The following is a 144,179-nucleotide window of genomic DNA, read 5'->3' on the forward strand; positions in this document are numbered from 1 at the left end:
GTTTACCTTGAATATGTGAGAACCCAGCGGTTTCTACTTTATCAAATATCTTATTTTACAAAAATCGAGTAACGTTTTTGCGAATTTCAAATAGTGCACGCGAGTTGAGGGAAGTATATATAATTTAGTGTTTCCCAACCTCTTTTCCATCTATGTACCATTTTGCGGTTGTATGTAGCGCACGCGTACCACCTACATAAATCTTGCGCACTGAAGACGGTAAACGTTCTCCAAACTTTTATGACGTCATGGTGATAAAAAATTCTTTTATATTTCATTCAAGGTTGATAGGATTGTTTTTTTACCATCAGTCACAATAAAAACATCAATATTGAAATAACTGCTAATGTTACTTTATTTTCTGCGTTGACTGCGTTTTTTTATCCACTAGCTGAACGATGCATGACATACATTTTCTCACAGTGCATCGGAAGTCATGCATGAGCTCAACAAGTCGGTTTCGTTTTTTTCAACTTGAACATCTCCATTTCTCCACACCGTTGTTCGTAGCAAACATGACACCCTAGCTAGGCCTTCGGTTTCTCTCGCAACTTTTTACTCATCACATGTGCTCACAGTGCCTCGTTCGCAATTGATGGAGCCTCGAACTAAAGCCACATTCTCCATAGATCAGTGGTTCCCAAACTGGGGGGAATTTGACAATTTTAGTTGGTAATTCAAACGTACCGCCTTAATCATTTTTTTTTTGTAATTACAATTCTTCACTTGGTCTGCGGCAAATTTGGTCGGAATACTGTCAGTAAGCATTATTACGTCACAATGCAGCTGGCAGAAACGTAATGATAATTAGGGCTGGGAATTTCAGGGGAAACACTTTAACCGTTGACCGGGCAAAATTAACCGGTTAACCGCAGCGTGACGTTTGACTCATTAATTTTAGCTTGTTACGTCACAATGGTTACAAAGCAATTTCGCGTGATATTATCTCGGTATCGCTCAAAATTATTCACGAATGGAGATAGTTTCATAATCGATCTGCTGAATGAGATATGCAGCGTGCTTAGGACTTATGGGAATATTTTACTAAAACCCGAATCCGTTATTAAATGTCATTTATGTCACAAATTCCACGTGCAGGTTCTACTCTGAAATATCATAAAGAAAAACAGATTCTGATTTTATCATTGTCAAATTTTCATAACTAGCAACCTTGGTACCTCAATTATTTTTCACATTTATTGGGTCCTTAACAATACATTTAGTGATATTCTTTTGAGTTAAACGCCACAGAAGATTAATTTGCGATGACTTAATCATGTTTGAAAAATTGTACATTATAAGGATGATTTGTACTTGAGATGTCAGTTAACGGTTAAAATAAATCGTAACTGTTAACCATCTAAAGTTAGTTAACCGGTAAACCATTCCCAGCCATAAGGATAATGCTTAGATTGAACCGATTTTCAGTCAGAATTTTGAGCGAGCACAAGTGCCACGGATTAAAAGATATTGCTACTGTGGTTGTAGATGAATCAAAAGACTCAAGGATTCCGGATTGGTTGTTTATTGTACGGCAACTCCAATATCAAACTTAAAAACAAAATAACAGATTTCATCACTAAAGAACTAAAAACACGTCCGACCTCCAGCCCCTTGTTGGAGATAAGAGAGCGAAAGACACAGTTTATCTCTCACGTGTGGTGAGTGGCCTGAGTCCAAATCCGACAAAACAGCATTGAACAAGGGTCAACATAACTGCTGATTAACATAAAAAATATATACATACACACAATATAAACAAGGACACTTTAGTCCGCGACAGAAGTTCAGCATTCAAAAGATGGACCTTAAAAATATGTGCACCAAGATGGCGCACACCCTGAGGATAATTGTTGTACCAAGTTAGGGTTCAGTTTGTGCGCCATCTCGCCGACTCGATGCACATACTTCGGGAGCGCCCTAAAGTGGGATTGGGATAAGCAATGGCCAATAAGTGATTATATGGGTGCGATATTGCAAACTTTTGGGTTGGCCTATAATCTGAATTACCCATCCCAGAAGACCATAACATATATATGTGATTCAATGTTCCTCAGCTTAATGCTGTGCAGTTGGTTTCTTTGCAATGACGCCCATTAAAACAAAATATCGAAACAACCTTGTGATTGATCACTATACACTTCTGTCTGCCACTCACTTTCCCTAAGTTTTATCTTTTGATATTGCAGAGAAAGTACAACGCTTCTCACTGAGAAAACATCGGGACGTTGTTCTAGTGCATATGAATTCTTATGTTATTGTTGTTGCTATTAGATTTTATAAATTGCTCTCTGTAAATTTTATTTTATGAAAAGGGTAATGGAGCTTTCGGTAATTCGATTTACGAGTAACGATATTAAAAAGGTTGGGAACCACTGCTCTAGATCGTGAATCAGCGGATGTTGGCAGGCGAGCTTTTTTGCTTTGTCTATTAGGATTCACATTACCAAGGAATGCATTTTTGATTATTTTGCTTCAAAAAGATGACATTCCGCGCTGTCAACACAACAACAAGCCACGTGCATGGTTACTCACACCCAGGGCTGCCATTTGTGTCTGAATAAAAACATCTAGATATTGACCTCAAAAAACATATACAAATATCTAGATTGAAAAACAAAACATCCAAAAAATATATCTAGATATGAAGTTACTAAAGTTAATAAAATTAACCACAACAATAGAGTACAAATAGTTCATTATATTACATCATAGTAGATTTCGAAGATCATTTGAAGTTGATGTTGTTGCTACAGTTTCTTCAGAGGGATTCATATATGTTTCTACTGTGCATATTTTTAAATCGAAACAGGTTCCTTATATGACGTGCAACATTGTTTTTTTGGAAATGGGTTAAATTCCTGCTGTTTCTTAGTTTGTTTGTTTTCACTGCAGCATCAGCAGCAGCAGCAGCAGCAGCAGCAGCAGCAGCAGCAGCAGCAGCATTTAAATGAAGTAGTAACATTGCTGGCTTACATTGATGTTGCTGTGGTATTGTTCCACTTTCTGACTTTACAAGATTGAAGTTTTGTAGCTGACTGAAGATAAAAAAAAAAAAACTTTGGCTTATACTTTATGCATTTATTTTGCTCTCTCCAGTTTTGTAAAAAAATTCCTTAGATTCCATATCAGGCACATGACTTGATTTTCATCAATCATACATCTACTTTTAAATAATATTCGTTTAATAATTATACGCATCGCACTTTTATTTCCCGCTGAATAATATTTAGAACGTCGAAAAAAACTATTTGGATTATATAGCTAACATCTAGACTCCAAATTTTACGTCTAGATCTTGAACAAAACATCTAGATCTATCTATAAAACATCTTAGTGACAGCTCTACTGACACCAATAAAACAAGGCACGTGACTGGCATATAAATTGGGATGTAACAATGGTCCCAAGACAGTTCTTCCTGTGTATTTCATTGTTTTCAAATCCCAAAGTTAAGAGGGTAATTTGAGACATTGGACTAGCTCAAATATTTGGCCACCTCTTCTTGGATACTTGGATTAACAACCTTGGCGTGACCCATTTTCAGACTTTCCATACTTTAAGAACCACTGAGCTAGGGAGTGAAAAGTCAGCTTCGAGTACGAGGAGACCATGATAAGCCTGAAGATCAATCTTTGTGTTTCGTTTTTACTGTTCACAAATAAGCTTGAAGAACTGAAGATTTTGAGCTGAAGTTTTAACGAAATTTATCATTTTGATAACTCGGTTTTAGGAATGATAACCAACTCGATGGGAGCACCCTAGCGCCAAGGGTAAATATGTGTTCACATCTTACCTATACATTCTGTAATCTCACATGTAATGTGAGCAAATAGACGTTCCTCACCACGACAACACAGTTTCAAAAAAACTCCCTCTGGTCGACCAAATAAAAAACAAACAGAATGTGCTCGCGTACCACCCAGTGGCGTAACATCCATCCCCGCAACCCTCGCGGTCGCTGGAGGGCCCACAGCGCAAAGGGACCCAAACGGTTAGAATTTATAAATTTAAGCCGCATAACCAAAAGCTGCATTGCAAAACCAGTAATGCACATCTTATAACGTTGATGTTAGTTCTGCTCAAATCGTTTTGTTACGTAAAAATGCCAGGGAGTCGTCGATTTTCGGCGTCTTGTGGTTTGATTGCACCGGCAAAATTACGAAGGCTGTCAGAATGATGTCGAAAACAAAACCTCTCAGTTGCGCACAGAAACGCAAAACAATGGCAGAAAAGGATGCACGTTATGCTTTTTGACGAAATAAAAAAAGCGTTGTTTCAGCTTATGTCCGAGAGTTTTTAGGGTCATTCCATGAATTATTTTTTCCGGGGGGGGGGGGGGGGGGGGGGCACTTGCTACGGCACTGAAAAAAAACCTGGAAGACTTTCGCGTACCACAGGTCGAGAATCACTGATTTAAATGATAGGAGACGTGGAATTTCAAAACATTTCAGGTAAAACATTTTATAATTCAATGGATGATGGTGATGTCGTATCTGACGATGTAGCCTGCATTAAAGTACATAACATAACTAAGGTTGACGATGGAGTCGAATCAACATTGGATAAGTATCTATTTAGGTACGAAGATTAAAGTAGGCCTAATAGCTATTAGAATTGGATTTTTGTCTATGTAAATTACAACGAACAATGTGAAACTCAATTACTTTATTTGGTATTTTTGATATATATACAGTTCACCGGACGAGCCAGATGTGATACGTGATACGCGTGATATTGTAAATAAATACGGTGAAATAAATGAAAAAAGCCGTAAAGGAAAGTGAGTTTTCTGTTTTGTTCACAACACTAAGTTATGTAATATGCCGCATAAATGCAAATACTGATGCTTGTGGTATGAAAATAAAAGACTCATTTTTAATTTATTTCTCACAAATTAAATTTTTAGATATCGAGGTGTCACAATCCGAAGCTGAATTCCATGTAACATATTATGAAAATTACTTCATTATCGCTCGATGCTCCGATGAAGGTCAACTTTATTTCTTTATATCATCACTGCAAAAATATCTAATTAGATGCGAGGCAAATCCATAACTAATTTTAACATATTAACACGTAATAAAAATATAAATTAAATGAATATCTCATCCCAGACCTGTAAGATAGGCGGTCCTGGAATTGAAAATAAACAAACCAATGTTTTGTTATTGATTTCATTTTTAATCGGTGTCTCCCAAATTTTTTTTCTTTGGGTCTCTCGATTTGGCATCCAAAATCTCCTAAACACCTTAAGTTTTCTATTCACAAAGGGCGTCTGAATGATTAGTGAAAACTGTTTGGAGAAATTCAAGTTAAAATATTTTAATTTCAACGCCCTGCGCCGTTGCCCGGACTATGAAACCCAGGTCACCGAGTATTCGGATTGAGAGAAATCTCGACCTTCCGAAATCAAACTTTTGACTAAAAATATTGATTGTACATTGGTTGTTCTAACGGCGTTTCAATCTTTTCTCTTAAAGGTGTAGAGTGAGTGTAATATCGTGAAAACTATGCCATTCCGAACATCTCATCTAAGTATTCTATTACAGGTCGATGGTATGTGCAACCCCACACTATGAGTTCAGTCACTACTGCAGAAGATGTTCTTCGTATCTGGAGAGCTTTATACAAGAATTGGATAGATCAACCACTTTTCATGTCACATTGTTCCGTTTTCTAATTTATCATCGATGGCTGAAAATATCCAGGTTTATTTCAATATATTTCAATGTCTCAATTTGCACGATCTTTTTAGCCTGCTGGCTACAGACCAGTCTTGCAAAATGTGAGCTTTCCAACAGCAATAAGTTTTAGTTAGTTTGTTAGCGGAATATCGTTTCCTATTGCAACTATTAGAACGGTTGATTTCAAATTTCCGTACTTAATTCAAAATATTGAAACATTTTTTTGGAATAACAACAATACCAGAACTCAGAGTTACAATTTGTTTATGAGATTATAAAACAATAATTGATATGTAAACATTAAAGTTGACATTACGAATAGAATGGTTATGGTAAGTAACCATTGGCTAACCATTGGTATCAGAGGTTTTTATCTTGCGAGAGATACGTCAATAAATAGAATTCAAAGATAAATGTAGTGTTGATTGATAAACAAGTATTATCGTTTATTAAAATTTATTTTGAGCTGGTATCATTGCATTTTTCATAAAGTTCTGTGGCGCTCCATTCAATAATCTCTTACATTAACATTTTCCAACCAGCCCAATATCTAAACAATATTCCCTTCTCTAGTAAAGCTGTAACCACTGCCGTGATATATAGTCGTTTAGAGGATTTTCTTGGAAAAAATACGTCAGTAGATAGAAGTTGAAAGGGAAAATGTGTTGGTTGACGAACAAGTATTCCCATAGCAATACGCTTGTACTAATAATATTCTATCCTGCGGCAATTTAACAAATCAAAAGCGCTGACTGAAAAATTAATCGTTTATTGAAATTTGCTTGAAATAGATTTCCTTTTTCGAGTCCTGAGGCCTTTTATCATATAATTTCTTACATTGACATATTCGAAGTACCGCAATATTCAAACAATATTCTTTTCTCAGATTCAAAACTCATGATTATGGATTTTTATATGTTCATTCTATTAAAAAAGAAAAATTCAAGGTACCCAAGATATGGAAAAAAAAAAGTACTTCGAATTCGTCTTACAATTGACGATATTGTCAAAATTTCCCAACATTTTTCTCAATAAATCTTTTAGAACACTGAATAAAAATACTGATCAAAAAATTTATTTCTCAGACACATTTAATATTGTTCAATGCAATGGAATACAGATTTTTGTGAAAGAGAGCAAAAACTATTTTCGTCCGTGATAAGGTCCGATCATCGTGAACCTTCTTCTGCATTCACATTTACATGGAGTCTGCGATAAAAACGTGATATAAAACCAATCAATTGATTTTTTACTCGTCTTTTTTATTATAGTTTCGAACAAAGTCATACTATCAGCAAATTTTGGTGGTTTTTAGTTCTTATACATAATGAAGAATAATCTTAAATAAACTTGAAACTTTTTCCGAATGTGAATAAATATAAATGTAATATATTTCAAGACTTTTAAAAACTGAAGAAGACACAAACCTTTACTGTGACGTTTCCTTTGAACAGTTTTCCCCCTTGTTCGTAAATTGTCATAATTTCACCAAAGCACCAGATAGTCTGACATTCGCAAGAGTCATCATCTAATTCTTGGGATTTATGCGGATCTGGATACAAGGCATCATCGTTAATATTGCCATCGCCACACGCTTTCTTTGGCTTTCTGTAAAAAACGACAATTTTCAATAGCCCACAGAAAAAGAAAAAAAAATTGTTGCATCACTTTTCTATACCACTTGAACTTACTTGCACTCAACGCCGTAGTGTTCGAATGGTTTGAACATTTTGACTTGTGAATTACATTTTGTTGAACCGTAGTAAGATATGTGAGTACATGTCCGATCTCTACAAGTTGAGTATTTTTCATCACTATGTGCCGAACAAACTTCGTCTGGGCCGGCAGTATATCTAATTAATTATTAGCAATCCGGAATCTTATCCACAAAAAATTAAAGAATAGATACTAAAAGCATTGATCCTGAAGTAGACCGACGAAGCTTATCGAGAAAACCGCAATTCACAGAATATATAATCCTCGATAGCAGCTTCTCCCGGAATAAATACACAAAAATCATATATGTCAAATAAATTCTGAAAGTTTAGGCATGTATAAAGTAAGCCAATTTTTAAGTAATACCAACAAATGCTTCCAGATTGCTTCATAAACATTAAACTAATATCGACTTTTGCACTATTTAGTAATTTAAATACATAAATGTAATGCTTTAGACATCATACCTTATTCTAGCACATTTCGAATATTTTTTGGACACAAATCCATCTTGTTTTGGAAATTCAAATTTTTTTGCTTCGCTCACAGATATCTGTACAAAATATGAAAAATATTTTAAAATAAAAAATTCGAAATAACAATAAATAAATGATATAATATAACAAACCTTTTTGTCAAATCGTTCAAAAAATTCCGAATGCACGAATTCTTCTTTTGGCAAATAATCTGCAGTTATCCCAGAAATGAACATCAAACATATAACAGTGATTTTATTCATGTTTGTACTTGATATCAGATTATCAGTTCTTAAATGGAATTATGAATAAGAAAGGAATGACATGAACGAATAGATATAAATTACACAATTCTTTGTTTGTTCGTTACTTTAATGAAATGAAATTCACATCCACTCCATTTCGCTTAATTTACCACTCGTTGAATTTTAATTAATAGTTTCCCAGACGACAAGCTATCTATCGGTATCCCGCACGACACTGCAATGCAAACAAAAATGAGAGATCAAAAAAAAAAAATCACGTATTAAAATATCCCTTGTGAATTTTCATCTTCGACTAATTTTAAAAAAGCCCTAAAACATAGCCTCAAGAGCATATACAATTTATAACAAACATTTATTGAAACTGACATAAAACAAATACTATATTTGCTTCAACGTGGTCTTTTCTCTGTCCAAATATCAGTTATTAGTTGTGTGTGCTGGGATGTATTTGGAAACATCATGGCATTCAGTGTGATTGGACTGTAACTAAGTTACCGAAAAGTTAATAGGCTGAATTATACCCTAATAGACAGAGAAGTATCCAGCAATTTTTCCGAACAATTTTTTTTACTTAACACCCAGGTGATTCGAACCTGCGAAATATGGCAATTAGAGGTATTACATTGCAAGAGATACACCAGCAAATAAAATCCGACAGGAAAAATCTCGTAAGTGTTGATTGATAAACAAGTAATCACATCGCTTGTGGTACTAATGTTGCATTATGCGGTGGTTCAACAAATCAAAATAGCTGACAGAGAAGGAATCCTTTATTAAAATTTGCTCGAACAGGGATTATTGCAATTATCATAAAGTCCTGAGGCATTTTATCATATAATTACGTAAATTGACATATTCTGATTACCACAATATCTAAACAATATTCCCTCCTCCTGAAGACCGTATGTTTATTTTGTACAAATAAATGTTGCAATGCGTTGAAGGTATAGCGCATTTTGTCAAAGTGAATAAGCGGATAACCGAGAATATTGGTCGGAGACCGGAGACTTATCGATCGAAAGTTAGGAGATCCCCCAAAACAGAAACTGCGGTTTAGATTCATCCGCTCTCACTCCATAGCGACACCGTGTGTCCCATCAATAATTAATTAATAACTCGCTAATTATACGACATAATTCATCTGAAATAAGATTCTGGTCGGTGATATGATGAATGCACATGCAAAATTTGGAGCAGATTCAACCTCGCTTTCGTGAAATATCGCGTGAATCTAACAGACAAACAAGCAGACAGACTAATATCTATCAACATACTTATCGAGATCGATAAGTAATAATAACGAGAATATTGGTCAGAGACCGAAGACTTATCGATCGAAAGTTAGGGTTCCCTAAAACACAGTTCTTACTCCATAGTGACACCTTGTGTCCCATCACTAATTAAATATTAACTCGCTAATTCTACGACATAATTCATTCAAAATCAATAGGCTTCTGATCCGAGATATGATGAATGCATATGCAAAATTTGGAGCGGATTCATTCTTGCTTTCGTGAGATATCGCGTTTGTAAGACAGACAAACAAACAAACGAACAAACAAACAAACAGACAAATACCTATCAACATACTTACCGATCTTGGGATAGATAAGTAATAACGAGAATATCGGTCGGAGACCGAATATTTATCGATCGAAACTGCGGTTCCGATTCATGACTCTATAGTGACACCGCGTGTCCTATCACTAATTAATTAATAACTCGCTAAATATACGACATAATTTATCCAAAATCAATAGGTAAATCTTTTGGTCCGAGATATGATGAATTCACATGCAAAATTTGGAGCAGATTCAACCTCGCCTTCGTGAAATATCGCGTTCATCTAACAGACAAACAAACAGACAAACAGTCAGACAGAAAAATATCTATCAACATACTTACCGATCTTAAGATCGATACCGATCTTAAGATCGATAAGTAACGAGAATATCGGTCAGATACCGAAGACTTATCAATCGAAAGTTAGGGGATCCCCCAAAACAGCGCTTTTACTCCATAGTGACACCTTTTGTCCCATCACTAATTAATTAATATCTCGCTAATTATACGACATAATTTGCCCAAAATCAATAGGCTTAATATGCATGCACATGGAGATAATATGAATGCACATGCAAAATCAGGAGCAGATTCAATATCGCTTTCGTGAGATATCGCGTGCATCTAACAGACAAACAAACAGACAAACAGACATACAGACAGACAAAAACATATCAACATACTTACCGATTAAAATCGATTAAGTAATAAGCGAGTGATAAAGAAAATATGAACAATGAAATATCCACTTTTGTAGAGTAATTGGCTTGTGATAATCGTTGCAGTGAAACAAATTTTTAAAATTTAAATTGTATAATTTGTTTTGGCGAAATTTGAAAATTTGGGAAAAATTAAATTTTAACTCTATGGTTTCAATCCGGTTCCCTAAAACACAGTTCTTACTCCATAGTGACACCTTGTGTCCCATCACTAATTAAATATTAACTCGCTAATTCTACGACATAATTCATTCAAAATCAATAGGCTTCTGATCCGAGATATGATGAATGCATATGCAAAATTTGGAGCGGATTCATTCTTGCTTTCGTGAGATATCGCGTTTGTAAGACAGACAAACAAACAATCGAACAAACAAACAAACAGACAAATACCTATCAACATACTTACCGATCTTGGGATAGATAAGTAATAACGAGAATATCGGTCGGAGACCGAATATTTATCGATCGAAACTGCGGTTCCGATTCATGACTCTATAGTGACACCGCGTGTCCTATCACTAATTAATTAATAACTCGCTAATTATACGACATAATTTATCCAAAATCAATAGGTAAATCTTTTGGTCCGAGATATGATGAAGTCACATGCAAAATTTGGAGCAGATTCAACCTCGCCTTCGTGAAATATCGCGTTCATCTAACAGACAAACAAACAGACAAACAGTCAGACAGAAAAATATCTATCAACATACTTACCGATCTTAAGATCGATACCGATCTTAAGATCGATAAGTAACGAGAATATCGGTCAGATACCGAAGACTTATCAATCGAAAGTTAGGGGATCCCCCAAAACAGCGCTTTTACTCCATAGTGACACCTTTTGTCCCATCACTAATTAATTAATATCTCGCTAATTATACGACATAATTTGCCCAAAATCAATAGGCTTAGTATGCATGCACATGGAGATAATATGAATGCACATGCAAAATCAGGAGCAGATTCAATATCGCTTTCGTGAGATATCGCGTGCATCTAACAGACAAACAAACAGACAAACAGACATACAGACAGACAAAAACATATCAACATACTTACCGATTGAAATCGATTAAGTAATAAGCGAGTGTGGTATGGTTTCAATCCGACTTGGGCTAAACTTGCGGTCTCTATTGCTATACGCAAACCAATCACCATTTTTCATACAAAATTTATGCTTATGGATTTATATATATTTATCCAAATAAAAAAACGGCGATCCGGTAGTATGTGTATCAAAATGGCGAACAACCTTAAACCCAGACTGGCACAAATACACCGTTCTGGTTGTGCGCCATCTTGGTGCACATACTTCGGAAGCACCAAAAAATCCAAGGTCTCCAAAATATGAAAAAAACAAAAGTTACTTCGAATTCGTCTCACAATTAGGAAGACTGTCAAAACTTCTTAACAGTTCTTTCACTAAATCCTTTAAAAGACAGATTGAAATGATGAGCAATATTTCGATCAGTAATTTCAACGTTTGGGCTAAAGTGAATTGAATGTGAGAAGTTTTAGGTAGGTTTTTTTTAGTTATTTTTTTATTACGATGAGCATACATTTATATGCACAAATTTTGTGTGTATAATGGTAATGTGAATACTAGTTTGTTCCCATAGAAAATTATTGAGACTGAGGTGACTTCAGACCACTTTAACTTTTCTGTCCATAAAGGGCTTCTGCTCTCTAAACCACTGCTCGGAGAAATACGAGTTGAAATATTACAACTAGGTCTAAACAATATGTCTGTACTTACTTTTGTGTTGGTGTTGATTTTAGTCTCATTTTATTGGACAAGATATGGTGTTCATATGGATCGTATTGCCGATAGTTTCATAATCGACATTATTTAAGAACAAACAACGCTTAATAATTAAAACATTAAATTATATTCAAACTTTAATTCTGAATAGAAATTAACAATAAAAAACCAAGGCCGAAAGCCACATTATATCGAGATATTTCACACACATCGCACTAAATCCTATATTTTTTACACGAAGAAAATGAAACCGTGCACACAGGTCAGACAACACATGTTGAATATCAGACGGAAGCGGGCGGGGTTATATGCTGATCGAGAAATTTGAGAATAGTATTTTTGAAGCCGATGTAGATTTCGAATATAAATTATATAGTTTTATAAAGCATGATAAAATATACTAGAATTTGGTACATGATGCAAAAAGAAATATAAATAGGTTCAAATTGCAGTTAATGATTGTTTACTCGAGTGTATTAAACTGAAGCACATCGGAACAGTGTGACATGAAAAGTGGTTGATTGATTCCATTCTTGTATAAAGCTCTCCAGATACGAAGAACATCTTCTGCATTAGGAACTGGACTTCTAGTGTGGGGTCGCAAGTACCACCGACCTGAAATAATATATAGATATTTCTTGCAACACTGTGTCTCTGCTTCATTCAAATAGCCAAAATAAAATTTAATTTATCCATAAAGTAACTAATTACGCGAAATTCAGGATAATCTTTATTTAAAGCACTGGATAGATAACTATTAATTTAGGTTTTTTTCATGTAAATATTTTTAATTCATAAATGTTAGTACAACAATTCCAGACCTTCCTTAGAACATCGAACGACAATAAAGTAATTCTCATAATCAGTCAATTGAAATTCCAAATCGCCGAACATCACAACGGTATCTGAAGGTAAAGTTGGCATTGAATTTAGAAAATATTCACTTACATAAATTTTTCATATTGCGTTTTATTCATACGATTATCATTTTATTTGAACATATTTTTTGGCACTTTGACCTGTTTAATCGTATATATTTGGGTGAAATTAAGTATAAAACAAATTTCTTTTGTAAGGTTACTAAACCTATTCATTTCCATGAGTTCATTTGTAGTGCTTACAATGAGCCAGCAATAAGTTTAATCTTACATGACAAATCGTCTCTTCAGAAACAAACACACTTACTTTCCAGAACAGCATTTTCATTTATTTCACCGTTTTCTTCCACGATATCATACAGCATCGCTGGTTCTAAAAAATAATTCATATAATCTTAGTTTTCTTACGGCGTACAATATAAAACCTTCATATAGTGTATCTGTATATCAAGAAACGCAGAGAGTGACGAGAGTGACGAAAGAGGACCGTTCCCATACTTTTCCTTTGGGTTTTCATAGTTTCGCTTATGTGACACTTAATGCTGACTCGTATTTATAGTTTTCTAATATATTATATGTAAACTTAAACTTGATAAACCTATGCTCTTATCAAGCATGTAAAATCCTCCCTTTACTTTATTTGCGTGAAGTCGTACCACATCGGGATTTTCCAACGATCTGTAGAAAAAAAAGCCAATTTTAAAGAATAATGCTTTCATATTGGTTCTCGCAACAAAGACTGTTTTCTAAATGCGTTGCTTAAGGAAAAATGAAAATTTCAAAATTTTTCGTTACTTTATTTCATTTTTATTAAAAGAATTTTTTTCACTTCATTCAGCACTTACAATTTTCAGAGGTAATTTTGAAGTGAGTATTTAATTTCAAGCCAGAAATAAAGGTTGATACTTCATACCTAAACAAATACTTTTCAAGAATTAATTTGAATCCATTTTCCACGGGAGTTATGTCATATATTTTTGTACAGGCAACATCTCTGGATACAGCATCCCCATCGTTCAAAGTTTGGTAGAAAGTTTTCCCTTCAAGCTGAAAATTGTGTGCGAAAGATAAAATGTAGAAACATTGCAATATATTTTACCGAGACAGAATACATTGTAATCTTTCACAAAAAACGTAGTGTATAAATACCCAAAAAAATTTCTGGCCTGTTTCCATTGTATATCATTTGGTCTTAGTGGATATTGACATCTTCTGCTTTGAGCTAAATTCATCCGAAGGAGAGTTTGAATAATTATTAGAAGGATTTGAACATAAATGTAACTTTTCATTTTGTTTAATTGCTGTAAATTCCTATTCTAAATAGAAACTAACGATAATGAATTAAAGACGAATGCTACTTATATTTTGCTGTTCACACACAACATTCACTTTTGTATATCTGACCAGAGATTTAGTAACGCCACTGTGTTGCCAATGCATTTATTTTATTTTTGCGGGAAATTCTGTATCTGTCCTACATTTTTTGATGAGTAAATTAAAACCTTGCGCACAAGTCAGACAGCTCGAAGTAAATTTCGACGGTAGACGAGCGGTGTTATATGCTCGGAAAAGACTAAAACGATCACGAACATTCAACATGCCATTCATGGCATTGATGCATTTTTAAGCGTTTATTTACCTTGTAATATTGCACGACTATATTGATCAATATGATATACACAGGAAAGAATGCACGTTTTTATTGCCACGTTGCTTGGAAATGGAAACACCGCTATACAAGGAGCCTATCTCATAAAATCAGATATAGCTGTGTTGACAAAAAAAATTTCATTCAAATCAAATAATATAGAATCACAATAATCACATAATATAGAATAGCTTCGAGGAGAATTGAAGTATACTTCAATATTTTTCTTCGCTTTTTTCAGTTTTATGTTTGACTGAAAACATGATAAATCTTGCAAATCAAGTAACGAGATCCATGGCTATTCTAGTTCTTCGCTTATTAAAAAATTGTGAATTAAATATCAAATAAACGATATTGCATATATTTTGTAGTAACTGCAGAAATTTTAAACTAAAATACTTGATTAAAATATTGCAAAACGCAACAACACCCAAAAAAGTGTTTATACCTTTGTTTCTTTTATCTTAATTAACTTTAGCAATCTTATTTTAATATTAGTTATTTTGAGCAATTGTGGACGATGTTAGCCTAGGTTGTATGCTGGGTTTTTATCCAGTGGCATCCATTATTAACTATGAGCGTTTATTTAACACAGCTGGTGTTATAAAATTTGATGCACAGTAAAATTTGATATTTTATTAAAGCAATTCACACATTAGGCATTTCTGCGGCACGGCATAGACAGAATATAATTTAAATGAACATCAAACCAAAACAAAAGGTCCACAGCAAATGAAGTTTTACATATATAGTTATCTTGATTGTGAGAAAAAGTTAACGTTCATTCAGATATTTTTTGTTAAATTTCAGCTCGAAGGCAAAACGTTCTACCAATCTATGAATGATGGAGATGCAATATCTGCCGAAGTAGCTTTTGTGAAACTACTTAATTTTACCAAAGTAAATGATGGTGTCGAAGCAACGTTGGAAAAGTATCTATCCAGGTACATACGTTTCAAATCAATATAGCTGCCAAGTCACAATTGATTGCAAAACGTAATGAATTTACCGAAGTTAAAAGAGGCGAAACTTTATCAGTATTTCTAGTTAATAATATATTAACAGATCACCTGAAAATCCCGATATGGTACGACTTCACGCACAGAAGGTTAGACCTGGTTTTTAAATGTTTGACAAGAGCACGAGTTTGTTTTTCTCATCGTCTTTACCAGAATTTTCTAAATTGAAGTCCGCTATAACCCAGTTGTTATCAACAAGGATTCCGGCACCCTAGCACAGTGCAGGGTTTCCGCAAGTTTTCTTTCAAAACTGAGAGTCCCTATTATTATATATACATTGTTTAAATACACACACCTATTAGGTTTACCACTATTATTGAAGTCGCTACCTTTTCGCCGTTGCCGAGGTTCAAAAATGAACGTGGCGAATATCGTGTGTCTTGACTGATGAACGCTCCCACAAAAACTTCTGCAGTATACGAAAGTAATCGTCTCGCTCCAAGGGTAGAGTGATAAATGCAACGGCAATTTGCAACGGCAGCAGTTCGGGGTTGACATATCCAGGCATTTCGTGTGCATACGGTACACAGTTTGATTGATTGACTTTCGAAACCATACAGTCACTGTAAATTGAAATAGTTAATTAATTTTGGGCGTAGCTTTTGATCAATTCCAAAATTACCGACGGGCATGACGCGACATGATATGTAAGTGTAAAGTAGTTTCAATTAATTTCTTATTGTACTAGAACAAATTTTACCCCGTGGAATTTTATCGCAGGCGAAGAGATTTTTCTAACGGTAATTTCTTCAAAAGAGAACGCGAAACAGGATATAATCGGATACTTTACCACACATTTTTATGTTTGCAGATTGCCGTAATATTTCTGAGTAATATTGCTTTTATTTTGTCGAAGCAACCGCAGGGTAAATTGAACACGATTAAATTAAAGAGGCAGCACATTTTAAATATGTCCATATGGATTGATTACCTAGCGCAAAATAGATCATTATCAATCAAAAAGTCAGCTTTTAAAATGAGTGGCGTTATTGCATTGACTGTTTTATAAGAAAATTCGCGGGATTTCGAGGCGATCAAGATTTTTCGAACCTGACGGCGATGACGGATTCTCAAGATCGCAGTTTTTCTCACTTTTCCATGTTCGTAGATTGCTGTGGTATTTTAGAGTATCAATAATTTTATGTTGCTGTAAGCCGACGCAACCGGGAGTTACGTTGAACACAATTAAATTAATATAAGAAGACATATTTTAAGTTCGAATAGAAAACGCATCAAATGTGTGTAAAGTAGTGCGTAAAAGTGCGAGACAAGCATTAACTAGCACGTAATCGTGACAACTGTTTCAAAAGCCGTAGCCTCGGAAATTCTGAATCTCATCTCTTTGAGAATTCTGGCTGCCCCTGCATTCTTACGACTAAAAATTGGGCAGCCTTCAGATCTGAATTGTATAGATTAAATACCTCTTAAATAAATGATGAAACAATTACTTCGGGTACAATTACATACTTGAAAACAGATCTTTCTTCTTATATCATGGTCGCCGTTTTCACAAAAATAATCTGATTACAATCCAATAATAATGTCAATTTTCATATATTCAATAAAGACTCAGCAATGATGCGTGATATAGTGAAAATAGATAGCTCAATAAACGAAAAAGCTGTGCGGGAAATAAGTTGGCGATAATTTACATTTGCTCTAATCTAATGAATACCATTGGCGTTTGCTAGTATATGCGTAGGATGGTTGAGCCGACGCAAACTGTGACTAGAGGGAGGCATGGCATTGAATACCTGCAGAATCGAATCTCGAATACTTGGGATGATATTTAAATTAATACAACGACGTAATTGTACGTAACTTTTTCGTTTGGACCCTTCAGTCACGTTATAACGGCTACAGTACATAATATACGATTAGTGACGTGTGTGTCCTTACTGATTAAAACATGTGTTTGTACAAGCACTCCATTTTTGTTGACGTGCTTCTATCCCCAGTACAAAACATTTTTTCGAAAGAAATTTATTGTTAAATGTTGTATAATTCAGTATGAAAAAAGTTGGTGAAATAACAGTCAAAAGTGAGGTGAAAAAAGACTTAATTCAGAATTGCAGTTTAAAAATACAAACGTTTCAAGTCTGGTGATGTGTCGCATTAGCCACAGAGAGAATTAAAAAAAAAAAAAAGAACTCGGCAATTCGAAATTTTCGTCTCAACCGAATTGTTTACTATTTAATTCAAAATATCCAGCCCTAGTTGTGTGACCACATATGCTTACTTTTAAGCGTTTTTAAAATGTCTACATGTTTACCATGTTCTGCTATTTACAATTTTCGAATTTAAGATTTGTTTGAACTGTTGACAAGTCTATTTCCAGATATCGACGAGATGTCCACCGATCTGAAATTTGAAGTGACTGATTATAAGAATTACTTCATCGTTGTTAGATGCTTTGAAGAAGGTCAGTTTTGTTTCGTTATTTCACTTCAGAATACATTTATATTTGAGAGCGGCAAATCCAGAACTGATTCATCGGTATTTCATGTCACAGGCTTTAACCATAACAATAAATTTGACTAAATATCTCAGTTCTGAGGGCGGATTATGACTCTTGCTTGTAGAAGAGCGAACTTTTTACATTTCGGATAATTTTGTTATGGCTTCGCGGTATCCGCAAAATGTTGGAACTCTCCTTGTTAGGAAAATGAAACAACTTCCTAACTTTTTCAGCATATATATTGCCATTCTGTTTTAGGTCGATGGTACGTGAAAGCTTTCACTAAAATCCCAGTTCCTGCTGCAGAAGATGTTCTTCGTATCTGGAGAGCTTCATACAAAAATGGGATAAATCAACCACTTTTCATGTCACACTGCTCTGATGTGCTTTAGCATAGTGCAGCCGTCCAAACATGATTCTAAAGCAGTGTTCTTCAATCTTTTTTGTTGTAGTATACATTTTACAAATTTTCAAGAACTTTGTATATACTTACATATAGGCTTGCACGTAATTTACGGATTTACGGAATTACGTAATTATTTGGAGTTACGGAAGGGAAGTTACGAATTACGTAAAGTAGTAATTATTGCATTGAAACGAGCTTTCTTCAAAGCAGTCGATTGCGAAAATGAAAGCTCAACAAGTAGAAGAAGTTAGAGTTCCGGTATTCGCAGCCGTTTTTCTCTCTCTTGTTACGTAGGTGAAGGAAGGCATGACGCGTTGCCATTTACTAAACTATTATCAACTTATCTGGCGTGACCAATGTAAATTATTAACGTAGTTAATGGGGGAAGAACTGAGTAGGGCCGTTTGACGCCAACACACCTGGTTTTAACTTCTCCGCAACTTAACCGTAGATAAGGGATAGAATTGCGTTGAGACCGATTGACGCCAACACACCTGGTTTCAACTTCTCTCGCATCTTATCTAGCATGGGCATGGCCAATGTACATAATAACCGTAGATAGGGGGAAGAATTGTGTTAAGACAGATGGACGCTAACACGCCCGGTTTCAACTTCTTCGGGTGAAATGACTAATGAACGCAGGAGATCAATCTATCAAACATTGTCTATCAAACATTTGTATCCATTTTACTTTTATTTATTATTTACTTGTTCCAGTTTTCCGTTACTTATGGTATATATGTTCCGTTTCTATTTTATAGTCACGCGTTTGAATAGTGGGAATTCCCCACCAAGTGTGGATTAGCAATGCTTAACCATTCTTTATTGTTAATATCAACACTTGATATATGAACATGGAATATCATATTGTTTTTGGCTGTTTCATTTCAGACTTGGGGTATAAACAGGAAAATATCCATAACCTTTCAACACGACTATCTTGTGAAATTTAACGAAGAGCTTTCGCGACGAATTGGAACCAAATAAGCGAAAAGAGCGATTGATCACTCGCGCCAATACCTCGCCGTGATAATTAATGTCGCGCTTATCAAATATAGGCCGCGAGCCGAGGCCATTTATCTTTCAGTTTCGTAGCGCACATCAGGTAACTACCTGAAAATGATTTTAAAATGTTCCTTAGAAATTTAGTAACAAATATTGCCTTGTTCCCACTTCCAAAAGTTGCACGTTTTACAGAAAAGACGCTTTTACTACAATAAATATGTGTTTCCATCTGTCCTATTTTCTCTGCTTTTCCGGTATCATGGGCCAATGAACGCAGACTTCTGCACGACGTAACAGTCAAGTTAGTCAGCTGTAGGTGGATCCCCAGTGGTCGGATGAATATCAGATGTACTCAACTGCTCGCTTTTGCGTTGAGTAGCCTTTCCATAGTTTTTTTCAGTTACCGGTAATATTAGTCCAGTTATTCTAAGGAGGTGTTGAAAAGTATAGGTAAGATATTAAACACTTGTATATCCTTGCCATAAATAGCAATTTTAGTTGAGCACTAGCTCATAAGACGTTGTTAAATAGGTACGGTGCGGTAACTCCAAGGAAGGCTAGACCTAGAATAATATGTCACAAACAACGATATTTTCTGGCTTGCATGAAATGTTTATGATTAATTTAATGACTCTTCTTGACTATTCAGCAGACTTATACTACTATATAGGCCACAGCATATTTGGAAATAGAAATGAATGGCTGTTTCTGTAATGCACGGTTGTGTGAAAGAAGAAATTAATCAATTTTACTAATGTCGGTTGGTCTAAATCTAAATTCATAGAGTCGACAAGAACCTGGGAAGCAATGATAAGTTATGCCGGAGTGGAAAGAAAGGTAGCATTGGAAATGATTGAGAGGTGAGAAATGAAGTTGTAGACAAACAGTTGATGTTTCAAAATATAGTCTATAGTCCATACCGGTACTCATACTGTCATAGGACATTTCAGACTGTGATATATCAAAATTTAGTGTAGATATAGTCTAGTAATGGTATGCAAACACTGCTGGACTGTAGAACATGCAATGAGCATATATACGCTCATTTAGTACATCAGATAAAATGCATTATGTATTCAAGGTATTAGTTAGTATTTAGGGGTATTTTTAAAATCATGCTGCTCCAAATATTATTTTCTTCCTTATTTTAGATACTGTACTACAAAAGAAAACGGCAATGTTCCACCAATCCGACCTAACGCAGGCTCTGATCCCTGCTGCTATCAGTGCTATAAAATGGATTAAACAAGAAGTCTTGAAGCTTAAAGGTATATGAGAATCATAATAGTTGCAAACAGCTTAGATGGGCTATTCATATTGAAATACTTTAGCACTTTTCTGCAATTGAAACTGCCCATCAAATTCATGTTGGAGACTTCATTGAGATTTTCAATTCATTTTTTTCCCTCGACTATGAAGATCTTTTGAGGTTAACGAGGTATTAATAAATAAAGCTGAGGAATTTGAAGAGGATATGAAGAATGTAAATGATACCAGGGCACGTCTATTTAACACTGTCAAACATAAGGATTATACTCTCCACCCAACAATGATTCACTGAAGAAGCATGTGGCCCTCAAATCAGTTCTTGAGTTGGCAAACTGCAAAGAAAAATAGTCAAAATAATTTATGAAAGTGTGCCAAAATCAACTTAAATTGCACAGATTTTTGTTTTTGTATTGACTGCAGAAATCACAGTACACCTATAGAGGAAAAGTCGATTTTTGAGATAGTGGATTTCGAAAACAATTCAGAAGAAAGTGAATTAGATATTACAGTTGATTTAATAAGTATCATACATTTGTTTTTTTTTTCGGACATTTGTTAGTGTCGTAGTCCTGTTTCTAGAAATATTATTGCCTTTGTTCAAATACATAACCACATAAACTAAAAAAAGATTAATTGTAAATTGTAATATTTCTGTTCACTATGTTATGTACATATTGTACATTCATTTAATTTTCTTGACTTTTGCGGTAAATTTCTTAGTGAGAAATAACTGATTTATTTGTGTTTTCGTGCTCACGATGTTAATTTGTGACTTCATTGCTTAAAAATAAATACGTTTGATACTTGATAGCTTCTATAAAATGGATGTAGCTTTTTATGCTGTTCTTGTTGTAAAATGCTTGTGGTTATTACATAAAATTTATTCTCAAATGTGAATCAGCGTTGTTGGTGTCGCTGCTTTCGAGGTCACTCCCGACTCCTGTCACACAATTAAAGTATTTTTTGTTGTTGGTTACATGTATGCCATATTTTTCGTAATCTACCTAATAAATTATGATTGACTGAGGAAGTCCGATTTTGGTCAGGCAAAACATTACAGGAATACATTTGTGTTAGTGTGCTGTAGGGCTCTCGAATTGTATAGTTCTTATGTATGCGTTGTAAACTTATGGTTATTGAATTTCCGGGAACCTCTTATATATTCAATTTCGCACCAGGATTGTGGAACAAGCTGTAATGCGTTCATTATGTTCGTTTTCACACAAAACTGAAGAATTTATTTAGTTACCAGATGTGCGCTACGAAACTCATTTTCTGGGCGTTTTCATGGTTTCGTCTCACGGCCCATATCCGTGGTAAGGATCTACAAGTGTTTAATAATTTACTTATACATTTTTCAACAACGTCTTAGCATAACTTAACTAATAATAACTAAACAGGGCTATGGAAAGCCTGCCCAACTCAGCGCAAGGTCGAGCAGAAATAACTAATATTCATCCGCTCGCTAACAGCTGGTTTAATTCAATTGTTACGTCATGCAGAAGTCATTGTTCAGTGCCGAGAATGTAGAGAATATAGGACAGATCGTAGCACATATTTCTTGTAGTAAAAGCGTCTTTTCCGTAAAACGTGCAACTTTTGGAAGTGGGAACAAGGCAATATTTGTTACTAAATTTTTAAGGAACATTTTAAAATCATTTTCAGGTAGTTACCTGATGTGCGCTACGAAACTCACTTTCTAGGCGTTTTTCAGGGCCTCGGCTCGCGGCCTAATAGCAATATGACGACAAAAGAGAGATTGCGTAATGAACCAAAACGACGGATTCCTCGCGGACCGTTGAAAATTTAACTGCTATCATATATAATCAAATATGAGCCTGTGTGTTTATTCTGTGCGAGATCCATTTTCTATTACAAAATCTTGATGTTCTGTTAACGGTTTTATCGTTATATATCAGTCCGGACTTGGCCTTGCTCATGATGTTTTCCACAATTCCTCTCAATATTTCGGCCATATATGATTAACTGTCTTACCAAATGCGGCAACTTATTTTGATTTATCGTCGACTTGAATACCATCGGCACTCGACCAAACTTTTGTCAATCTTGGCCGATAGGATCGCCGACTTGAGTTAGCAAATAAATTTTGTGAGTGTAAAATAAATGTCACATTGCATTGTTTTGCGATATAACTTTGTATTTTCGGAGAAGGCATGTCATATAAGTTCGGTATTTAAATTATACGCAAATAAATAATATTTGATCTAAATTTATCGCAAATAATGTTACAAACATTCAGTCCGCGAAATGATTGAATGTAAAATGAAGCATGGTAATAGGAATATCGTCAATAAGTCGACATCAATAATTATTATTATAAAAATGCTAACAAGGCAGTAATGTCGGATAATGCGGAAAACGCTGCAAAAACAAGTCTTCGTCGCGAGGAAATCGCAAGTATAATTAAATGAAAAAATACGCACGTCGTTGGTTAATAAATTAAAAACCCGTAATTTTTATTCAGTACTCAGGTGGTTTTAAAAAACTATCGTTTCCATAAATATCCGTATACCAGTGTCGGTAATGATAAAATAAAATTGATCGCATAAAAATGGGACGGTTAATTTGCGAAGGTGATAAAGAAAAACCAAAGCTAACACAAAAGATAAAAATCAGAATAAAATTAATTTGAATTCACTCCTTGGTAGTTGTCTTTAACATCTGCCGCCGGCGTGTAGTACTGCCAAGAATAGGAAAACCCAACTTCAATGTCCCATTCGGAAAAAAAGTGGATTCAATTGGTTGTTACGATAGGTTTAAATGCGTGGAAAAATATCGCAATTACGGGGTCATTACGTAATTGATTTTGCCGTAATTACGGAATTGATTTTTGTCAATTACGTGCAAGCCTTACATAATACCAATGTTTATTTGAGGCGGCTTAAATAACATTCAATTTTAAGCACATATTGTACTGCAATATCATCATGCAATCTAATAGGCTAGTGTTCGCAAGTTATAAATTTAACTGACGGCCTTAGCGTCAACGGGGATAATGTTCAACGTAAATCAAACGAAGTGCATAGCAGCCGAAATCACCAACCAAGACGCGTGACCGCATTATCTCTATAATTTGTGATGTAACAATGTGCTCACGTCGGTTTTTGCGTAAATGACATTTTATATTTCATGTGGCCCGCGTTTGCATTGTTGTCTCCGCTTGAATATTTTATAATTTATAATATTAGAGTTTAGAATCCATGACTTAGGCTGTATACCCTTCGTTTACCTTTTATCAGTTGTATACCCGACTCATGGTCCGCACTTAGGTATACCGTATACCCGGTTGAAGAGCACTATTCTAGAGCAATTTGAACCAGACATAAATATATTACTACATATCTAACTACATATATATATGTAGACAGAAATGCATTCAAATATGCGTTGTGTATAGGAAAATACAATATAGAACCATATGAATTACTTTGTATTCGAAATATACATTTGTCACAAAAATAGCATAAGCTATAATATAAGAGATATCTGTTATATGTACACCCTTGTCGGCATACGAAAATTTATCTTTTGGACTTGGTTGACTTTTAGTCAAATAAAATTCAGGTCAATGTTTGTACACATAAATTATACGGATTACTCCGAGGTCCACAAAATAAACATAATAATAAAACATGAAACATAAAAATAAAATGTGTTTATGGGGTTCCTGTTTACTGTTGTAAACCTTGATGTAATTTGATTTGCAATGAAATGTGATCTAAATCAGTGATTCCCAAAGTGGTCGATATCGCCCCCGTTGGGCGAAAACGAAACAGAAAGGCGCGAAAAAGTCGAAGGGGGCGATAGGAGGATTTCTCAAAATTTGTTCTTGTTCGACGGCTGGCGCATCGTGCATTTGATTATTGTACTCTGAGTGCGTTTGTTCTCAGGTTTGAATCCCGTAAGCGATAATCACACGTGAGAGGATTGCTGGACTCCTTCCCGCCGTAAGGCAGTTCGCGTAGCCCTGGGGTCGGCAACCTACGACCGCGGGCCAGATCTGATATATAGCGACAAAACGGCGGATTTGACGATGAATTAATTTTATAATCTACGCTCGAGGAGTAGATTTTATTATTTTAGTTCTATTACGAGTCTGAGGACTAGTCAAGTGACTCCTGTAATATTTGTACCTGAAATTTTGTCCTAACCTCAACCTGGTACACATACTACGTTCCGGTGTCCGCCATCTTGGTTCCCATACTTCGGGAGTACCACAGAAGTTATCGTGAGACACGGTTAGACTAAATTATATTAGAACCTAACAATTTAGTGAACAGCATCTCGTTTAACGAGCCTACAACTTATTTAGAATTAGACAAATGGCAACACGCAGAAAAATTGTTTCTGAGTGCAGGGGGTTCAATAGCGCAGAAAATATTGAAATGGAGCTTCTTGAAATGCAATGCAATGAGGACATAAAATTCATTTTCCTTTCGTGAGATGCATCACTGCTTGATTTTGATAAAAATGTAATTTTCTAAAAAAAATCTCTATCAAAATTTGACAAACCACGCGAAAAAATTTACTCCGATGTATGGAAGTAGGCTACATATGTGTGCGAACAATTATTCTTGAAAATGAACATTACAAAGAACACTATAGTAGAGGTTGCGCGAAATAAACTCCCAATTCTTCCTCAATGCTCAATGCTTGGATCCGTATGCGTATAATCCAAGGAGGCTGTAGCAGGAGTAAAAATACCATACTACGCAAATTCAAAAGTCCGGCTGCACACTAACACAAATGAAGAACCTTTTCTTGTCAATGTTGTGAACTGCTTATCTGAGGAATTCTGATTTTTTTCAGACGAAACTTTACAGAAATACATTCGTGTTAGTGTGCAGCAGAGAACTAAGATCAGTGAAGTCCAAAGCACATATAAATATAATCATAGTTACCTCATAATGAGGTAATTATGATATAATACAAGCAAGGCAACGCTCGGACAATGGACGCCATCTTGTGCCTATTGTTCACGACCATCTAACACGGTTGCTTATAAGAAGTTCGCACACAATTATTGAAACTTACCTATTCTTTTCACTAATATTTTAGGTAGAAAATTTGAAGGTTGCGTTTTGAAGGAGAATCTAAGCCGAACATGCTGATATCCTTTCATGTTTGCTAAATTGCATTTATAGTACATTAAATTGTCTTTGAAGACAAGTATACGGGTTGTGAATTGCTTCAGAAGTAAGTTGGCCATTTTAATCGTCATAATTGACCATTTGACAATAGCGTTCCGTATGACGTCACAGAAAATAGTTTACCGGCTGACTCAACTTCGCTTCAATAGCCGTTTCTATTTTCTGGTTAGCATTTTTCGTCTGTCAAGCTCCATAATGCCCTACTGCTCAGCTCCAAGCTGTGCTAGAGGAACAAATGACATTGTAGGATTGTTGGGGAGACATTTGACAGCGTCAACTGGTGTATCATTATAAAATCTTCGCAAAAGTGACCAAAAATGGTTCCACGTTGTGTGTGTGGTCAAATTTAACGCATTAGATATTTTTTTTTATTCTTAACTGCATTATATATTTAGGTAGCATGTAGCTTAAAGTTTGAAATCCACCATTCGGCTTCATCCTAGCCCTTATAACAGCTGACTTATTTGATTCAGTACAACAACACGACGAAAATGTCCTAAAAGAATCCATTGTGTTGCGTTTCCCAAATATGGCACAAAATGGCGCCAATGACCTTGTTTAACATTAGGCAAATTGGTTGCCGGCCGTTGGTGAAGCCCAGTTAGACATTGTTCCGATCTTGGCTTCATTCAGTGTGACGCCAATGTCGAAAAGCTATCAAGCGTGATACAGCAACAAAAAGTATCACATTAAATGTCATTTGTAACTTGTTTCTTTTAATAAGAAGACTGAGTTGAGTTCACGAATCGTACCAGTCTTCGCGCGCTGTTCCGTTTTAAACTTTTGAAAAATATGTGCGGCCCGCCAAGACTTGCAACTCTTAATTTTGGCCCACGAGTGACAAAAGGTTGCCGACCCCTGGCGTAGCCGATGGTCGCTTACGGCTTCCCCCACTATCAATTCCATGAATCAGAAACAAATAAATGGCTGATTAATTCTATGGACTGGTAACCGGACCGAGGCCGCGGTACATTAAGAGGAATCGAAGATGAATTTTATCGATCAAAACGACAAAATCGTCTTTTCAATCAGTAAACACCCGGGTGATTTGAGATTGTGCCTGACGAAAATGTCACCAAATATTCAAAAACTCGCTAAAGACTACCAAGCTCATCCATCTCATTACAAAACACTATGAACTATGATTTGTCTTCTTGTTTATTTGGTCTGTAATATAAGAAGAGATATAAGAAAAACTGATCATCCTATTTTTTTATGAACAAATACAGAGCAATATACTATGACCACATAAAAGACAAACTCTCGCCACTGTCGGAATACCCAGCTAGAAACGGAGGGAACTGCCACTAGACTATACAGCGGTAAACGTGACAACGTGAGCCAATGGGAAAAAACTTCGTGCACTATTACAATTCCCTACAAACTCTACAAAACGACAGAGCAGTGGTCTAACTGGTACCACTGTAGGAAACTATTACAACCATCGACACCATTAACCAGTGGTGTGATGCACTTTTACGTGGATGCACTATTACTCAATGACTTCAGACGGACGAGAAAAACTTGAGATTGCATTAGTTATAGAGCAAGCGCTGATGTCCGGCGATTATAATATATTCGATTGACATGTTCACGGTCGTTTAGCAATCTGTAGTGCGGTTGTAAGTTCGATCACTTGTATTCGAGTATAGTGAATATCGCCATTACTTGATCTTAGCCAATTGGCAAAAAGCAATATATTACACTAGTAGTTTTCAAATCAGCCTTTCATCGTTGCTATTGAAATGCATTCCTTAATAAGCCTACAAAGAACATTTAAGCGCTCGCAAAATGTGTATACATGCTCTACACATAAACTAATGAGCGTTTTTTAAACATCAAACGCGTTTGTCCTGAATGTCACTATCGTCATGTTTTTTTCATAATTGATCATATTGCATGTCTTTCGGCTACAGTTGGTCATACTGATGTAGATGGTGTTTGCAAGGGTTAAAGAAGTAAGAGTTGTGTCAAAAATTAGTTTCGAAATCCATAATTTCGAATACTTCAAAATCATCAGTTATTGCTAAATTGTTCATTTATTTATGTTTGTTCGAATCAAAAAATGGGGTCGACAATGATCTAAGTATATTTGTCAGGACTATTCGATCATTAAAATCATATCTTTTAAATTTGTACGTTGACAGAAAAGGAAGTAAATATAAACAAAAAGATTTATGCTCGTATATACGATATAAGGTTTGCATTGAATTATATAATAAATGCAACATGACAGGTCATATTTGTTTTCAATTGCTCATGATTTCTATGCCATTTCCCGTGATTTATGGCCACATGCAAAATTGCCAGTATCCATCCAGAGGAAACGACATACAATGGAAAAAGGTGATAATGCATATTTTTATGCTATGATGCTAATAAAAGTTAATTTGAGAATATTTGAGTTTAATAATACTACTACATAAATACGATACACATTTATGCTTTGAAAAATTAAGAGTTTCACACACAATACGTTTCTATGTTACGAACAAGACACGGCATACTTTATTAAAAATATGTATGAATTGAGTAACTTCAGAACAGAATTTTGAAAGCGTAATTTACACATTTGACTTGATTGGAAGAAAAAGTAACGTTCGTTCAGATCTTATATTTTTTTGTAATTTTCAGCTCGAAGGCAAAACGTTCTATGAATCTATGAATGATGGTAATGCAATATCCGCCGATGTAGCTTGTGTGAAAGTACATAACTTTACTAAAGTAGAAGATGGTGTCGAGGCGACGATGGAAAGGTATCTATTCAGGTACGAACGTTTCAAATCATTATAAAAGCCAAATCATAATTGGGCGCGAAAAGTAAGAAATTTAACATTCAGGAGGCAAAAGTTTATCAGTATTGATAATATATTTGCAGATCACCGGACAAGCCCGATATTGTACGACTACACGCACTAAAAGTTGGACGTGGTTTTTACATTGTTGACAAGCGCACAGGTTTGTTTTGCTTATCGTCTACACCAGTTGTTTTCAACCAGGATTTCGGGCCACACTGTGGTTTCCACCCAAATCGAAGAGTCTATATTATTATATGTACATTGCTTAAATACAATAAAATACCCATCAGGTTTACCACTATTATTAAACTCGTTACACTTTGGGAAAAATATCTTTCATTTTATATTATTTTTGCGTAAATTGTTTTCACAGAAATAATCTCATTACAATCTAATACCTTCCATTCCATATATTTTGTAACGACTCAGCACTAATGCGTGATGTAGTGAAAGAAGATAGCTTCATAAACAAAAAAGCTGTGCGCGAATGTAAGTTGGTGAAAATTTACATTTGCTCTATTGAATACCTTTGGTGTTTACTAGTATATGCGTTAGTTAGTTGAGCCAATGCAAATTGTGACTAGAGCGAGACATTTTCGAATACCTGATTTCAGAATCGAATCTCGAAAAATATTTAAATGTAACTTTTTCATTGTAATGACCCTTTCAGTCACATTATGACGGCTACAACACTTATTATACGATTAGTGTTGTGTGTGTCCTTACTAACTGGAATATGTGTTTGCACAAGCACTTCATTTTTGTTGACGCGGTTCTATCCACAGTCCAAAACAATTTTTCGAAAGATCTTTATTGTCGAATGTTGTATAATTCAGTATAGAAAAAGTTGGTGAAATAGCAGTCAGTGAAAAGGGTCCTAATTCAGAATTGCAGTTTAAAGTTTGGGCAGCAATTCGAAATTTTCAACTGAACCGAATTATTCACTATTCGATTCAAAATGTCAAACCGTAATTGTGACCACATTTGTTTACTTTTGAACGGTTTTGAAATTCTACATTTTTTCTATGTCTTGCTATTTGCAATGAAATGAGTTCATGTAAACAGTGAACTTTTGACCTGTGAAACCCTCTATGAACTTTTAATGTATCCATATATGTATATATATACCGTTTCGTCTTTTGGATGGAATCCTGCATGCATGCGTGAAATAATTTTGATGATATCAAAGGGTTAATAAAAATTCAAGATTTTTTTGAACTGTTGACAAGTCTATTTTCAGATATCAAGGAGATGTCCAACGATTTGGAATTTGAAGTGACTGATTATGAGAATTACTTCATCGTTGTTAGATGCTCTGAAGAAGGTCAGTTTTGTTTCATTATTTTACTTCAGAATACATATATAATTGAGAGCGGCAAATCCAGAACTGATTTATCGATATTTCATGGCACATGCTTCGAAACTTAACAATGAATTTGACTAAATATCTGAAATGACTCTTGCTTGTAGACGAGCGAACTTTTTAATTGCGATAATATTTTCAATTTGTGCTTCCTAACCTATTTCGTCTCGCGATCGAACATTTCCTTTCGGATAATTTTGTTCTGGCTTCGCGTTATCCAAAAAATGTTGGGACTCTCCTTGTTAGCAAATGAATCAACTTAGTAACTTTCTCAGCATATACATATTGCTGTTCTGTTTTAGGTCAATGGTACCTGAAAACCTTCATTAAAAGCCCAGTTCCTACTGCAGAAGATGTTCTTCGTATCTGGAGAGTTTTATACAAGAATGGGATAAATCAACCACTTTTCATGTCACACTGCTCTGATGTGCTTTAGCATATTGATCCCATCCAAACTTGGTTCTAGAGCAATTTGAACTGGGCCTAATTATATTACTATATATATATATATATATATATTTCTATTTTATCGATTTGGTCGACAACACGGAGTTATTCTCGCTGTATTTGGGCGACGGGAATTTTTGGGCCACATTTTGTTGTCGCCCAAATAGTTTGGGCTTTATTTTCTACATAAATCCCTCAAGCAAAAAGTCTGAAACTTTTCGTCATTTTCAACATTATCCTCAACTATCACCACATAATGTTGGATTTGAAATTCAAGCAAAAAAACTCTGGTTTTTGCCGACAGTTTCTAGGCCTAGCTATATCCCGTTTTGCTATTTTTGCTAAATTGTGGCTACAAAAATAAATCATGATTTTCTCTTTTCTAACCCAGTTATCTTTTGGCCAGAATTGGAGGATTAACAAGAAAAAATTTTCGCTATCGTATGGTATTCCAATAATTCACCGGAAACTTATCTGGGACTTGCAACACTGCTATGGTATATTTCACTCTGACAAAATGTGCAAATTGCAGACGAGACATATGACGTCATATATGGTCTGCGTCTGCTCTGTCAGGAGCGATGAGAGAAGTTGGTTTTAGTTATCGTTTTGAATCAAAGGCAATTCAGTTTGTACATAAGGATGTGGGACATGTTATTATGTAAAACAAAGGCTCTGAGATATTGTATGCAAAGAAATAGTTTGAGATGATGTTATCACTTTGAGTCTGCAAAGTATCTCGCTACCTAATTATGGAAGACATGAAAATATATGGAACAGACGTGATAGTCCTATCCAGTGCGACAGAATAGGATTTCGCAGTAAATGTAGTCTAGTCCAATATTTTTTTAAAAAAGGTAAACTTATATTATTTTGTAAAATAAATTTATGTTTTGTTTTCCTAGTCACAGATTTGGGAAAAAACGAAGCTGACAGAAGATCATTGAACGTGTACGGAAGTCTGTCAAAGATCAGGAAAAGGAAAACTTTCCAAGCAAACTCGAGAACATTAAAATAGAAAGTTTATAGTATATATATATAAGATAATTTTGAGTCATTTAAAAACATGTGGAAGGAAAACTGTTATTTGAAGAACAAAAGGTTCAATGAGGATAAGACAAGTGAATATTGTCAGAAAAGCGTAAGGTCAATCTGGAAAAAGGTAGACACAGTAAATATGGGGAAAAAGACAAATTGGTTGCATCTCTAGAAATTTGTTTATAAGCCAGAACTATTGTACACTAGAAAAGGTTATCTATTACAATCCATGAATATAAATATAAGTTCATTAAAATTTCGGCAGGAGACGCACGCACCAATCGAATTTTGTAATCTGTGTATTGGGTTTCTCATGTCTTAAAATAGGACTGACCGGATTTTGAAACCCATGCCTATTTTGGCAAAAAAATAGGTTATTTTATAAAAATTCTTCTAAATACCTCCATAACGTTTCTGGATATTGAATGGATGACAACGGAATATTAGAAAAGTTTGATGCATGATATATAGCGGTTATTGTAATATATATTCTTGATTACTATGTACTTTTCGCATGCAAATGTACTTTGTTCGAACACAATTTTTTGGAAATAAATCATGTGTGACCAGGTGTATACCACCGTGCTTATTTTAGCCGGAGATGTTAAAATACAACGCTGAGTTGAATTGTTTGTCGGTCAATGGTACAAAACATTCAACAAGTCATTTTGCTGTTACCGATTTTGAAAGACTGATCTTGGGGTGGGGGGTGGTCATGAGACGTTATAACAGTTGAAAAGCTGGATTGGTCGTGTAAAGCTGGGCGATTTTACTTCTATATAAAGCAACGATCTGCATTGCGTTGCTAACAATATTGCCATATCACCTTCATTGAACATATCAAGAAATGCGCAGATACGTTTTAATATTACTCCTACGTCCCTCTCTTTGAAGTCCCAAATGAGCGATTTCATAAAATTACAAAGAGGGTAAGATTTGGGTAAGTCCCTGCACCCTTGGCACAAATAGAAATAGCTACTATGACTTCAAGTTTACCGGTTTATTAGTTTTTTTTTTATATTCAACTTATTATCCAGTATACTTGCGTGAATAACATACGGATCTTCCGTACAACGGCAATTTTCGTATTTTGCGAAATTTTTTATATTAATTTATGACATCATATCACATGAACATCTCTGCTATGACGCCAAAATTAATTTCACCCAAAAAAACCGTATGACGTCACTATAATTTTTCACATTGTCGGAAATACATAATACTAATTACATTACCTGGTGTCACTAATTTCCGACTATCAAATAAGCAAATGAGTTATGGTAACCTCTTGTACATTGTTGGCTATTTTGGACGCATCTCACTCGGAAAAATACATTATCTGAAAATCGGAAATCGAACACTGCGCAGTTGAAATTCAGATTACAAAGAGCTAATTAGCCCTAAAATCTATTTTAACGAACAGTGGCATATTTGAAACATCTGTGATCCTTTTAGCGACAGTATTCCTAATTAACAAATGGGATACAAATTGTTACTTAGATTAGCGGAAATGTAGGAATTAGAAAAACTTTCTATATCGGAAGTCTAGGTCGCTCATGCCGATGCCGGGTTATTTCGTTTTCCACTTTCATTCCCTTTGTTCTCCAGTTTTAATTATATGATTAAGCACGGTCATCACAACACAAAACATTGAATTAAATGGGAAACGTTCTTTGCTTTACTAGACTGGGCAATTGGATTTAATTCTGCGGGAATTTGAGTTTTCATACATCGCCGATTCTTCTTCTCGTTTCCGAAATGGTGACTATATTTATTTAAAAAATGGTTAATTATTCAGGTGATGGTTTAATTTAATGATGTGAAGTGCCATAATACTAGGTACAGTTAAAACTTGCTCATATAAATGCTTTTGATTGTTAATACAACACATTATCGCCAGAAAACTTAACAATTACGGCGAAAATTGCGTTTTTGACAACATCGCCATAAAGGAGCGATATTTTCGATATTTTTGCCTAAAGTTGATGAAAAGCACGTGTAATGCACTTATTATATTCAAATATATTTGAATACAACAAAAAAAAACGACATCGAAGGCGAAAAATTAAAATAATCGATGAAACCCTAGTAACGACGATATGCTATCATATTTTTCCGAACTGCATTTATTTGGAAATTTCAAAATTTTGAATTATTTTTCTAGCCATTCAATATCATTGAACAATATATCGCCGAATGCGTCTCTAAAATACCAACTGAACGGTATTAACATTTTTGTTTTTTATTAATTATATCAAAAGTTATAACCAAAAAACGATAAAAAAAAAATAAATTTTGAACCCAATTTTCTCGAAAACTATTAAATGAATTTTAATTATAAAACTATTTTTAGTTTTGTTTTATTGAAATCTATCCAAATATATTAAAATTTTCAATACAACTACAATAGAACAAATTTTCAATTTTGGGGTCAAATGACAAATAATTAATTTAAACCACTCCCTGAAAAGATAAATACAAAACTTCCGCATAGACTAGTGAAAATTTTTTCAAATTTGACCTAAAATTCGCTGATTTATATGTGTTCGAATTTTAACTCGTGATTTCGTAAATTTCAGCAATATGTTACATCTCAGATAATCCAATTTATGAAATTATGGAAGTTTTGTCATCTGCTATCTAGAATCCACTATGAACAACTTTCAAATATCGCCATTGAATCTATTTTCAGGTTACACTTTGGCCTACGTAGATACACAATATATATATATACAGTATACAGTATATATACACAATTACTCTTTATACTTTCGTGTGAGGGCATGGAGAATTGAAGATACAGGCAGTCAGAACGAGTGGGCAAATCGCAACAATATCGTTCAGCGAGCGATCAACCGTGACGCCAAAATAACAACATATCACGCTGTAAATAGGGCAAGGCGACAAGCCTCAGGCACACCTTAAAACATCCAAAACCACTGTTTTCGGCTATTTCATGGTACGATTGTAACTGGTGTTTAATTTACCTTGCAAGCAAAGCATTTAGCCGTAGCTGTGAACGTTTTTAATGAAGGACAATGATTGAATAGCCAATGATTATATCTATTCCATGCGGTGTCGACCATATCCAATAATGTTCTTCATTTCCGCAAATAGGCTAAAAAAAGCAGTCCCTCGGAATTGGGCGACGACGATTGTGCACCAACTCGACTATATTTTAAACAAACTGTATTACTTGCGTGAAATTTTGTCAAAACATTTCCCACTGAAAACCACCAAAATTAACGCTGTGAGTAGCTCACTATATGCCACAGAAAACGAGTGGCCCAAATGCAGCAAAAAATAGTATGTAACCTCAATGCAGCAAATAGATATATATATAGACAGAGATGTATATATATATAGACAGAGATGTATACAAATCTGCGTTGTGTATAAGAATATACTATACAGAACCATGGATTACATTTGCTACAAAAATTAACAGAAGTTATAAAAAGGACATATCAGTTATATCTTCAGTTCATGTCAGTATATATAAAAATATTTATTGAACTCAGTAGACTCTTAGTCAAGTAAAATGTAGGACAACGCTGGTAAAATAGATCACACGGATTACTCGAGGTCCAAAAAATACAAGGATCGATATTCATTACATGTGTTTATGTTATTTCTGTTTTTTGTTGTTTACCTTGATGTAAATTGATTTGCAATGAAATTCGGTCTAAATGAAAAATGTCGTCTTTGGAAATTACGTCGCGTTTATATTTAAGCATATATATTAAAAGAGCAAGGCCAGGCAGTGAATCAATTTATTTGCTTCCTTGATGCGGCTGCATAAAGAGTGTAAGAGTAAAGAATAAAACTAGCTGATATGAGACATAATAAGAAGTTATGGATGAGACATAAAAAAAGTGCATAGAAAATTCGCCGTCCGCGACATGCAACAGACTGTTGCTGTTGGAGTCATCAAGGAAACTACGAAAAAGTCCGAGAATGTGAAAGACACCATGGCAGCAGCTAAGGCCAATAAAAAAACAGAAGCAAAGAAGTGACTGAAAGCATCTGGCGCCCATCAACAGCCTAAACCTAAAAAAATTCTATTAAATTCACTATCGTGCTGCTTTTTCATATTCGATCATATTGTCTTTTTTCGGCTACAGGTATTTATACTTCGACGTACACGCTACACTGGTTCAGCTGGTGTTCGCGAGGGTAAAAGAGGTAAGAGTTGGGACAGGAATTAGTTTCGAAATCCATAATCTAACTATATATATATATATGTGTAGACAGAAATGTATTCAAATCTGCGTTGTTTATAGGAAAATACAATATTAAACCATATGAATTACTTTGTATTCAAAATCTACCGTTCCTACAAAAATTAGCAGAAGTTATAAAATATGAAATGTCCGTTATACACCGTTGTCGGCATACATAATCTATTGGACGTAGTTGCCTTTTTCGTTAAACTCAAGGTTCACACTAGAAGCCCAGCTCCTACTGCAGAAGATGTTCTTCGTATCTGAAGAGTTTTGTACCAGAATGGAATCGATCAACCACTTTTCATGTCACACTGTTCCGATGTGCTTCAGTTTATTACACACGCGTAAACAAGCATTAACTGCACTGCCATTTTAAGTTCCTCGAACTTATACCAACACTCGCATTGCTCTAAAATTCAACATGTGTTGCCCGATTTGTATGCACCGTTTCTTTCTCCGTGTAAAAGATATAGGATTTAGTGCGATGCGTATGAAATATCTCGATATAATGTGGCTTTCGGCCTTGGTTCATTATTGTTAATTTCTATTCAGAATAAAAGTTTGAAAATAATATGGTGTTTTAATTAAGAGTTGTCTGTTCTAAACTGCTGTCGGTTTTAAAAAACTGTCAGTAACGCGATCCATATGAACACCATATCGTGTCCAATAAAATAAGAACATAACTAGTGGCCCGCGCAATCATTCGTAAACTAAATGTGGCACTTCGTCTAAAAAAGTTGAACAACCCTGATGTACATCTTGTGATCTACGCGGGTCTGGACGATAGGGTTGGTAACGTTTCATACATATACTGTCGCGAATATGCATATACCGCCAACTCATATACATATACAGCCAACCAAATATACAAATACTACCAAGTCATATGCATATGTAACCACACAATATACAAAAATATACAGCCATTAAGGCGATGTTAAAATACTGCCTGATCATTTCGTAAAAATAAATGCGGTTGCATCTACGAATTTTATGTACATTACAGATCGTACATATAATTAGCGCATTAAAAAAGCCTTAAAATCCAAAGGGGCTAGTGATCGATAAGGTATTACCATACAGGGGTAAGGCTTTACATACACAAATATTAATTGCAACAAAAATACATATAAACTACCACAGTGTTATTATTATAATACTCCACAACAGCTAGCTCTTCGTTGATTACACAAGAAATGTGCTGACTGAAAATCTATCTTCAATGAACTATTCTTTGGCTAATAGCAATATAATCTGTCCACAAACTGATCAAATTACGCTTGGTGGAAAATATAAAAAATAAAAATGGCAGTGCGCGTAGTTTTTGTGAAATATCTAATAGGCGCCAAATTAGATCTTCAGAAATATCCAATAGACGCCAATCTATGATATCATAATACCCCACAACAGCTGAGCGTTGAAAACATAAGAAATTTGCTGGCTAAAAATCCTTTTTCAGAGAACTATTTTTTGGCTATTGGCAATAAACTGTCTACAAAATAATCATATTAACGCTTGTTGGGGAATATAAAACATAAAACTGCCAGTGCGCGTAGTTCTTGAGAAATATTCAATAGGCGTCAACTTAGTTATTCAGAAATATCCAATTGGCGCCAAATATATGATGTCATAATACCCCACAACAGCTGATCGGTAATAATACGAGAAATGTGGTGGCTAAAATTCTCTTTTTAGAGAACTATTCTTTAGGTATTGGCAATAAACTGTCTACAAAATAATCAAATTACCGCTTGTTGGGAAATATAAAACTGCCAGTGCGCGTAGTTCTTGAAAATTATCTAATATGCGCCAACTTAGTTCTTCAGAAATATCCAATGGCGCCAAATCTATGATGTCATAATACCCCACGACAGCTGATCGTTAATAATACGAGAAATATGCTGGCTGAAAATCTCTTTTCAGAGAACTATTCTTTGGCTATTGGCAATGAATGGTCCACAAAATAATCAAATTACCGCTTGTTGAGAATATGAAACTGCCAGTGCGCGTAGTTCTTGATTAGTTTTTCAGAAATATCCAATTGGCGCCAAATACCCTACAACAGCTGATAGTCGAAAACACGAGGAATTTGCTGGCTAAAAATCTCTCTTTAGTCCCATTGCGTTGGTGGGGTGGATTCGAACACACCATGAGACACGATGGGGCATTCTATCAAATTCAACAAAATATGCCGTTAAAAACTAGCAACGAGTCAGTATCAACATTTAAAGGCATGTGTGACTTCAAATTTGGAAAATAAATAACTTTGAAATTAATGTTCAACTAAAATATTTTAGATCTTTTTTCAAAAATATTTTTCACATTGGCCAAATACAACTATTTTGGAGTCATGCGTATCTGAAGAGTCTTTATAGAATTAGCCCACAAATTGAATATTTTTAATTCTTATGATCAAAATTTTCTACATTGGCAACATACAACTATTTTGGAGACAGGCGTATCTGAAGAGTCTTTATAGAATTACTAGATAAATATTTTGGATTCTTATAATTAAATCTGAAATAAATTTATTGTTTCACTTTTGGTTTATGCCTAATTTCAATTGAAACTGAGTTCTGTAACTTCCATTCTAAGTAATAACAGTTTCTTGTTAAATGGTCATAAACATTACAAACGGGTTTTGATCAAAAACGGAAGTATATATTTTTTCAATGTACTGTAATGATAAGTGTGTTCAATAAAACAACAAAATCCACATTTATATATAACCAAGTAAAATGTAAAATTTCGGCCAAATACAAATAATTTACTCTTTTAAATACCTTTAAAAAAAATTTCGAATTCAGAATATGTTTTAAATTGGGCCATGGGCCGATATCTAAAACATACCAGACAGTTGTTTGTCCTGTAGAAAAAGAAAATATTGAGATGGCGACATTTTAGTTTCCACTTCCTAAAACCAATTCTATTCATATCTTGCGTCGCTATGTACGGCCGCTCTCCGTTTGTCGCAACTCACCGAAATGCGGAGTCAAACTTCAAAACCAAAGACTGATTATGGATATAGTATAAGTGCAAGAGATGCTTCTACATCGTGTCCCATGTCCCACCGTCGCCCACCTTCCTATATTGGTTACTTTACACAAACTTTTCTAATTGAAGTAGGTTCATTCACACATTTTGATTTCTCTCACATCCACGGAATCGATATAATACTCCCGTACAAATTATTTCTTTTGAGTTTGGACTTGAAAATTTGAAAATTGAGAGTGAACAGTGGGTATTATATTTAAAAATGTTTATGCCTTATTTTAGGCAATAGTTAGAGTGAGTTCAAACCAAATAGTATTTTGGCATTGGATGAGAAATAACTTAATTGGGCCCGGCCAGTAAGTATATCATGAAGTTGGAGAAGCAATGCCAAAATATATGTGCATCAAAATCGCGTATTAGGTCTTAGAAGACCACTGAGTTTGTTAATACATGATCGACTGACAACTGAGTGATCTAATTGGCTGTATATATATAAAATATTGGCTGTGTATGTACATCACCAAATGGGCTGTATTTGTATATTAATTGGCTGTATATGCATATGACATTGGCTGCATATGCATATTTAGTTGGCGCTATATGTATATTTTTGACTGTATATGTATATCACGTTACCAACCCCACTTTGGATACAAGGTATTATCTCTGCCATCTTTGCATACATATCGCATAGAAAAACCTTCAAACGAGCGTCAATAGTTTTTTATCACAATGACGCTTTCATTTTTTTAATTAAATATGTCTAATTTAATATTAAACATTATTAATATTTAAATGACTACTATGAAATACTTAAATAATCTTCGAAGTATCGAATGAGTCCAACTTTCCTGGACCTCGAAAATTGAATCGTACCATTTCATAAAAGTTCATTTTCATTACACTTTCATTATTACAGCTTTTGGCTGATTTGAGGAATCTGGAATCGGCCGCAAAAATGATGACAACTGGATTTTCTTTCGAAGAAACTAGTTCGTCACAATGTTTCATTCATCACTATACAACTACCATGAAAAATGGTGATTGGTTTGCGTTTAGCAATAGAAACCCCAAATTTATCCTAATTAAAGTTAATAGTTAATATAGAAAAATGAATTTAATTTTCCCCAAATTTCTAGATTTTGCACCAAAAAATTATACGATTTAAATTTGAGGAAACTTGTTTTTGTGCAGCGATTATTACTAGACGCTTACTCTGCAAAAGAGGATATTGTATTGTTTCATTTGTCATTATAACTTTCTTTTTGACAATCTGCGTCATACCATGAACACACTGCAACTGATGTACCAACAGAACGTCTCAGAGGTTTGAACTGATTAAAAGTTGTTTATTCCGTTCCGTAGTTTACATGCGTTAAAAGAAAATCACACAGTTTTAACCGTAAAATGGAATATTGTGGTACTTGGATTATGTCAATTTAGGAATTATATTACGTAATGCCTCAGGACTTTATGAGAAATGCAATAATACCCGTTCAAGTAACTTTCAATAAAACGAAAATAAATCCTTCTTCAGCTAGCAATTTTGTGTGGGTTGGATTTGCGCAGAATGTAATATTAGCACCACAAACTTATCGCGATGTGAATATATACTTGTTTCGATGAAAGATTCCTTCCTTCCTCAGCCAGCTATTTAGATTTGTTGAATTGCCACAGAATGTAATATTAGCACCACAAACTTATCGCGATGTGAATATATACTTGTTTCGATAAAGGATTCCTTCTTCAGTCAGTGATTTGATTTATTAAATTGCCGCAAAATATAATATTAGCACCACAAGCTTATTGCAATGTGAATGCTTGTTTATTAATAAACACTTATTACATTTTTCCTGTCAAATTCGATCTACTAAAATATCTCTCGAACACAAAAGCTTTAAAGTCTAAATCATAAAACATCTTTGCTTATTTAATTAAAAATATTGAAAATATTTTGAGAAAAACATCATAGTGATTCATTCATCATTATGTAAAGATACATGGAATAACCCCTTGGGTTGAAGTCCAAGTCGCGTTGTGTTTTCAAATACCCGGTAGTGGAAGTCTAAAATGAGACTGGGAAATACCTGCAAGCTAAACGCTCATCACCTCAATATCTGGGAATTCAATTTGTGAAAAAATGGAAAAAAAAATAGTTTTTAATTTTGATACCATAGGCATCAGTATGTGCATGACTGAGTTTCCAATTCATTGACTCTAATAGATACTAACTAGTCGTGGGAAACTTTGCGATACGTACGACTAGGAAACTTTAATTGAGACCGATTTCTTGTTTCCTTGACAAAATGAGTATGATTATTTTGCATTAAACAAGATGATTGGACCCTTCTCGACGCTGAAACATTGGCCTTTGTTTAGACCTTGAGCATAAATTGAAAAACAAACTTTTCCGAATGTGGTCACGTCACAATCGCTAAACGTTTATATGTATTTACAGAAACAGCCACGTAGACATGGGAAAGAAATGTACATATAGATCGTTTTGTTATAAATATTATTGTGCTGTTATTGTTATTCTTGTTAAATATATTTCCTGTTTCTTAGCTTATTGATTATAAATGCCTGTATAATTGTTCGTGATATCGTTACCTGAAAATTCACGCCTTGCTCTACGTGGTCATGATTATTCAAATACTGTACTTGATTAGAAATAAAAAAAAAATCGCCAAAGTTAATTTTGTCCAGTCGTCAAAATCTTTAAGCAGATTATCTTTCTCGAACATTTGTTCATAAATTTTGATTTAAACAGCCACATACAAACCACAAAGAGATTCTCATTGATATGACATGCTGGCAATTACGTCACGATATGAAATTCCACGGCTTCTAATTCTGAGTCCGATATGGCTGTTATATTGGCCTAATAACGCAATTTGTTTTCCTTTTATCGAAATGAAATAATTTCCTATGCACTAGATTAGGGTGGTCCAAGGTCGTCCGTTCCGCAGGCCACAAAATTATTTTTGCATTGTTCGCGGGCCACAATAGTGCCAAGAATAGGTAAACAGTGCAATACAAAACAAACACTTTTATTCTGCAAACACATAGTTGTCAGACATAGCCATCCCAGGCTAATAGAATCCGCATTCGATTTTTAGTTTTCTATGATGCCTATATTGTTAGCATATATTCCCGACCAAAAAGATAGAAAGCCAGATAATCATTTAAACTGCCAAGCACATCATTCAACTTCGCTAGTTGCCGCAGCTAGTCATAACACTAGTCAATTCAGTGACCTTATTGATGTAACAATATGTCAAAATATTTTCTGATTAATTTTATTACGAAACAACACGAAATGCGATTTTTTGATTACTCTCCGAATGTGACGCTGGCCACAGATAATAAAGCGGCTGGCCACATGTGGCCCGCGGGCCTGGGTTTGGACCACCCTGCACTATATACTGCCGAGTGTAGACAATCGATTTAAATTTTTTGCCAGACATATCATATATATTAGAATTCGAATTAGATTCACGGTTTTTAATCTTTTGTCCTATTTAGGTAACCCATTGAAAAGTTATGCGCAATATTCAATAACATTCAACTGAACACAAACGAACGATGTTGTAATCATATTTGATACATTAATTTTATAATACGCCATTGTATATACCGTTGTGTTTTGTGGCGAGAGATATTAGGTATTATACAATCTGATTAACATGAACTAATCGTGTAAATACCAGATGTCTGACGGGATTAGAATTTTGGTTAAACATACTCGTGTAAAGTGAAGCCTTTTACAAATTGGATTCTACACATAATTTTATACAATTTCCCCGTTGGAAGTGTTGGCTACACGGTTTTTTGACATTAAACAAAATACGCCTTACCAGGTTAACAGGTGTTTCAGGGTCTGGTATTTTAAATTGGCATTGTCTGACATAGGCTTACTGGGAAGGTTATATTATTTATTATATATATATATATATATCAAATATCAAAATGTACTATATCGCTGCTTTGGTCTCTATATTTTGCGCTGGGGAGGTATTAGCAATAAGACGTGAGTATTTCATTGCAATGGAAGAAATAGTTTGGAATTACAACGGTCCTGAGAGCAGGTACGATTTGAGTTAATTGAGGTGAACGAGATGACTTAAAAGAGATATTTGACTAGAATCCTTCACATATTTGAGAAATGCAGCAATGTCTTTTCTTTCAATATGCCAAAATTATTTTTTATATAATCAAGAAAAAATAATAAACTGTAATGTGTTCATAAAACCTACAAATAATTTGAGAGATAAAATATTTGTATGAGCAAAATTTCGTCTAGACATAACAGTATAACACCATTCTGCGTATATCCAATACAGTTTTTACAATATTAAAAAATATAACGCCTCAAATTTCCGAAATCTTTAATCAACCTTTAACAATCTTTCAAAATACATTGATTTGAATCCAAACTTTTCTTGCAGCCGAGTTTCTAGGCGTCGTGGACCGGCCAGAATAGGAGGAGAATATAGAAAAGCAGTTTTTCGTCAATACACCGATTCAACCTTCAGCACTCGAAGTCCGAGACCGGAGTCATTGGGATTATTTGGTCCTATTATTAGAGCTGAGGTATGACATGTTTTGTTGTTGAAGCGAATACAAAATTGAGCGATTCAAGTTTGAAATTAGTATTTATATCAAGGTGAACGACACGATCGTTGTTTATGCTTTCAACCGGGCCTCCCGACCATATAGCATTCATCCACATGGCGTTTTTTACGAGAAATCCAGTGAGGGAGCGTTGTACTCGGACAACACAACATCTTCAGATAAAGTCGATGACACAATTCCACCCGGAGGAAAACATACTTATGTCTGGGAAGTTAGAGACGCGTATGTAACTGAGTCTTGAAATAAAATAAGTTTCTAATATTATCCGCGTTGACCGACTATCGATTGAGTATTTTTTTTTCTTTTTGATAGGCAAGATTCTCAAATATTTGTACAAGACAAATATTTGCTTCATATCACTTACTTACTTTGTAGATATGCTCCAGGAAAGGAAGATCCAAACTGCTTAACCTGGGCTTATCATTCTCATGTTCACTCGTCAAGAGGTCAACACACTGGATTAATCGGAACTCTCCTCACGTGCAAAGAAGGTATCGCGTATCAAAGACTAATAAGTCACGCCGCAAGTGAAACTTTATATGAGGATCAATTTGATTATATTATTAATCAGAATTCCTCCTCACACAAATTTCAACTACGACTTTCTGAGTATGGGTGAATTTTACAGAATCCTATATATATATATATATATATATATATATATTAGTATGTCATTATGAATCGACAATTGTTTCAAAATCGATATTGTCTTTGTGTTCTAAATTGGCTATTTAACAACACAATGAAAATCTGTGAATGATGTCCAAAATTATTGTTAAACCATGCAAGGCAGTCTATGCAAAATATTGTGAACTCTCTTAATGTGAACTCTGATTTATGTGAAAGGCTTTGTTAGCAGAAGCAGTAAATGCCGCAGTAAATCGCGAACCTTGACATATTTATCAAGACGAAAATCGTTAGAACCAGGAATATTGTTTATTGAGCATACCCTATCTAGAGGAATTTATATCGTGTACAAACAATTTGAAGCTTTACAAACGCTACAATGATTGTGAAATAAACGATTTGTTTGTGCAGGGCATAAATTGGCCCATCAGAAAACTGTAAAATATTCATAAATATTAAACGCTTTGGCATTTGTTAGAAATTTCATCAAAAATTGCCAATGATTTCAAAAAGATTCTCGTGTGCCACACAAAGTCTTGATATCGATATAACACTTCGTTGTTCACAAGCGTTCAACTCCAGGACTGTCCATCAATTGGTCCATTACCACCAATTCGCTCATATTGTTATAATTGAGGCATTTATATAGTAATCAACTAATTACAGAATAAGGGTACCATGTAAAACATAGTATAAGTAGATAGCACCAATGTAAGTCGTTACATATGATGAAATTTATTTCAAAAAATATTATGCAACTTATGAACTGATAGCTTTATGAAATTTCTACAAGAATCGCGATACATTAGTTTCCAAGCGAAAATATTTATTTTTAAATTCAGGAACATTGACATCTGCGGGACAACGTACTGATGTAGATCGTGAATTTGCAATTATTGTCTTCATCATTGACGAAAACGAGAGTTGGTACATTGACGAAAATATTAAGGTAAGAAGGCGGCTCACTAATAATGTTAAAATTATTTTTATCACATTTTACTAATAGAGGTTTAACACCTCAAAACCATTATACCGGTTTGGCTGTACTGGAAAGCTGTAACACGAAATCCATTTTATATGTTTATTATTATTTCTAACCATAGAAACCAATGTTTCATTTGTATATTGTACTTAATGTGGAATGTGGAAATTACTGGCAAGTTTGTAGACGCGGTCTAAAATGACAGTTCAAAAAACTATGAGATATATAAAACCTTAAATTTTTGAATCAAGATTTTTAATCAAATTTTTATTTTTTGTTTAGACCTACACTCTGCAGCCAGAAACTGTAGATAAAAAAGATCCAGATTTCATTGAAAGCAATGTATTTCACGCTATGAATGGAAAAATCTCATTAATGCTCTCGGTTGAAATGTGCAAGGGCGATTTGGTGAACTGGTATCTCATTGGAATGGGATCAGAAATTCATGGGATGAAATTTACTGGAAATTCAGTAATATATTATCTTTGCTATTTGATTCAAAAGTCTTTCTGCACACTAACACAATTGTATTTTTGTAACGTCTGGTCTGACTGAGGTCAGGCTTCTTCAGACGAACATATTTCAATTGTAAATTTATTTGTGTTAGTTAGCAAGACTGTCGAATCAAATAGAATAGATATCTTTTTCTGCCTACAGCGTTCTTCAGGCTTGTCCATGGTAATGAGATTCCCAAAGAAATCCCATGGGAATCGTCTCATGGGGTGGGGTAGGATGGGACAGCACACATTCGTATTTTACATGGGACACGTGGGACACGAAAACCGTATAATTTTTGGGGAAATGATGGTAAAACATTTCGTTATGGACTTCGTGTCCATATATTTGAGCATAGCTCTCTTGTTAGTTATAAAGGGAAAAATATATTTAGTATTAACTATATACATCGTGAAGGGGCTGATGGACACATGTATAATAGGTATGAATAAAAGTTAACAAAGTCCGTAAATTTGTTGTTTTGCATGTATCTTTGTACATGTAGTCCTATTTAGTAGACGCCAGACCTAAATTTAACAATTTTTATTGAATTTTAATCCAATGGAAATCCCATGGGATGGGATGGGACAGGCATAACTGCTATGGGATGGGATGTGAATGGACCGAAAAATATGTTCCATTGGCAAGCCTAGCGTTCTAGCATTACGTATGTGGATCCACTCGCGCAAAGGAATAGTCGGTCAAGTGCAAAATCAATCAAATGCCACAACGCTTGGTTACTAGCGTACATTCAAAGTGCAATCAATTGTTGCAACTTTCACTATTTAAAATGGATTGAATTTAAAGCGTTCTCAATTTTATTTGTCATGTATATGGATTGTGAGCGAAATATATCGATTTAAAACCATAATGGAAAGCAATCCACTATTTTTTTCATTGCTTCTCAAGTTTATACTAAAATGTTACACATTCAAACTATTAAAAAAATCATCAGGCAATTACTAATGGACATCGCGGAGATATTGTGCCTTTGTTCCCGGCAACATTCATGACTACAATTATGAGAGCTGACAATCCAGGAAAGTGGATTTTTGGATGCCAAGTGACAAACCATCTTGCTGGCGGTAACAAAATTTCCTCATTCTTTCCATTTGCAAATTAATTTTTAGTATTTTCCAAAGTTGAAATTTTTGACATTTTCGATCATTAAAATGCTATTTGATAACTAAAATCGTCGATAAATTTCCCTTCGTTTCAAATCAAAGGTATTGCTATTTGGTATATTTTTAAACACATGTATCAAGAAGTAATTCTTTAATTTGACAAATTGTTTTGGTTTATTCCAGGAATGGGAATGTTTTACATAGTAAATGATACTTGTAAACCAGCGCTGGGGGCAGAATTTGGGAAAGGTTTAGAAAGTGTTGGCGACACCATACGGACATATTGCGTTGCAGCAGAAGAAGTGGAATGGAATTATGCACCAACTGGAATGAACATGATTACACACAAACCGATTGCTGAAAAGGGCCAGTGAGATACAATTATTATTTGCTCTTGCAATATGTATAAACGGGTTCATGTGACGGGTAACTATGGACGGGCCTAAAATCCACGAAAACTTAATTTATTCAACACGAATAAAAAAGAAAAATAACATATTGTTTTATTATATTTTGTTTTTTGAGTATTGGAAATGTAAGCAATATGCTTTTAGTCACAATGACTACCCGTGAACAGTGTTTGCTTTGACACTTTCTATTATTTTTTACTCTACATTAATGTAGACAATTAAAATCTTTTAGGGAAAGTCATGAATATTTCAAGAATAGTCCAGATAGAATAGGAGGAATCTATATCAAGGCGGTTTATAAAGGATACACTGATGATACATTTCAAGTAGAAGTGGAACGTGAACCTGTAATGGGAATCCTTGGTCCTATTATTTTTGCCGAAGTTGGAGAAACAATTCATGTTGTATTTAAGAACAAGGCTAATCGGGTGAGCATTCGGACCAGTGCTGGCAACACAGTAAATTTCATAGCCAAATTTCAATTGTGTCTCAGTGTTTAATGAAATGATTCTAGTTGGTCAGACGACTCAAACCTCAATATCGGTCCGTATAAATATTTTGCTTAATTTCTCTATCCAAGTATCATCTTAAACCTTAAATGTTTGTAGAAATGAGAACTGATTTCAATAATCCAAGTGAACTAATCATAACTTGTCCCTCAATTAGTGATGAACTTCCACATTACCAATTTGCTGAATAATATCGTGTGTGGTTTATGGTGTAAATATTTTGAAAGGCACAAATAGGGCACCAAATTCTTGCGTGCTTAGGGCCTCTGAAGAGTATGATTCGTCCGTGATTCAGATACACAGGTTCCGTGTTTCATCGAAGTAAATCTTTTTTGTTTTAACCTTCAGTATATAGACGTACCAACCTAGTAAGAATTCTTGGCCTAAAGCAATGTTACGAAATATTGTATCACGCTCAAAACGAAGTTTAACTCGTGATGTTATTACACGCTTGTAGCGGCATGCCAGAAAGTAGTTATATCCTAATTGTTATTGGAAACGAAATGGATCTATCGATCGTTTTATTATTAGCTGGTGTTCTGAAAATTACTTTTAACGTCAACTACCGGATCAATGGATTGATAAATTTAACTGGCTGTAGCTTTCACTGGTTTTTGAGAGAAGGATATTACTTTCATTCATTTTGAAAAATATCTGTGGTCTCTATGGGATTCTTTCTCACCTCGAAGTTTTGTGCAACGAAGTCATCAAAATTATACATTGCGTGCTGTGGTTCGTGATTACATCTGAGTGATCTTATAATCAGACTACTGTTGCTGTAGAAGACTTGATACTCTTTTGTTTTGGCTTTCGATCCATATATTTGAATATTGTTTTCTTCTGTTATATATTTTACACAGACCTATGAGATGGTTCCTCAAGGAGTCTTCTCATTTGGAGCACAAGAAGTAAAACCGGGAGAGAATTACACTTATGTGTGGTAAGCGAACAAAATACATATAACTTTGGAATTATTAAGCAACTGTTAGTTGAAGCAGGTAACTTACTTTGCCATAACTTACGTGAACAACTAAACTTCAGCAACATCGCAATAGATTCAACTAGAAACACAATACCATGCAATGGTGAGATGGTCTGTCATATCAACATGAGATCACTATAACACATTTGAGAGTAAACTTCAAAAACTGATTAACTAAATATTGTGATCCTAAATAGGATTTTATCTTCATGAAAAATATGTTGCTGTAATGAATTTGTTAATAACTTCAGGCCTGTACCAGACAGAGTTTCTCCACTCGAAAAAGATGACAACTGTATTACGCATATGTATTCGTCATTAGCCAGTCTTGATGTTGACCAACATACCGGACTGGTTGGCCCCATCGTGATTTGCAAAAGAGGTACAAAATGTCAATTATTATTGTTTGCGGAAACAAAATAATTGTTAATAAATTAAATATTTCATAACAAAAATACTTGAACTGACTATATACTGGTTTCAGTGTTGGATTATAATCCACTGAAGAGTTTCACTGATTTTCCTAATTTAAATTTTTATTAAAGTAATTTATTATTAAAACAGTTGGATAAAATATAATGCTGTATATATTTTCAAACCAAGATATATTTGCAATTCCCTCTTTATGAAAGTTGATAACACAACTCAGTTTAAACCTATTTTAACTATTCAGGAAGTATTTCGTCGCAATACTATTTGTTTGTTCTTATTTATGTTTATAATTTACTTTGTATATATGTGCTGTTATATTTTTTTATGGAAAAAAAACGGTAAAACAATAGTAATAAAGTAAAAAATAAATATAACTTTCTGTATTATACTAAACAAGGCACACTAGCAGATGAAATGAAAAAAACGGTTTACTACATGTTGTTGGCAACGTACGACGAAAACGAAAGTCCATATCTTCAACAAAATATTGATGCTTTCGCGGGAGATCCTTCATCGGTTGATAAAGATGATGAAGATTTCAAGGAATCAAATAGAATGCAATGTGAGTTAAAAACATTTACTTTTAGGACATGATAACAATAGCAAAAGTAAAGCGTGTATAATAAGGTGCCAGCGGTGGCTCATTAAAGATTTATGTTTGGCACTTGAGAATAAGACAGCGATGCAAAAATAGATGGACATAAACGTCAAAATGAAGTAGCTAAGGTATGCTATCTATCACGGTAGACTACCACCACAAAATTTGTAATTTTGATGACGTCATTGCAGAAAAGCGACCCCTTGGAGCCAAAAGAAATTTTAAATATAAATAAAAAATGATAGCCTTCTAGAATTTTCAACCACGGGGAATTTGAACGCAATTGGTTCAGTAATTAAAGAAAATTTTATTTCACAACGAGAAAAATACTAATAATGAAATGAACAATAACAACATAGTAACAAAACGATTCATATGTACATTTCGTGTCCAAAGAACGAAACTATTCGTCATAAAACCACAACTTGGCGACATAAAAGAACGTGAAATGAACCATGTCAAATATCCCACCTAGTCACACTTGTGAAATAGTTGACGATTTTTTAACGGAAATGTAAAATTATACTGTATGGTTTTGAATGTAAAAAATAAATTTACTCAGTTCCTCTAAAATTAAAAGTTTTTCCTTATCTTTTCATTATCTTTTATCAGCAATTAATGGTTTGGCGTTCGCTAATCTACTCGGCGTGCAGTTGTGTGCTGAACAATATACCGATATTCGTTTATTATCTCTGGGTTCTGAACTGAATAATCATGCCTTCTTATTGGACGGAGCTGCAAGAAAAACTAGGTGATTTCAAATTTTGTTGTGACGTATTAATAAACATATAGAAAAAATATTGTTTTTTGAAATTTGTTGTTAAATCCAAAAACATGAACATTGGCCGACATGGCGTTTAAAAATCGGAGATTTGTGAATTCACATAACGTGTGATTTGATATTTTTTTCCTGTTGTCAAATTGTTCATTAAACGAAGACTGAAAACCTTTTTAAATAATTTCCTATGCTGTTTTTATATTTGGGTGAAAAAATATTTTAAAAACTTTAGAATGGTAGAAAATGTTTCAATTTTGTTTTTTTTCATGTTGCAATGTTGAAGTTCTTGTGCTTTTTTTAAGAACCGAGTACACTGGCATGACTGGAGTTTTCCCCCATGTTATCAGCACGATGAGTGCATACCCATTTGCGCCTGGTGTAGCAGTGTATGGATGTCACGTATCAAACCATGGAACCAATGGGATGATCTCTTTTTATGAGGTAAATGAGAGTATTATGTTCGTGTTATCTTGCAACAACTTCGGTTTGGGAAGAGAGTTCAGCTCAATCGTTTGATCGATTAAGTGGCAACTGTTAACATTAAGCTAGAGACGTGCAATAAAGATCATCGCTCAGAGTGGTACAAAAAGATTTCACGGTAGCCTACACATAATATAATGAATCTCAATCATTAACGTCGTGTAATAAGAGAGGTACCTATCGTGGGGCTACAGGAGTCATGGTCATATGTAGGCGGAATAAGGAGCCTATTTTTCTGTGTAAAATTAACTTTTGTAACCCATATATATAACAATGCTGAGACACCGTTCAAATCGTATTGCAGGAACATTAAACGAAATGAACGGAGGAATGGCAGATGGTCAAGCTTTGCTCCAATTTTACGACCATAACCTCTCATAACAAAACTATTAACAAATATTTCTATTTTCATTAAGTCAAAATACTGCAGAGATCCGAAGCCAAAATTCCAGCCTTCTGGTAAACGAACTATTTATCTCGGCATTGTTGAAGAAGTTTGGGATTATCTTCCTCGTAGATTCGATCATAAAGGAAATTCTGTTGATGATCCAGAACATCTCGCTTATTTATATGCTCACCAGGAGAATGGAAAATACATAGGTTAAATTTAACTTAAATCTTTGCTAAAAAAATCTAAAGTTGACTATATTTGGTTTTTGTGCAATAACGATGGACCATTTGTGACACTTATGTATGCTTAATAAAACATTATTAACCGCTTGCACGTGTCTTTGGTATTTATTTTACTTCTAATATAATATCTAATCTTCTCATTACTGACAAAAATTCATGTTAGATAATGATATTTTCAGGATCAAGGTATAAAAAAGCTATATTTTATGAATATACGGATGACTCATTCACTGTTCAAAAACCAAAGCCGAAGCATCATGGATTCGACGGACCCATTTTAAAAATGGAAATAGGTGACGAAGTGAAGGTGACGCATTTGATAAAATTTTATGACATTTGCTTATTTTTATATATAGTTTGATAAATCGACATCTTTTTATGAATAAAACAATAACACGGTGTGTTGTTCAAAGGTTATTTTCAAAAATATGGCAACGATTAAGTTCAATGTGCTACCAATCGGCGTGTATTACGTCGAAATTATGAAAGGTCCCATACCAACTGCCGAACCAGGAAAAACCGTGACCTACACTTGGCAGGTATAAATTTATAGTTATCGTAATAAATCTGTAACAAACTCATCATAGTGATTGAATATAGCTTATTTTGAATTGCTTTCAAAATCTAAAAAATGAAGTTTGGGTGTGAATTTTTAATTGAAATTAATAATACTTTTTGTTTCGCATAATTTTATAGTTTTAACTTAATTATATTTTATTATATAGTATAATGGCTAATTAGCAATTGCAAATATGCCTGAGATTCTTGACTGCACTTTGCGTAAAATTTACATTTATTTCATGCATTGCATCGTTTTAAAAATATTCAATAAAACACAGGTAAGACCGGAGTTGGCTCCGAATCCAGATCAACCTGATTGTTTCGCCAGTGCCTATTATTCCGTCGCTGATTTCAGAAAAGATGCCTACAGTGGAGCTAGAGGACCCATGGTCATATGTAGGCAAGGTAAAGAGCCTATATATATGTATAAAATTAGCTTTTGCAACACATATATATAACGATGCAGAGACACCGTTCAAATCGTATTGCAGGGACATTAGACCAAAAGAAGGGAGGAATGGCAGATAAAGAGTTCTCTTTATTATTTTACATCACTGATGAAAATTTAAGTCATTATATTGATGAGAATATTCGTGAATTTGCAAAGGCTGATCCAGGAACATTAAATAAAAAAGATAATTTATTTGTGGAAAGTAATAAAATGAATCGTAAGTAAACTATTTTACTATATTACTGTGGGTACTGTATCACAATTATCACACATTTATTGTCTAAACATTTCTATAAAAACTAAATTGTTTGAACAGGTGGAGATTTTCTAACGTTGAAAATTCACTTCGATATTCAGATATTTTTTTACGGAATTTAAAAATGATGCAAGGATTTTTATTGTATCTAATTAGTATATTTTATACCTACCTTTTTCCACATACCAGATGATAGCGTAGCAGTGACTTACCAATTTAACAAATTCTATGCATATATAGATATCAATGGATTTCTTTATCATGTTCCTGAATTAAATATGGAGAAAGGAGAGCTTGTGAGGTGGCATTTGTTTGCAGAGGGAGAAGAAGACATTCATGCGGCTCATTTCCACGCTAACGCGTTTGTACATCAGTGAGTTTACTTTTGTATTCATTGCATGTTCTATTTTAATCCGTATGATTGTGTTAGTTTAATAAAATATCACGTCTTTGAATAGCGGAAACAAAACATTTTGGTATACACGTGTTTTTTAACATTCGATATGGCCTATGTTCCTTATCATTAGATCCAGCTCCGAAAACAAAGGAGATGTGTTTGATTTGTATACAGGACGGTATGCTACACTCTTAATGAGACCGGATGCTGTTGGTGAATGGCTTCTACATTGCCATGTTAATGATCACGTAGATATTGGAATGGTTACAACATACACTGTTCAAGATCAGACAGGTAATTAGCAATACGATTTAGTATCTTTGCTTAAAGAAACTGGTTAATTACAATGCTTCATTCATCATTATGTGAAACTACACAACTTCCAATTTGTAGCCGTTGTATAAACTTTTGTGGTCTTTGTTTAAAACGACCATGAACAAACCCCCCTCTATCTATAGTATACAATGCAATTGTTGAATACGGAATTGACCCATGGATCGTTTGGTAAATTCTTGTTGTTGTTATCCTTGACGTCACACATTAACAAATCCGTATTAGATAACAATAAACATTCTGGAAATAAAAGGCTGAAAGGAAATGACCTTTGTTTAGTGAATACAGATTTCGCCAGGATTGTCTAAACCAAATAGGTCGGTTGAGATGAATTCAAAGTACCATAATATTCGAAAAACTGAATGCCAGAATTGCGTAAAATGGCTGCTGGTTTTCGGTACCTTAGTTTTACCATTCAAATTTCATCATATGTGAAACGAACACATTTATATATGTATGTATACACAGTTATTAACTGTAATTTGAACGAAGAAAAGACCATGGTAAACGATATATATATAGTGTTTGTTACATGCCAGTTTTACTAAATGGTTGTTATAAATTGTATATGCTCTTGAGTCGCCATTTTGATGCTTTTTTCCAAATAAGTCCAAATGAAAATTCACAAAGCATATTTTAATACGTGTTGTCTTCGTGATCTCTCACATTTGTATGTATTGCAGTGGCGTTCGGAATACCGCTAGACAGCTTGTAGTCTGGGAAGCTGTTAATTAAAATCGAACGTGAATTTCGTATTTGTAAAAGTAACGAACAAATAAACTGAGAATTAGGAAATTTATATCTTATCGTTCAGGACATTTGTTCCTAATTCATAATTCCATTTAAGAACTGATAATCTGATATCAGGTAAAACGTGAATATAATTACTGTTATATGTTTGTTGTTCATTTCTGGGATAACTGCAGAATATTTGCCAAAAGAAGAATTCGGGCTTTTGAAATTCTTCGCCCGGTTTGACAAAGAGGTTTGTTAGATTATATCATTTATTTATTGTTATTTTTAATGTACTGTTTTATGAACATTTTTTTTATGTTTTTATAAAGATATCTAAGAGCGAAGCAAACAAGTTTGATTTTCCAAAACAAGAGGGATTTGTGTCCAAAAAATATCCGAAATGTGCTCGAATAAAGTAAGATGTCTGAATCATTTCATAGATGTATTTAATTTCCAAAATATCCTAAGAGTTAATATTTTTTGACTGAAAATGACGCAATCTGGAAACATTTGTTGATATTATTTCAAAATTGACGTACTTCATACAGGATCAAAGTTTCAGAAATTATTTGATATATATGATTTTTGTATATTTATTCCGGGAGAAGTTGCTACCGCGGCTAATATAATCTGCGAATTGCGGTCTCTCGACAAGCTGCGTCGGCCTAATTCAGGAACAATGCTTTTAGTACTTCATCTTTAATTCTTGTTGTTAGGATTTCAATTTGCTAATAATTATTTAGATATACTACCGGTCTAAACGGAATTTGTTCGGCACACGGTGATGAAAAATACTCAACTTGTAGAGATCGGACATGTACTCACATATCTTACTACGGTTCATCAAAAAGGAATCCACAAGTCAAATTGTTCAAACCCTTCATATACTACGGTGTTGAGTGCAAGTAAGTCCAAGTTGTATAGAAAAGTGGTGCAACAATTGTTTTTTTTTGTCTTTCTGTGGGCTATTAAAAATTGACTTTTTTTACAGGAAGCCAAAGAAAGCGTGCGACGATGACAAAAGTAACGATGAAAGAGATAATAACTTGTATTCAGTCCCGTATAGATCATATTATTTAGAAGATGACTCCTGCGAATGTCAGACTATCTGGTGCTCTGGTGAAATTGAGACAATTTACCAAGAAAGTGACAAATTGTTCAAAGGAAACGTCACAGTGAAGGTTTGTGTTCTTTTATGTTGACTTTTATAAAAGTCCCACAATATATTAAATCAAAATTATATTTAGTATATCTATCCATTCAATACAAACATATGGAAGTGGCGGAAATTTATTCTTGATAATTCTACATTATTGTGTGAAAACTGTAAAAACCACCGCAATTTGCGGAAAATATGTATGATTTTGTTTGGAACTAGAATAAAAGAGGGATGTAAAAAATGCTTGGTTTTATATCACGTATTTTTTTTTTATCTCAGAATCCATGCAAATGTGAATGTAGAAGGAGGTTCACGATGACCTGACCTTATGCCGGACAAAAATAATTTTTCTCTCTTTCACACAAATATGTATTCCATTGCATTGAAGATGGTTAGTAAATGTGTCTGAGAAATAAATGTTTGCAAATACAGTATTTCTATTCTGTGTTCCAAAGGATTTAATGAGAAAAGTGTTTGGAAGGTTTGACAATCTCCTCAATTGTGAGAAGAATTCAAAGTACCTTTTAATTTTCCATATCTTGGGCACCTCGATTTTTTCTTTTAATAGGATGAACATATACAAATCCATAAGCATGAGTAGTTTTGAATTGGAGAAAAGAATATTGTTTGAATATTGCGGTACTTCTAATACGTCAATGTAAGAAATTATATGATAAAAGGCCTCAGGACTTAATAAATGCAATCCCTTTAATTAAGCAAATTTCAATAAACGATTCCTTTTTCAGTCAGCGCTTTTGATTTGATAAATTGCCGCAGGATTGAATATTAGTACCACAGGCGTATTGCGATGTGAAAATACACTTGTGTTCCAATCAACACTTATTACATTTTTTCTTTGAAATTCTATCTACTGACATATCTTTTCCAAGAAAAACCTAAAAAAAACTCATATATCACGGCAGAGTTTTTTTTTATGAAAAATGAAATGGTTCTTCTTCAACCAAATTTCGATTTATTCCTTTCTCAGTCAGCACTTTTGATTTGATGAATTACCGCAGGATGTAATATTAGTATCATGAGCTTAACGAGATGAGAATACTTGTTTATCAATCAACACTACATTTTTCTGTGAAATTCTATTTATTGACGTAAATCTCTCGCAAAAAAAAACCTCTGACGCCAGTGGTTACTTACCATAACCATTCTATCCGTGATGTCAATATTTAAATATCAATTATAGTTTTATAATCTCATAAACAAATTGTAACTCTAAGTTCTGGTATTGTTATTCCAATGGGATGTTTTAATATTTTTAATTAAGTATTGAAAATTTGAAATCAATAGTTGCAATAAGAAACGATATTCCGACAACAAACTAACTAAAGCTTATCGCTATTGGAATCCTCATATTTTGCAAGACTGGTCTGCAGCCAGCAGAATAAAAATGTTGTGCAAAATGAGACATATATTAAAACAAACCTGGGTGTTTTCAGCAATCGATGATAGATCAGAAATCTACAAACAAAATCTGTGAGTAAAAGTTCTGTCCACGGAATGTTTAATGTACGTAGTAACTATGAGACTTCGGAAAAATGTGACATGAAAAGTGGTTGATCTATCCCATTCTTGTATGAAGCTCTCCAGATACGAGGAACATCTTCTGCAGTAGTGACTGAACTCCTATTGTAGATTGCACGTACAACCACCTTGTCTATTTTATGCAACGAATTCCAATAAAATACTGACTTGTAATACCTTGTCATCATGGAATTTTTTTATCGGTCAATGGTACAGAGCACGTTAAACTGCATGATCAGCATAAGTCATTTTCCTCTTACCGATTTTAAAAAACTGAAATTGGGGAGCGACGTTACAACAGTTGAAAAGCTGGATAGATATAGTCTTGTACAAGAGCTTTTTCACTTGTAATTACTGGACGTTCCCAGTTAGTTTTGAGGAATTTAGAAGTGATGTAAAGCTGTGCAATTTTTGCTGCCTGAACATACTTGCAATGCACTCATTATATTCAAATATATTTGAATACAGCAAAACAACAACATTGAACGCTCGAAATTAAGATAATCGATGAAACCCTAGTAACTTCGATATGCGATAATTGGTTTCCTAACTCCATTTATTTGCGAAATTCAAATTTTCAATTTCTTTACTAAAGATCCAATCTCATTGAGTAAAAATCGTTGAATGCGTCATTGAAATGTCAATTGGATGGTACCAACATTTTTGGTTTTTATTAATTATATCAAAAGTTATGACAAAAAAACGGTAAAAAAAACACAATTTTCTCGAAAGCTATTTGATGAATTTTATTGATAATGTTATTTATAGCTTTATTTTGTTGTAATCTATCTAAATATACTAAATTTTTAATCTAACTGTACTAGGGAAATTTTCCATTTTGAGGTCAAAGGTCAACTGGGTTTTCGAAACCACTCTCTTAGAATATAAATACAAACTTTTCGCATCGACTGATGCAAAAAAATTCAAATTTGACTGAAAATTCGCTGATCCGTATGTTTTCGGAGTATAAATCACGAATTCGTAAATTACAGCAATATGTCATATCTCAGATAATCCAATCTATAAAATAATAAAAGTTTTGTCATCTCATGTCTAGAATCCAAATATATACAGTATATACCCAAATACTTTTTCTACTTCTGTGTGAGGGCATTGAGAATGAAGATATAGGCAATTAGAATCAGTGGCGGATCTAGATCTAGTTGTGCAGCTAGCGATCAATAAAATCAACTGTGACGCCAAAATACCAACATATCATGCTGTAAAGAGGGCCAGGCGTCAGACACACCCTAAAACATGCTGAAACTACTGTCCTCGGCTCTTTCAGGGTACAAAGTGTAACCGGTGTTAAATTTACCTTACCGGCAAATCATTTAGCGGTAGCAGTAAACGTTTTTAATGAAGGGCGATGATTAATAGGCAATGACTATAAATATTCCTTGCGGTGTCGACCATATCCATTGGTGTTTCTCATTTCCTAAAATAGGCTAAAAAAAAGTAGTCCTTCGGAATTGGGCGACGACGATTGGACAGCAACTCGACTATATTTTAAACGAACTGTATTACTTGCGTGAAATTTTGTCGTACCATTTTTTATTGAATACCGCTGTTAGTAGCTCACTATATGCTACAGAAAACGAGTAGCCCAATTGCAGCAAAAATAGCATGTAAACAACAGTGCAGCAGATAGATGTATATATATAAATAAAATATATATAAATATATACATAAAAATAACAAATATATTGAGTTTTACATTGTCCCTTGTAATTTACATAGACCCACTTTAATCTTCGTACGCAAATAGACACTTTTACAATGTTGATTCGACTCCATCGTCAACCTTAGTTATGTTATGTATTTTAACGCGGGCTACATGATCAGATACGACATCACCATTATTCATTGAATGATAAAATGTTTTACTTGGAATGTATTGGAATTCCACGTTTATATATATCAGTAATTTCCTGTGGTACGCGTAGGTATTCAAGGTGGTACGCGAGTACATTCTTTTGTTTTTGGTCGACCAAAGGATGTTTTTAGAAGCTCTGTTGTCGTGGTGCGGAACGTCTATTTGCTCACATCACATGTGACATTACAGAATTTATAGGTAAGATGTGAACACATATTTACTTTTGGCGCTAGGGTGCTCCCGTCGAGGTGGTTATCATTCCTAAACCGATTTATCAAAATGCTAAATTTCGTTAAAACTTCAGCTCAAAATCTTCAGTTCTTCAAGCTGATTTGTGAACAGCAAAGACGGAACAGAAAGATTGTTCTTCAGGCTTAGCATGGTATCCTCGTACTCCACGCTGACTTTTCACGTCACTCTCTAGCTCAGTGGTTCTTAATTAACGTATGGGTCGCTATACCCAAACATGGGCCGCCGAAGGTCTAAAAATGGGTCGCGCCAAAGTCGTCAATGCAAGGGCGATCCAAGGGTGGCCAACTATTTGAGCTAGTCTAATGTCTCAATTCATTCTCTTAACTGTGGTATTTGAAAACAATAAAATATAGAAAAAGAACTGTCTTTGGACCATTGTTACATCATAATTTATATGTCAGTCACGTGCCTTGTTTTATGGGTGTCAACAGGGCTGCCACTTTAGATGTTTTATAGCTAGATCCAGATCTAGATGTAAAATTTTGAGTACAGATGTTAGCTATAAAATCTAGATATGTTTTTTCAATGTTCTAAATAATATCCAGTGGGAAATAAAGAAGCGAGGTATATAATTGTTAAACGAACAGTATTTACAAGAAGATGTATGGTTGATAAAACTTAAATCATATGCCTGATATGAAATCCAAGGGATTTTTATCACATAGCTGAAGAGAGCAGTATAACTGTATAAACTATAAAGTATATGCCACCAAAGTATTTTTGGCGCGCCCGAAGTATGTGCACAAAGATGGCGCACAACCTGAACCCTAACCTGGTACAACTATCATTTTCAGGTTGTGTGCCATCTTGGTGCACATACCTCTGGAGATCCGTTTTTTTTATTTTCAGTATTTTACATAAACAGCTGAACCTGAGACTACTTGCAAATTTGACTGTTTTAAAAATGTGTCTTTGTTTTCTGTCAGCAACATAAGACATATCTATACTAAGGAACATTACCGGCAGGGCAGAAAGTCATCTACAAAACTTCAATCTTGTAAAGTCAGAAAGTGAAACAATAATACGGCAACAGAAATGTAAGCCAGCAATGTTACTACGTCATTCAAATGCTGCTGCTGCTGCTGCTGCTGCTGCTGCTGCTGCTGCTGCTGCTGCTGCTGCTGCTGCTGCTGCTGCTGCTGCTGCTGCTGCTGCTGCTGCTGCTGCTGCTGCTGCTGCTGCTGCTGCTGCTGCGGCTGCTGCAGTGAAATCAAACAAACTAAGAAACAGCAGGAAGATAGATTCACTGAATGAAATACTAGTTATCAATAAATTTAATCCAAATACAAATAAACAATATTGCACGTCACGTCATATAAGAAACCTGTTTCGATTTAAAAAAAAATATGCACAGCAGAAACATATAAAAATCCCTCTGAAGCAAGTATAGCAACAACATCAACTTCAAATGATCTTCGAAATCTACTATGATGTAATATAATGAACTATTTGTACTAACTTGTTTCGTTTATTTTTATTGACTTTAGTAACTTCATGTATATCTATTTTTTGGATGTTTTGTTTTCTAATCTAGATATTTTTAGATGTTCTTTTGAGGTCAACACAGATGTTTTAATTCAGACAAAAGGGTGGGTGTCAGTAACCATGCACGTGGCTTGTTGCTGTGTTGACCGCGCAATTAACAATTTAAATATGCATATACGTTGTATATATATGCATATATGTTTAATAAACTCAGCAATGACGCATGATGTTGTAAATGAAAATGGTGGAATAAACGCAAAAGATGTGCTAGAACGTGAGCAAGTGTTGATTCGGTATCCATGCCGGATAGCGACTGTCAAAACAGCGACTGTCATAATGACGACTTCATACAAGCGACGGAATCGAGTGATCGACTGTCAAAACGGCCACTGTCATAATGGCGACCGCATTAAAACAGCGACTTAACTTTTTGTACAGGAATGACAAAACTGCGAGTTGTTGCATTCTGCATCATTTTCAATCAAGTATTTGAAGTTTAAGATTTCTGCAATTACGACAAAAGATATGCATTATCGTTTTTTTGAATTTTCATTCACAAATTTTGTCATAACAAAACGACTGAAATAGCCATGCAGGTTTTTACTTTGTAAGTTTTTTCAATATTTTATACAAACAAAAAAGCAAAAGAAAGCATCAAATTATACATCAATCCTATCCGAAGCTTTTCTTTGTTATGTTTTACTTAAAAAAAACATCATCAAGACAGGTATGTCTGATTTAATAAGATGTGCTTGCGTAAGATGGCTTTGCCAATGAACGTGGCAATAAAAACAAACATTCTTTCCTGCATACGTCTGCTGGATCAATATAGCGGTGCAATATTACATCAAATGCTACAATGCATCAAATGAGAATTCAAGAGCGTATTTGTCTGGGCATAAAACACCGCCTGTCTCCCTCCGAAATTCACTTTGAGTTGCCTAACTTAGGATAGTTTTAATTTGTTCCCTAAAAATATGTAGAATTCATATAGAATTAGCTGCAACGAAAAAATAATTTATTAATTTCTTCTACTTTGTACATTCATCGTTAGTACAACAGTTAGGCTACCAAATGATTCGTCAGTATTACTGGTGGTTGGCAGAAGTGATTGTTATGGGTGAGAAAACGCGGTCAGGACTATTCGATCGTTGAATTTATATTTTATAAATTTGTACTGTGACAGAAAGGGAAGTAAATATGAACAAAACTATGTATGTTTTTATTTACGATATATATAAGGTTTGCATTAAATTATATAATATATGCAACATGACAATTCTAATTTATTTTCAACTGCTCGTGATTTCCATGCCATTTCTTACCCCCGTGATTTATGGCCACAGGCAAAATTGCCAGTATCCACCCAGAGGAAACTACATACAATGGGAAAAGGTGAGTATTGAATATTCTCATGTTATGATGTTAATTTAAATTGCTTCAAAAACTTAATTTGAGGAGATCTAATATTGCAGAAGAGTTTCTACGTATACAAATATACGACACACAGTTAAGCTTCGTAAAATTGAGTTTCACACACAATATACGTTTCTATGTTACGAGCAAGACACGGCATAACTTATTGAAAATATGAATTTGAGTAACTTCAGAACAAAATTTTAAAAGTGTGCTTTACACATTTGACTTGATTGGAAGAAAATTTAACGTTTGTTCAGATTTTACCTTTCTGTTAATTTTCAGCTCGAAGGCAAAACGTTCTATAAATCAATGAATGATGGTGATGCAATATCTGCAGATGTAGCTTGTGTGAAACTACATAACTTTACTAAAGTAGAAGATGGTGTCGAGGCGACGTTTGAAAAGTATCTATTCAGGTACATACGTTTCAAATTGATATAGATTATAGATGCCAAGTCATAATAGGTCGCAAGAAAAATGAATTTAACGAAGTTAAAATGGGAAAAACTCTATCAGTATTTCTACTTAATAATAATATATTTACAGATCACCTGACAAGTCCGATATTGTACCAATACATGCACGAAACGTTAGACGTGGTTTTTACATGCTTGATGAGAGCACAGGTTTGTATTGTTTATCGTCTACATCAGTTGTTTTCCACAGGTTTTCGGGCCAACCTAGGGTTTGCATCCAAATCCAAAAATCTATATTAATATATGTACATTGTTTAACGATAATAATATACCCATCAGGTTCACCACTAATATTAACCTCGTTACACTTTGAAGATAATTTTGTTATACAAGTATTATGCTTACTTTTATATCTATATATATTTATAGTTTATAAACAATTCTTCTGACATACAACCTTCTAAGTATTGAACAGTGGTTCTTCCAACTTCTGGAATGTTCCATCGGTGTTCCACGCCACCAAGAAGATGAAAAACCACTGGTATACATCATATATTGGAGAAGAGTGGTCTAAACACTGGCACGCGGGACACATGCTACCCGCAGAACAATTTCAGTATATGTGATGAACCATGGAAGCGCCTAACTTCGGACAGTTCCTAACTTCGGACAAAAATTTTAAACGGCCATATCTTGACTAAAAAGCGCCGTATAATGCCAATTTCAATTTTTAAAGCTAGCGCTGTTATGTGTTTATTTATTCTCAAATTTGTTTTGTTGCATAATCAATTTTTTGTTAAAAAAACGGAAATTTTGCTGAAAAATGACTGGCCGCTATTCAACGGGGGAGAATGTCGATCCCACTCAAGCTATCCTCGTCAAAATACCATCATTCGGTAGAGGACGATATTAATGTATATAATTTGTGAGAGTGGTCGCAAGATGTCGTACGAGATTTTAATAAGACCTAAAATTATGAATTATAAAGTTCGTCGCAATATTGCGATTTTACACTGCGTCAAAAGTTACGTCGACCTCACATAGATCATTTTCGCTCACTTCCGAGACGATGTCACGCTGCGTCGCAGAAAGAAACTTTGACGCCCGACACACCGGCGCTAAATTAACAATTTCCGTTTAGATTAAGACGGCGTTCCAGTGTAATATTTCTGTATTTTGTTCGGTCCATGTGTGATTATATGCCAAAATTACATTAATGAAAATATATGTCCCATTTGGTCATGCATTGTAAGTTAAAATGACAGTCATATAATAAAGCCTGGGTGAATTTATTCACTCGAAGTGAAAAATATATTTATACTTCTCAAAAAAATTACGGGGCCGATCCCAAAGTTAATTAACAAGATTAAATTGAAGAATAAACTTTACAATTGCGTACGCCATGTTTTTGATATATCTTTATTACTTATAAAGATAACAGCGTAATATCAAAAACGCTATCCGTCGAGAATATTGAAGACTTACAAGTCCTATAAAAGATTTCATTGTAGATTAAAAGGGTTTGCATTAGATTATTTTGCATATGTTATTTCCTGATTAAAATGACTAACGTTTTATGGGGCTGATCTGACGTTACGAAAATAACGAAGAAATGAAACGAATGTAAACATAGCACGATGGAAGTTTCAAATAATGCATTTTCCACGTGACGTTGAGAAGTTACGTTACGACGCCGATCGAGCGTAGGGTCTTCACGCAACGACGTGATTACGTCACGCGCATCGGAAGCCTCTTTCTGCGAACGTCGCAGTTACGCAGTGAAGAAAATGACTGTCCGAAGTTAGGGCAGTTAAGGATAATGGTCAGATGTCCAGAAAAATAGATTATTTCAATAGTAAAAATGTTCCGACGGACCCGAAATTTGCAGGGAATGTAGAGTAAAGAATGTAAGTAATTGCGCTGTTTGGACAATAAACAGCCGAGTTATTGGTGGAAGTAAGGTCATTTTGTCCCAAGTTAAGCGCTTTTACGGAATATAATGACATTTAGTTTTGAAATACTTAGAAACATACCTTTCATCTTATATTATTATTGCCTAAATTGTTTTCATAATTCATTTTTTTTCATGCAAGAGTTTCAATTTTCATATATTTATCACAGACTCAGCAATGATGCGTGGTATAGTGAAAACAGATGGCCCGATAAACGAAAAAGCTGTGCGCGAAAGTAAGTTAGTGAAAATTTACAATTGCTCTCTTGATCACCATTGGTGTTTACTAGTATATGCGTTGGTTAGTGGCGCCGAAGCGAATTGTGACTAGAGCGAAACATTTTCGAATACCTGATTTCGCAATCGAATCTCGTAAACTTAGAAAATATTTAAATTAATAAAACGACGTAATTGTGCGTAACTTTTTCATTGTAATGACCCTTTCAGTCACATTATAACGGCTACAACACTTATTATAAGATTAGTGATGTGTGTGTCCTTACTTATTGGAATATGTGTTTGTACAAGCACTTCATTTTTGTTGGCGCGGTTCTATCCACAGTTCGAAACAATTATTCGAAAGATCTTTATTGTCGAATGTTGTATAATTCAGTATAGAAAAAGTTGGTGAAAAAGCAGTCAAAGGTGAGGTGAAAAGGGTCTTAATTCAGAATTGCAGTTTAAAGTTTGAGCAGCAGTTCGAAATTTTCATCTGAACCGAATTATTTACTATTCGATTCAAAATGTCAAACCCTAATTGTGACCACATATCTTTACTTTTAAACGGTTTGTTCTGCCGTTTGCAATGGAACGAGTTCATGTGAACTGTTTACCTGTGAAACCCTCTATTGCCTTTTAATGTATCCAGATATATGTATGTACCTTTACGTCTTTTGAATGAAATCCTGCATACATACGTAAAATAATTTTGATGATATCAAAGTGGGAGATTAATAAAAATTTAAGATTTGTTTGAACTGTTGACAAGTTCATTTTCAGATATCGAGGTGATGTCCGCCGATCCGCAATTTTATGTGACTGATTATAAGAATTACTTCATCGTTGTTCGATGCTCTGAAGAAGGTCAGTTTTGTTTCATTATTCTACTGCAGAATCCAGAACTGATTTATCGATATTTCACTGCACAGGCTTTGAATCATAACAATGAATTTGACTAAACATCTCAGTTTTGAGGCGGATTACGACTCTTGCTTTTGGAAGGGCGAACTTTTTAATTTCAATCAGGGCTTCCTAACCTATTTTGTCTCGCTATCGGCATCCATCCCCCTATTTCTCGCGCAAGATTAGTGTTTTATATAACATTTTATATAACTTTGTTATGACTTCGCGTCTCCTCTGGCATCCAAGAAATGCTGAAACTCTTCTTATTAGGAAAAGTAAACAACTCCCCAACTTCTTCAGCACATATTGCCATTCTGTTTTAGGTCGATGGTACGTGAAACCCTTCACTGAAAGCCCAGTACCTACTGCAGAAGATGTTCTTCGTATATGGAGAGCTTTATACAAGAATGGAATAGATCAACCACTTTTCATGTCACACTGCTCTAATGTTCTTTAGGATATTGCTGCCGTCCAAACTTGCTTCTAGAGCAATTTAAACCAGACATAATTATATCACTACATATCTAACTATATATATATATATATGTGGACAGAAATGTATTCAAATCTGCGTTGTGTATGAGAAAATACAATATAGAACCATATGAATGACTTTGTATTCGAAATATACATTTGCCCCAATAATCGAAGAAGTTATAAAATAGGAGATATCTGTTATATCTACACCCTTGACGGCATACCTAAAAATATCTTTTGGAATAGGTTGACTTTTAGTCAAATAGAATGCAGGTCAATGCTGGTACAAATAGATTATACGGAATTTTAGCCAATTGGCGAAAAGCAATATATTACACTAGTAGTGTTCAAATCAGCCATTCATCTTTGCTATTGAAATGCATTCTTTTATAAGCCTACAAAAAACATTTGAGCGCTCTCAAACTGTGTATGGTCTACACTACACATAAACTGATGAGCGTTTTTGAAACGTCAAACGCGTTTTTCCTGAATGTCACTATCGTGCTGTTTTTTATTATTGATCATATTGCATGTCTTTCGGCTACAGTTGTTTATACTGATTCAGATGGTGTTCGCAAGGGTAAAAGAAGTGAGGGTTGTGTCAAAAATTAGTTTCGAAATCCATAATTTCGAATACTTCAAAACCATCAGTTATTGCTGAATTGTTTATTTATTACTTATCGATCTTGATCGGTAAGAATGTTGATAGGTATTTGTCTGTATGTCTGTGTGTTAGATGCACGCGATATCTCACGAAAGAAAGATTGGATTAGCTGCAGATTTAGCATGTGCGTTCATCATAGCTCGGATCAGAAGCCTATTGATTTTGGATGAATTATGTCGTATAATTAGCGAGATATTAATTAATTAGTGATGGGACAAACGGTGTCACTTTGGAGTAAGACTACTGTTTTGGGGGATCCCCTAACCTTCGATCGATAAGTCTTCGGTTTCCAACCGAATTCTAGTTTATTTATGTTTGTTCGAATCAAAAAATGGGATTGACAATGAGCTAAGTATATACGTCAGGACTATTTGATCATTAAATTCATATTTTTCAAATTTGTATCTTGACAGTAAGGGAAGTAAATATAAACAAAACGATATATATATATATATATAAGTATATATAATATATACGATATAGGGTTTGCATTCAATTCTATAATAAAAGCAAAATGACGAGTCATATTTATTTTCATTTGCTCATGGTTTCTATGCCATTTCTTACTCCCGTGATTTATGGCCACAGGCAAAATTGCCAGTATCCATCCAGAGGAAATGACATACAATGGGAAAAGGTGAGTATTGCATAAAATCATGCTATGATGTTAATAAAAGTTAAATTTGAGAAGATTGGCGTTTAAAATACTACTATATATATATATACGATACACAGTCACACAAACAATAGTTTCACACACAATATACGTTTCTATGTTACGAACAAGAAACAGCATAATTTACTAAAAATATGAATCTGAGTAAATTCAAAACAAAATTTTAAAAGTGTGTTTTACACATTTGAGTTGATTGGAAGAAAAGTTAAGAAATTACCTTTTTGTTAATTTTCAGCTCGAAGGCAAAACGTTCTATAAATCAATGAATGATGGTGATGCAATATCTGCCAATGTAGCTTGTATGAAAGTACATAACTTTACTAAAGTAGAAGATGGTGTCGAGGCGACGTTTGAAAAGTATTTATTCAGGTACAGAAGTTTCAAATTGATATAGATTATAGATAGATGCCAAGTCAAAATAGGGCGATAAAAAGAATGAATTCAACGAAGTTAAAAGAGACTAAACTTTATCAGTATTTCTAGTTAATAATAATATCTTTACAGATCACCTGACAAGCCCGATGTTGTACGACTACACGCACAAAAAGTTAGACGTGGTTTTTACATGCTTGATAAGAACACAGGTTTGTATTGTTGATCGTCTACATCAGTTGTTTTCCCCAGGATTTCGAGCCACCCTAGGGTTTCCACTCAAATCCAAGAGTCTATATTTTTATATGTACATGTTACATATAATAACATACCCATCAGTTTTACAACTAATATTAAACTCGCTACAATTTAAATATTATTACAAGTATTAGGCTTCCTTGTAAATATAAATATATATTAATAATTCTTCTAACATACAGCCATACATTAATCAGGGGTTCTTAGAACCTATTAAAATCTCCATTAGAGTTTCCACACCACCGAAAAGATAAAAAACCACGGGTCTACACCTTTTATTGGGACATAATTTAAGTATATATATGAGTTTCGAAATACTAGGAAACATATTTTTCACCTTATATTATTTTTGCCTAAATTGTTTTCACAGAAATAATCTCATTACAATCTAATAATTTTAATTTTATATATATTTTCTGTAAAGACTCAGCGATGATGCGTGACATGGAGGAAGAAGATGGCCCAATAAACGAAAAAGCTGTGCGCGAATGTAAGTTGTGAAACTTTACATTTGCTCTAATAAATACCATTGGTGTTTTCTAGTATAGCCTACGCAATTGAGCCAACTCGGGTGAGACATTTTTGAATATATACCTGGGGGTTTAAAACAAGAATGCGACGATTCGAAAGGTTCGTCTAACTCTAAACCGATTTATTTACTATTCGAGTTCGCCCCGATGCTTACTTTTAAGCGCCTTTAAAATTTCTACATGTTTTCTATTCGCAATGAAATGAGTCGAAGTTAACTTTGAACTTTCTACCTGTGCAACTCTCATACCTTTTCGTCTTTTGAATGGAATGCTGTATGCACGCACAAAATAATGTTGATAATATAAAAATGAAACACCAATGAAAATTGAGTAATTTTATCTACAAGTCTATTTTTAGATGTCGAGGTGATGTCCGCCGATCTGGAATTTCAAGTGACTGATTATGAGAATTACTTCATCGTTGTTCGATGCGCCGAAGAAGGTGAATTTCGTTTTACTACAGAAACAATATCTAATCACAATCAGCACCAGTGGCGTAGCAAGACTCTCGTGGGCACCCCCGCAAAAATGTTTCGTGGAAATGATCCTCTCGGACATAAGCTAAAACAACGTTTTTTTATTTCGTCGAAAAGCATAACATGTCGTTATTAAAAGGCAATGGTAACATCAAATTTGCCGTTTATCTTGGTTACTTTAATTTTTTTTTATACGTGCTTCCCCTTCTGCCCTTTTCCTGCGTTCCTGTGCGCCACTGGGAGGTTTTGCTTTCGACATCATTCTGACAGCCTTCGTAATTTTGGCGGTGCGATCAAACCCCAAGACGCCGAAAATCGACGACTCCCTGGCATTGCTACGTAACAAGTCGATTTGAGCAGAACTAACACTAACGTTATTAGATGTGCTATTCTGGTTTTGCGGCTTAAATTTCTAAATTCTAACCGCTTGGGCTCCTTTGCGCTGTGGGCCCTCCCGCGACCGCGGGGGTGGATGCTACGCCACTGCTCAGAACTAATCACACTACTTACAAACAGCTCAGCTATGGGGGCGGAATCTAACTCTTGCTTGTAAAAGAGCGAACTATTTAATTGCAATATTATTTTTAGTCAGTGCTTAGCTTATATTGTCTCGCGGCCGGCACCCAACCCCTATCTCTGGCGCGAGGTCAGTGTATTTTCACAATTTTGTTACAAATTTTATACTTTTTCGGCAACCATGAAATGCTGAAACCTTCCGTGTGAGGAAAATTAAACAACTTCGGAACTTCCTCAGCATATATTGCTATTCTGTTTTAGGTCGATGGTACGTAAGACCCTTCACTAAAAGGCCAGTCCCTACTGCAGAAGATGTTCTTCGTATCTGGAGAGCTTTGTACAAGAATGGGATAGATCAACCACTTTTTATGTCACACTGCTCTGATGTTCTTTAGCATATTGCTCCCATCCTAAACTTGCTTCTAGAGCAATTTGACCCAGACATAGTTATATTACTACATATCTAACTATAGACAGAAATGCATACAAATCTGCGTTGTGTATAAGAATATACTATACGGAACCATAGATTACATTTGCTACAAAAATTAGCAGAAGTTATATAAGAGGACATATCAGTTATATCTACAGTTTATACCATGTCAGTATATATATGAATATTTATTTAACTTAGTGGACTCTTAGTCAAGTGAAATGTAGGTCAATGCTGCCTGCTGGTACAAATAGATCACGCGGATTACTCAAGGTCCACAAAATATCAAGGATCGATATTCATTACATATGTTTATGTGGTTCCTGTTTATTATTATTTAATTTGATGTAATTTGATTTGCAATGAAATGCGAAGAATTTCAAATGAACAATGAAAGAATAAATGAAGAACGCCTTCGAAAATTTCGTCGCGTTCATAAGTAAACAAATTATAAGAGAAAGGCCAGGCAGTCATTCATAATAAAGTAACGAATCAACCAACAAATCAGAAAACAAAACTACTTATGCAAGATACGCCTTGTGTTTTGCTTTGATACTTTTCCTGCATAAGGGACAATCTCTCATTTTCTTTGAGCACCTTTCACAGCAACATACGTGTCCGCATGGCAAGAAGAAAATAGAAATTGGATTTGTCAAACAGACAGCACATACATTTGTTTCTTTACTGCTGCTGCTGCTGCCTAAAGAGCGTAACAGTAAAGATTAAAATTAGCAGATTTGAAAAATAATATAGGTGAACAGGCTGCGATATAAGTACAAGAATTAATTTATGCCTCTTAAATGATTTAATTCTTCATAGTTAAAAACAAAGCAAAACGAGATCACTACCCATTCATATTCACGAAAGAATATGCTTTTTGATCCAATAATAAATAGTGTGAAGTGAGAAATTGTCAATTGACTTTGATTTGTTCTAAACCCCGTGTTTGATACATACTATGCAAGTGTTTTGGAAAAATTAAACCTAAAACTGAATTTAAAGGGCTAAAAAAAGAGACAACTTCCATTTCTCTCTTTCTAAGATTGAACAACTTCCGAAATGCTCTTCCATAGTACGTTTGCCTTGTACTTGTTTGCAAGAAAATAATCTCTGTATAATTTTGTAACTTGGAAAAATAGACATACCACATGCTTTGTCAGTCTCTTTGGTCGAAGGTAGACTTTTTGCCATTGGCTAAAAATAGGGAATGATGTATATATGTATATATAACACTGTTACTGCGAGTTTCTGTCATTTTCGATGCGCGTAGCACGTTACATAATTATGACAGCCAGAAAGTTATTAGATTGAATGAAATAAAACGATTTGGAGCATTTCTAATTGTTTTCAATAGATTATGAAACCATATGTGTAACCAGATTATAATAAATATTTCTGTCTTGTTGACCATACTATGAAAAATATGATATACTTAAATGAATGAAGATATCTTAAATATTTGTCAAAGATAGAAACCATTTACGATTACTAGAAACAATTTACTGGAAAGTATCGGTTTGTACCTAAATACAATTGTTTACTCCTTTCTTGGAGAACTTACATTAAAGAGTAAAACAAGTTTTAAAACTTACAAGTTCAGTTTCAGTATCTTTATTTCTGCTTGACTCATGAGTGTCGTCATCAAACAAATAGCCAGGAAGAGCTGCATCGAGTGGTACAAATTTGGCATGATATTTTGCGGTGCGAAAAAGTCTTAAATTTTTATAGCAACCGTCCCCAATACCAACTGGATTCTTCAAGTCTAATCCAAGGTATATTTTATTATTTGGTTTGTCCGGAAGTTTACCTGTCATAAATAAAGAAATTAATCTCAATCTCAATATTTGTATTTCAGACTATAGTAGTTCTCGATTTTTTTCGCACAATTGACTCTTCATGAACAACATTTACTGCCATTGTGCAAGTATTTTGATGTAAATATGTAATAAGTTACCATAGATTTGAGACGGAAGCTAATGTTTGCTGAACACATTATCTGCTTAGGCTATTTCAATTATATAAGCCCAAACTGTATATCCTAGTACTATCATTAAGTAATATAAACTGAAATCCACAGAAAAAAACTTCATTATATACTTTAAGAACGCCGCGATTTTCTCGGTTAGGGAACTCCGGTAGGCACTGACTGCGAACAACACGCGGTATATCCATTTTTCTATACGATTGTCAACCACAACGCCTTTTTATCAAAAATATTAGTCATACATCTTACCAATGAATTGTACTATTCCCTTTTCCCTCTCGTTTTCTTGAAATATGTAAACTTTGGAATTTAATGTTATTGGAAGTTGTTGCATTTTTTTTTGTGTCAGAGAATACTTTTCACGATCTAAGAGATAATAAAATAGTATGCAATGCTCGCTAAAACGACATTGTCAAGTAATTTAAATAAAGAAAATATACATAATGCTTCCACAATATATTTCTGTCCTAATTATTCAATCCCAAATGGTACAAGAAAGCAAGTAAACAAATCCTTCGACTACTCATACATCAGGCTCTTTTTACAACCAATATAATTTGCATTCAACGACTGTCATTTATATCGGTGAAATTTTGAATTATCTCAATAAAAGTAAATGCTCAATTAAATAGCGTTTAGCCTAGCACTAAACTAGTATACAGTAACATTCTGTAGGCAATAATTGAGCCGCGGCATATCATCCGTCGTAGTTGTCAAATATATATATATATTAAAGTACTGTACATTAAATGTTAACGATTTACCTCGCCATCCAGTCGATGGCATGTAATGCTCTATACGCAGCTCTTCCAGACTGTTTTGTTCATATACGGTCATTGCAGAAATACATTGGTGATGTGTGGTTATTCTCTGACTGTTTCTCATATTAATATCAGTACCAATACATTCTCTAAATTTTGGTCCATAATGTGTAATCGTTATCGGTCCTTTGCGACCTGTTACATAGTCTTCAAAGCGAATTTCTTCCATGCTTTTGTTTTGATAGTATGGAATTGCGGAAATACATTGATGTTTTGTTCTCTGTTTTGTGTCGTCATCAGTGCCGTCAGGTGGCGCAAAAGGTATCCTGTAAAACCCACCAGTCGCTCGAAAGAACACTTTTTCATCTGTTTTGCAAATAATATATTATTGCACACGTCAGTGGACATAACGATCGTTTTGCATTTTATGCTGGCACTCTTCTTCTTCTTGTTTCTTGACACGTTTTTAAAAAGTCGCCTTTCTCTTTGATTACTGAACCAATCTTTTTAAAATTTTCAGTGCTTAAAGATTAAATTTGTCGCTAGAAGGCTATTACTTTTATTTATTTCAAATATCCCGGTGAGCTGAATGGGATTCGTTTTTTTGTGTGTGCTATGACGTCATCCTAATTTTCCACTAGTTGGCGCTACGTGTCCAAATATTTGAACGTAGCTCTCTTGTTAGATTATGTTATTATTTTTTGTTTTAAGTGTGATATCGAAATCCTAACTATTGCATGATTTCCAGATTTGTAAAATTCAACCAAATTTGCATCATAGATCTTAGCATAGAAAAGAAATCTTTAGCGCTAGGCTGATTTGAAAACAAATCCATATCTTTTTAAAAATGCAGAATTTAACGTATTACTCCAATTATTAGCTAAGCAATAGCTTTAGGGCGAAATTGATGACATGGACGTTTATGCATGAACGATTTCCCAATTGCTCGGGTAGTCACCTAGCTATATAGCATAACAGTCGAGTATCGAACTGCCTTAAATGTACCACAAAGTTCAGTTACATTCAATTTATACGAAAGAATTCACCAGAAATATTCTGCTTTTTATTTTTGCCATAGCTTTGATCCCATAACTGGGGAGATGCAACATTCATAGATTCAACAACATCCGCCTTCACTGAAATAAAGAAAGTTTTTAAAGAAAGAGACGATGACAACAACATATAAATGTGGTTTAGGGTAAATTTGAGCGGCCAGTACAAGTGAGTTAAAATGAATGAAAAATATATAAGCTATATTCAGAACGTATGATATTTAAAAAAAAATTCACAGTCTCATTATAAGGTGACGTATTTTGGATTTCGATTGAAACAGACTAAATTTGCATAGTTGTCAGGTATTATTCATCACTATTGATATTTAAAGCAGTGACGTTACTGTAGAGCAGTGTTTCCCAAACTTTTTTCTACCAGCGCCCCCTTAGACGACTTTTTAACTAGCAAACGCCCCCCCCCCCCTCCCTCCTGACAAAAAAGTCAAACAATATTATTCTCCATCCAACATTAGTATTATGTGAAGGTTTGAGCATAGTAAAATATCTGGCTCCATTTCAAACAAAAACAGTCTTTAGTCTTGTCTGGCATTGTCAGGGGAATCTCTCTTGATATGTAAAAGTACGGTCACTGCACGCTCTACCAAGAATGAGCTGTCACGAGCAATAAACTCAATGGTAATGGTGCATGTTTGTTCGGGTTATTTAAAAACGGAAACATAAAATTTCATAACTATTTCCAGAAAAATCATTTAATTTTGAACTTGAACTTCTGTTTGCCTATAACTATACAGAAGTTTTGCAAAATTTTCAACCACTCACTTGGTTTTCTGCTGAAGCGCACTTTCTGCTGCCAGGACATGGAAATGAAAGGGTTCAAACGGTGTGAATAAAGAACAATACGTGGGAAGGATTGATAGAGATGACCAGCGATGGTTCCAGCATGACCACCCATACATCAAATCAGACGCTTGCTGTCCTGAGAGAAAAGTCATCAATGACATTCAGTAGGCTCCTTAATTATCGGACTGAAATCTCTCAGGATTTGATATGTAGGGTGTGCGAAAGACAATCCATAAACGATTGGAGAACTCAAGGCTGCAATTGCAGAAATAAAATAGAGGAATACCCAGAGAAGAGTGATTGACAATGTTGCAAAAAGTAGGTAATTCTCTCTTCGACGACGAGAAGAGCATTTGGAACATATTCTAGGAACAACATAAAGTTTGTTCGAAACATCCTGGATTTGGGGTACAAACATACGCAAACAGAAGTTCAAGTGTAGACAAAATTGAATAATTCGCTCCATTTTCGTAAAAGTAATTGAGAAATTGATGATTCCGTTTTTTGGGGACCACGCTGTATAATAATGTTTTTTAATATAAATCAGTTATGCTGCTTAAGTCACTGTATTCGATGGTTTGACCTTATATAATACAAATTATAAACCGACATTAAACAATGTCAGACAAACATGATATAACAACAGGCCAGGTCTTTTCCGCTTGCCAATTTGCGTATTACATATATATGTAGACTTATTATTCGATGACCCAAAAAATGAAAATGGACCAGATAAGTCGCAACATGGAGAGGATCCTATCTGGCGTTAGTCAGTTCAATCAGAGGCCCAGCTCTCACGTGTTGCTCTTAACAAAAATGAAAATTATAACATAAGGGTGGTGTACTTACAGTACCGCTTCAAAGCACCATAGAACCCGATAATAGAACAAAGCCATTCTTTCATGCAGTACAACGAAACGAGAATTGCCTGGTGAAAAATGCATATGCCGTATGCGCTAGTATTATTATGTAACAATACGGATTTGAAAAATTCATAATACGTATTCTACGTTAAGCGAGAAATTTCCAATACCGAACTCACATCAAACTAATTTGAACCAAAACATAGGAGTAGGCTAAATAACATAAAAAATCACGTTTCTTGTGAGTTCCCGTATTGATGTCAGCGCCCCTCAATCGCCCAGTTTCACAGCCAGCGCCAATGGTAATAGTCCATTCTCGAACACAGTGGTCGGCAACCACCGGGCCGCGGCCCATCGCCGGTCCGCGGAAAGGTTACGGCCGGTCCGCAGAGACGTGGCACAAAAACGGACAATGCCGTAATAAAACCTCTACAATCTAACCACAAACCCTACAACTAAAAAACAGCACCCAACAGTACACCAGACAAACACATTACCAGGGGTCGGAAAAAATGCGGCCCGCGAACTAATTTGTTGCGGCCCTTGAACGATCCAACATTTAATGAATAAAACAAAAATTTATCCCAAATTTATTATTGTCTCTACACGGATTTATGTGGTGACAAGTGCTGCTGTACGGAGCTTCTTATGTAACAAGTAGCGTCAGTTGTATGTCGTTCGAATTTTGATTTTTAAAATTTGAAAATGTCTGGAAAACGGAGCGACGCGGGTCGAGCATTCCATAGTGCTTGAACGGAAAATTTTTTTTCTTTTTTGCGCATTCCAAAACCGGTTTGCTCGATATGCCTAGTCAGCATCGCAGTTGTTAAGGGTTTCAATGTTAAACTCGTTACGAAACGAGTCGTCGAAAATTCGACCACGAGACCCGGGACTGCGCCACAGCTCATCTGTGCGACATTGCAAAACGTGTAATGTGCACGTTCGGAAGAACTTGAGCCTTGAGCAGCTTTATCTAAAATACATTACACTTAGATTAAATTTCGTACTCGCTTGTCAGATCATCATTTGCACGACGAGTTGCCATAATAACATCATCTTTCACATTGATAATAAGTACATAAAAACAATGTATTGTTGGATAATAATAAAACGCCACATATACATCTCATTGGGCCAGGCTTTTAACACAGCAATAGAAGGGTAGCAATGCGAATGCGCCATAATTTTAAGTTTAATTATGGTAGCGATTTTTCGAAGGCAGAAATATTGCGGCCCGCGCGCTACCGGAAATGTTTATAATTGGCCCACAAGTACATGAAGTTTGCCGACCACTGCATAACACTATTGAGCAACATGTCTGATTTCATAAACAATTGCCATGTCAGTATGTCGCAATAATGCTGGGTCAATTGTTTTCTTTACGCTCGTATAAGAATGTCTCTCGTCAGTCCGACTAAGATTTCCCCAACCAAACGATACAGGCATTGTTAACTATCCCGAAATCTTAATGTGAGGCATGACATTGTGGTTTTCAATATTGATAACTACAAAAACAAAATAGGTTGGAAGTAAGAAACCCGTTACGTGTGTCAATGTCGACCATATCTCAAATATGGGAACAGTTAATGGCCATCAAACAAATACAGACATCACATTAAATAGCATCACCGTCGTTTTTATTATATTGTCAACATAAATTTCTCAATGCGTATAATTTATTGCATAGGCTTAGTTCGTTTGTATAAAGGTGGTCCGCCAAAAGTTTGATCAAGCTTTACCGGTCCGTCACTTGAAAAAGGTTGCCGACCACTGCTCTAACATACCCATAATGAGCTAATCAAACGTGCCATGACCTATGTTGGCTGGTTGGATACCATAACTATTTTGCATTTCCCGAGAAATTTACATTTTTACATGGATTGCATATCTACTTTACGCCTCAATTGAAATATTAACTAAAACTTAAATTCACTTCAGACTTGGGCTTGTGCTATTGATTTCGATCCCAATCATAAATTTTGAATAAATACAAACGCACATGGCTACGCTACCAATACTATGTGACTCACGTCTCCTCCTTGCTTGTCGAACAGTTCGACTCCTTAAGCGAAAAGAGGTTGACGAAGGCCGAACTAAATCTTCATCAATTCCACTTTGCACTACTTCCACATTTTCACCTATAATAGCATGCTACATTATACTAGTGGCAGATGGGGAAAATAGTTGCTTAGAATTAGAAGCACTTGCGGATACGTCTAGATCAGTGGTCGTCAAACTTTTTGAGACGCGACCCCATTTCAAAAATTATGACGTATGATAAGCTTGTGACGCCTAGGTATGGCAAAGAAAAAAATATTTCAAACCACTAAAATCTAATCACAGTAAAATCTCATTCCCAAAAACTCTATCACACGCTTTAGATTTCGTGTTACAATTTAATTATTGCCGTCACACAATAGCCTTTATTATAAAAAGATATCACTGTAATTCAGAATACCCAAACTTGCTATGTAGTGCTAGTCAGCTCAGTGTAGAATGCACGCAATAGATTGAATAGAATAATGAAAAATATAACAAGAATACAACGCCGGACACTCGGCCACCCCCGAAATATTCAAGGCGACCCAACTTGGGGTCGCGACCCACACTTTGGTGATCACTGGTCTAGATGACCTATGGTTAATCATAAGCAAATGATAGGTTGCAAAAAGCTTTCAGTTACATATAAATTTCATAAATTCGATCTATAAAAATCGGGTTATCGGTAATACTCGTGGCAGAACATTTTATTCACACTAGATATCAAATAAACATTATGATCACACATAATATCCAACAAAAACCTTGTATCTTTATTGCAATCGTTAGGTATATTGCTTTGACAATGTGTTTTATAATGTGGTATATGTACGAACAAACAAAAAAAAGGATAATTTTAGTTACCACGAATATGAACATTTATTACCAGGTTTTTCTTTTGTTTTTTTGGGATCAACTTTTGCAACTTCCAATTTTCCAAACAATCCGCTAACGAGGTCGATATCTCTAGAAGAAACGGGTTTTCTAGGAGTTTTCTTCAATAACGAGGACCGCAAATGACCTCGGAGACATTTCTTTTTCTCCAGCAATTTTGGCTCAGCCGTGAAGACAAATATTTCTCGTGATGAGCTGGATCCAGCATTGCCGCCGAAAGAAATATCTATGAATAAGGATAAATCGAAAAATCGCAGTCAAATATTTGACACTATGCAAGATTTCAAGCTTGTGGTTTAAAACCGTAAATAATTGGATGTTTGCCCTGTTAGTCAGTGTTTCGTCGCCATGTAAAGTCTTCATAACAAGGCGGGTGAATGAAATTGGCGATTCGTGCGGAAAGTGGGTATATATGATATTTATATACATCCATCTCAATATATCCCGATGAAAAATGATGGCCGGTCAATACATGAATCTATAAATCTTGAACGGGGTGTAAAAAAGTAGGTACAAGTAATGCGTATAGTGGTAATTCAACTAACACAATGGCCCATAATATGTTTGAGACACTTCCACAAATCCCCTCATTCGCCAAAACACATTGAAATTTCAGCAGGTCGGGCACAACATTAAATAAGAAGATGAATATTCGTCACTAGATTAAAATTACAAAATAAATTGCACTTTCAAACAGCTTCATTAAAGGTTTCTTTAATAATGATTTGTGGAAGTCATCATAATTTTACACGGAAATAAATAAATTCAACATAGATAATATTTCATATTGCATAAACAGTCGTAACCATCATAGCCTGAATTCACTTTCAAAAACATTTATTGGCAAATTGGTTAAGTGGTATCAAATCAGTGTATTTCCAAGTCCGGCCCTAACAGGAGAGCGGAGATAATTTGAGTTCATTTTGAGCCTTGTTCGGGAAATCCCCATTACTGAAACAATCCGTAACACAAGTTACACAACACGGCACAGAAAATCACAAGACTGGTAACAATATCTATAAAGAATTTGCGCAGCACCAAAAACATATTTAGGACACAGCTTTTATCCGTGAATTTTTTGCAATTTCATGGATTGGGTAACATTAATGGGCATCCAAACAACATGATGTCATTTGTAGACGCCGCAGTAATGTAAAGCGTATGGATTACGCGCAAAATATAGTGTTTCGTGGTGAATAACAGAACGACACAGGGTTTTGTTTCGCAACATGTGTGAATTTAGAGGCACAAGATGCTTCAAGACCCCATAAACATTCTATATAAAACACAAATATTCGCTGAATCTGATTGTTGCAAATCGCAATATTCTAATTTAGTGATCAACTGGTCTAACAAAATATTCCAACCTTTCGGGATTTCTTTTTCCATTCCTGTATGTTGTCAGCACATAACGATCGTTTTGAAGATTTTTCGACCACAAATCTCAAACTCAAACATTTTATTATCACTACATATGAGGCACAGAATAGTCCATTGTGGAACAGTACCGTATCATATAGCGTCATATGTTTACCTCCTGTGTTGGCTCGCAGGCACTACAGGGCAATAATGAAAATCATTTTGAATCCGTTTGCCTGAAACTGCCGAATATCGATCGAATCGCCTTACACGACGGGCCACTTTCACGTGTACGTTATAGAGTCAAGATCTGAAGTTTGGTTACGGTCGGGCCTGAAATATCAATCATTACTTTCGGGTCGGGTCATGTCGGGCCTGAATTGTCAATCATTGCGTTCGGGACAGGTCGGGCTTCACTATCGCTGATTTTTTTTTCAAATAAATATATGTTTATAAAAAATATATACTAATACTATGTGTGGATACTAAACTAGGGAATACTTGTTAGAATAGAAAAAAACTGAATAAAACAGAGAAGAAGCTGTAATGAACCTTTCCCAGACCTTTGACCTCCGAAAATATTCTTCCTAAACTTTACCATTGCAAAATTTTCGCAGCATATTTTAGGAATTTCGGTTTTGCTTTGGGCTCGGGCCTGCAAATTCAATTAATTAGTCGGGCTCGGGTCGGGTCGGGTTTAATACCCACGGGCCCGGGTCAGGTCGGGCTGGAATTTTTGGACCCGATCTTGCCTCTAGTACGTTATCATGTTTAAAGGTGTTATTAGGTTCGCAGTGAACTTACGAATCGTTTTGCAAATATTTGTTTCTGTTGCTTTTCGCGTTGTCGTGAAATATACATCTTTCCGGAACTAATGTCGTGCATTGGATTTCGAAATTTCCTTAGGCCTATCTATTGATTGCAATAATCGGAGCTTACTTTTTTAAATATTCCCTCATTTTCTACGAGCCATTTATTTAACCCCAAATTTTGTTGGTTAAATAAATGGCTCGTAGAAAATTAGGGAAAATCCTTTCCTATCCTTTAATGTGCACACCTTAATATGACATTCGATACAATTTCGTTTATATTTAATTGGAACTTCGATGACATTACGGCGGACAGATGAAACACTGGGTGATTTGTAATGCAATACATGTAATGCCCAAAAGAACCTTAACCTCCTCCTAAAGCCAATATTACCGCGGATTTTCTATGAAATTACGTAAAATTAAAACCCGTTTAATGAATTGAACATTTTTTATGATATCCATCTATATGAATAAATAAAAATTATATATATTTCCAGTTGCACCCATTTTCTTCAGCTGTAAGCGCAAAAATAACAAAATAGTGGGTTATCGAGTATTTTCAGGACGGGAATAAAATAGGAAAACTAAAACTAGTAAGCGTCTGAATCAAAAAAACGTTTTATTAATTCAGATTCAAATGCTGATAATTTCGTATATCCCAAATATTGTTTTACTGTACACGTATCTTGTACTTTGAAGGCCTTTTTATCCATGCTCAATATAACACAGATGCTTCAAGACTTGCGATTGCGCTAGTATTTCAAGAAGTTCTTTAAGCACTCGATTGCCAAATGTTGACTGGGAATTCTAGTATGTAAAAATATGAATAGGATATGAATTCCGTGCCTACGGGCTCAGCCAGGGCTGCGAACGTGTACGAAGTACAACATTCTTTAATCAAATTTCAATGAATCATTAACCTTTTTTTAGGAACAACTGGATAAACTATGAATATATATATATATATTTGTCAGTCGCGTCCATAAATTAACCACGTTGCTTGCGCAATAATTACGTCACATGTGTACATTATTTAAAATGAATATATATAATGAATACACTGGGTTCAATATCGCTGAAATAAAACAGAAGTTGTAGAGGTAGCTAAAAGTATTTTAGATACTTTTATGAGATTATCTCTCACATAGTTTGAAGCATCTAGTACTGGGTTTAGAATTGTCGTTGTGGTATCGGCTCTGTATGATGTGCATCTTAATTCTTTTATTCGATACTTGAGATTACATGAGCAAAGCGCTCTGGCCCACTTTAAACTCTATATGTTTTATTCTCAATGAAAGCATGATAGATCCAATAATATTTACTGGACAGAGACTTTATACTGATTTATAGTTTATTCATTTATTTGCTTTTATGATTTCAGGCGACTAACAAACTCTGGCTTTTACTAATACATTCAAAAATGCATATCAGCACACCGCAACCCTGTAAAATATATCGTATTGTGCCCAGAATATTATTTTTATTAACTCAATATCGACACCATAGAAAACAATTATATCCGTAGCGTGAGTCATCTGACAGGAAAACATTTTTTATTCAGAATAATTTTAATATTTGCATTTTCTACAGAATACTATTAGTTCAAACAATACCAACAGACATGATCACAAATGAATACGCTAGTGAACATTTGGAGACAGGTATGTTTATTTTTGTGTTCTAATATAAATTGATTTAATTATATAATATAAAAGAACTCTCACTCAAGTGTTGTCTTATGCAACTCACTGAGTCTCTTACCAAATAAGTTAAAATCAAAATATATATCATTCGAACAGTATTGTGTTTTCTTCTCGTGTAATGAATATTATAGATGATATCATGAACTTAAGAATTACAGTTTTATGCAATTAGTATGAAAACGTCCATCGCAACAAAGCCATGTTGAAGTTTTATAAACAAATTTTCAAGTACCTTCGCAACTTGCGGCTTCTTTACACGTGCAGAGGAAAAATACTAGGAATCATGTTTGTCCGAACTTATTTTTTCAAATATCTTCATTCGTAGGCAGTGAAAAGTAATTGTAATGTAACGGGAACTATGTTGAAATATTTAGAGAGCGTCGTGTAGGTCGCGTGCGACGTTGTTTGTACCGACAATTAAAAGCGAAACTTGTTTTGTTTAAATATTTACCTTGGGCAATTCATCATATTACGGTCATAAAAATAGTTTGTAAATCAGTGTTGTAATACTTCGACCTCGTAAGACTAAGGTCTGTGGTGTATTTCCAAGAAATGATTTTTTAGACGATGTTCTATACATCTCCAAACAAGGCTCTGTCCATTCATCCAACATAATAATGTTCTACGCTTTTAAATAACTAGTAGGCCACCTTGTCCATACTTAGAGAATGTACGGTATTATATGCATATTGATTCTATGTACTACTAGTAGTAAGTTTGGGTAACGTATTTGTAACATATAGGGGTACCAACATAGTAGCATAGGAGTACCAGAGAACACAAAATAAAATACGTGATATTTCAACATAATCCTTTGGACATAAAAGGATGGAGGAGTCACAAATGGGAGAACTTATAATCCTACTCGAATGTAATATTCAATATGTTCGATGTCCTTCATCCTACAGACTTTGGAAACTGGCTCAAAAAACACCCCCTAGCAAAATAAGAGAGATTGCACTAAATGCAGCAAAGGGTGGATGAATTGAATCTGTTCATAAATATTAAATCGCATTGGCGAACTCTCGTGGGTGCAACAGCTACAATCTGAGGAAGATGTTGAATTCATCTTACTTAAAACTTACTCAAAATATTGTAAAATTGCAATATTTATTGAAAAGAGTAAACCAGCTGCGGTGTGCGATCTTAATTTTGGTGTCAAATAAGTTTATCATTTTTACAGGTGATCAAAACGAGAATACAAATAATACAAGGTATTGTTCAATTACTTTTATATTTCATTATCAAAAGTTGATTCGGTCGATAGCTTTAACGCCATAAATGTTATTATTTCTTTAAATGTTGTAACCATCACAAAACAAATTAACATTTGCGATATGTGCAGTATATCAATAATTCTGGTTGGTTTTCGAACCAGAAGAATGCCGTTTCAAACTTTTTCTCCATTTCATTGTTTTTTTCCTATCTATGATGAATGAAAACTTGTTAATAATCCGAAACGAATCGCCATGTTTTATAAAATCGTTAATAAAATTTTGTCAATCCTCAATGGAAATTTAATCTAGTGACAAGAAAGATTGGGACTTCGTTACACCAAGTGGAGTTGAAGAAGAAAAGAAGAGCAAAGGCTATCTGAAATTTTTCAAAAAGGTTTGTTTTGTTTGAAGTCAACTTCAATAGAGGAATCATCTCGATTTACCATATCTCTGGAGAGCAAAAAATAGTAATGTTGAATGTTAATGCTTTTTTTCAATTTCAGACAAAACGATAACTCTAGAAATAATATGTTAATTATCCAAATCTGTTCGAATAATTCAAATCGAGAACAATCCCGCTGTAAGTCTAACAAAAAATACGATTCAAAGTTAACTTTACTATCTGTAGCATCGTCTATACCTTCCATTGTGCTTTGATTTGTAACACACCAATTAAGTGACTGAAATGTATGTTTTGATCACCCATTATATAGATACTTGGCAAATTCAAAAACTGGCATATTGGAACACAACTTGGAGAAACATAATACGAAGTGGTTGTTCCAAGCGACTTCCACTTATCTGCATTTTTATCGCGATCTGTTATCACTTTTTAGAAAATTGTATTAATTAGAATTAATTAAAGTACAAAATTGAAATTTCAGGTTTAAGCTCAGTGTCAAATCTATTTAAAGGAAAAATTCCAAAATATCCATTATGTTGCTTTCAATGTTTTGAATAAGGTTTTTATTTGCAGGTGGCAAAATATGTCAGCACTGTGATTATTTTTGGAATTGTATGGCTGGGGTCAATCGTTACGAAGGTTAGTGCCTTACGAAAATCAGAAAAAATTTGCTTCATATACATTTAATTGAAATTGAACCAGAAATTGAAAAATATGTCATGTAATCAATCTCCGGGTTTGAGTTTACGCCCCAATTTTATGAATGCTGTGGAGAACCAACTCTATAAAACTATAGTGTGTCCAAAAATAAATGAAATCCATTAATTCGATTACCAATTTTGTGGGTTTCATTTATTTTGGGACACCCTGCTGTATACTGAATTGCTGAGTCAACTGCATGCGTTCATGAGGATTTATTGTTCTAAGGTATCTTTTATCTGAAATGTAATCTGAACGTTTAAAATTGTTTCCATGGCACGTACAGGACCACTCGTAATAAAAATAGTATTTAGATTTCAAAAGAACCTTGTTCTATTTTTAATTCAGTCCACGCTTTTTGTTCTCGGCAACGCCTACACACAAGACTACAGTGATAGCAGATGCCCATACGTGAAAGAAGGTCAAGTTCAACAATATTATTATCCGAAATATATGGTCATGTTAATATTGATGAGTTGTCTATGTCTTCCCGAAGTTCTTACTGGTCTGTATAGCTTGTGGCTATTTATCAAAACAAGTAGTCCCTCGTCACATCAGACAACAAATACTGCATGCAGAGGCGCAAAACAATGGCTGGTAAGAACGATAATAAGGTGGAAATAGGCGAATAAGCGATCATACGGGTGAAAAATATCCAACTCAATTACAAAACAAAAACACATTGTTTAATTATATATAATTAAGAAAGATTGAGACAATGTAATCAGATATTTTACTTTTCATAGCCTTTTGAGAAATTTTGAATTATTATTTGGTTGTCATTAATTTTCGATTAATCAATATTCCTGACATAAAAAAGCTTGATATTAGTCATTCAGCGGGGCGTAACAAAGAGGAACTTACAGGCGTATGTCGAGCAAAACCTATCTGGCCAGTCTTTTCCTAAAGCTTGCCTTTTAAATTGAGAAAAAAAAATTAACTGCGTTTTCGTATAACTCAACTTTGATCGAAATATGAACATTTCGTTAGTTACCCTATGCATTGTATTTTGATTGCAGAAAACAATTCCAGAACTTCTTCATGCCATTGGATTAACCTTCTATGCTTTGAAAGTGATACCAAACGTTGATGTAATTTTAGCATGCCCGTCGTTTCCACTGGTTGCGCTTTTGCCAGCGCTTGTGAACTTCGGAAGCTCTTTCTTCTGCAATACACGCAAATGGGTTCGAATTCTTCTAGGCTCATTTGCCTTTGTGAGTAATAAATTTCTAACTATTCTTCCATCGAGCTAATTAGATGACAAGACGATACCTTCGTTTCAAGAATGCAAGCTGAAAGTTGTGATCTTCACGCGGCTCTAAGGCTAGAGTTTGATAGAATACGTTACGATTTATTTATCTCTAGGGAGAGAAAAGCCGATAATGCGGCTTAATCATACCGTGAGCCACGTCTTCTCGTCCGGTTACCAGCCATATCGGGTATGGGATTAGTTATGGACTTGATGATGAAGGAAGCCGTAACCGACCAGCGGTTACGTGAACCACCCTACGAGGAGTCCAGCCATCCCCGCATGGAATTCGAACCCGCGAACCCACGCAATGTAATCAGAGGTACAGTGGCGAGCGTATTTCTAACGCTTAGCACGACACGCACGAAAGGTATAACCCTGATAAGGGAAAACTACGGCCCGTGGTCCAAAACCGGCCCGTTGAGCAATTCAACATGACCCGCCTGATGCTGCCACAACCAAACTAAAACCAAATTTTAAAATCTTATTTAAAAAGAGAGGAAGGAAGTCTAAAGGAATTAGTTGATATTGGGGTTAAATTTAGTTTTGGCACGAGTCTTATTGTTTTCCACTTTTGCTTTTTTAACACTGTAAAAATTGTTCATGAATTTAACTTTTTACGTCACACTTACATGGCTCGCCAGTCTAGGTGTTTAGCCCCTCGTCCTGAAACCTTGCCCACCACTGGTAAAGTACAATAAAGCTGTGACAATTGCTGCTTTCTCCACAAACCACTTCCTTGCCTTTGGCGCGTTCATCTGGCGAGTAATTACAGTTTTGTGATGGTATACTCTTCACTATGCACACTATATAAATAAACATGGGAAATGTAAAAATTGTTTTCTTATTCTAAAAACATAGATGTTTTTCATACAGATTTGTTTACTGTTTGGATTTGTCGCATTTACTGGATACTGCTTGAAAAATGATCAATCAAATTACATTGATGAGGATTTAAATATAATATACATTATTTTATGTAAGTACTATAATATCGTGATTTAACTTGTGTTAATAGTAAAGGATATTTAAACTTCATTGAACGGAAATTCCCACTTTTTCTGCCAAATTATACTGATCATGTATCCAATTTACTTTAAGTTTCCAATTTAAGTAAAGACGTATTAGAATTTGTGAGTCAACCAGACTATTTAATTAATTTTAGCGTTGCTTCTCATTTCATCTCGCTATTGGGAATGTTTCGTGACAGTCAAAGATGAAGATATGGCAGGTGAAAATATAGATGATCAGAATGTAAATGCGAAGAACAGAGAAAGCAAACCGAATGCGAAGCAAAGATACAAAATAGAGCTTTGTTGCTCGGTTTTGAGACTCTTCACAATAGGTATGTGATATGAATTGCGTGGGATGGTAAAGCTAATACAGAAAAGATAGCTCAAAATTTTGAGGAAAATCAAACATAACGATTGAATGAAAAGAGCACAATAAAGAGTGCGTAACTATTAGATCACGCAATGAAGATATACGGAACAGAAGTAATTGCTATACTCGTACTTTGATTGACAAATAGGCTACTCATAGTACTTACAGGTAACAAACACCCGATGAAGTCCATGAATTAACTGAACTATATTGTCTATCAAAGTTCTTTAAATTTTTTTCAGAAACCTACTTGGCAAGGCCAAATTGTTTTGCGACCCTCTGTAATTAAATAAAAATTGAAAAAGCAGAATGAACGCGATTCAGGAAAATGAGAATGTTAATTGCTGAGTCATACAACATATGATCATTTTGACTGCTCATATTATATGTCTAAAACTGCAACAGATTATAGGTGGCGTGGGAATAGTTACGTCACGCATGATGGCTCGTCTACGTTTGGTTTTGTTCTGTCTGTGAGAAGACGCGTACTTTTTTGTTTCTCTCAATAAACTTTTTCAGTCCACTCAAGCGTGTAACCTTCAACTTCGTCAAGTCAGAATCTGTTTAAAATATTTTTCTGTCAATAATTGTCAATATTAACCCCTCATTGAGCCCTTTCGCGACCCACCGAGGTAACTGGACCCCCAATCCTCGTCTAGGTAATGTTGTCCAACCATTACACTCTGGGAAATATCACGGACTGTAACCATTTTAACTATTATACTATAATATATGATTTATTATATGTCTTTACAGTTTTGCTCTCCTTCATAATCTATTTCATAATTGATGAAAACAAAGCAATTGTATTTGAGAAAACTGGAAGAAATCCGATTCGATTCAAAGATTATGAAAAAGTAGATAAAAAATGTTCAAGGTATGTCTTGTTACTGTGAGTGAGTGAAAGATAATTTACTTTAAGCATTTGTCCACTTTGTACTTGTTGTTTTCAAATTTGATCAGAGTCCCAGAATGTTTTGATACCATTTTTTTTAATCTATACCCACCTGATGATCAACGATATGTTATGATTTTATTGCTATTTTTATTACCATATCTCGAGACACCAAAGTATACGGATCAAAATGCGAAGATACAATATCATATTTTGCTCGTTAAACTATATTGTTTATATTTCATCATTGAGCCATCATTATCAACGATTCCGTAGCCATTTTTGAAAAACATATATACAATAGGTGAACAGAATATATACTTGAAGCTTACCCATCATTTACATATTTAAATATTGAAAGGCTGAAGATTTCAGATTCAATTCCCTAACCTCAATTCTAATTTAAGGATTATCACCTCTCTCTGGGCGACAGGAATCACTCATTGTGCGTCTGCTTTTATGACGTTTTTCTTTGGTACCTTAGCTTGCAAAACGTTGGTACAATTTTGGGGATATTATTTGCCATTGACTCTTGTTACACCGTCAATGTTTGTTATGGTAACTTGGATTTCTAAGACGCAGACACTGATGGATAGTTTTGGCCTAAGTGAGTAGTTATATAATTCAACATTCATAGTACGTACGGTACTAAGGTCAATCAATTATGAAACTAAGATTTATAAATCATGCACCAATGTCCCGAAATCTAATCCAATTTGAAATTTAATATATGTATTTTTGGTAATATTTCTATACATAGTTTTTCCGTAGCTTTACGGCGTCATCTGTTGCCAGTATATAAAATAAAACAAATGCCTTTTTTTATATGTATATATAATTATTTTCAGCATTGATCCATCCAGAAATAAATAACTTCATTGGATGGAAAACAACAAGTCATCAAGGCATCCAGTGGGATATTGTAAGCATTTTTCTGAGTGGAACTTTAGGCCTTCTGTTGCTGACGTCGCATTTGCTAAAAGGGGAACGAGACAGACTGATGAAGTAATAACAATGTTTTTTTATAATAAAATTTACTATAAAGTTAAAATTTCACTATTTTGAGGCAACGAAAAATAGGCGAAATATCTTCATCATAAATCCGAAATATTTCTCGTTATGATTTGTGATAATGACCATCAATTAAAAATACAGTACACTCAATATTATTACACAATAATCTACAATATAGTAGAGTTATACCGTAGTATTTCTAATACAATTTCAATCAGCTAAGAAACGACATAACGATCGGAGACCGCCGACTTATCGATCTTCCGCATGTTCAAAAAAAAAGGCGACGAAAGTTATGGAATCCCGCGGTTTCGATTCCTTCGCTCTAAATCAATAACGACACCGCGTGTCCCATCACTTATTTATTAATAAATCATTAATTATACGACATAATTTATCCAAAATCAATAGGTTTCTAGTCCGAGATATGATGAATGCACATGCAAAATTTGGAACAGATTCAACCTCGCTTTCGTGAGATATCGCGAGTGTCTAACAGACAAACAGACACCTATTAACATACTTACCGATCGAGATCGATAAGTAATAGTATTTAGTAAAGAGATTGTTTTATATTTTATAATTACTGATTGCTTACTTTAATTCTTGTTATTCAGTTCTAGTCGTATTTTTGTTCTAAACCTATTATTTCTATAGGACTGAAGTACTTTATGCAAAACCAATCTGCGGTGGGCCGTTCATTACAGAAGCCTTGTTGTTAAACAGAAGGAAACGTGTGTCTCGAAAACCTCGCAAAAATGATGGAGAAAATGGGTATTATTAAATTTTTGAATTGATTTTTCGAAATTATATTTCAAAGTTTGAATTCCATGAATCATTTCGACTACGTGCTGCCCGTGGCAGATAATCGTTGAAATAAAGAATATATAACTATAAACTTATAACATGGTATATTCATAATGATAATCAAATCAATATTTTCAAACCACCAGTGATGACTATAAGGCAAGAATTTTGTAATGATATTGAAAACACGGACTAATTATGGAACGGTTTAATTATTATGTTATATATAAGCATCAATCATACTCATTTTATTCTTCGTTTTCGTATTTGATATGTACTGGTCATTTAGAAATTTTCAACTTTGCCTGATTTGATATAAATTACTATTGATTTCATAAGTTTTTCATATTGGAAATTAAAAACTTCGAAGGTCTGAAAGTTGAAATAAAACTATATAAAACAATGGAACGCTTTCATTTTACATGTAAACATGTTCGCGTTCTAGATTTGCCGGGGAAATGAACAATACTGTTCCACATTTATTTTTATGCACGACAATGTGGCATGAAAAAAAGAACGAAATGCTACAGCTTTTAAAGAGTGTTATGAGGTGAGAAAATACATTTAGAAGATCATTTTACTGAAAATACAATTACTTTACTGTGCACTATGATTAAAATATCAATAATTAATAGCTCCAACTCCACTTTTTATTTATAGGTTGAATAAAGAACAAAAGGAAATGAAGGGTGATGATCTTTTTCAGTTTGAAGTAAGCTAGATAGTAGTTCGTTTAGATTCACTCACAAAGCTGAAAAAGCTAAATTTGTAGAAAAAGTGTCAAAAAAGACAATGAAAAATGGAAGTATAGTCGAGAATCAAAATTAAGTTTTATTCCTTATTCCTGATGGCTGGTACACGTTTCCCATATTAGCTAAAAAAGTTATCAACAATTGAAATTTTTGAAAAAAATGAATTTTTAGAAAAAGTGTCAAAAATAGACAACGAAAAATAGGAAGTATATACAAGAATTTAAATTAAGTTCATGATTTATAATTTCAAATGGCTGGTACACGTTTCCCATAGAAGCTAGAAAAGTTATCAACAATTAACAAAAACACGTATTTTGTAAATAATTATATCGTACATGATTTATTTTTTGGTTAAACGTGTTGAACTCCGTGATCAGTAAATATTTCAAACTTACTGAACATCAATTGGATGTTCAGTTGTTATAGCTATGATGTGATTGATGATATCAACGGAGGCCAACAAAATAAGAATTAATATTAGTTATAGTAATTTTAGTAACGAAAAGGTGACAGGTTTACGATCTCGCATGACTCTAAATTGAAAATTATTGTCTCTCTATTTTACTATTCAATTATACACATAAGGAATATTCTTGATTTGTCTCTAGATCAAATTTATGAAAACATGCAATTTTTGAATTTCTCAGGTACACATATTTTTTGATGAAGCAATGACAGTGGAAGGTATTGAAAAAACAGAGAATACACAGGAAAGTCAAAAATCCTTAAATTCCTACGTCAAAGAACTTCTAAATCAGATTCCATTAGCTGCAAAGTAATTTTTTTTTTCATAATTGGGACATATTTTTCATTTTTCTCGAGGTTTTTCTCATTTCGTAATTGCTGAATGTAGTACACATAACCAATACAAATATACTAGAACAAACGAACTTTGTTGATTCATTCAAATTGTTTACAAACAAAACAAAATATTTCCGAACAGTTCAATCAAAGCAAATTCTGGTGACTGTTTACTAAATGGAGTGTGTTGCACGCCCTATGGAGGAAGATTAACATTCATTCTACCACACAATGATGGGGAAAATGAAGAAAAGTTAAACAAGCTCGTGATTCATCTAAAAGATAAATTAAAAATAAGGTAAGATGGTAATTGAATGACGAAATAATCCGCAAATTAGCTCTTGCTTCAGACGTACAACCGCAACAAATGGGTAATGTGCAACGCAACTGACGACTATCGTTAACTCCAAAGAATACACAAAAACACAAAAAAAACTTAACACAAGACATTGTACACACCATATCGAATTTAATAATATAGATTTGAATAAATATCAAATAACAAAACGATTATTGGTGCTCAATTGGGTTGTTAATAATTAATAGCCATAGGACTACCTAAATGTCAGCATAATTTCAACTAAATACCAATAATGCCATATTAAGGTGTGGGCCGAATGTTATGAGCACAGAAAATTTAAAATTTGTTCATTGGTTTGCGGTGAAAGGTAATTTTATCACAACACCAATATCTGCAATAACGAAACTAATGATGTTTTGTAGAAGGATACACAGACCAATTCGCGTTGAATCAGATTTTATTTTAGAAATTTTATTTTAGAAATGGGAAACGCTGGTCTCAAGTCATGTATATGTCTTACTTGCTGGGCTATAAGAAAACAGCGATACGTAGTTACGACTCAAAAAACACATATGTCCTTGCACTAGATGGCGATGTGGACTTTAAAATTAAGTCGGTAACGCGTTTATTAGATCGGATGAAAAGAGATAAAAAAGTTGGAGCAGCGTGTGGGCGAATTCATCCAATTGGTAAGTATAGAACACAATAGTTAAATAAAGTACGAAACAATGTCCAACAAAATGCCTGTTTTATTTCTCCTTTTTTTATTGTTTAACTTAAATTTTCTTTACTGTTTCACGATTTTGTTCTCTTATTTGCTAGTTTGCTTGATCAGTCGTACTTCAATTTTTATGCATCCAAGCGTCATTTTGTTTAACCTTCAAATTTAGGGAGTGGCCCAGTCGTTTGGTTCCAGAAATTTGAATACGCTGTCGGACATTGGTTGCAAAAAACCGCAGAAGATGTACTTGGGTGCGTTCTTTGCAGCCCTGGATGCTTCAGTATGTTTAGAGCAGAAGCTCTAATGGACGAAAATGTAGCGCACAAATACACTACTGTGGCAGAAGGAGCAAAAGAGAAGATACAACGAGATCAAGGTTTAAATCACTTTTTGTTTTATTTCAGAAATTGAAATTCCACTATTAGAAAGGGAGAAAATTCGCAATAATTTTCATCAGTTTATATTCATCTAAGAACGTATGAAATATTTCAGGTGAAGACAGATGGTTGTGCACTTTGCTGTTGAAAGCGAAATACAAAATTGAATACTGTGCTTCATCACACTCATATACCTTCGCCCCAGAAAGTTTCAAAGACTTATACAAACAACGAAGGTGAATACTTATATTTCTTATGTCCCCATATGTACGCAGTTCGCTCGAACAAAACAGTTGGTCACAAATTTTCATACTCCATCGCGACAAGGTATGGCATTCTAAGATGCCATACTTTATTGTCGTATAATCTTCAAAACATTCAGTGTGAATGTTCTATGTTTGATCTATTTTAAAACTTTTCGAAATTATGTATGAATTAATTAATCGATACTTATCTAATATTCTTGCACAAATTCTTGATTCAAATTCAACGTTTGCTTTGTGACACAAATTCATTTGCCAGGAGGGCAAACAACAATCAGATTTTTACCTTTTATCAATTATCTTTTTGACTTAGATGTAAGATGTTAGATATTCACCAATATAGAAAAAAAAGTTTGTTAAACAGGTTCGAGGCAATGCATTCCAAAAAAAGATACACATCCACTCTCATGCTAATTTTTCGATTTAAAAAACTGATTAATTCAGTATTTTAATGCATTTTAGATTCCTAGTTTCAGTTTTTTATATCTTTTTCACAGGCGGTGGGGACCATCAACTTTAGCAAACGTTTTTGACATATTACTTGATGCAAAAAAGGCGATGAAGAATGATTACATAAGTTTTGGGTACATTGTGTATCAGGTGAAAATAATTACTTTATAAATATACGCACACTGATCTTTTTACTGCGCCATTACTATATATATTATATCTATATCACATTTATTGTTTTAGGTATATTTCAAAACTAATTATTTGGCTATTAATTTTGATTACTCTATTTTATATATATCAAATTTTAACACAAACCTCAATGACTTTCAGATACTTCTGATGACTGCTTCACTGCTCGGACCATCAACTGTGATTCTTATTATACAAGGAGCGTTCCAATATGTGTTTGGCATGAGTCCGATAGGCGGTTTGATGGCTGCTCTGCTACCGGTTATTGCGTTTGTTGTTATTTGTTATACCGTTGAAAATCGTAACCATCAAATCGTTGTTGCCGAAGTATTGACTCTCGTCTATGCCCTAGTGATGATGGCTGTTTTAGTTGGAGTCATTGGACAAATTGTTGAGAGTAAGTTAATAAGCTCACAATATAATAGAATCCAGTGCTTCTAGAACCTTATAAGCCGCGCCCCTTTTTAGAAGTTATCAAGTCTCGCGCCTTTCCTCAAAAATAACTAGCCAACTCTAAGTTACAAATAACAGATAGTGAAACGAAAATATGGTATATTCTAAAACACGTTGAAAATACGTGGATGAAACTAAAATATCCAAAATAAAAAATGTAAATATTTAAAATAAGGCGAGCAAGATCAAACCTAACAAATATTTTTATTTGGCTTTACGCCCCTCGAGACATTGTCTACGGCCCCACCCACTGAACCCATTGAAAACCGCTGAACTAATCTTTTACAGAAACGGTAGTCTCACTTATCAAAAAACTGCAAGATTCTCTGACCACGAGATCTCTGGATTGCGGTCGCGGAACCGCTACATGGCGCAATTTTTTATTTTGATCATTCTCAATACACAGAACTTTAAAAAAAAACGAACCTCATAAATAAAAGTAATAGCCTTCGAGCGACAATAAGAATCATTAACCACTAAATATGCCACAGCAATTGGTTCAGTATAGTTAAAAAAAAACGCTAAGAACTATATAGTACTCAAACAATCCATAGGTAGGTCATTCTGTGTCTAATAACTTCAATTAAGTCACGGCATTCGTGTTTTATATGTAATTGAACTTTAAATAAATAAACAATTTTCAAATAAAATAAATCGAGTTTTTGTTTTAGATATTATGAATCCGACATCCCTTTTTATGTTAGCGATGAGTTCAATATTTATTATTACTGGCATATTGCATCCAATGGAGGTGTCGTGCTTGATTCATGGGATCCTCTATTATATCTGCGTTCCCTCCGCTTTCATTTTTATGGTCGTTTATTGTTATTGTAACATGCATGACGAATCATGGGGAACGAGGGACAATAAACAGGCAAATAAGGAAAAGGTGGGTCAAAAACTTTAGTCTGTGAAAATATTATGCTTGCTAAGTGAATTATAATAATTATTATAATGTAGCTATATAGATATCTGTTTCATGGTTCCAACAACTCAAATAATTTAACATATACTATTACAGCTAAATACCTCAAAATTTCTTTCAAATTTAAATTCATCTGTGGAAAAAATGCTCACCAACTTGGTTGGATTCATATTTATAGAAAATCATGAATCTGTGGAACAAATTTACTTATAACATAAACATATATATTGCACATATTTTATAAGTGACCGGATGTGAATTAGCGCACGACAGCCACATTTATTGTGACCTAATATATATATGGTCTCTATGACCTAGTTTATATATATACTCAGGTGCACGTAATTATACTTTTATAGGATTATCAAATCTAATATAAGTAAAAGTGGGTTAAATTTGATCAATGCTTCTGTGTATAAATGAATATCAACAGAACGCCAAAGATAACCGGGATGCTGACAAAATCCAAGATGAGAAAGGAAACTATGGATGCATGATCGGAAATTTATGCAACTGTGCAATTTGCATAAACCCGCGTGGAAAATATAAGCTTGTTACGAACAAGGAAACGATCAGTACCCAAAACGATTCAACAGATAGAAATGAAAGTCCAATTGTGAGCCAAAGAGCTTTAAACGCTGAAGAAAAAAGTAGAAAAATTGTTTTATTTCAACAGGCACTCAACACGCATATGAGAATTGGAGGTAATAGTTTTGCAAGTGATACCCCATTAATCACATACACTGTCAGCGTTTAGATTGAAGTTTATATTCAATATTTACAAGGTTTCACTATTTTATTTTTTCAGAATCGTCAGAAAAGCCCACTGTCGATATATTTAAATCCTCAGACCGGCAGGAGGTAATATCTTAATTTTTTATATTTTACTATATTTAATAAAAATGCATATTTGGAATAGGTTTATTTACTTCTATATCTCTCTAACTTGATTTTTGATTTGTTATGTTTTATTCCAGATATATTGGAATCTTGATGATCAACAGCCGTTTCACGAACCATTAGCCATGGTGTAAGTATTGTTGTTGAAATAACTTATAGATGATTTGTTGTAGTAGTTTCATGCAGTGAATTGATGAACCTTCGAAAGCTGATATTTGAATTTAACTTTCAAACGATGTTGATTTTCTCTAATGTTATCAGATGACCTTGACAAACATTAGAAATAATTTTATAAATATCATTGAGAGTTTTATGATTCAATATGAATCCGACTTCAAAGGTGATATAACGTTTTAAAAAACTTGAAGGACTAAGAGCGTGGATAATCGCAAGATAAATCAAAAAAGCAAATTCCGGTACTCCCGTAGTGCGTGTATCGGATTAAGGTTAGGCCATCATTTTATTCCGATTTTCTTTATTTCAGTTCTATCACGAGTGGTGGGAATGTCTGTGTTAGCCTAGTGAGTGAATATGCCCATAGGTTTCAGTTCCTTTACACAACTTGATGTAAAGTGGGCGAACAAAATTGGTTACCTGCATATTGGCACACACACTTCTGAAGCGCCCTTCCTATTATTCGGAAAATTTCATACACAAATTAAAATATATTATTCCAGAAAATTAAGCAGGAATGAAGAGGAATATTGGGAGAAAATGATTGAAAAGTATTTGAAACCAATTAACAAGAAAAAACCAGAACAGAAAAAGAAGGATGAGAAAATAGGGGAAGAGCTAAAAGAATTACGAGATAAAATGAGTGCTGCATATTTTTTCGTCAACAGTATCTGGATAGTTCTAACATTTTCTCTTACAATGATTATACATGACGTCAATATAACGTTCCATGATAAATACGGGAACGCAATTGTGGTAAGACTTGATAATAAATCATTAAATTAGGTTCTATTACATTTGAACCCACGTACATTTGAACCCATGACAATTGCACCTGTATGCTATTGCACCTATGGAATTTTTTTTGTTTCACGGATAGTTAAACCCATACTAACCCTAACCCATGGGTTTTAGCACCCGCATATAGATTCAACCCGTGGATATACGCATGGGTTCAAATGTACATGGGTTCAAATGTACGGTCACCATTAAATTAGAGTAATGCGCTATGAGTAGGAACTAAATGCATTGATGGATTTTGCAACTGTTGACTTACTGTTGAAGTATGCAGCTTTCGTATGAGTCATTCAAGCAGTAATGATTAAATGATTAAAAATGATTAAAAAATAACAACGCGATTGTTTTCTTTCAAGAGTAGTCAGTAGATCTATCTATTATCGCAAGCACGTAATCTTTTATCAATCAAACTAAAACTAAGTTCGCATTTGAAACAAGTGTATTCTGTATATTATACGTAAGAATTCCGAATATTGGCTATTTTAATTCTGGTGTTTCAAGTGGATTCTACAAACCTTTACCTATCTAGTAAGTAATCCTGAATGTTTTCATTTATTTTTCAGCTCAATCCCCTCGCATTTGTGTTTCTCATATTTTTTGCTTCCATTTTGCTTGTCCAGTTTATAACAATGTTGCTACATCGATGGGATACATTTCTTCATATGTTGTCAGAAACAAAACTTCGAGATAATACAAGTAAAAAACCGAGTACAGATTACCAGGCTCTTTCGTCTGGTTAGAACAATGTCGAAGCTCAATGTTGAAACTTTACTTGTCGATAGTCGTAATGATTTCCAATGCATTGATAGATTATGTAAATGCTTTTGATTTAAATATTTTTTCTTTGCAAACAAGCGCATGCAATTAGCCCCGCTCCTGGGTAACGCGTCAGTGACATTTCATTTTTTAGCTTGTTCATTTTTCAGCATATATGCAGCGATAGCCAGCGAATAATAGAAAAAAAACTAGACTGCCTTGCTATCGACATTAATCAAATTTTAGCAGCGAATACCTTCTGATATGTGGAAATTTCAATTTCTTAAAGTATAATGAATTCTTTTTGATATTTACAGAAATTTATAGCACTGTAAAATAATTTCACATGTGACTAGCCATCATTCATTTATCATGGGCAACTTTATTACGCATCACACCACATGTTCGGTAACAATGACTTGTCCAGAATGTGAAGTGCAAAAGCAAGAGCGCGTATCATGCTATGATCCTGAAATCCTATCATGAGTGAATGATATTTTTATAAATACCTTGATCGAAAAGCGAATAATGATAATTTCTAGTTTGGTATTTATGACAACACAATCATCACATGGCGGACTTGAGTCTTGGCTGTAAATTTCTGTGGTCCGAAATCTTTTTAAGTCTCGTATTCCTCTTACGTCAACTTCTAGCACTCGTGCCCCCCCCCCCCCCCCCCCCCCAAAGGTCGTCATTCAAAAAATAAGAGAGCAATGCACGCTTTGTCAGCATTCTTGGACATCTCGATTTACTTTGGCAATATCAAAGGCAATGCAATTGACGTTTTATTTTCGTTTTTTAGGAATATTTGAAATTAAATTGTATTCTCTCTGCGTCTAGAGTACGTTTATGGCAGCTATCTCGCAGTCTAGTGAAATTGTCCTTCCATGGTTCGAACGTTATCTGCAGTTCAGATGGCCTGCCAACCAACTAAAAAAGTTGGAATTCGCGGAGCACAGGGATATTTATAGTGTTATTTTGATTGGTAGTGTAGTAAATGTGGATTGTAACTATGAATACCATTTGTATGCTAAATTCAATGAAAATAGGTCATTTCAGCTATTTCCCAGATAATGATTTATGACGATAAGCCTTAGCTTTTTTGTATTGACTAATTGATGACGTGTGTTTCTGGCTTTCGTCCAAGGGTGGAAATATAGGATTTTTCGAGTTTTGTGATTTACTACTTTGGATTCGACCGTATAACTCTATTAAGGTTTACATTTATTTCAATATATCTGTATTCGGATTCAATTGTTGAACTTAACAATATACGAAAATTTGGCCTCTAATATATTGTATGCTTATTGACCTCTGGAATAAAGATCGGGTCTACACTCTATTAACGTGTGTCTATTCAATAACACGGGGATGTATAGGCACGCAGATATGGATAATCTCTCCCCTAAAGTAGAATTTAAGTTCCAATTATGATCTTACAATTCATGCACAAGTAAGTGAAAACACCCTGTAAAATAATTTTATCAGGTAATTAAACTATGGAAAACGGGGAATTTACGAGGAAAGTAGCAAAATTAATTATGCGCCTTGTACTGCCCGGCTTCTGCTGTCCTGTGGCACCGGCTGGGAATCACTAGTGTAATCAGTATAGGTTGGGTACCGGTAACACAAGTGATGTGTAAAAACGAAAATTCTTTCCGCAAAATTAGAGACTCTACCTCTAATAATCAGAATGAAAATTACCACTTTATAGCAAAAAAACAGCATCATCATTCATTGCTACTACAATGAAAATTTAAATATAGTGAATGACACAAATAAATTACTACTCTAACAATTTTAAGAGGTTTGTGGCCCCCTGAAATCGTTTCTATGGCCTAGCCTTCGTCTACCTCAGGGGTCTCCAACTCGAAATATGTCGCGAGCCACTTTTTGAAATTTACTGATGATGCGGGCCATAAATTAAGTACAAAAAATTAGGTCAACAAATTAGGTACAAAATAGCTATACAAAAAATTACACAGCAAATCTGAATATATTTGTTGAAATTACATTTGAATCTTACACCAAACGAGACATGAAACATATTCATTTTTTTGTGCTGGATATTTGTAACCGTTTTATAGCGGTGAGAGACTGCGTTGTTTGGCCCTATTTACGCTGGTTAGCTAGTTCTATGACAGCATATAAACTCTCGTGCGTTAGTCGTGTGCAAAAGGTTGATTTGTTAACCTTCACTGTTAAAAAAAATGCTGCTGATTACTTCACAAGCCTCCAACATACACTCTTTAACATAGCTTCCTACAACGAAAGGACCCGACGAGTTTGCAATCATCTCACTTATGGCAATGCTTGCTTTCCCCGAAGCTTCACAAGTTTTGTTCATGTGTGAGAAAAAATTTCTCTGTTCCATCAGTGAATATTTTAATTGCGATATCTTTTTGTGACGAATTGTTTCAGTATAGACATGATATTTTTCTCTATGTAATGATCCGTAATGTCGTCGGATGTTGTATTATTTTCGAACAGAAATAATTGGACAGCATGAACCTTGTTTTTTATAATTTCACAGAAAACACAGATTCTCCTATTCCACATAAAATATCCTGTGCTCTTCCGAACGTTTACGCTTATTGGCCATTGCGTATGGGTTCACTATTTATAAATAGTTTATAATAATCTAGTTTTGCGTTAACTGCACACACACTTCAATGATCTGACCGAAACTTGTTTATTTCGTCATAATAAAAACGAAATCAAAATTATTGAATTTACAAATCAAATATTACACTAGTAAAAATATGAATACGACAAAACTCATAGTTGACATCATACTATTTTATTATTTTTTTTTCTGGAAAAATCTCAACTTCGAAAAGGGCAGCAAAATTGCGTTGCGGGCCTCATGCGGCGCACGGGCCGCGTGTTTGAGACCCCTGGCCTACAAGATATCCCAAAATTAATGGAACCCGCAAAATTGGTAATTAAATTATTGGGTTCTATTGAGTTTGGGACAGATATGTAAAGTGTTTTCTCATTGTTTAAGCGTGGTGAATATATATAGCAAATAACAAGAAAATTGTCAAAATAAAAAAAGTAACTTGTTCCATTGCAGTAAAAGGTATAAAATGTCCACTTTGGGAAAATGGAAGTAAAATTTTTTTTATAAATAGTTGTGGTATAAAAATAAATTATGTAAAAATACGCTATAAAAATCTGAACTTGTGAAAAAGGTTGAATTCGTGAATATGGCGTTTCCTATACTTAAATATTACCCTAGTTGTATGTTTTCATTATCAAATATCATTGGGTTGAACTGGGAGAATCATACTTCATCACATGGCTCTCGATCAAACTTATCACAAGTTTTCCACAATATGCAACCGATGCGGAAATCAGCAACACGCTATTCCATAGAAGGCTGCAGAAAGCCTGGATGGAAATAGGATAAACAACTAAAAAAGGGTAAACTGTTGAAATCAATAACAATAAGTTGAATTAGTTGAATTAATAAATGTGTTATATTTAAAGAAATTGTATTGTATCAATAAATTACATATTCTAATGGAAAGTGATATAAACTTCACCAGTGTTTTTCTTATGGCACTCCCTTTTAGTATGAGCCCAGAAATAATTTGTCAAGCTAGGGTTTTGAGTAGCTGTAAGATCGGGCCCAAAAATTCCAGCCCGACCCGACCCGAGCCCGGGGGTATTAAACCCGCCACGAGTCCGACTAATTGACTGGATTTGCAGGCCCGACCCGCAACATACAAACAAACGTTACAAATCCTTTGAGCTGCTGCCTTAGTCTGCAAATTGCGCATTCGTGTCTTGCTCTTTGTTCCTAAGCAATAAGGGAACTTATTGGATCCTCAGACAATAAGTAAAATGACGATTTGAACAGCAGAATATTACTCACGTTGTTTACATTTTGTGGTCTTCGTGCTTCTGTGGTCTGCGCTAAAAACCCGCTCACTTCAGCAGGATATTACTTACGTTGTTTACATTCGGTGGTCGTCACGCAGGAACAAGATTGCGTCCACTGCAGGACCGCCACTTTTGCCTGTCTAAACACATCTAGACTGACCTCGAAAATCATCTAGATTTACAAATAAAACGTCTATAAAATACATCTAGATATGAAGTCATTGAATTTAATGAAAATTAACGAATCAGGAGCATACAAAGTTTATCGCATTACACAATAATATAATATTAGATTTCAAAGAAGCTAACATCATAACCTAGAATTCAATTCCCACCTGCATAACTTACAAAAAGCCTTATTATTATCATCTGAAGGGACAATCAATTCCTTGAAGGCTGCTTCCTTAAGGCTTAAGCCAATCTTTTCTAAATTTTTGCTGGTAGCGCATACATACACTTTGGCATTTTGATAGGTTGATGTTCAAAGAGAGACAAATTCAATAGCACTTATAGACCTAAATAACTCTATAGATTTAAAATCTTGGAATAGGCAACTTGAAAACCATAAGTTATTCTCACCTTGTGAACAATACAATACTAAGGACCGACTCATCGGACCAACGTGGTTCTTTCTATTTCAGTATTTAACGTTAAATAAAACGTCACGTGTTTTAAACATGTTTAATTCGTTATTTAAATATTTTAATTACATATGGTACCGGTGGACGAATACAATATAAATGAGTTTTATAAATCTTACATCAATACCTGTACCGGTTCTTCCAATTCTAAATAATGAAATATTATTCATTCACCTACCGTATTACATTATTATACACCTCTCTTTACTTTATTTTCCATTGTATAATATTTAGAATTAAAAAAAAAACAAAAAAACTAGATTTTATAGCAAACATCCAGGCTCCAAATTTCACATCTAGATCTTGAAAAGTACATCTATATCTAGCTATAAAACATCTAGAGTGGCAGCCCTGTAGACTCTAATGTGCCACGTTTCATTGAAGTTCTCTGCTGCTCTATCGTGCGGACGCAAGTTTCTGCAGCATTTCAATAATCAATTTGAAGGTTTTCCACACCTCACTCTTAACGGTGTGTGTTTTCCTTTTCAGTTCCCCTGTCTTCAGTTTATCCTTCACTTCTTTCTGCTTCATATCGGGGATACTGGGTCAAAATCATGAGGATTTGCGGAAGGAAAGATTATTAAGAGGTAGTGTTCACGACTCGTGCACATAGCATGCTCTGTCCAGCGGCCCATGTCACTGTTTAGTAGTTACATAGCAATGAACCTTTCCCCGAGCATCGACTTCCTAACATTGACAACATGCAAAAAGTGACGTAACAATGCCATTTTTTCATCCGCTTAGACAATTTTCTCACTCAGACAGATTTCCAAGCGTGGTCGTAAACATTACCTCGTTTTCGCGTTTTTAAACTCTATTCGTTAGTTTTCAGTTGTGTTTCGGAAATTTAAAAATGAATCAGATAATTCAATGATCACTTTGTCTTCCTGGGCGTTTTAATTTAAGTGCAGTAATAAAAAAAAACAATGTAGAAATATCTGTAATAAACCAGGCTAAAATTCGTTACCGGTACTTTCAAAATACAGATTGTTTTTCTCAGGCATCCGAAGTTTTCAATACTTTTTTCTACTTTTAGGACACGAAATGTACTTTGAGATCATTTCTAGTTGTTGTCTTTGATGGTATTTTTCATCTTATTCATAAGACAAAATTGCCTTTCTCCTTTACCAATGAACCATTTGCTTTGAAAATTTCAGTTATTGAAGATTGTATTTTTTGCTAGAAGACATGATTTAACATACATGTTATGCTATGATTAGATGGTGAGGTCGGGTATAGTTTCTTTTTTTTAAATGCCATTATTCCTCATTTGAAGCGAAAGTGAAACAAATGCACGTCTAGTAAAATAAATCACCAAGTTTTCCTTTACGATCCGCTGGTGACTAAAATTGTTATGTGCCCATTTAACGCCAGTTAATTCACAAATGAGGCTATTCCATCTTTGATGACTATAATGGGTTTCAAAATTACAGATTATCAGGCCAGAGAAAAACTTTCAATTTTCATATATAATTTATACAGGTACAAGTGGTTGTCATATTGAAATATTTTCCAGCATTCCAGATACTTATACATCTGTGTGGGAAGAAATAAATACTAAATAGTTACGCAAAAAGGTATAACCAGTAATTGAGCAAGCATTTAAAGTATATATCTGGTAGGGAGGGGACGAGTCCGGCATTACAGAGATTAGATGAATCCGAGTAATAGGTCAAGGATTCGAACCAATTCTTCCGAGTCTTGACGTCACGATGGAAAATTGAAAAAAAAATGGTTTTTGACAATGCTACAGCAACGTGCGCTCACAAACATACGTAGCTCATATTTTTTGCCTAATTGTTCCGCAGATAGCTATTAAATCATTTCATAAATATATATTTTCTCTCTTTTTTGGCGGCCACAATACAATCATTATCTTGGATCAATATGCGCCTTGGTTGTGAACTGGATTTCCAGCTCATCACCTCCCGTTAATTCTGGGAGGCTATTTAGCAGTTCGTACATGTCAATATGAAAACAAAAAAGCTTTTAACTGCAAGGCTTCCCCACAATTCCAGATACTTCTAGCTGTAAACTTACTATGTCGCGTGCGCAAATGGTAGAGAGATGCCATTTGTCAATACATTGGAGTACATCTGCTTGCAATTTAGTAGTTCATGTAAAAGTTCTGAAATTCTACATGTTTACCATTTCTCCTTTTTTAGGTAAAAGATTGCACGTAATATACTCGATTTAGAAAAGATATTGATGAAATTACCCCTTGGGTTCATCCAGAGCATGTTTCATTTTTAGGCGAATCGAAAACTCAAAAGTATTGCGCTAACACATATTTTATTGTTCACATGTATACCAAAAAGGATAGATAGTTTGAAGGCAACTGGCGCAACATCATTGTTATAAGCGATCAATAGTTTTTATCATGCGTTATTATATCTGGATATCTGTCGTCGTTTTCATTAAGAGTGCATATAATACATACGAAAAATATTGTAACAGATCTAACAACGAATTTTAACCAGTCAGGGAATGTACTGGGATTTGTAGAGGTAAAAGTACTAACATAGGCGCAAATTAGTAAAAACAGAATTGATTATAGACTCGGTAAAAATGACGTGGACTCGAAAACGAATCCGATTCCAAAAAATGCGTGGATTCCACTCGAATCCGAGTCCGGATCCGAATCTCGGTCCATCCCTAATATCTGGTGGTTATGTATGTTTTGTGATTGGAAAAATATTTATCTTAAATGACCGCTTATCACGTTTTAGCAGCTTGAAATATAATATTTTATCTTTTTTTTTTGTATTTTGTAACAATAGATAATATTTTCCTGCACCGTTAGGATGTTTTCTAGTATGTTTAAATACTTTATAATTGTTAGCTTAGCCTTGCTATCGTTTTTTGCGAATGTTTCGTTGGGAGCCTCTAAAAATCCAGGCAAGTAAATATATCTTATATTTAATTAAAGTGAATAGGAATTTTACATAAACACAAAATTATTTATAAGAAAATTAAGTTATCTTGTGCAAATACGGTTGCTATTGCTACAAGATTAAAAAAAATACTTTTAAAAATATGCCATTAAAATTGCTGAACTTTCAAAATTGAGCTAAATAAAAATATATTAAAACCGTTTAAAGAAATATAAACGTCTATTTTTTTTCATGTCTTTTATCTCATTAGTAAATTTTATTTTCTTGAAAATGATTTTATACAGTTTCTATGTAGAAGATAATTTAGGTTGTGTATATGGCTTGTATATATTTATGTAGCTTCATTTTCAGCTTGTTTCGAATCAATGTTTGCATGTTTGGATGAAAAACAGTGCATGTTTCACAAGATGTTATTCTGTGACAGGAATCAGGACTGCAAGCAAGTTTATTTTGCATGTTTTTAGCAATGGAATTTATAAATTTCACCCATACGTACATGTAATAAATCCCCTATTTTCAGTTTGTGTGGATTTTAATTAATACTAGACATAGAAAACTAGTAAACATCCAAGTAAGTGTCCTAACATTTAACGGAGCCAGTTTCATTATACTATTTTGAATTCTAATATCGTTAGCATATGTCAGCCAGCCATAGATTTACGAATATGGCTACGTGTGATTAAAACTTAATAAACTATGCAATGCATAAATGTCGGATTAATGTTCTCACAGTGCTGCATCTGAGCTCTTTTTCTCTACCTATTTACAGTGACGGCAGTGATGAACGTGACAACATTAAACAGCGCATTGGAAATGAAATATTTTGCGATGGCTTGGACAGTGCATCATTTGATAAAAAGTGCTTATTACCCGAATACTATATGTGCGATGGATTGGATCATTGTTTTGAAGGTAATATAATCAAATGTAAGAAGATGTACAAATGATATTTTATATATAAACAGCAGAAGGCTGGCAAGTACATTCTTTTCTTTTTAAAGCTCGTTTCATCAACAGAGTTTTGGTCCAGTCCAGACTATTTGAAGCTTTGACAGAACACAAAGCTTCACAAAATAATATATTTTACCCAATGTCATTATTTTGTTATATTGTTGATGATCTTTTGCTGTTTTATTATTTATTTATTCAAATAATTGACACTGCTAAACTGATTTGCTATATAATATATATATTTTTTTCCAAACATCAGCCATATAAAAAATGTTATAAACAATGACCTTTGAAAGAAAAATTGATATTCAGAATAATAAATAAACTGCAGTAAATAAATGAGGCTCTCAATTTTATCCAACTATAATAGGATATACTTTATTTGACGCAGGAGTGGATGAGTGTTTATGTTCTTCTAACAACTCAAAGCAGGAAAAAAGTAAGATAAAATAAATTAATGTTAATTATGGCATGAATATCGAAGAACACGTGCCAGAACACATGCCCATATATTACATAAACATTGAATTTATGACATGTAGTTCCATACGATTGAGAACATATATATATATACAAGAGAATAATCAAAAATATAAAAGATTGAAGTCATTTTGAAATGAGAGAATGCCTTTGAAATCCTACATATGATAGCCACTAACTGGAGGTTAATCACCTAATTAAATGATTCGTTTTGATTTACAATAAATTTTATCTATCAAGGTTTTATAGATGGCAAGTGCTTTCGTTGTCTGGGTCACCCAACTGTAATTTCCTTCGGTAGACTATGTGATGGTACCATAGACTGTCCAGATCTTTCTGACGAATGCTTGTGCAGCAAAAGAGAAAAACCAAATGTGTGCAGCAAAATTATCTGGGGTTAGTATATTCAAGTGTATATATATGCCCGTAATAGAAGAGGTTTTTCTTATATCAGTGGTATTATTTAAATTGTTCTCCATATTCAACCTATTTGATTCCATGTTTATAGCATAGAACTTGCTGTTTGCTCTCATTGTAATTTTAAAATCATCAAAAAAGTTTATGACACGTAGCGGTCTATACTCTATACTTGTTTGATTCACATTAAAATACAAATTTCATCATCACGTTCGCATATTCATTTACATCAGATAATTTGAAGAAAATCTTGGGTGCTATATATATACCGGGTTTAAAATCGATGTAAGTAGATTTGTTTTTATCACCGAGATACCACTAGATAGCCGTTGAACGAGACCTAAATAGTTGAAATTAAACAAAACCAAATTTTACAAAGCGATAGCTTGAGAAAACTTATCGCCACTGAAAAAACTTTTCGCGTACGAATGACAAAAACCTCTCCTTTAACTTTTGACCAAAAATTGTCATAAAGAACAAAAATATTCACATTAAAGGGAATGGAAATTCACTTTGATTATTAAGTACCAACCAAAACCTGATAGACTTTCAAAAATAAACCAGAAAATTATATAGTGATTGTAACATTAACATGGGAATACCTGTCACAGCCATTTAACCATTGAAAAGTTTTAAACGGAAATGTTCAATTTTAAAGAATGTTCATTCTTTTAAATATGGTTTTTGTAAATAATAAAATAATCGGTATTAACAAATAACTCAGACTAATTTTAGGTGCTTTTGAGCTGGCTGTTTTATTTTCATTATATACTTAGTTCATATTCATTTCCCCTTGTGATTTTTTGATGTATTTTACTAATCCTGTTTCACTTCAAATATCTCGTATCTCGTAGGTTCCGTCTAGTTGTTTTTATATAGTAATCCTCATTTTACATTTATTTTGCTACGATAAAGTTTGTCTGTATATAAATATAAATAGTGGTAAACTATATTCTATGATTCTTATTAGTCGTATATGTTATACTCCAGGAAATGGACTTTGTAATTCTAATTCAACAACTTATATTTACACAGTATTTCTGTTACATATCTACAATATTTTAAACAGACAAAGAAGGGGAATTAGAACAGAAATTTTCTTGTGCATCTTCCGATACTTACATTGAAATTTCTACAACGAACATTTGTGATGGAAAGTAAGCGAACACAACGTAATGTAACTTAGGCCGAAATAATTTTATTTGTATATCTTTTTTTTTTCAATACACATTTTGGTAATGCATATACACCGAATTGAACAAATATTTACATATAAATTAAACAAGTACCATACATTGGATTTGTGGTAGAATTCCTAAATATTTAACCGGGGCCTGCTTTCGTAATTTTGCAAATAAAATCTCTCATTAATACTATAATTTCAGTTTCAAATTACTGTTCAATGATTTTTGTACATCTACATTCCTTTTTTTCTACCTAACGGAAAGTATGTAAATTATCTATAACAAATATAAAGCATGAGTTATATTTACGTAAAACACGTAAAAATTAAATATGTGAATAATTGACAAAAAAAATTCACAACATCCATTTAATGTCATACTTGATTGCTTAAAGCATATAATTAATAATTGTTTGAATCTTATACTTATCAAGGTTTGACTGTAAAGATGAAATTGACGAATATAACTGTCCAGAACACAAATGTAGTAATGAAAGTAAGTTCAGCCTGAATATGCTTTTGTTCTTATAAAATATATCCAACAACCATCTGGTGAAACCTGAGTGATCTTTGAAAGAAACTTTTCAACTATATCCATGATTGAACATCATAAATAATTTAATGTAATTTTTGTTTAATAGCATGATTTCTGATAGCTTTAATTTTGAGTAATGTATAACTTTCAAAATACAATATAATGTTGTTTAAAAATGCTGATATTCGAAAATGAAATTAAAACAAGGATAAAATCAATCTGTTTTTCATCTTAGATATCTATAGTTTTCGATATTTAAAATGAGATTTCTGGACGTTATATTTTACGAAATGCAAATGACCCACCGAGTAAGTAACTCATGTAGTATGTGAACCAAGATGGCAAACACCGAACACCGGAACGTAGTATATGTAGCAGGTTAGGGTTAGGCCATAATTGCAAGTATAAATACTGCGGGAATCACTTGGCTAGTCCCCGAACTCGTAATAGTACTAAAATAAGATAAAATGAAATACCATTTTGTCCTAACCCTAACCTGGAACACTACGTTCCGGTGTCCGACATTTTGGTTAATTAACATACTACGGGAGAGCAACGAATAGACCCTATGAACACCCTAAATCAGGGTGGTCCAAGACTGTCGGCTTATTTTTGCATTGTTTGCGGGCCACAATAGTGCAAGAAATAGGTGAACAGTGCAATGAAAAACAAACACTTTTATTATGCAAACACATATTTGTCAGACATAGCCATTCATGGCTAATAGAATCCGCATTCGATTTTTAGTTTTCTATGATGCCTATATAATTAGCATATATTCCCGATCAAAGATAGAAAGCCAGATAATAATTTAAACTGCCAAGTACATCATTCAACTTCGCTAGTTGCTTCAGCTAGCCATTACACTAGTCAATCCAGTGACATTAGTGGTGTAACAACATGCCAGAAGATTTTCCTGATTAAGTTTATTACGAAACAACACGAAATGTTATTTATTGATTACTCTCCGAATGTGACGCCGCTCACAGATAATGAAGCGGCGGGCCACATGTATCCCGCGGGCCTGGGTTTGGACCACCCTGCCCTAAATATTCGACCGTCTGTTTTGACAATTCTAGGCGTACGTTTGCGGATTTACTAAGACGACGATGCTGATAAAAATTATTTATTTAGGAGAATTGTCAGAAAAATGCAACTACAAATGTCAAAATGAGTGGACACGTGGTGAGCAATTACTTAGGATAAGTTTCTTTATTTCAAAATTGTTGACATTGCGTCTTTTCTTTCAGATATTTATGCAAAAAAATGTGACAAAAAAATCGAATGCTCATATGATATTATGGGAGAAGAATGCAAATGTCATGATACTGGGGATATACCCCAATGCCTACTAATATGGGCCGGGTAGGTAAATTGAATTATATCTATAAGAAGCTGCAATGAAGGAAAAGTTTTCAGTCAATAGACAGACCACTTATTTTAGTATGTTCTCATAGTGACAGCGCGCCGGCAACTTAGGAAGTTTGTGATATCATTGATTTTTGTCAAGTAACTATGCCAGCATTGTCAGTTACTGCGATATGTTCTCTTATAGGTCTTGTCTGATATCATTCTCCTTTCTGTTAGCTTTATATAAACATTCAGGCCAGACTGGGTCATATACCAGCTGAGTTCACTAGGTGGTATATCGTAGATTATCTGGACTCGGATTAATTCGGTTTTCTGTTCGTGCAAATAAATATTTTTTCAAAACGATTCAAATTTAGAAGAGAGAAATTACAAAATAATGGCGTTTCTGAATCGAAACATCTTTTTGTAATCATATCCAACAAAAACAATATTCAACCCTATTCGGTTTTTCACTCACATTCCAACCCATCCATTACAAAATTAAATTCTCGTGCGTTGTATAGCTTCAAGCATACACGCAATTATCAAACAAAATTGAATCTTCGAGTTTTATTATTTTGAAACATCAAAGAGTTCACAATGTTTTCTTTGCACTTATGTCGATTTGTTATGTGATACTGGGTCAAAGGTAAGAACAGTCGGATATTTTGTACAACATACCCCCCCCCCCCCCCCAAAAAAAAATAAACACACCCTCAAACAATTAGGATTGAGAATGCAGATTGCATTGAAAATTCAAAATTTCGAAGCATTTCTCACCTCAGCTGGATAATTACCAATTTGTTATTTTAAAACTTGGCAGGTGTGTTTTTCTCAAATTTCACATTTTATTATTGGCGGAAGCTTTACACAAAATAACTGAGGCGTCTAACTGATGATTCACATTTTCCTCAATACGTAAAAATTGATTTTGCTCTTTTTGCAATAAAGCAAAAATGAGATTTGGAAAGTAATTTCAATAATGATATAATTTTGTTCAATACAATTTTCAGGCATTTCAAATGCAAATCTATAATTCCTGTTTTCCCTAACGCCATTTGCGATGGGGTGAATGATTGTGATAATGGAGAAGACGAAGTAGATTGTTCATACAGGTAAAGCTAATACATTTATTGTCATTAATTCAAACCCTCCGTGATGTATGACAGCATATCTTATCCGGCGATATTGTATCACATTTTTTCACAATTGTCACACAAAAGTGTTAATTTTTTTTCCCCGTTATTATTGGACACGAAATGTATCTATGGATTGTTGTTTTGTTGATGTTGTTGTTGTTGGTATATTTCTTCTAAAAATTATTTTCCTTTCCAATCACTGAACCAATTGCTTTGAAATTTTCAACAGAAGAGATCTAGAAAGTTATTGCTTCTTTTTGTTCCTAGATTTTCTTTGAGATTCTATTCTGATATTTCATCTAAATTTCCGCTGTTTTATTTTTATTCCTGGGAAAACGTTTTTATGACAATGTGACGAATATCTTATATTTGGATTTTGATTTTACGAACACGCGCATGGCAGTCAGACGAAGTCGAGCAGACTGCGGTACCAGAAGTCTCGTGTAAAAGATTGCATACCGCACTACTTCTTTTGGGTTTTCGTATTCATATATTTGAGAATCACTCTCTTATTTTGTTCGTTAATTAGAATAACATGAATTTAAAATTAGTTCTCAATACAAAAGCAACAAAACCTACAATAAAATGAAATCTTCTGGCGTTATATACTTTACGCAACCCAAAAGATAAAGTAGAAAATTCTGCTTGCTCTGAAGTCCAACAAAATAAATATTTGTTTGAAAGTCATGCATTAGTATATTATTTTTATATATGGTCTAACAGTAACCGAGTATATTATCTAAATAATTCTAACATTTTCTCTGAATCACAAATTGCTTTTAGATTTTACTGCCTCAACCAATCACCGAAACATATAGACGAGAGAAAAGTTTGCGATGGACTAAAAGTATTATATATATATAATTGAAAAGAAAGTGTTATTATCGATATTTAAACAAAATTTTTGTAATTGTTTTTACTCAGAATTGTGACGATTTCAGCGATGAAGTTGGCTGCAGCTATGAAACACATTTTTATTGTCAAGATAATGGAGACAAATTATTTATAAATCCAAAGCAGGTATTTGACCTTTAACGCCACTTGGTATATATATAGATATATATCGAACGCCCTGGTTGATTATTGATTCCAGAAAATAACATAAGCAATGTTCCCTTTAAGAAAATATTACACCGCGCAAATGCTTGTTCTAGTGAGCAAAAATATTTTAAGGCTGCGCAGAGTTTTGAATAATTAACAAACTTTTTTGAAATGTTATAATAGTATAATATATTTCAGAACGCGAACAAAGTATACGTACACATTTAATTCAAATAGTCTTGTTTTCGTGTTTCTCCAATAATGTTTATACAATTTGTCCATGTTTATTGCTGGCCCGCAGGCATTGGCCCGCGCTGAAAATGTAGGCTTGGCTTAAAATAGCCCGTTTCAGAGAAATCAGGGTACTTAGACGTAACATACACGTGTAGGCCTAAAACAGGGGTGACCAACCTGCTTTCTATCGCGATCAACTAAAATCTTCAAAATAGCTCGTAATCATCTTATTTGTGTACATATTCTCAATGAAATAGCCACAAAAATTAGTGTTTTTCGCGTTCCATTTAAGTTGTTAATTTGATTATGTAATCGCAGCGGAGCAAATGTTTCATCGCTTATCCAGGATTAATTCAAATCTTACAATGCAGATCTCAAACCAGTGTAGTATTTTGTCAAGTGTTGATTATTCTTTAAAAAAACCTGCAAGTATCCGTGTATTATCTCCATGGTTCTCAAAGTGGGCGTCGCGACTGCGTCGTTTTAATTTTGTCAGGGCGTCGCAAACTTTGCTTTTTTTTGCGGAATTGCACCTTTTTTGCGGTTCATAGAAAAAGGATAAATATTAAATTGCAATGCAGAAATGTACAAGCGTAAAAAAGATGCTGATCAAAAATAGTCAAAAAAGAATAACTCGCCATACTTTTTATCATGCTCATAATCAGGATGAAATATTGATCTCGAGTAAATGTTGAGAAGGAAATGCGTGCGACTCTTTCCCAATTCAACGTCATTTGTAAAAAGAAAAGTACACACAACCCATTGAATGCGATTTTACGTACTTTCGTTAGGTTTGTTTGATTTTTTACCTAAACACATTGCAAAAAATGTCTCACCTTGAAGACGTTTTTCAAGGGGAGTCGCAGCTTGGGAATATTTTTTGGAGAGCGTCACAATACAAAGAGGTTCAAGTAACACTGTATTATCTCAAAAGCGAAAAATATATCGTTTCAAATAATAAATGTTACATGACTGCTAAAGCTGCTAGTGCTGAAACAATATTTAATTTGCACTACAAATCCGATTCTTCTATGGCTTCGAATTGGGTATTCTGGTTCCCCTGCTACCGTTGTAAATAAGATTTATTACATTAGCCTTGGAGTGAGATATAAACTTTCGCATACTGCAAAAATTAATGTGGGATCGTTCGTCAATCAACACCGTTAGGAAACTCCGGAATTTGTGTGTATAAGTTGGTATAACATATTTGCGAATGTAGGGCAGGCTACGGTATTGTATTCTGACTGTTTGAAAACACAAACAGACACTGTATGAAACTGATTCAATTTTTAGGGGTATGTTATTAAATTCATTCAACATCAGACATGATCAACCACTCGAGACGTGGAGAGCGACATGTCGATCGCGATCGTCGTGTTGGCCACCCCTTGCCTATAAAATCACAATGCACAGTCGCAACCAAAATACACGTTGAACATAGAACTGGCATTCTAGCTCGACGTTAGAAAATATGACGAGCCAAGCCTTGAAAACGCAATGTCGAGAGTGCGCGAAAATAAGATTTCATTGCGCAAATTGTCTGGTGGTACTGCGCAATTGCCCAACTGCGCACCTTAGAGGGAGCCTTGAACATGAGCAATAGTAATATTGCGGCAAACATCTAAACTTTAGCTTTCCAGACTGTGTGTCGCGACTAGGTCTGACTCTTCCAAACTGAATTTTCGAATCGAATAGTAAATTATTCAAATCGTTTCAGACAAAAATTTCAAATCCTCGCCATAATTTTTGTCCGACAAAAGTGGATGTGAATCTTTCAATTTTTTATATCAAAGCCATATTTTTAAAATGGAATTCTAATATAGGACGCATTTCTTTCTAGTGTTGATGAAATATGTTTCTCATTGTGTGTAAACACTCAGCGAACTGTCTGAGTGACGGTTTCTTTGTTTCAGTAATTTATGCGCCTAGAAGATCGATTACAATTAACATCACATACAGTTACATTTCTTCCAAGAATTAGATATTCGAATCGAAAAAATATTCGATTTGGTTCTGAAATCATCAAGAATTCAAAATGGCCAGTCCTAGTCGCGACACATCAATGCTTACCTATTATCGAATGGAACTTGTGAATTATAGTTACTGAATTTTCATGTTCCTTGGGCCTACAAAAATATAGTGAAACTAAATTCACCAAATGTGTTAGCCATTGTAAGATATAGTCCACCTGCCATATCACAGTAAAAATCATTAAACTCCAAAAAATTAAAACGTGTCACGAATTACTTTGCATTTTGAAAGTCACCTACAATAAAAGTTCAGAATGTTATGTTTTATCGATCAAAACATAAATCACATAAAGTATGAAATTTTAACAACCTGCTCCATCACAGAGATTCTCAATTATTGATTTTTTTAATTTTATGAATTTAAATATTATTAATATGAAAATACAAATATTAACTGTTAATATTTAATTAATAATTTTTAACTAATTTTGCATTATAGATATGTGACGGGACTGAAGACTGTGGAAGTGGAAAAGATGAATGTTTCGTAAAATGCATCACTAGCGTTTTTGCTGATGTACACTCGATGATAAAAAGTAACAGTTTGGTTGCTGCTGCGTGGATAATGGGTGAAACATAGTTTCAATTTTTGGATATTCATTATTATAATATTTAGAACGGCTAAAATTCTTGTTAATAATTCGTTTACAAAATGTTAGATTTATCATTGCCATGATTTGTAGGGTTCATAAATTTATTTGAATCTTTTCCATATGACTGAGGCCCTATCTATTCCAAATGCCCAAGTTGACCGAGTACAAATGAGTAACTCTCTAACAATGAATTCTCTACTTGCAACGTATTTCATTAAGTGTAACGCAGTTGTTCTGAATCTTTACTTGAATATTATCTTTAACAAATTCTGAACATTCTGTTTTGTCTTGAACATCCTCTTTGTTCTATTCCCGGCGAAAAGCTTTTTGGATGGCAAAAACGACAATCTCAAGTATTAATATGATGACGACTATTGTTGTGTTTTGATCCCAGTTAATTAATTTATTTCATCTTTGGTGCTAAAATATTGAATACATTTGTTCTTTTTACTTTTAAGCTATCGTCGCTATATTTGGGAATCTCATTTTGATTGGAATATTTTTCCGACTATTTTGCCTACAAAATCGGAAATTCAAGTCACTGAAGAAAAACGCACAGCAAAATAGATTATTTCTGTGTAATCTTGCAATAGCAGATTTTTTTGTCGGGGTATGCATTTGTATTATTCAAATTGTAACTGTTGTGAATTTCCCGGTAGACAATGCACAAACTTATTTAACTTTTGGTGCACTAGTAGATTTATATTAGGCCCAAATCAGTATTATGCCAGATCAACAGCATTATGGTATGCAGCAAGCCATTTCTCTCTAGCTAACCATCGTAATAATATCAAGAAACATGCAACTTGGAAAAAGAACGTCATCTTCTTTTCTCATTTTGCAGTCTGAAATGCTGAAATGAATGAAATATTAAAAATTAAGTATTTTACAGCTTTCATTTGATTAATGTATATTCGATTGATAGTAGAAACAGGCAAAGAATATGTCATTTTCTGTTATTTTTTATCCTGTGTGTTAATTGCTATTCCACGTAGTTTTGGTTCCAAAAGAATAAGATTTCATCATTTTACCTATAGATCTACACTTTAGCAATCTGCTTACGAGCCGCAACGATAAAAGGAGAATATTGCCAAGTTGATAAAGAATGGAGAAGTGGAATGACATGCTCTATCCTTGGAGTAATATTTGTGATTGGATCAGAGACCTCGGTGTTTACTCTGGTATTAGTTAATGGATTTCGTCTCCACTCGGTTTTGAGGTATTTCCAAGTAGTTCACTTTTATCTCTCGAATATTAGTATGAAACCTCATATAATCGTTTATTCAAATTATAGGCCGTTCGTTGAAATCCCCAAGAAATGGGCTGTGTATCTGATAGCAATATCTTGGATTATTCCAACTGTTATTGCTGTATTTCCGTTATTACCTTTAGTTGAGGATTATTTCGTCGACAGCATCTGGTAAGATTGCTTCTAATATACTGTTAACATCATGTCTAGAAATAATAGGCTATTCTAATACGACCTTTCGATATCAATTGCGTGTGTATTTTTACTTATCTTTGATAAAATCTATTAAAAAAAAATAAAAAGAACTGCAAAAAGTTACAGCAAAAAACGGAATAAGTGCAAGTTACAAAAAATGAAACATGTTCGTTATTGTCATAATGTTAATATTTTTATGTATACTTTATTTTTTTATTTCCGTTTTTTATTATAATTTTTTTTTGATATCATAATGATAAAGGCAAGGCAAAATTGAAGATGGTTTATGTAATGCACTTTAAATTGTATTAGATAAATTAAAATATTCACTGATAATTAGTGAAATTTTCTCGAAAAACTCGATAAATTTAGAAACTCTTGTTTTAAATTATTTTTTATAGCTTTGTTTTATAGCATTATAACGTCGAAGAACGTACCTTTCGGGAAAGAAATACGATATTTGATATGACTTGATTTTTTGTTTCATTACTAAATTTAACATTAAAAGTAAAATAATATGTTTTCAGGGTCAGCAACAATCCATTTGCGGCTACAATCAAGAAACACGAGTTGGTAGAAATCAATGAATGGCTTCTTACCGCAGCAAAGTACTCAAATGACTCATCGTTAGTGTATTTACTGATTACTTTTTGCTGAAAATAACTACAAAGTATAAATCTCCATAAATATGCCTTTTTATTTTTAGAGAATCTCTTCCAACTGATTCGTGGTCGACACTCGAAAAGTCATTTATTAGAATTATCCCAGAATTTGAGATAAAACAGAAGTTTGGATATTACTCAACTCATAGCATTTGTCTTCCAACCTTACTTCCGGATCGAAATAATGACACTGCATGGGCATATGCTATGCTGATAATCATATTGAATTTTCTATTTTTCTTCTTTATTTTAGTTGCCAATATAATCCTTTACAGGTGAAATTTGTATTTTATTCAATTCAAGAGTCTTGCTGCACATTGTAACACAAATTTATTCTTGTAACGTTTTGTCTGAGAGATTCACTCCTTTGCTCAGATAATCAATATTACAAATATGGTTACTATAATACTTTGTCTGTCTGTCTGAAGAAGTATGATCTATAGGCCAGACAAAACATCACTGAAATAAATCTGTATTAGTGTGCAGCAAGACTGTTGAATTACTACAATATTCATCTCTTTTCTCGCTGCAACATCCTTGCGTTGTACACATACGTATCCACTTGCAAAAGATCATAACAAGGAGAGTTAGTTTTAGTTAGTTTTGCGTAACTCCAACTGATAGTTGCATAATTCATTATCTCATTTTTGCTTCGCAGTTGCTTCGTTTTTACGTATTTTACCCATACCTCATTTGAGAATTACCTCGACAGGCGTTTTCTGGCAATGAATCATTGCAACCAACACCAGACGAATATTCAGGCAAATAGTAATTAATTAAGTGATCAAGTCATAAAGGATCCCCAACTGTAATTATAGTGCTTGTGACTTACGTTACAAATTACGACGACAACTTAAACTCGATTTAACAAAGCAGTTTTATCTAATTTGTTAGAAAGGAAGTAGCACGTGATTTGCATTATTTTGCGTTGATATTAACCATGTCAAACGAGAGTTTGTAATAAACACGGAAAACTCAATAACTCATTTTTTGCATAAAAGGACATCTACGAAAAAGAATACCGTTATCAGTGACGAAGAACGCAAAAGAAGAGTCAGAAGTTTGCAGCGAAAAGTCACTGTTATTGTGGTGACTGACTTCTTATGCTGGATGCCCGTCTGCGTAATGGGATTTTTGCAAATCATAGGTGAGAAATATTGACGAAAAATTGAATAAAACTCGATTTAAAATTTATAGAAAAAAATAATACTAACTTCAACCCAATAATTTATATTTTAGGTATTGACATTCCAACGGACGCTTACCTTCCAATTGGCTTGATAATTCTTCCAATCAATAGCGCGTTGAATCCTCTGCTATACTCCCCATATCCTGAATACATTATCAAATATCTGCAAGAGACGTTCAGGAAGATAATTAACAGATGAATAAGTTTCCTGTCTATTGTAAAAAAATACTTTTGATATGCCATCATGCCATGCGTTTGTCTCATTCATTACTTTGTGTCTTGAAAGTTTTTTTCAAGTTGAGATTAACTATCCTCATGATTTAATGACTAGATATTTCATACTAGTATATATAATTAATTTTCACAACTAAAATGGATTATTTTGTTAGTTTTGCATACAAAATCATAGCACACTCATGGCTGCCCTACTTATTTTTTATCTATATTTTACAAATAGAATTGGTTCTTTTTTATCTTCTTTCAAAATTGCTCAATTACAGATGTTTATTGTGAAATGATGGTCAACATTTTTAAGAAAAATAAAGTTTCTAGAAAAATCTTTTTAGATTAAAATGAATATAAATCAATATAGATTAGCGTATTCTATAGTGATTGTTGCATTGTTTGATCATATGTAATTATTCAGATAATCTGTTAATTTTTCGTTTTTTTTGCTCATTCTATTTCCAAGTGTAGCATAATAATTATGATCATTAGCGTCGTGTCAATTCAATGTTATTTTGCTTTAATTCTGTATTGCCGTCGCATGCGGGCATTGTAATGTAATAGTGTAATTTAATTTGGCATTTCTTGGTTTAAACTTTTATATTTTATGATATTAATTGATATATATCCGAATTTTTCCTCAACTTTGAGATCAATAGCTTTCAAAGATAGAAATGCATTTCAAAATGCCAATAATGTTTGAACTTTTACTCCTTTAAAATCTCACCTTTTCACTTATGTTAAATAATTGCGTCGTCACAAAGAAATTCAGAAACTCAGTAGTCATTTTGTCCTAATGATAGTTTTAGTCTAGTTATAGTAATAAAAACGACCTTAAAAAACTTAAAAAACTGGATTAACGTTCATCAATCTGGTTAATTGAAATCAAAGAAGAATTTATTTGCGGAAAACCTTAGGCTACAATGCGATTTATCGAACGACTTTCGGTTGGAAATGGGGTTCGCGAATCTTCTGGGATCGACAAAGTATTTTCATAAAAACTTGATAGATTTTGATTTCTAATCGACCCCCTAACCCTACCGGAAGACCCCATGCCTTTTATCCTCGTTTCCCATCTCACACCACCTAATCTAATGCCACCTCTGCCCAAACACTTCATTTCGTATCCCGTCCTTATAAACGTTATCTGTCCACGGAAGTGGCGCGGGCATGATATGATTACCGTGGATTTCGATACTTTTTAACACTTCGTGTTAATTGCGCGTGTTGAAAATAAGGTCAAAGCCCTATTCAAGTTACGTGCTTTGTATTTTTGTTTTTTATGAGATAATAATAAGTATTCAGCTCGTGCCATTATGTGTTAAATTATTAAAATTATCTTTTCCTTGGAATTGTTAAATTCGATTTTACATCATACGAACTTTACAATATACATACAGTTAGAAATGCAAATATTCTGTGTTTATTGAACTCTGTATGAGACGTTTTTGAGATATTTCGGAGTGTTCTGTGGGCTTTGGAGCAATAAGACAGTGCAGTGTAAGGCACAGGACCACACTTCATCCCCGCATTGATATCACTTTAACGACATTTGCAATGGAGCCAACAATATTAATTTTGCTTCAATCAACAAAACTAACTCACAATACATTGTATTCCAGCATTTAGTTCTGGAATATTTAATGATTTTATTCTAACATTCTCACTTGTCTTGTCTCGAGATATGACTACTTGATTCGATGGATTATTGAGAGTTAGAGAGTTAAAATTTTCATTGTAAAACCTAAATAGATTATAATAGTATACACAAAGTTATGAAAACAAATAGTAATGTGCGACTTATAACTTGATAAGTATTTATTATATAAAATCATTTTTGAGTGATATGAAATTGCAGTTATATTTAAGATTTTCACACATAACAACGGAATGCGCAAATGAGCGTCAATTATTACACGCACTAGTGTACTTATGACTCCATGATTCTGCGTCTTCAATTACCATATGGCATAAAATATCTTAATATTTCGCATATCTTTAAATTGTGAGTTTTAAATTATACGCTTTATTTTACAATAATGATGTTGTTTCTCTTTTGATGTTTGTGCAAATGGTTCATATGGAAGATAACTTTCGACTTCAATAACGAAACTGATATAAAAAATACGAAGAGAGCGGAATGTACTTTTAAAATGTTTTATAGGTTATATATAAAATGATCTTGCTGAACTTTTTGTGACATATCTTCAGGGGGAATCTCAAAATAAAAACTAAGGCGCTTCTCGATAATTCAGAATGCTAATCACTTTTTCGTTAAAGGTTCAAGATAAATGAGATAAAGATTGGGGAATACGATAAACATAGTTGATATAAATTTTGTAACACACCCATTGTTATTGTGCTTTGATAATGAAATGTGAATTTAAAATGATTTATAATAATGCCAATAATAATTTCAATAAGAAAAACTTGTTTTTAATATTGTGAGTTCAACTCTCCGGAATCTTACCCAGCTAAATCAATTTTTTTTATATTTTTGTTCAATTTTAATTAACAATAAATAATTTCACCATGCTGGGCAACGACTGCATCCACAGAAAATCATCAACAATGTACTACGCGTCATCTGGCCTCATAATGGTTGTTACTTCAACGTTGTTACGGTATTTCGGATATTCTTCTTTGGCCCCTTTGGTAAATGAGTATTCATATAACTTATTGTGATTAATATTACTGTTTATAAATAACTACTTTTAACAATACAATATTTTCTTTAAGATATTCCGTTTGAATGAATTTGCTTTCGAGATATTTTTCATTGCATGTGGTACTGAAATCTATGGTAAACAAAACTTTTTTGCGTTTAAAAAGCAACAAGATTATAAATAGGTTTTGGCTATTTTTAAGTTTCTATAGTTTCTTCTGATTACTCTCGGTATTGATTATATTCCCATACTAGCAATTTCATTAATTGAAAAGGAGTAGCTTTAGGCATTTCGAAATTACTGTGACTTTATTTATCTTCCGAGCTAATCTAGCTTTGAAAAGTTTCATCTTATTGCGTTTTCTATTTCACATTGTAAAATGGAAGGTGATAAATGCCTGAATAGGGAATATTGTGTACCTAAAATGCAATTTTGCGATAAGATTGAAGATTGCAATTTAAGTACATATTTTTTAAATCATTTCCGCTGATTCTGAGCGATTTTCCATACCCCTTTTATAAAATGTCATTACTAGTTAATCAAACCAATATAAAGCCTGTTTACGCGGGTTTTCGCTACCTATCGCGCGAGACGCTAAGCGCTAATTCTACAAACTCTACGCCGGTATATAGAAAAAAAACAAGTGATACACGTGATACATACACGAGATAACTGGTGCTTCTCTGAATGAGTGTTACGTAACCTTTGCAGAAAAACCATACTGAGACTGACCCTAACGAAAAGCGAAATAATTATTGTGATATGAGGACTTGTTTACGATAGCCATCTGGAATCTTTGTTTGTTTATTATGTGCGGAAAATTTTTTCTCGCTCTATCAAATTACTTCTCATTGGAGTAATGACAAATTCTTTGTATATTTCTAAGCTTTAAAATACTTACACAAATGAAAATTCACCTTGAAACAAAATAAAAAATATACAAAAAAATACACGTTTCGTTCACCGTGATAACGAACACTCGGATCAAGCATGGATCCGAAAACAACATTTAGCGATTGTTAATCGTTATTTTCGGCGGCATCAAATATGCTGATGTGTTTATGCGGCACTCGGAATAACAAGAAATTACGGGACGGAAATGAAAATGAGTTTTTCGTGATTAATTTTTTTACTGATCTGTCGCCATTTGTTTCAAGTCCAGCAGACACAGTCTTTTACACATCATCTCACATCATCTCACTCGAGATGATGTGTGGCGTAATTTCCCCCAAACTGCAAGTTTAGTTTTCCCCTGAATGGCCGAAGTTTCTATTAAGGCGAATTTAAATGGATCGTATACCTGAAAAATCGTGATAATTTTGATGAAAAATTTCAACATCACACCTGCGCTGCGACCAAGTTACTGTACGCCCTGGCATGATTGTATAAAGAATCTGCTGCCGACGTCTAGATATTATTTAATTTTGATTGAAATTTAATTTTTCCCGAGTGAAATATTTCGCGTACATTTGAAAAGAACTATTAATGAATGAGTGCATCGGCCGGCTATGTTAATTGAGAATCATATTTCTCATCCTAAAATATATATTAACCTTATCTGCGTTTGTCAGATTTCCACTCTAGTGGCGGTAAATGAAATGCTGGGAACATAATGTAATAGAATGTATACGTTTTTTTTTAGCTGTTACACCAATTATTGCTCGCCAGCCAGTTAATTATGCACATTTAGACTTTTTAAGTTACGAAATTAAACGTAATCCACTATAATAATGAAGTCCAAGTTTGCCAATAACGCTTTTAGCCACAAAATATCCGTGTCTCTAATATTTATGGACATGTTTTTCGCAGTCGTAGTCGGTTGAACGATTATTTTTTTTCGGAATTAGTTCAATTTTTTATCGTATTCCAAGTATATTCTTGCAAGCATTTCTCATTTGTGGTACTTCAGATTCAATTAGAAAGCTCTCCTTTATGTATTTTCCCAAATTATGTGAAAAATTGTACTAATATTTTGGAGATAAAAAATCGGTAATAAGGCCGCCCATAGTTTAATATAACAAAAAGTGAAATACTACGGTCACATATACTGGTGTGAGACTAGGAAAGCAGTGTTGTTACCGTGTTTATGACATAACAGTACAATACAACTGTTTCCTGCTTATTTTCTTATATGAATTTTATCAAATTGCCTCATTCTAGAAACAAGTACTTCATGTATAAAGCGCAAAGCCACACAATAATAACCCAGTATTGTAAGAATCGCAGATAAATTGCAAGAGCAAGTTTTTCATCGATGCATTTATTGGTGATATCTATGACCTACATCTTTTTTATCATGATGGAAATTAACGTAGCTCATTTACTGAAAAAACCTTGCCATCTAGCATATTCCATTTTCAAGTTTTTCTCTTCTAGATTTGAGCTCTTTTGTGACTTAATGGAATCATAATCGGGAAGATTCGATTCTAAAATTTTTGATTCGAGATTCGATTCGAAACAAAAATGTATTCAAAAATGGCAACCCTAATCTGGGAATTATCCTTCCAAATTTATTTTAAACTAAATTTTGGTAAAAACTATCCATTTTGATTTTTCCATTTTTGACTTGATCTGATCCACAGTCCACAGAAGTGTTTTGCAGCATCTGGAATATATTTCATTAATGATTCGACAATTTTTGTGATGCTATTTCCTGACCTCCACAGTGTATGCTCTACACTGTATATTCAAAATGTAGCCATTTCTTAACAATCCCACTAATTCCACAAGAGATGAGTTTTTGTCTACCACTGGAGCTCAATCAAATAATTCACTGGCTGGTTATGTATGATCTGGTTTCCTAATTATCGCCCCAGATGAACCGAGATCCCTGGTCACTGTATCAACCCTAATTGCCAGATAATTATTTCAACAGTTATTCGGTGCATTGCAACCATATATTATAAACCCTACTGTATTGTGCCTAATTCTACTGTTTTTGTAATTAATTTTATCATTGTGATATCTCTTGAACAAGGTTAGTTATTGCTTAGTTCATTTTCCTCTGTATTGATTGAATTATTATTTTATTTTTCTCATCTGGTGTCTATATTTATTGCACAGGTATCTGATTGTGTAACGTTAGCTTGGTTTAATGTTACTCTCAGGACTTCTCAGTCCACAATCTAGATTGATGTTTTACCTGTTTATTCCTTTGTTTCTCGTCTTTCTAGAATTGGAATGTACTATTCCGATTCTAATAATTTTTTTAATGACTGAATTTTTTAATGAAGTGCAGTAGAAACTGGTCCCATATTAAGAAACTGTTAACAATTCAGACATTACTCATAGTTCCAAATGTTTTACCATATATCCATCGACATATCACTTGTCTGCCTAAACATATAAACAAGCTTTAAGTTGTGACCACTTTAAATGTATAATTTCTTTACCTAATAACTGTCTTTTTAGGTACACCACCAGAACGTGCACACTTAAAAACTGGTACCGAAACGTCGTCGGCTTTTCCAGTATGACTGTACCCAGCCAGGCCAGCCTGCTTGCTGTCACAGTGCCAAGGTGATATTCACTTTGATCGTTGCTATGCTGTTCGCTGCCCATGGTTACCCCTCCCGTACTTGACGGTGCCCGGAGTCTCTTTTCTGTAACAAATTTGGTTTTTGGACTTTAATATTTGAAATAATAATTTATATATATATTGTTCGTCTTATTTCTATTAAACTTGTATCAAAGTTAGACTCTTATCACAGGTGTCACTGCTCAATAACCAACTTTGGTTTTTCGCGTCACCTTTCACCATGAAATGTCATTTTCAACTTTTTTTAAGTTTATGTTCACTGTAAGTGCATTTTCATTTTGGTGAAAAATAAACTACTGACTGACTGACTGACTGATGAAAAAGTTTGAGTTTAAGCGAGAGCAATGTATTGAAGTATGATTCTCTCTTTTGAACTTGATGACATTTGATAATAAAAACATACAACTGGGTTAATAATTTAAGTATAGAAAACAAAATATTTAAGAATTGAACCTTTTTCACTATTTCATATTTTTATAGCGTATTTGAATACTATTTTCACATAGTTAATATTTATATCTCAATTATGTATATCACCATATCGCCACAACGATCGTATAAATACAATTTTCATTTCCATTTGCTTAAACCTGCTTAAAAAGGACATTATCACACACACATACACCACACATCATCTTGTACTCCTATGGAGCACAATTAAAAAAAATTCAAATTAAATTGGGTTTTTGGTTAATAGTTAGAGTCCTGATGCACACCAACACAAATATATTTCTGTAACGTTTCGAACAATCGTGCGGTTCAAATACGGCGAAAAATAAAATGTTCGACTAAATTGTTTGATATTAAATTTTCAGGTTAATTGTTACGCGTGATATCACAAAGCATCAATAGAACATGTTCTAGAATCGGGGTATTTTGGTGTAATTTTTCGAAAGGTGATGAAATGCTTCTTATTTATTTTCTTGTTGTATTTGTCGAGTCCGAAGTTGGCAGAATCCATTGCAGATCCATTCTCCCAGTTCAACTTAATGGAATTTGATAATAAAAACATACAACTGGGTTAATATTTAGTTGTAGAAAACCCCATATTCCAGAAGAAAACATTTTTTACAAATTCAGATTTTTATAGCTTTTTTTATTTTATTTATCAAACTATTTTGAAAAAGTTGATATTCATACCACAACAATATTTGAATATATATGTTTTACTTCAATTTCCAAAATCTGCTCAAAGTTGACATTGTTATTCTGACAAGACGTAATCAATCGATCTCTGCATTATGGAACTAATATTTATTACCGACCACGTCGCCATTTTTATTAATTCGTCGTACCAAACAAGTTTCGCCCGACCCGAACCGAGTGTCGGTTCGGGCCTGAATTGTCAATCATTACGTTCCGATCGGGTCGGGCTTCTCTATCGCTGGCTTTTGTTTTTAAATAAATATATGTTGATGAAAAATATATAGTAAAACTGTGTGTGGATATTAAACTAATGAATACTTGTTATAAAAGAAATAATTTGAATAAAACAGAGAAGAAGCTGTAATGAACCTTTCCCCGACCTTTGACCCCGAAAATATTCTTCCTATACTTCCCCATTGCAAAGTGTTTCGCGTAAAATGAGGTATTTGTTTCAAACCATCATTAAAATTCATCGCATACAACAATCTGTTTTTTAAAAGTACCGGTAACGAATTTTAGCCTAGTTTATCACAGATGGTTCTACAATGTTTTTTTTTTATTACTGCAATTAAATTAATACGCCCAAGAAGACATATGATAATTAAATTATCTGATTTATTTTTAAATTTTCTGAAAACTAACGAATAGAGTTCAAAAACGCGAAAACGAGTTAATGTTTAGGACCACGCTTGAAAATCTGTCTGAGTGAGAAAATTGTCTGAGCGGATGAAAAAATGACATTGTTACGTCACTTTTTTCATGTTGTCAATGTTAGGAAGTCGATGCTCGGGGAAAGGTTCATTGCTATGTAACTACTAAATACTAGAGATGCGACAAGATTCGGACTCGTGCTCGGATTCGTGGCCGAATCTTTCGTAATTTGATACTCGGATTCGGCCCGAGTCTTTGATGATTTTACTGGGAGTCCGGGATATCGTACGTCACGCGATAGTCAAGCACAGACTGGTGGCGCTTTCGACGAGAAATCCAACTTTTTCGTTCTGTTTTGCCACGAGACTGTCCAGCATATTTTCTCTACGTGAAATTGAAACTAGGCGCCAAATCTGCAAATTCACCACGCCGCAAGAACAAAAAAATGTCAGCGAAATTCAGCTGAATAAATTCCAGAGTTGCGTGTAGCTTGCCTTCCATTGCCAGACGTCGTTTAGTGAACGTTCACCACGTCCTATTTCAAGCATATACTTGCTGATCCTCGAACAGTGATCAATCCGTGATCAGCGGTAACCATGTCGCTCTGTTCGCCTTTTATTGTTCCATAAATGAGCTAGCTATTTCCGGAGCGAAACAATTATGAGAAATGTTAGGAATAAAACGATAAAATAGTGAAAATTAATTTTGAGAGAAAAGTACAACTCGCATATGTCAATGGCGTTACAATCGTAGATATGTGCAAAATCAATCTCGCAAGTCGCATCGATTAAATGTGCATAAATTTTGAAACTATTACTCGTGGCGCGATAGGTAGCGAAAACCCGCGTAAACGGGTTTTAAATTGGTTTGATTACCTAGTTATGACAAATTATAAAAGGGGTATGGAAATTTGCTCAGAACCAGCGGAAATAAATTAAAATATGTACTTAATTGCAATCTTCGATCTTATCGTAAAATTGCGTTTTAGGTACAAAATATTCCCTATTCAAGCATTTAACACCTTCCGTTTTACAATGTAAAATAGAAAACGCAATAAGATGAAACTTTTCAAAGTTAGATATGAACAAAAAAAATATGAATGTAAAGAAAGTAACAGTTATTTCGAAATGCCTAAAGCTACTCCTTTTCAATTGATGAAATTGCTAGTATTGGAATATAATCAATACCGAGAGTAATTAGAAGAAACTATAGAAACTTGAAAATTGCCATAACCTATTCATTTAAACAGAAATTCTTCCAAACAGAATATCTTAAAAAAAATATTGTTCTGTTAAAAGTAGTTATTTATAAACAGTAATATTAATCACAATAAGTTATATGAATACTCATTTACCAAAGGGGCCAAAGAAGAATATCCGAAATACCGTAACAACGTTGAAGTAACAACCATTATGAGGCCAGATGACGCGGAGTACATTGTTGATGATTTTTCTGTCGATGCAGTCGTTGCCCAGCATGGTGAAATTATTTATCGTTAATTAAAATTGAACAAAAATATAAAAAAAATTGATTGAGCTTGATAAGATTTTGAACAGTTGAACTCACAATATTAAAAACAAGTTTTTCTCATTGAAAATTCTATTGGTATTATTATAAATCCTTTTTAATTCACTTTTCATTATCAAAGCACAATAGCAGTGGGTGTGTAACAAAATTTATATTAACTATGTTTATCGTATTCCCAAATCTTTATCTCATTTATCTAAAACTATATAGTCCAGCGGATAAGAGGTAAAATCATGCAGATGTGCCAAGTTTCATGCTTGCATTCAAAAGGGCAGGAGTATATATCCTATAGTACAATTGCCCCCACTAGTTATTGGGGAGTCTTTGTGGAATATATTTTTGGAAAATATAATTATTTCAATCGTTTTTCTATTCGTTTCTTTTTGTAGCACTTACATAAGGCGACGTTAGATATAGATTAGAATAATCAACGATTCCAGCCTAGTTTAAGCTGAAATGTGATGCAAGTTTTCCGGTTTTTTTCTGACTGCGATACTAATGCCAGAGTTAAGAGAATGAATTTATCTTTATTAATAAATATATATATATATATGATGACGATATGGTAGCTCCAAGATAACAGTAATCCGTCAGTTATGAGATATATATTTTATATTTTCACCAGATTTACGTGGCCATGAGTTGAAAGTATACCATTGGCAATGGCAGTTGATTAAGCACAAAGGGAATTGCATTTTGAAAGTGAATGTAGCTTAATTTGTGATCCATGACAATAACAGAAAATACAGTTGCGCGACTTATAATTGTGTTTGGTCGATAACGGTACCTCGGTTCCAAGGTAACAGGTATTCTGTTATCAAGGGAAATTGTCAAAATGCACTTCTGATCATATTCTTCACTTCTTATATACACATCGGTTTACTTATCTTGAAAATATCCTTTCCTAAAGTAATGTTTATTTTCCTTTTATAGCAATACGGATGATGCCTCGTTTCCATGGCAACGAGGTATTTTCTTGGATGGCACCATATCCGAAATTGATCAGGGGATGCTACTGTACATGTGTGCCAAGTTTCATGCTTGCATCCAAAAGTGCACAATTCCATCAAATTTGAGGTCTTACCCGCTGGACTAATAAGGAAAAAGTGATTTGCATTCTGAATTATCGAGAAGCGCGTTAGTTTTTATTTTGAGATTACCTCTGAAGATATGTCAAAAAAAGTTCAGCAAGATCATTTATATATAGACATATAAAACAGTTTGAAAGTAAATTCCGCTCTCTTCGTATTTTTTATATCAGTTTCGTTATTGAAGTCGAAAGTTATCTTCCATATGGACCATTCGCACAAACATCAAAAGAGAAACAACATCATTATTGTAAAATAAAGCGTATAATTTAAAACAATTTAAAGATATGCGAGATATTAAGATATTGTGGCGAACCACTTAACTAATAATAGCCGTTATGAGTCACAATTGTTTTGTTTATGTTTTTGTCACGCATGATTACTTACGTGCTTTTCTTACGATAACTTGTCATTCTGTTTTCTGTTCGCTTGTCGTTAACATTGCTTTGTTATGGATTAAACATCAACATAAATGGAAGTCTTTTTCTTGTTAGAAAGAAGTTAGTTCGCTTCAAATGGTGACCCCGACCTCAAAAGCATACTTTTGAGAAAAGAATACGCACATAACGAAGAATATGAGTGAAGACAACAAAGTAGGCCTAACAGCTGTATCATTAAAGCTGCCGATTTTCTGGACTAAAAATCCTGCCGTTTGGTTCCACCAAGTCGAAGCGCAGTTCGCTGTTCGAAATATCACAACAGATGAAACAAAATACCACTACGTGGTTGCCGCTCTGGATGACAATACCGCTGCCAGCATTCTGTTCTCAATAACCCGCCGGAAACGAACAAGTACCAAGATCTCAAAGAGAAGCTCACTACTAAATGTTCGCTAACGGATCCTGAACGAGCTGCGCGCCTTTGTTCAATGCCTGGACTAGGGGATGGAACGGCAACGGAACTTATGGACAACATGCTTGCATTGTATCCAGTAGGTAAGACACCTGATTTCTTATTTCGCCATTTGTTCGTCAGTCATCTGCCACCAGACGTCCGGTCTCAACTTACAGACATTTTAACAACCACGGGCGACGATTTTCGGAAGCTGGCAAGGAAAGCAGATGATATTTTTACTGCAAAAGGCTATGAGGTGACAAACGCTGTACAAAAAACTAGTTCGTTTAAACCATCTCATGTTTTGTCTGAAATGTGTTTTTATCACAGGAAATTCGGCAAGAAAGCCAAAAAATGTCGCCCGCCATGTTCTTTTGTGGTTTCGGAAAACGCCATAGCCGACCGTCAGTAACCTCTTTGGCGGTCGGCGATTCAAACCTTTATTACGTCACAGACAAAAACTCTGGACGCAGTTTTTTAGTTGATACGGGTGCACAAGTCAGCGTGCTGCCTGCCACCGGTCATGACCGTCGTTACGGGCGACCAGGACAAGCACTTTTGGCAGCTAATGGCACCTCAATTACGACATATGGCACACGAAAAGTGCCTTTGACTATATGCGGTAGAAATTTTACCTGGAAATTCACATTAGCCAATGTTTCACGGGCAATTATCGGGGGAGATTTTTTGCGCTCTCACGGACTTTTGGTTGACATCAGGGGCAAACGACTTATCGAGGCAAGCACATACGCTTGTATTCCAACCAGAACGATTACTGGCACCCCGCCTTGCCTTCACTACGTAGCCGAAAACGATTTTGCCAAAATTCTGAACGAATTTCCTGATTTAACGCGCCCCACATTCAGCAACCCGACCACTGCACACGGGGTAAAGCATCATATTGTTACAGAAGGCCCCCCGGTGCACGCAAAGGCTCGAAGATTGCACCCCGATAAGCTAGCCGCGGCAAAGGCAGAGTTTGATAACATGATTGAACTCGGAATCATCCGACCCTCAAATAGCCCCTGGGCGTCTGCGCTTCACATCGTACCTAAACAGGACGGCGGGTGGCGCCCATGTGGAGACTACAGACGTCTCAATGATATGACCGTGCCTGACCGCTACCCAGTCCCAAACATACAAGATTTTACGGCCCGTCTTGCGGGAAGGACAATTTTCTCTAAAGTGGATCTTGTTCGCGGTTATCATCAAATACCTATTCATGAACAAGATATCCCCAAAACTGCCATTATCACACCGTTTGGCCTATTTGAATTTCTCCGCATGCCGTTTGGGCTTAAAAACGCCGCCCAGGTATTCCAGCGTTTAATGGATACCATCTGTCGAGGTTTGCCTTTCGTATTTGTCTATCTTGACGACATCCTTATCGCCAGTACGTCTAAAGATCAACACAAAAAGGACTTGCGAAATCTTTTCCAAAGGCTAAAAAGTCACGGTATGGTTATCAATCCTGCCAAATGTAAATTCGGTTTAAGCGAATTAGACTTCCTGGGACATACTGTTACAAAAGAGGGTGCTTTTCCTCTCCCCAATAAAGTGAAGGCGATAACTAATTTCCCTCGCCCTTCATCTGTAAAAGGCCTTCAAGAGTTTCTTGGCATGGTTAATTTCTATCATCGGTTTTTGCCCAAAGCTGCCCAAATAATGCAACCACTATTCGCAGCACTTTCCGGCCTGCCCAAGAAGTCGAAGGTTTTGCCCGAATGGACTGACAGTATGATATGTGCATTTGAAAAAACTAAGAAAGTACTGGCAAATGCAGTTATGCTTACACATCCACAACCAAACGCACCAACTGCCCTCACAGTCGACGCTTCGGACGTTGCCTTAGGAGGTGTTCTCGAGCAAAAGTTAAATGGATCTTGGAAGCCAATTGCATTTTATAGTAGACAGCTACGCAAACCCGAGACGAAATACAGTGCATTCGACAAGGAACTTTTGGCCGTTTACTTAGGAATACGACATTTTCGTTATTTTCTCGAAGCACGACCCTTCACGGTTTTTACAGATCACAAACCCCTCACTTTTGCTATGGCAAAAGTCTCTGAGCCATGGTCAGCGCGACAACAGCGTCACCTCAATTTCATATCTGAATACACAACAGATATACAACATATTTCCGGTAAGGATAATACTGTCGCCGACGCCCTGTCGCGCGCGGTCATCAACGACATCAATGACGGCATCGATTATGAAATTATGGCCACAGATCAACTAAACGACAAGGATACACAGGCTTACCGCACTGCTATCACCGGCCTTCGTGTCGAAGATGTCCCTTTTTGCAACGGCAAATTTACATTGCTGTGTGACGTATCTACGGGTAGACCACGACCTATAGTGCCTGCCAGCTGGCGCAGAAAAATTTTTGATGCGGTTCACGGGCTCTCGCATCCAGGCATACGTACCACTCGCAAACTGATCTCACAAAAATTTGTGTGGCATGGTCTTTCCAAACAAATTGGACAATGGGCCAAAACATGCCTGGAATGCCAAAAGTCTAAAATAAATCGTCATATACGGGCCCCTTTAGAAGATTTCAAAATGCCAGACAAACGTTTCGACCATATCAACATTGACTTAGTTGGTCCCTTACCACCATCACAAGGATACAATTACCTTCTTACAATAGTAGATCGTTTCACAAGGTGGCCAGAAGCCATTCCCCTCAAAGACATATCAACTATGTCTTGTGCCCGAGCTTTCCTGTCAAATTGGGTTGCCCGTTTTGGTGTTCCACTTCACATTTCTTCTGACCGAGGATCACAGTTCATTTCAGGCCTTTGGTCTGCTATTGCCGAATTATTGGGAACAAAAATTCATCACACTACAGCCTACCACCCACAGGCAAATGGTTTGGTAGAACGTTTTCATCGAACAATGAAATCTGCCATTAAGGCACGACTCAATGATTCAAACTGGTTGGACGTGCTTCCATGGGTTTTATTGGGAATCCGCACAGCTCCGAAAGAAGATCTTACGGCATCGTCAGCTGAGCTTGTTTATGGCGCTCCCCTCACTGTCCCCGGTGATTTCATATCAGACTCTAAAGACAATAGCTGCCCGACCACAAATCTTCGGCTTCTCAGAGAAAGAGTAGGATCATTGGCTCCAATTCCTACGTCGCACCATGGTCCTTTCAGAGCAAGAATGCCAGCCGCACTCAATCAAGCCAAGTTCGTGTTTATTCGTCGTGACGCACACCGATCTCCTTTACAAAGACCTTATGAAGGACCATTCGAAGTTTTGCAACATGGGAATAAAACTTTCAAAGTACAGATTGGAAACCGAAGCGAAACTATTTCTGTTGACAGGTTAAAGCCAGCTCATCTTGATCTCGACCATCCTGTTTCTGTATCCATTCCTAAACCAAGAGGACGTCCTCCAATCCCTAAAACAACAACGAACAATCAGCGTTCTACAGACGATCGTTCATCCGAACCTACAACCGGTTATGATTACAGAACCAAATTTGGTAGAAAAACTCGTAAACCCACTAGGTTTTTATAACTCATTCCGTCTGGGGGGGTAGTGTGGCGAACCACTTAACTAATAATAGCCGTTATGAGTCACAATTGTTTTGTTTATGTTTTTGTCACGCATGATTACTTACGTGCTTTTCTTACGATAACTTGTCATTCTGTTTTCTGTTCGCTTGTCGTTAACATTGCTTTGTTATGGATTAAACATCAACATAAATGGAAGTCTTTTTCTTGTTAGAAAGAAGTTAGTTCGCTTCAATATCTTATGCCATATGATAATTGAATACGCAGAATCATGGAGTCATAAGTACACTAGTGCGTGTAATAATTGACGCTCATTTGCGCATTCCGCTGTTATGTGTGGAAATCTTAAATATACCTGCAATTTCATATTACTCAAAAATGAATTTATAAAATAAATACTTATCGATTTATAAGTCGCACATTACTATTTGTTTTCATAACTTTGTGTATACTATTATAATCTAATTAGACTGTACAATAAAAATTTTTAAATTTATTTCAAAAATTGAAATATTTTTCAATGACGGTAATTTTATGACTCTAGCCACTAACTCTCAATAATCCATCGAATCAAGTAGTCCGCTGGAACCGGTCTAGCAGACCACATATTCACGCTTCAGTGGTTCGCCTGCGTTTCAAATCCGTGCTATCGGTCCAGAACATCAGACCTCCTACGGAAGTTGTTTTCTTTTTCATCTCTGGTAAGTGAGTTGCTTTTGTAAATCAATAAAAATTCATCTAGTTAGGGCAAGTTTAATTTAAACATCTTCCGCATCTATTGTGTCGCTGTTGAACACAAATTTGAAATGCCGGTACTGGCGGGATCCCGGTGCGGCATATTGGCATGATAGGTTGTTGTTTTGAAACAGAGAATCAAATCTTGGCGTCTAAAGATTTATTGGTATAATTTGAGCGCAGTACGACTTCAGTATGCATCCAGAATTCTTTTGGAATTGCACCATACCGCATCCTAGCTGGTACCGGTACCCTTACTGTACATACGGTACCGGTACCAGCATAAATACAAAGCTTCAGTGTCGGTAACGTCGCAGTAGTAAGGCGATATTAAATAATGAAAGTGCTTCTGTTTACATATGATGAGCCCACTTGACACAAGTGTTTGGTTGATAAAATGTAATTGTTTTGATTTGGTTGCCAGTAAACTACTGGTAACTGTAGGCCTACTGTGATTCTCGAATGGATCGTTTGGCGTAAGGTGTCAGTAGTCTGCAGCGTTGAACGCTGGATGGTCGTCCAAAATGATCTAAATCGTCTATCTTTTATGCCCCCAATAAATTTGTCGTTTTGTTCTTAGATTGTGGGCAAATTTCAACGGGAAAACAACCCCTCATCATATTCTGCAAATAACTTCAAAGAACTTAAATCAAGAACGTGCATTTAATTTTGATACTTTAAATAACATTTGTATTGAATTTATTGAAAATAAAATATATGCAGTGTTTGCAAATCATGACATATTTGATTTAATCCGGCAACTCCAAAACTGTTTTCAGCTTGTTGGTTTGGACATGTAATCGAGGCCAATAAGTAGTCTCCGAGACCACTTTGACCGAACTGGTTTGCTGTACTGGTTTTGATGGACATGTAATCAGGCCTAATTTCATATCTCGAGACAAGACAAGTCATTATAATGTTAGAATGTTTGAATAAAATCATTAAATATTCCAGAACAATATGCCAAAATACAATGAATAGTCCATTAATTTTGTGGATTGAAGAACAATTATTATTGTTATCTCCATTTCAAAACGTGAGAGTGAGATCAATACATGGGTGAGTTATTGTGCCTTACACTGTATATAAAGTATATGGCTTTATTGGCAAGGAAGTAATTCTATCGTAATGAAAAGTATTACAACGTCAAAAATTACGCATTATGTTGAGAAAAACTTTTTTTCAAGTAGCAATGAAATACTTGAATTTTATTAGTTAGTCATCGGCAAATATTCACCGCAAGATCGAACTTCGAATCGAATTTTACAGCATGGAATCCACATTAGTGAGGTGACAAAGACAGCAGTGAAAGTCACGTAGCGTCCTTTGTCGTTAAATCGATTAGGCCGCCTCAACCTCGTGTAATTGTTGCTGCCCGGGATTTTAGTAGTTGATAAAGAACCGAAGGAGTCAATGTTTTTATTGTTACTTTCACCCTTCTTAATTTTATGACAAAATGACTGCTGAATAGTTGAGTTTCTTTGTGACGACGCAATTTTTTAAATCATCTGAACTTAAGGCAAACAGTGGAAGATTGCAAAAAAATAAATAAAAGGTCTACATCAATAGCATCATGAACTGTATTACCATCTTCGTAAGTTATTAATCACAAAGTTGAGGAAAACTCCTTTTATATATCAATATATATCATAAAATATTAGAAAAAAAGCACCAGGTTATTAAAAATTTTGCAGAGATTCTATCTCATAAAATTTAAAATTTTGGAAACGAATTTGTTATAAATTGTAGGTTCTTTTAAAATATTTTTATACCAAAAGATTAAAACAAGAAATGGCAAACATAATTACGCTATTATCTTATAATGCCCGCATGCAACGGCAATACGCAATTTAAAACATCGCTGTAAAGAAACGACAATAATGATTATGATTATTATGATACATTTAGAAAATAGAATGAGCGAACAACTATCTAAAAAAAACATTATTCTTCTAAAAATGTCAATCTTTATTTAAAATAAATATCTGTAATTGAACACTTTTAAAAGAAAACAAAAATGAAGCAACTCTATACGTAAGATATCGAAAAAAATCTGATAGAAGAAGAGTAGCCATGAGTGTGCTATGGTTGCCCATGCAAAACTACCAAAATTATTGTACCCATTTTCGTTGTCAAAAAATATGAAATATTTATTCACTGAATCATGGAGATAAAAAAAAAATTTAAATTTACCAGACATAGATTATTAAACGAGACAAACTCGTGGCATAATGGCATAGCACAAGTATTTTTTACATTAAACAAGAAACTTATTCATTTCTTTTTAAATATTTTCTTGAAAATATCTAGAATATATTTTATAATGTATTCAGGATATGGGGAGTAAAGTATAGGATTCAACGCGCTATTGATTGGAAGAATTATCAAGCCAATTGGAAGGTAAGCGTCCGTTGGAATGTCAATACCTAAAATATAAATTATTGGGTTGAAGTTAGTATTATTTTTTACTATAAATTTCAAATCGAGTTTTATTCATTTTTTTGTCAATATTTCTTACCTATGATTTGCAAAAATCCCATTACGCAGACGGGCATCCAGCATAAGAAGTCAGTCACCACAATAACAGTGACTTTTCGCTGCAAACTTCTGACTCTTTTTTTGCGTTCTTTGTCACTGATAACTTTATTCTTTTTCGTAGATGTCCTTTTATGCAAAAAATGAGTTATTGAGCTTTCAATGTTATTACAAACCACATTTGACATGGTTAGTATCAACGGAAAGAGAACTCACATTACGTGCGACTTTCTTTCTAACAAACAGCTAAGACTGTTTCATTAAATCGAGTTTAAGTTGTTGTCACAAAAACATTTGTGTATGTCACAAACAATATACATGCAGTTGGCGATGCTTAAACACTTAATCACTTTGTATATAAACATAAATATTCGTCTAGAGTTGGTTGCAATTATTTATTGCTAGAGGAACCCTGTCCAAATAAATCCTAAATGAGCTATGAGTAAAATACGTAAAAACAAAACAACTTTCTTCGTGTCATTCAGTTTCGACATAGCAAAAAATGGAGTATGCAACTATCAGTTGGAGTTACGAAAAACTAACTACCTTTCCTTGATCTATTCGCTCTTTCGCAAGTGGATACGTATGTGTACAACGCAAGTATGCTGCAGCGAGAAATAAGATGACTATTCTATTTAATTCAACAGTCTTGCTGCACACTAATACAGATGTATTTCAATAAGGTTTTGTCTGGCCTATAGATCATACTTTTTTAAACAGACAGACAAACTATCATAGTAACCATATTTGAAATAGTGATTATCTGAGCAAGGGAGTGAACAAGAACTTAGTCCAGACAAAACGTTACAGGAATAAATTTGTGTTACAATGTGCAGCAAGACTTTTGAATTCAATAAAATACAAATTTTACCTGTAAAGGATTATATTGGCAACCAAAATAAAGAAGAAAAATAGGAAATTCAATATGATTATCAGCATAGCATATGCCCATGCAGTGTCATTATTTCGATCCGGAAGTAAGGTTGGAAGACAAATGCTATGAGTCGAGTAATATCCAAACTTCTGTTTAATCTCAAATTCTGGGATAATTCTAATAAATGACTTTTCGAGTGTCGACCACGAATCAGTTGGAAGAGATTCTCTAAAAATAAACAGACATATTTATTGAGATTTATACTTTGTAGTTATTTTCAGCAATGTGTGAGCAGTAAATACACTAACGTTGGGTCATTTGAGTACTTTGCTGCGGTAAGAAGCCATTCATTGATTTCTACCAACTCGTGTTTCTTGATTGTGGCGGCAAATGGATTGTTGCTGACCCTGAAAAAATAATATTATTTTAGATTTAATGTTAAATTTAGTAATGAAACAAAAATCAAGTCATATCAAATATCGTATTTCTTTACCGAAAGGTACGTTCCGTGACGTTATAATGTTATAAAACAAAGTTATAAAAATTAGTAAAACAAGAATCTCCAAATTTATAGATTTTCACGAGATAATTTCACCAATTATCAGTGAATATTTTTAACAATCTATCACAATTTACCACATAAACCATCCTTATTTTTGCCTTGCCTACACCACTATAATAACACAAGAAAAATTATAATCAAAAACGAAAATAAAAAAAATAAAAATATATATATATAAAATTATAAATATCATAACAATAACGAACATGCTTCAATTTTTTTTAAACTTGCACTAATTCCGGTTTTATGTCGTAGCTTTTTGCAATTCCTATTATTTTTTTCAAATAGATATAATCATAGATAAGTAAAAATACACAAGCAATTGATACCAAAAGGTCGTATTATTATAGCTTATTATTTTAGACATGATGTTATGGGTATATTAGAAGCAATCTTACCAGATGCTGTCGACGAAATAATCCTCAACGAAAGGTAATAACGGAAATACAGCAATAACAGTTGGAATAATCCAAGATATTGCTATTAGACACACAACCCATTTCATGGGGATTTCAGCGAACGGTCTATAATTTGAATAAACGATTATATGAAGTTTCATAACAATATTCGAGCGAGAAAAGTGAACATTTTAAAATACCTCAAAAGTGAGTGGAGACGAAATCCATTTATTAATACAAGAGTAAACACCGAGGTCTCTGATCCAATCACAAACATCACTCCAAGGATAGAGCATGTCGTTCCACTTCTCCATTCTTTATCAACTTGGCAATATTCTCCTCTAGTCGATGCGGCTCGTAAGCAGATGGCATAAGTGTAGATCTATGAGTATAATGTTACAATGGAATATCTACTCATTTGAAGGCAAAACTAAGTGGAAAAACAATTCATAAACAGGAAAATGTTTAACGAAATGACATATTTATTGCCTGTCCCTTCTTTTAATCGAATCCACATTAATCAAATGAAAACAGTAAAAAAATTAATTTTTTATATTTAATTGCGGCATTTCCGACTGTAAAATGAGAAATGAAGGGGCAGGAGGATGGCACTCTTTTTTCAAGTTGCATGTTTCTTGATATTATTACGATGGTTAGCTAGAGAGAAATGGCTTGCTGCATACCATAATGCTGTTTATCTGGCATAATACTGATTTGAGCCTAATATAATTCTACTAGTGCACCGAAAATTAAATAAGTTTTGTATTGTCTACCGGGAAATTCCCAACAGTTACAATTTGAATAATACAAATGCATACCCCGACAAAAAAATCTGCTATTGCAAGATTACACAGAAATAATCTATTTTGCTTTGCGTTCTTCTTCAGTGACTTAAATTTCCGATTTTGTAGGCAAAATAGTCGGAAAAAGATTCCCATCAAAATGAGATTCCCAAATATAGCGACGATAGCTTAAAAAGTAAAAAGAACAAATGTATTCAATATTTTCAGCACCAAAGATGCAATTAACTGGTATCAAAACACAACAATCGTCGTCATCATATAAACACTGAAGATTCTCGCGAATAGAACAAAAAGAATGTCAAGGCAAAGAAGAATGTTTAGAATTTGTTGAAGATAATATTTAAATAAACATTCAGAACATTGCGTTACACGCAATAAAATACGATGTAAGTAGAGAATTCATTGTTAGAGAGTTACTTACTTATACTCGGCCAACTTGGGCATTTGGAATAAATCGGGCCTCAGTCATGTGAAAAAGATTCAAATAAATATATGAACCCTACGAATCATAGATAGCACTGATAAATCGAACATTTTGTAAATAAATTACTGACAAGAATTTTAGCCGTTCTAATTATTATAATAATGAAAATCCAGAACGTGAAAATATGTTTCACCCATAATCCACGTAGCAGCAACCAAACTGTCACTTTTTATCATCGAGTGTACATCAGCAAAAACGCTAGTGATGCATTTTTCGAAACATTCATCTTTTCCACTTCCGCAGTCTTCAGTCCCGTCACATATCTATTATGCATAATTAGTTAAAAATTATTAAGTAATTATTAAATTAAAGTAGTTAATTTTATTATTAATATTATTTAATTTCATTAAATTAAAAAAAAATTTATAATCAGGAATTAAAATTTCATACTGTATGTGAATTATGTTTTGATACTTTCTGGGTTATCTGTGATCGGTGAACTTTTGATGTAGGTGACTTAAAATGCAAATTATATCGGGCACGTTATATTTTTTTGATTTTAAGGATTTTAAGAAACAGACTTGTTAAGAAAAATCACAACTTCCAATTTCAATGAGCTTGATTGGTTAAAAACAGCATTTTAATATTTGGCTGAATGCAAGATTAAGAAGATACACCCGTTAATTCTACGACACTTATAGACTGGCATGATGTTAGGGTTGAAAAGTTGTCAAATTCAATCAGTAGGACCCCAGCACTGGCCCCTAATTAAGTACAAACTGTATTACATCGCTCTGACAAAGTAGAATATTGATGTGTGTGTTATGGCAGGTATACTATATCTTACAATGGCTAGCATCATAGTATTGTCAGTTCAATAGTCACAAATAAAAAAAGAAGGAGAGGTGGACAAGCATGCTAATCATAACTGCACAGGGTTTTGCTGTTTTCGCCTATCCGATTTGAGCATTTAAATGATGCATAACAACGAGATGCATATTACAATATGGAATAAGGTAAATGTGAGGCAACTTTGTTTTCAATGAGCAGCATTTGGTGAATTTAGTTCCACTATGTGAGTCGATTGTTCTCATGTTTATGTACGAACATGTAAATTCAGTAATTTTAATTTCAAGCCGATAAGTCAGAAAAAAAATTATTGAAATGCGAACAGCTAGCGTCATGTATTTTTCTATGTCCAGTTTGCGATACACAAACTTCCTACAAGCAACGCATTGAGGTGTCTCGACTAAAACTGGACATTTGTGAATAAACCAAATCGAATATTTTCTCGAATCAAATCTCGAATTGTTGTAAGTAATGTAATTTTATGTGATTTTCATTGTAATGAAACCTCCGGGCACATAAATTACTGAAAACTTAAAGAATCTATTACTTAGACAGTTCCCTGAGTGTTCACACACAATGAGAAACATATTTGAGTCGTATATCAGAATTGCATTTTAATAATACGACTTCTATAACAAATATGTGAGATTTACTCAAATCGTTGGCGGACAAAAAAGGATGGCGGCGATTCGAAATTTTCGTCTGAACCGATTCAAATAATTTACTATTCGATTCGAAATGCCCAGCCCTGGTCGCGGCACACAAGCTGGAAAACTGGGGTTTAGATGTTTGTCGTCATATGACTTATGCTTATGTTATTTTTTCTGGAATCAATTTTAATCCAGAAACTAAATCTACACATTAGTATCAATCAGGCCGATCGATATATATATCTATATGCCAAGATGCGTCAAATACCTGCTTTGGATTTATAAATAATTTTTCTCCATTATCTTGACAATAAAAATGTGTTTCATCGCTGCAGCCAAGTTCATCGCTGAAATCGTTACAATCCTTAGCAAAAACAATTGCAAAAATAGTATTTAAATATTGGTAATAAAATTTTCCTAATATCTATCAAATATATATATATAATACTTTTAGTCCATCGCAAACTTTTCTCTCGTCTATATGTATTGGTGATGGGTTGGCGCAGTAAAATCTTAAAACAATTGGTGATTAATAGAAAATTTTAGAAATATTTAGATAAAATACTCGGTTACTGTTACACCATGTATGAAATTAAGATAGGTTGAATAATATAATTAATGGCTAACGAACGATTATTTATTTTGTTGGGCGTCACAGCGGTCAGACTACTTTTATTTTTTAAGTTACGTTAAGTATTTAACGCCAATTGATTATATTTTATTGTAGATTTTGTAGTCTTTGTATTGAGAACTAATTTTAGATTTATGTTATTCTTCTCAACGCGAAAAAAAAAATGCAAAAATCTGAAAGAAAAATAGGAGACGACAACAACAATCTTTCACCGGTGGAAATTTCAAAACAATTGGTTCAATGATTAAAAAGAAAATAAATTTTTCACAAGAAAAGAAAAATACAAACAACAACAACATAATAAAAAAATGATCCATAGATACAGTTCGCGTCCATTATTAGCAAGAAAAAAAATTATCACTTTTGTGAGACAACTGCAAAAAAATGTGATACAATATCGTCGGAGAAGATATGTTATCATATATCACGTAGGCTTCATATTAATAACATTAAATGAACTACTGTTACCTGTTTGCACAATCTTCTTCTTCTTCGCCATTATTACAATCTTTTACTCCATCGCAAACGGCGTTGGCGGGAACAGGATTGTAAGACTCGCAATTGAAAAATCTGAGATTTTCATTGAACAAAATTATACCAATATTACATATATATTTGAACAAAAATTATCTATCCAAATTTTGTTTGTGCGTTGACGGGGACTTTGTACAAAAAAAAAAAAACTCTTCTTACCTTTGACCCAGTATCACATGATAAATCGACATAAGTGTAAAAAAAACATTGTGCAATCTTTGATGTTTCAAAATAATAAAAATGCGAAGATTCAATTGTGTTTGATAAGCGTGTTGCTTAGAGCTATCAAACGCGCCGGCGAATTTAATTTTGCAATGGATGGTTTGGAATGTGAGTGAAAAACCGAATAGGGGTAAATGTTGTTAGTTATGATGACAAATGTTGTTTTGATTTAGAAACGCCAGTATTTCGAAATAGCTCTGTTCTAAACTTTGAATCCTTTTAAAAATATTCTTTGCAGGAACTGAAAATCTCGTATCAATCCGCGTCCAGATAATCTACGATATGCCACCTAATGCATTCTGATACTGAATAGTTGGTAGATGTCTACGATAAAGAAGAAAGAATATGGTTCATATCCTAACACACGGTGGTTCCCGGCTCCAGTCTGGTCTCAATGTATCGATAAAGCTAACAGAAAGAAAAAGGTAGCAGACAAGACCTACGAGAACTCGTTGCAGTAACTGACAATGCTGGCATAGCTACATTGCAAAAAACAACGATATCACAAACTTTCTATGTTGCTGGCGCGCTATCACGACAGATCCAACTAAAATAAGTGGTCTGCCTGATTGATTGTAAACTTTTCCTTAATGCAGCTTCTACAAATATAGTTCAATTTTACCTATACCCGTCCATCATAAGTGGGCATTTAGGCATCCCCCAAATTTCAGATTCAGATTCACAATGGCATTCTTCCCAGTACATATCACTTGAACATTCGATTTTCTCGTCACATTTTGTTGCATAAACGTCTGAAAGAAAACACGCAATGTAAACAATTTCAATGAAACAACTTGCCCTAGGTAACAGCTCACCTTGTGTCCGTTCATTTTGACATTTGTAGTTGCATTTTTCAGTCAACTTTCCTAAATAAATCATTTCATTACGATCGTCGTTTTAAGGAATTCACAATCGTGCGCCAAGGCTAGTTCAAACATTACAACGAACTTTTAGTGTGTGCATGAAGACTATTCTACGGGTCATTTGTCTTTCTTAAAACATAACGTGAACAAACCTCACATCAAGTATCGGGAAACTACAGTATACGCTAAGATGAAATACCGATTTATTTTATTTGTGTTTCAAATTCAATTTCGAATCAGCATTTTACACGACATTTCAGTATATTTTGCACGTTATACATGATTACACAAAATTAAGAATTATCAGTAATCATACTATTAAAACAAAAACTACATCAGAAATATTTATGACATGTAATTGTGGACATAGTTATGGATAAAGTTTGGTTAAGAGAAGGATTGAAAAATTCAGATTCCATCAGATGATTGTTGGATATATTTTATAAACACAAATGTTTATTCAGGTTGAACTT

At 34.3% G+C, this 144,179-nt stretch overlaps 10 protein-coding genes and 3 long non-coding RNA genes across 17 annotated transcripts in view; 8 read left to right on the plus strand and 5 right to left on the minus strand.

Moving 5' to 3' along the window:
- Positions 1-11,691: 11,691 nt before the first annotated feature.
- On the minus strand, positions 11,692-15,023 carry LOC120326713 (uncharacterized). Of its 2 annotated transcripts, XM_039393051.2 has the most exons (6): positions 14,240-15,016; positions 13,987-14,120; positions 13,672-13,751; positions 13,381-13,446; positions 13,017-13,100; positions 11,692-12,810 (listed from the first exon to the last, which is right to left on the minus strand). In XM_039393051.2, exons 1-6 carry the CDS (start codon positions 14,360-14,362, stop codon positions 12,659-12,661), a joined length of 639 nt encoding a protein of 212 aa, XP_039248985.2. In that variant the 5' UTR covers positions 14,363-15,016; the 3' UTR covers positions 11,692-12,658. The 2 variants fall into 2 exon arrangements, with proteins under 2 accessions (XP_039248985.2, XP_039248986.2); XM_039393052.2 differs by lacking the exon at positions 13,017-13,100 and having other exon boundaries at positions 14,240-15,023.
- A 3,066-nt stretch (positions 15,024-18,089) lies between these two features.
- Positions 18,090-18,679, plus strand: LOC144422232 (uncharacterized). The gene is made up of 2 exons (XR_013475223.1): positions 18,090-18,162; positions 18,457-18,679. It is a non-coding gene; the product is annotated as an uncharacterized LOC144422232 (long non-coding RNA).
- A 998-nt stretch (positions 18,680-19,677) lies between these two features.
- Positions 19,678-22,032, plus strand: LOC144422233 (uncharacterized). The gene is made up of 3 exons (XR_013475224.1): positions 19,678-20,469; positions 20,761-20,877; positions 21,299-22,032. It is a non-coding gene; the product is annotated as an uncharacterized LOC144422233 (long non-coding RNA).
- A 6,169-nt stretch (positions 22,033-28,201) lies between these two features.
- Positions 28,202-66,147, plus strand: LOC120326720 (uncharacterized). Of its 2 annotated transcripts, XM_039393058.2 has the most exons (7): positions 28,219-28,248; positions 61,887-62,039; positions 62,346-62,479; positions 62,610-62,689; positions 64,601-64,666; positions 65,430-65,513; positions 65,876-66,147. In XM_039393058.2, the coding sequence occupies exons 2-7, from the start codon at positions 61,917-61,919 to the stop codon at positions 66,007-66,009; spliced, it is 621 nt and encodes a 206-aa protein (XP_039248992.2). In that variant the 5' UTR covers positions 28,219-28,248; positions 61,887-61,916; the 3' UTR covers positions 66,010-66,147. The 2 variants fall into 2 exon arrangements, with proteins under 2 accessions (XP_077967860.1, XP_039248992.2); XM_078111734.1 differs by lacking the exons at positions 61,887-62,039; positions 62,346-62,479; positions 62,610-62,689; positions 64,601-64,666 and adding exons at positions 28,684-28,817; positions 28,928-29,007; positions 29,277-29,336 and having other exon boundaries at positions 28,202-28,395.
- LOC144421934 (ceruloplasmin-like) lies at positions 49,667-51,986 on the plus strand. The gene is made up of 6 exons (XM_078111539.1): positions 49,667-49,673; positions 50,322-50,460; positions 50,790-50,928; positions 51,384-51,567; positions 51,780-51,907; positions 51,957-51,986. Exons 1-6 carry the CDS (start codon positions 49,667-49,669, stop codon positions 51,984-51,986), a joined length of 627 nt encoding a protein of 208 aa, XP_077967665.1.
- LOC120326555 (hephaestin-like) lies at positions 52,622-54,752 on the plus strand. Its single transcript, XM_039392875.2, has 5 exons — positions 52,622-52,829; positions 53,109-53,241; positions 53,396-53,559; positions 54,525-54,583; positions 54,663-54,752. Exons 1-5 carry the CDS (start codon positions 52,622-52,624, stop codon positions 54,750-54,752), a joined length of 654 nt encoding a protein of 217 aa, XP_039248809.2.
- A 953-nt stretch (positions 66,148-67,100) lies between the features above and the next one.
- LOC120327002 (uncharacterized) lies at positions 67,101-69,916 on the plus strand. Its single transcript, XM_039393371.2, has 6 exons — positions 67,101-67,330; positions 67,605-67,738; positions 67,874-67,953; positions 68,424-68,489; positions 68,888-68,971; positions 69,783-69,916. Exons 1-6 carry the CDS (start codon positions 67,208-67,210, stop codon positions 69,914-69,916), a joined length of 621 nt encoding a protein of 206 aa, XP_039249305.2. The 5' UTR covers positions 67,101-67,207.
- A 119-nt stretch (positions 69,917-70,035) lies between these two features.
- On the minus strand, positions 70,036-79,903 carry LOC120327001 (uncharacterized). 2 transcript variants are annotated; one of them, XM_039393366.2, is made up of 9 exons: positions 79,717-79,903; positions 78,342-78,575; positions 77,446-77,553; positions 73,746-73,835; positions 72,703-73,065; positions 72,188-72,304; positions 71,547-71,761; positions 71,100-71,148; positions 70,036-70,654 (listed from the first exon to the last, which is right to left on the minus strand). In XM_039393366.2, the coding sequence occupies exons 1-9, from the start codon at positions 79,736-79,738 to the stop codon at positions 70,476-70,478; spliced, it is 1,377 nt and encodes a 458-aa protein (XP_039249300.2). In that variant the 5' UTR covers positions 79,739-79,903; the 3' UTR covers positions 70,036-70,475. The 2 variants fall into 2 exon arrangements, with proteins under 2 accessions (XP_039249300.2, XP_039249303.2); XM_039393369.2 differs by lacking the exon at positions 77,446-77,553.
- A 3,148-nt stretch (positions 79,904-83,051) lies between these two features.
- LOC120326556 (chitin synthase chs-2-like) lies at positions 83,052-95,338 on the plus strand. The gene is made up of 23 exons (XM_078111952.1): positions 83,052-83,199; positions 83,407-83,437; positions 83,750-83,834; positions 84,417-84,482; positions 84,891-85,139; positions 85,562-85,756; positions 86,668-86,770; positions 86,957-87,136; positions 87,931-88,051; positions 88,477-88,676; positions 88,918-89,074; positions 89,741-89,857; positions 90,336-90,440; positions 90,551-90,602; positions 91,290-91,417; positions 91,586-91,741; positions 92,225-92,433; positions 92,635-92,841; positions 92,958-93,078; positions 93,603-93,705; positions 93,889-94,144; positions 94,872-95,089; positions 95,222-95,338. The coding sequence occupies exons 1-23, from the start codon at positions 83,052-83,054 to the stop codon at positions 95,336-95,338; spliced, it is 3,324 nt and encodes a 1,107-aa protein (XP_077968078.1).
- Positions 95,339-95,528: 190 nt separating this feature from the next.
- On the plus strand, positions 95,529-97,737 carry LOC144422124 (uncharacterized). Its single transcript, XM_078111953.1, has 5 exons — positions 95,529-95,829; positions 95,934-95,986; positions 96,103-96,155; positions 96,703-96,955; positions 97,561-97,737. The coding sequence occupies exons 1-5, from the start codon at positions 95,529-95,531 to the stop codon at positions 97,735-97,737; spliced, it is 837 nt and encodes a 278-aa protein (XP_077968079.1).
- Positions 97,738-100,426: 2,689 nt separating this feature from the next.
- Positions 100,427-101,833, minus strand: LOC120326652 (uncharacterized). 2 transcript variants are annotated; one of them, XR_005567439.2, is made up of 2 exons: positions 101,634-101,833; positions 100,427-101,146 (listed from the first exon to the last, which is right to left on the minus strand). It is a non-coding gene; the product is annotated as an uncharacterized LOC120326652 (long non-coding RNA). The 2 variants fall into 2 exon arrangements; XR_005567440.2 differs by having other exon boundaries at positions 100,427-101,558.
- A 34,378-nt stretch (positions 101,834-136,211) lies between these two features.
- LOC120326557 (uncharacterized) lies at positions 136,212-138,852 on the minus strand. The gene is made up of 5 exons (XM_039392877.2): positions 138,731-138,852; positions 138,079-138,177; positions 137,768-137,998; positions 136,880-137,025; positions 136,212-136,222 (listed from the first exon to the last, which is right to left on the minus strand). The coding sequence occupies exons 1-5, from the start codon at positions 138,835-138,837 to the stop codon at positions 136,212-136,214; spliced, it is 594 nt and encodes a 197-aa protein (XP_039248811.2). The 5' UTR covers positions 138,838-138,852.
- Positions 138,853-140,103: 1,251 nt separating this feature from the next.
- The window catches only part of LOC120326558 (uncharacterized), a 6,378-nt gene continuing 2,302 nt past the window's right edge, over positions 140,104-144,179 (minus strand). The window contains exons 4-8 of the mRNA XM_078111954.1: positions 143,466-143,709; positions 142,556-142,657; positions 141,905-141,968; positions 141,725-141,820; positions 140,104-140,280 (exon numbers count right to left, since the gene is read on the minus strand). Of these exons, the coding sequence (XP_077968080.1) occupies positions 140,104-140,280; positions 141,725-141,820; positions 141,905-141,968; positions 142,556-142,657; positions 143,466-143,709 (683 nt within the window). The remainder of the gene's footprint in view (positions 140,281-141,724; positions 141,821-141,904; positions 141,969-142,555; positions 142,658-143,465; positions 143,710-144,179) is intronic.

Source organism: Styela clava, chromosome 4 (assembly GCF_964204865.1).
Source record: "Styela clava chromosome 4, kaStyClav1.hap1.2, whole genome shotgun sequence".
In the NCBI taxonomy this organism is placed as follows: Eukaryota; Metazoa; Chordata; class Ascidiacea; order Stolidobranchia; family Styelidae; genus Styela; species Styela clava.

Coding starts and splice junctions, on each gene's coding strand:
- LOC120326556 (XM_078111952.1), top strand. CDS start 83,052: ATGGAGGAGTCACAAATGGGAGAACTTATAATCCTACTCGAATGTAAT. Junction 83,438..83,749: donor GAGAATACAAATAATACAAG/GTATTGTTCAAT, acceptor AATTTAATCTAG/TGACAAGAAAGATTGGGACT. Junction 92,842..92,957: donor GAAGATACAACGAGATCAAG/GTTTAAATCACT, acceptor GAAATATTTCAG/GTGAAGACAGATGGTTGTGC.
- LOC120327001 (XM_039393366.2), bottom strand. CDS start 79,738: ATGGAAAAAGAAATCCCGAAAG. Junction 73,066..73,745: donor TAAAAAGCAGAATATTTCTG/GTGAATTCTTTC, acceptor TTTGCAAAACAG/ATGAAAAAGTGTTCTTTCGA. Junction 72,305..72,702: donor GCCATCGACTGGATGGCGAG/GTAAATCGTTAA, acceptor ATTATCTCTTAG/ATCGTGAAAAGTATTCTCTG.
- LOC120326713 (XM_039393051.2), bottom strand. CDS start 14,362: ATGAAAAGTTACATTTATGTTCAAATCCTTCTAATAATTATTCAAACT. Junction 13,447..13,671: donor CATGCTTGATAAGAGCATAG/GTTTATCAAGTT, acceptor ATTATTTTTTAG/AACCAGCGATGCTGTATGAT. Junction 12,811..13,016: donor CGTTCGATGTTCTAAGGAAG/GTCTGGAATTGT, acceptor ATATTATTTCAG/GTCGGTGGTACTTGCGACCC.
- LOC120327002 (XM_039393371.2), top strand. CDS start 67,208: ATGACGAGTCATATTTATTTTCATTTGCTCATGGTTTCTATGCCATTT. Junction 67,954..68,423: donor CATGCTTGATAAGAACACAG/GTTTGTATTGTT, acceptor TTTTCTGTAAAG/ACTCAGCGATGATGCGTGAC. Junction 68,490..68,887: donor CGAAAAAGCTGTGCGCGAAT/GTAAGTTGTGAA, acceptor GTCTATTTTTAG/ATGTCGAGGTGATGTCCGCC.
- LOC144421934 (XM_078111539.1), top strand. Junction 50,929..51,383: donor GGATGATCTCTTTTTATGAG/GTAAATGAGAGT, acceptor ATTTTCATTAAG/TCAAAATACTGCAGAGATCC. Junction 51,568..51,779: donor GGAGAATGGAAAATACATAG/GTTAAATTTAAC, acceptor TGATATTTTCAG/GATCAAGGTATAAAAAAGCT.
- LOC120326720 (XM_039393058.2), top strand. CDS start 61,917: ATGACAATTCTAATTTATTTTCAACTGCTCGTGATTTCCATGCCATTT. Junction 62,040..62,345: donor ACTACATACAATGGGAAAAG/GTGAGTATTGAA, acceptor GTTAATTTTCAG/CTCGAAGGCAAAACGTTCTA. Junction 62,480..62,609: donor TTTGAAAAGTATCTATTCAG/GTACATACGTTT, acceptor ATATATTTACAG/ATCACCTGACAAGTCCGATA.
- LOC144422124 (XM_078111953.1), top strand. CDS start 95,529: ATGCTTCTGTGTATAAATGAATATCAACAGAACGCCAAAGATAACCGG. Junction 95,830..95,933: donor CACGCATATGAGAATTGGAG/GTAATAGTTTTG, acceptor TTATTTTTTCAG/AATCGTCAGAAAAGCCCACT. Junction 96,156..96,702: donor CACGAACCATTAGCCATGGT/GTAAGTATTGTT, acceptor ATATTATTCCAG/AAAATTAAGCAGGAATGAAG.
- LOC120326555 (XM_039392875.2), top strand. CDS start 52,622: ATGCAGAGACACCGTTCAAATCGTATTGCAGGGACATTAGACCAAAAG. Junction 52,830..53,108: donor GGAAAGTAATAAAATGAATC/GTAAGTAAACTA, acceptor ATGCATATATAG/ATATCAATGGATTTCTTTAT. Junction 53,242..53,395: donor GCTAACGCGTTTGTACATCA/GTGAGTTTACTT, acceptor CCTTATCATTAG/ATCCAGCTCCGAAAACAAAG.
- LOC120326557 (XM_039392877.2), bottom strand. CDS start 138,837: ATGAAATGGGTTGTGTGTCTAATAGCAATATCTTGGATTATTCCAACT. Junction 138,178..138,730: donor TATTTCGTCGACAGCATCTG/GTAAGATTGCTT, acceptor TTATTTTTTCAG/GGTCAGCAACAATCCATTTG. Junction 137,026..137,767: donor GCCAATATAATCCTTTACAG/GTAAAATTTGTA, acceptor TTTGCATAAAAG/GACATCTACGAAAAAGAATA.